Source organism: Leuciscus leuciscus (assembly GCF_965113295.1).
Source record: "Leuciscus leuciscus genome assembly, chromosome: 15".
Lineage (NCBI taxonomy): Eukaryota > Metazoa > Chordata > Actinopteri > Cypriniformes > Leuciscidae > Leuciscus > Leuciscus leuciscus.
The window spans coordinates 23,968,068-24,112,246 of NC_138739.1; the positions used below are offsets into that span (position 1 = coordinate 23,968,068).

General features: G+C 36.8%; 4 protein-coding genes and 2 long non-coding RNA genes across 8 annotated transcripts; 4 read left to right on the forward strand and 2 right to left on the reverse strand.

Moving 5' to 3' along the window:
- The first annotated feature begins 14,627 nt into the window (after positions 1–14,627).
- Positions 14,628–25,918, forward strand: rnd3a (Rho family GTPase 3a). Its single transcript, XM_082139655.1, has 5 exons — positions 14,628–14,963; positions 15,129–15,216; positions 21,641–21,750; positions 22,950–23,084; positions 23,426–25,918. The coding sequence occupies exons 1-5, from the start codon at positions 14,814–14,816 to the stop codon at positions 23,672–23,674; spliced, it is 732 nt and encodes a 243-aa protein (XP_081995781.1). The 5' UTR covers positions 14,628–14,813; the 3' UTR covers positions 23,675–25,918.
- Positions 25,919–42,835: 16,917 nt separating this feature from the next.
- LOC309476807 lies at positions 42,836–45,697 on the forward strand. The gene is made up of 4 exons (XR_014198373.1): positions 42,836–43,056; positions 44,462–44,539; positions 44,780–44,871; positions 44,991–45,697. It is a non-coding gene; the product is annotated as an uncharacterized lncRNA (long non-coding RNA).
- An 8,581-nt stretch (positions 45,698–54,278) lies between these two features.
- LOC309476792 lies at positions 54,279–87,240 on the forward strand. 3 transcript variants are annotated; one of them, XR_014198365.1, is made up of 9 exons: positions 54,279–56,908; positions 57,290–57,322; positions 71,560–71,704; positions 73,086–73,235; positions 74,365–74,584; positions 74,980–75,047; positions 75,667–75,894; positions 81,883–82,075; positions 85,846–87,240. It is a non-coding gene; the product is annotated as an uncharacterized lncRNA (long non-coding RNA). The 3 variants fall into 3 exon arrangements; XR_014198363.1 differs by having other exon boundaries at positions 74,365–75,082; XR_014198364.1 differs by having other exon boundaries at positions 74,365–75,047.
- A 5,460-nt stretch (positions 87,241–92,700) lies between these two features.
- mmadhca (metabolism of cobalamin associated Da) lies at positions 92,701–97,482 on the forward strand. The gene is made up of 8 exons (XM_082137609.1): positions 92,701–92,785; positions 93,445–93,484; positions 93,581–93,725; positions 94,484–94,701; positions 94,782–94,890; positions 94,972–95,093; positions 96,010–96,096; positions 96,542–97,482. Exons 2-8 carry the CDS (start codon positions 93,476–93,478, stop codon positions 96,758–96,760), a joined length of 909 nt encoding a protein of 302 aa, XP_081993735.1. The 5' UTR covers positions 92,701–92,785; positions 93,445–93,475; the 3' UTR covers positions 96,761–97,482.
- On the reverse strand, positions 96,868–110,919 carry cep70 (centrosomal protein 70). Its single transcript, XM_082137606.1, is given in 18 exon segments — positions 96,868–97,058; positions 97,254–97,333; positions 98,864–98,978; positions 99,065–99,287; positions 99,290–99,460; positions 101,483–101,641; positions 102,094–102,192; positions 102,839–102,941; positions 103,009–103,086; positions 103,242–103,330; positions 103,404–103,518; positions 103,594–103,653; positions 107,178–107,353; positions 107,732–107,912; positions 109,123–109,246; positions 109,832–109,931; positions 110,349–110,371; positions 110,832–110,919. Coding segments are annotated over 17 exon segments (1,941 nt in total). The 5' UTR covers positions 110,358–110,371; positions 110,832–110,919; the 3' UTR covers positions 96,868–96,999.
- A 3,908-nt stretch (positions 110,920–114,827) lies between these two features.
- adarb1a (adenosine deaminase RNA specific B1a) lies at positions 114,828–134,016 on the reverse strand. The gene is made up of 11 exons (XM_082137698.1): positions 133,530–134,016; positions 130,204–130,230; positions 127,767–127,835; positions 122,222–123,159; positions 121,256–121,370; positions 121,004–121,172; positions 120,197–120,348; positions 119,917–120,085; positions 118,473–118,654; positions 118,207–118,385; positions 114,828–118,088 (listed from the first exon to the last, which is right to left on the reverse strand). Exons 1-11 carry the CDS (start codon positions 133,627–133,629, stop codon positions 117,912–117,914), a joined length of 2,277 nt encoding a protein of 758 aa, XP_081993824.1. The 5' UTR covers positions 133,630–134,016; the 3' UTR covers positions 114,828–117,911.
- Positions 134,017–144,179: the final 10,163 nt, after the last annotated feature.

Here is a 144,179-nt window from a genome sequence, read left to right on the forward strand (position 1 = left end):
ATGATCATTGAACCCAGATCCACAAAGACGGATGTTTGCTTCAAAACTCCACGAAGACCTGCTCAGACAGGCTGCGGAGACGAAAAGGATCTGTCAAGCCCGGATTACACACCGGAGGATCCCCGGAGGTGTTTGTCTTTGTTCACATGCCTGTCTGATATCAAACAAAGAAACGTGTGCTTTCATTCAAACACCCATCGGCAGAGCCTGAGACAGGATGTGGGCGGTTTAACGGAGCAGCGCGTGAACTGATGCTGCAGCTGCGGGTGCACGCGCAAACCTCAACTCACCTGGAATGTTTAAACAGGAAATGCTGATGAATGTGTTTGAAAGGTCTGGTAGGATTATAAACCTCGACAAAACATTAGCACAGGGAGGGTTGCATAGGGGTCACGATGACAAATAAAGATGTCAGAGATGATAAAAATCGTTAAAACACATGTAGGCTACTTCTTAGAAATGTGATATTTGTGTTCACGTAGCTTACAAACGATCACTACTCATGATATTTTTAGAGCCATTAAATCTACCAAGTAAAAAGTACTAAAGTTCAAGAATTTTGTTGAAATTACTCTGATAAAAGCGCGCGCGCGCGTGTGTGTGTGTGTGTGTGTGTGTGTGTGTGTGAATATTTTAATATTATTTTAATATTTAATCAAATATAACAAAATCTGATCATATCTAATATGTTGTATGATTCGATACATGTACCTGGGATATATTTAATTATTTATTAATAATAATATTTTAATAATTTCAATGTTTAAACCATTTTTTAAGGAAACAATTAATAATAATAAAAGACTATGCCAAACTAATAATGGCGATATATTTTTTCAAGTATTTCACCATTAACCTTTATTATAGACCCACAGAAATCTCAAATTTACTTTTAAGATCATATGTAAGCCTATTTAAGTCATTTAATTTCTGAATAACTTTACTAGATTCGAACAAACAAACAGCAAAACGAGAATTACGTCATTGACCCTTAAAAAAAATAGATGCATAATACTTATCCACCTACTCTATGAATACGAAAGCTACAGTAGAGAGACGAGAACGAGACTGAGGAGAAAAGAGCTGAATTCACAGGCACGGTAACTCTTCAACGAAACACCAGAAGGCGCCATTGTACTAACATTAATAAGGCGTCAAACCGCTGTTTTCTATACTAGCCTAGGCTACTGCAGTGCACACTAAATTGTAGGCTACATGAATATTATGAGAAACTGTTGCAGTAAGTGTTTCACGCGATATATTATTGTTACACGACGAATTTCGTTGCATGTTTAATTCAGCGCGCGAATTAAATACAGATACTTTGTGTTTTTAGTCTAATTTTGTGTAAAAATTGTGTAACTTTTGGCGGCAGAATCGCTTAATGAGTCACGAGGACGAAGTAGGCCTACATTGATGGATATGGTAGCTGGCCATTGAGGTATGTTCTGCTTTGACAAATGTAGACATTTTATGGCCACTTTATTTTCTAATAGCAAAGATATAGTATCATTCTCAAACACATTTAAGATTCATAACCTTTGTTAAGGCTGTTTTATTGGACTACGTCTGTGTTTGGCTCATTTCCATGTGATTAAGACAGTAGGTGTTGGATACAAACGACCTCATCAATCAAAACTAATACCATTTTAATAACACCCCATTATTAACTGTCATAACAGTTTTGTGACTTAAAATTGTCTTTGCATAGCCTATTCAAAATATGCTCTTTTTCAGGAACAAATCTAAAACTAAATCATTTATTAGGACAGTAATATCACTGTTTATATGAAATCAAAGTGTTTAAACCTCTATTCCCTGGTTTTCTGTCATATAATTGATGCCAGATGGAGAATTTGTCAGGACAAAATATGGGGCAGCGGCTCCCTGCCAGTCGAGAGCGAGTGTGTGTCCCGCATAAATTAACCAACAAGCGTGTCTTGCCATTACAGCAGGTGTCAGGAAAGATGTTTGCATGGGACGAGATCAGAAAGTGCTGTTTAGAGCTCTGAATAACCAGTTTGGGCCCGGACGGTGTTCACAGTCTTTATTTTTCAGGATTGAAATGCTGTCGATTTGGATTTGATGGATAATTGTGGCACTCCGGTGGCCGTGGGCCCAGAGGAGGAGGACGAGGGTGTGATGACAGACCAGCTGTCCTACACACTACTGTCTGTCAGAGCCAATGGCAGGACGTGTTTCTACATGCCTAGACATGTTCACCTGATACTCATTGTGGCTGATGTAATTCAATTCTCACTGATAATGATGGTAGAGACGCTTAACTAAAAAATAAAAAGTTCCATTTGAAATTCACCTCATTCATAGATAGATGGAGTGCATCTGTCATTGTAATCAGTGTAGTGCTTTAGCTTGGCCAGATAATGACTTGTAGCTTGACCCTCTGTGACCCTGTTGACCTTTGACCCTGGTTCCACAGGGGTCACATGTCAACTGTCCACCTTGCTGTGGGACAGCAGAGGCATCTCGCTCACACGGTTGTCCAGAAACGTGCATTTCAGCACACAGCTGAATATCAAACTTTTCATAGAGAAATTAATCCTATTTTTTTACCATACTGTCTCTCTCTCTCTCTCTCTCTCTCTCTCTCTCTATCTCTCTATATATATATATATATCGTTTCATGATTTAATAGAAAAATTAAATGCAATTTTAGATAAATTGAATTTTCCAGTTTCACACCATTGTTATACATAAATGTATTTTTTTTACAGTAACATGAGCAAACATTGTTATATTTCATTTGTAAAGTTTTTTGTCTATCTATCTATCTATCTATCTATCTATCTATCTATCTATCTATCTATCTATCTGTCTGTCTGTCTATCCATCCGTCTGTCTACCTACCTATCTATCTCTCTATCTACCTGTCTATGTCTGTCCATCTATCTTTCTATATCTATCTATCTATCTATCTATCTATCTATCTATCTATCTATCTATATCTATCTATATCTATCTATCTATCTATCTGTCTTTCTGTCTGTCTATCTCTATGTCTCTATCTATCTATCTCTATCTATCTATCTATCTATCTATCTATCTGTCTGTCTGTCTGTCTGTCTATATCCGTCCGTCTGTCTACCTACCTATCTATCTCTCTATCTACCTGTCTATGTCTGTCCATCTATCTTTCTATATATCTCTGTCTGTCTATCTATCTATCTATCTATCTATCTATCTATCTGTCTGTCTTTCTGTCTGTCTATCTCTATGTCTCTATCTATCTGTCTATCTATCTATCTATCTCTCTGTCTGTCTGTCTGTCTATCTATCTGTCCGTCTGTCTACCTACCTATCTATCTCTCTATCTACCTGTCTATGTCTGTCCATCTATCTTTCTATATATCTCTGTCTGTCTATCTATCTATCTATCTATCTATCTATCTATCTATCTATCTATCTATCTATCTATCTGTCTGTCTGTCTTTCTGTCTGTCTATCTCTGTCTATCTATCTATCTATCTATCTATCTGTTTATAATAGGTCCATCTGTCTGAGCTCTGTGACTCTGAAATACTGTTACAAACCCTTCATCAGGCCACTCCATGTTGCCATAGCGACGTGATGGAAGCCATCCCAGCTATACAATTTTAAGGGGGAGGGGGGTAATCATAAGAGGTTTAGGGCCAATTTTGGACACAGAAATACCCCCCCGCGCACACACTCCAGTGCCGAGGGTCCTGTTGTTTGGGGGCCTCTCCTTCACTCTGGGGGTCTTTCATCTCACTCAAGGCCTCCACCCCATTGATATGTTTCTCCCTCTCTCAAATGTTGAACGACTATGGCCACCCCCACCATCATCCTAATTGCTTTTGTCTGTCCAAGGCTCTCGTCATTTCTCCATTTCTTTGACTTCCTCTCCAACATTTTTGTCCCTTTTCAAAACCTGCAGATTCTTTGTGCTGTAGTTCCCTTTTTTTTTTCCTTTTAAAGAAAGATTCGGAAATGGACATGTGGCCTCTCGGATGATTCTGCAGGTCAGAGGTCTTGATTCACTATTCCTGAAGGTAACCAGCGGGGGGGAAAAACTAATTGTTAATATATTATTTATTTACTCACATTGATTTTTGTGGGGAAGGTCGCACTTAACGGTTTTAAAGATTTTACAAATCAATATTAGCATTAGTTTGGGGAAAACGCCTGCATAGTACTGCTTGCCATTTTTATCTAATTTCAACAGAATTATATATATATAATATCCTCTTTTAATATGCTAAATTAATTGATAATCAGAATTCTGGGGTTGCGATGCATTGTGGGATTTCCTAGGCTTTGTGCAGTGTTGCCTTAGAATTTGGCCAAAATTAGGAGTACCTGCTGTTTTGAGGTGACTTTATTGATCCCTGCTAATTTATGGGCAAAGTTATTCGCTAGGTCCTGCTCTCACTCAGGTCCTCTTAAATGCACTAGCTGTCTCAATGTGCAAAGGCAGGTCACAGATCAGCTGCAGGGGTACAATTTATCTGCTGTGGTTACTCTACCTCCCATATCTCTCTATCTTTCATTCTCATGACCCATGACGGTTTCTCAATAGGTTTTATAAATTAAATGATTGATAGATCAGAGGTAGTTTGAACATCTTCTCTCAGGTTTTGATAGATGCAATCCCCCAAGTGCTGTTGTTTGTCGGTGTGAGGGATGGCGCAAACTCCAGAAAACGCACTTCATTGCCTCAGTTTTTTTCCATCCAGTCTGCACGGAGATCCCACAGAGGAAAAAAAGAGAAATGAGACTGTTTCCTGAGGTAACAAATGGGTAAAGATGGTAGGAACCATTTCTTTTACCAGTCGTAATTCATCTAAAAGTCCATATGTCAAAAGCATATACAAATGTCCTGAAGCCCTTCACAACAATACAGTTCCTAAAGTTTATACTGCTTTCCTAACAGCTTTTGGATCAATCAAGCACCTATCCGAGACGATTTATCTCCAGAGGAGATTTCATTGGAGACATCTCTAGTTGCCTGGAAAACAGCTCGCACTGATGCGTCTGCAGGCGACTGGCAGCTGGCCTGAACGGACAGGATTTTCTTGCTATGCTAATGTCCATAGCTGCAGGCTAAGCGTTCTAGTATAATGATGCTAATACGCCAAAGCCATATGGAAAAAGAAAGGCAGGACTTTTACAGAGAATACCAAGCACAGTATGCATCAGTACAGAGGGTTTGATTCAGATGACAGATTTTAATGAGAATTCCTGACAGAGCACTAACACATTTTGGCATGTTGTTTTGCCGTATACGTGGTACGACTGGAGCATGTTTGGAAAGGGTTGCTGGCTTACGACTTACCAGATGTGTTTCAGTATACGCTTTATACAAATTTTGAAACTTTATGCATATGCAACATTTTAAATATTAAAATATGGTTATTTAGAATTTTTTATTCAATTTTGTGTAAATCCGCTTATTTTATTGTTTTATGAATACTATGTATTCGGACTTACTACTCATTTCACATTCTGTTTTTCACCTACTATATAGTAGGAAATTAGGTATATTTGGACGCAGAGATAATTTTTTTCTTAATAATTGCAACAAAAACAAACTCTTGAGTGTCAATTATTGACACAATATGGCACAATACTTTGCTGAAATGTTATGCTAAAATCACATTCACAAAACAATCTCGATTAAGGTCAATTTAAGACGCGTTGAAAACACGAAACAGCCTACATTGAGTTCTTTAGGGTACTTTTCTGAGTAAAAAGTTTCAGTGCATATTTAAATCGGTGGTGTTTTGGTGACTTGCAGTTCGCTGTTGTAATATTTTCTCCCAAATGGTCTGTAAATGAGACAGCGTTATTAAAAGTCCTTCTTACACGAGTTTAAAAGCACAGAGCAACACCGTATATTTGCATAAAAGCATCATTTTTGTGTGGTTCATCTCTCTTGGGGCTGGTTTTGTGTGCGTGCTGTTCATAAGGTGTCTCTCAGAACTATTAGCCGCAGAAAAAAGAAACATTAAGAGTTCTGTTATTTATCACAAGCAAAACTCGCCCACGCAGCGGCACCTGCATGTACACAGGATTCATAACTGCAAATTCAATAAACGATTATGCGCTTGCTAATTGGCTTGTAATTAAATATTCAGTGTGAGAGAGTGAGTGATACTTGGGGAGAAATGAATGGCTGACATGTTGTCCATATCTATTTTTGTTAAATTAAAAAGTAAGAATAGATCCGTAAACATACTTTTGCATTTATTAATTTAGCAGATGCTTTTATAATTCAAGCCGTTCTGTTGCTTAAATGTGACAGTTTTTTCTCTCAACAACATCTTTTTGTGGGTGGGACCCACATATAGGAGGCCCTTAGGGGGTCCCAGCACCAGTAACTGGCCCTGGCCCAGGCCCCTGGACAGCTTTCCCGGTTGTCCCCCGCTGTCGATGGCCCAGATTGGATGTTGCAAGAGCCAACTGACCAAATGTTTGGAGATAATCCAAGAATTGTTGTATTGGCTTATATATTTGGATTGAAACATGGATTGTCCAGCCATATCTTTGGAACACTCAACCGTAGAAATTATTACTGAATTTTTGTGGAAACTTTGCTGCTATTTCTGATATTTTATGTGATTTAGGAACAATATTTGGCAAAGATCAAAATCAGGCATCCATTAAGCCTGGCAATCATCTGAATTGGGTCAGTGTGAACGGCTAAAGTCTCTGTTTGAGTCAGGCTCAGACGTTTTAAATCATAATCACGTTCATTTGGCCACTGGGCATGCAGGAGGACCTCCGTTAAGACCACGTGAGGTGAAATACTGAGGAATAGCATGCGGAAGTGCTAATCGGATGAATGGATTGGGACTTCTTGGATTTCCAGCTTTGTGGAGTTAGCTGCTATGCTAACAGGCAAAAGGTAAGCGATAACGCTAATCTTAAGTCATTATGTATAGGCCTGCTATTTTTTTAATCTTTTTGCCATTTCTTTTTAATCTATAGGAAAGTAGAAAGCTGATAGGAAAGAACTGGGAGAAGAAAATGGAATGTTATTGGAAGGTACATGTATAAAAAAAGCTATATTGATGATACCATTGTTGCCAGGTTTTGAAGATTTCTCATTCAAGTTGATGAAAGCTGTACTTGTAAGCTACCTTGGATACAAGATGGCCACCAAGTAACTAGATGCCTCCTGAGAAGTTAGTATTGACATTGACAATTTTTTCACTGTTTTTAGTCAATCTACAGTAGGTACTGTACACTGAATCGTTATATATTCTATCATACTTGAACAATATCATATTTTGTAATATGTAACTTTGCTAGTTTTATAGTAAATTAACAAAGTTACTGACAACTACAGACACTGCATCCCTTGCATCCACAGTTTTTTCGCCAACAAAATCCCAGCTTCCCACTTGTAATTCCGACTTTGTGGTTCCATTCATGTGCGTTCAACTCATAAATACAGTCTTTTTGAATGCACCATTTGTCTCTGTGCTATTTAGATTTTTTGAAGGTTTGATTACGTTTACCATTGTTTCGCAAGTTTTCAACTGAATCCACGTGATGGGGATTTTGCGTGAGAGCGAAACCAGATTTCACAATGGGTTCATGGTCATGTGAATCACCTTGTTGAGCAAAATACATTGACTTATGTGTGAGCGATGCTTAATATATCGCTACAAAAAGTCAATTTTATTTTAATATAAATATGATTTCTTTTTTTATAAATTTTATATAAACCCTTAAGTTTTTCTAAGACATTCTTAGCAGCTTTTGGCAACTCTGTGAGTTTTAAAATAATTAAAATAAATAATTAAACTATTGTAAACTATAAAAAAAACGACAAAATAACTTATCACACTATACTAGTCAAATTTTTGTATTTCTCTTTTCCAGAAAAGCTGCCACACCTTTCATAAAGGGCTTAGGGCCAGCGTGTAAAGACGAGCTGTTTGAGTAAACTGTTTGTCCTGTGAAGGCGGCTAGGAAATGTAAGTGAAATCATTAAATGAGGAACTTCCATCATAAAAGAGGAGTTCAAAGAGATTCCTGCTGTAGTGCCTTTATTAAAACAGCCCTGACAGCATGCGGCGTTAGCATCTGTATCGCAGTGTGGAGTTTATGGAGAGAATTACAGAGAGTGTGCCTCCGTTCCAAAACCTAGCGAGTTGCCTTGTTGTCCACCGCCTTCTAAGACAGCAACAACTTAACCAGAAATGTAGAAACATACATCGGCAGCAACTTTACACAGTTATGTCTGCAATTAGCATTTATAACAGGATGCTTGATTTAAATAGTATTGAAATGGTGTTAGCATGTTGCTAAGCTAACTTTATAATACTCTTATAAGCATAAAAAAACAAAGATTGGGTAAAATAGTTGCATTTTTTGCATTTTAATTGGATTGAAATATTGTTTTATCACTAGTTTTGACTTTGAATGAAATATATTACTATCAAATTCTCTTCAATGCTGCCTATGTAGTTCACTCTCTTTGTAGTTTCTAAAACTTTCTTGTCTCATTGAGGTTTGTATGCTGACAAAATTCTGTGTGAGAAACTGTTCTCGTAGAAGAACCCAAAACCGTGCCCCGTTGACCTTTTCAATTGTGAACCATAACTTAATTATACAAACGCGCACACACACACGCTTGCCTAAAACCAGAGGACGCTCTGAGAACCCTCAAAGGATCAAAGGCTGCATGCCAATGCGATCTCCCGGCGTGTGAACCGCAACTGAGCCCTTTAAACACACGCAGACCGCCACCGTCGTCAACGGGGACTGGCACGCTGTTGCTCCGGAGGGAACGCCTCCCTCTGCAACTCACAGAAAGAGGGAGAAACAAAAGACTGATTCAAACAAAGACAGATGGATAGAGAGAAAAGTAGTGAACAAGAATAGAGCTTTAAGAAGAATAGTTACACCCACTATTAGAATGGCTTAAGGATGGATGGAGAAATAGTTACTGAGAATAGTTACTTTTTTTCGTTTTAGAGTCTCCATCATTCATTGTATGAAAGAGAGCAACCTATAAGTTCTACTAATCACCTTCTTTTATGTATAACAGACGAGATAAAATCATGCAGGTTTGGAATGACATAAGGGTGATTAAGAAATGAGTACAATTTTAAATGTCAAAACTATTAATTTAAGCGTTGAAAGCACTACATTTTTTCCTGCTGCATTTATTGAATCCCATATCCGTTGTGCCAGGGTGGAAGTGGTCTGCGCTCTCTTCCGTCTCTGTTATCTGAGTGTGTGGTATCGCAAATCTGCATTGCAGCTGTCAACTCGCTCTCTCACGACCTGCAGTTTTATGGCATTTACCACAGACGCTTCCCTCCACATAGTTTTCTTCTTCGTTCTGGAGTACCTCAGGGTTCAATCTTGGGCTCCCATATTTGTGGAGGAAACGCTGGGCCAACAAACGGCAGTTTGATGCAGTCGCCTTTCTACAGTGAGATCTGAATGGGCCGGTAATTAGATTTGGCTCTTATTGTTGTGACACTGACAAACGACACATCCTCGACTCCACATCAAAGACCTCAGGGATAGATTTACAACAAAAGACTTTCCCCTATGTCACTACTGTCCACACCCAGGGAATTATGGGAGTCTTGTCACACAAGCATAACTCACAAGCACTGTATGAAGTCTCCAATCAGTTTGTCACGTTCTGTGGATCAAAAGCGTAAAATGCCACATATGTAGACAATCAAGGGGAACTTGCACAAACCAGCCGCCAACAGAGTCACAGATTAAGTGCTTCTTTGACAAATCCTGATGGTTTTATTTAGCTTTGTCTTCATTTTTATGAGACTTGGAAGTGAAGTTGATCATTTTTAGGAAATTAAAATACTTTCTTTTTTTCAGGGAGTTGATCAGATTGGTAATTTGACAATGATTTGTTCAGTCTGGTTTGTGAATTAATGGTTCAGTCCGATTTGTGAAGGATTCATTCAGTCTGATTTGTGACCAAATTGTTCAGTCTGATTTGGGACCGGATCATTCGATCTGATTTGTGAATGATTTGTTCAGTCTAATTTGTGAATGAATGGTTCAGTCAGATAAATGATCGGATTGTTCAGTCTGATTTGTAAATGATTCATTCAGTCTAATTTGTGAACAAAAGGTTCAGTCTGATTTGTGAACATGTCATTCTGTCCATCTTATGAATGATTCAGTTTGATTTATGAATTTGTTGAGTCTGATTTGTAAACAAATGCTTTAGTTTGATTTGTGAATGAATCGTTCTGTCCGGTTTGTGAACGAATCGTTCTGTCGAGTTTGTGAATGAATCATCTGTCCACTTTATGAACTAATCGTTCTGTCCAGTTTGTGAACAAATTCTTCTGTCCAGTTTGTGAATGAATTGTTCTGTCCAGTTTGTGAACAAATTCTTCAGTCCAGTTAGTGAACAATTTGTGAACGCAAATCATTTTTTAATAAACTGCACCTAAACATAGTCTTTCCTGGAACTGTAGTTATTGTTAGCTATTTACTTCACTCGCCCTGGGGGATTTTTGTAGTTACTCGTATGTCAAGCTGACACATTGTATTTAATTTCATTAGACAAGTTTTTACAGCAGTGTTCGCTTATTTATAATGTCTTGACAAAACTTGGCTTCATGTTAATGACCTTTAAATGAACAGTTCAGCCTCTGAAGACAGACTTAAAACTGAACATAGGGACATGTTTTGGTCTTTTGTACTTACCCTGTGATTGACAGGTGGAATAATTGTGAAATGCTTCTGGTTCATTCCACAGTCGCAGGATAATTCTGTACTACGCACTCCCTAAAAGCACAAACAACGCAATAAGATGTAACAGCATAAGATCATATAGTTATACCCATAAATGTTAATTTAAAGTGAGTAGAATGTATGGTAGTTGAAATTTGTCTTCATTATATTCTGTGTCTTGACAACGTGAAGCGGAACAGCATTAACTCCAATTTGGAACAAATAATTTCCGTAATGTGACACATTTCTGAGGTAAAGTTCAGTGGAAATGAGGAATGTATTACTGTAATACTTGTGTAGAAAGTAAATGGTGTCAATTGTGATCTCAAGTTACTACTAATTCTGTGTGTTTAAAACTGGACGGCCCACTGACAAACCTCTGAAGTGATAGATCTGTTTCCCATTCCCAGTGCAAGCCGACACCTTTTAAAGTTGACCGGCCCTAACAAGTGTGTGTGTGTGTGTGTGTGTGTGTGTGTGTGTGTGAGAAGAGGGTCTTGCTCAGGGGAAATGTCAAATTGCAACATCTTTCCCACAGTTCTCTCTTATGTTATGTGTATCAACTTGTCACTCAGTGATGTACGTTTGAAATTCTCCCTTCAATGTGCCTCATCGCAGTCCTGATCTCATTTGCACTCACTCTCGCAGTCACCTCCACTTGAGGAAAATGAATCTTCAGTTTAAAGCGAGGCAGGATTCGAGCAGTGTTAGTCTGAGGAAAATGTCAGCGTGTCTGCCTGAACGACTATTGACAGAAAGATCTGTGAAGCAGAAAGCAATTTAAGAAGAAAAGGGCCATTTTACTGTCACCGTGCATCGCAGAATAACCATGACAATCTGCCATTATCACTAAACACAAGTCAATGGACATGACGGATAAACAAACAAATAACAGTATGAGGTATGTTAAGTCGCTTACTGTGATAAAACCAACAGAAAGGTGTTTAAATTGGACAGATACTCAATCAAATCACTTCTGGTGTGTTAAGGCCAGCTTCACTGTTGCTATTGCTAATAGTTAGCGTTAGCAATCTCTTCTGAGTTTGTCTAGTAAACAACCCCATATAAAACACCTTAGCAATCACATAGAAACACCCTAGAAAGTACTTAGATGTTAACATAGTAGTACTTAGCATCACTAACATCTTCTTCAGGAAAATTAGGGTCTTTATTACACTGAATAAAATAAAATAAAAACCCTATATATACACTATATAAATACAAATATTATATCTTGACCTCAACCTTATTTGATGTTGATACATTAATTTGATAGCAAATGGATAAGCTTGATAAAGATGTCTACCACACAGAAGTTGTTTAGGATTGCTGATAGTTGTGCTAATTGTTCAGTATTATAGTGTAGTTTGAATACTCTATTTTGTGAATATGTACATTGTTTTATGTGTTTCGGCTAGGATGGCAAAGCGGGTTTATTTCAGTGCTCTCAGACTTTGACATTTGACCAGGAAGAACATGGCATTACCAAGTGCGTAGGTGATTTCATTAGACTCCCAAAATCATGATTTAATTAGCATCATTGCTGACGCATATAATGATCTTTGAGATGGGATGTGCACAGACAGGTCTGACCGCGGTGCTTCACCTCACAGAGCGATGTGAGATGTTACAGCTGTGTGACGGATGCTACAGGCCAGGGTTTTCATGCAGTTACCATTGGATACAGGAGCCAGGTAGATTTCAAATTATTAGCTGTACATTGGGTCAATATTTGCTTTCATTTCACGGAACAAACTTGAAGGAATGTGTGTCAATATACAATGACCTTCCCTCAACACACACACACAGCTCATTGTATTATATTGGCAGTATATCTTCACAGAGAATAAATGAGATCTATAAACTGAAGACAATAGAAAAACTATCTATCTATCTATCTATCTATCTGTCTGTCTGTAGTATCTATCTATCTATCTGTCTGTCTGTAGTATCTATCTATCTATCTATCTATCTATCTATCTATCTATCTGTCTGTCTGTCTGTCTGTCTTTCTGTAGTATCTATCTATCTATCTATCTGTCTGTCTGTCTGTAGTATCTATCTATCTATCTATCTATCTATCTATCTATCTACTGTATCTATCTGTCTGTCTGTCTGTCTGTCTGTAGTATCTATCTATCTATCTATCTGTCTGTCTGTCTGTAGTATCTATCTATCTATCTGTCTGTCTGTCTGTAGTATCTATCTATCTGTCTGTCTGTCTGTCTGTAGTATCTATCTATCTATCTATCTGTCTGTCTGTCTGTCTGTCTGTAGTATCTATCTATCTATCTATCTATCTATCTATCTGTCTGTCTGTCTGTCTGTAGTATCTATCTATCTATCTATCTATCTATCTATCTGTCTGTCTGTAGTATCTATCTATCTATCTATCTATCTATCTATCTATCTATCTGTCTGTCTGTAGTATCTATCTACCTATCTATCTATCTATCTATCTGTCTGTCTGTCTGTAGTATCTATCTATCTATCTATCTATCTGTCTGTCTGTCTGTCTGTCTGTCTGTCTGTCTGTCTGTATGTATGTATGTATGTATGTATGTCTATCTGTAGTATCCATCTATCTATTTATCTATCTGTCTGTCTGTCTGTCTGTCTGTCTATCTGTACTATCTATCTATCTATCTATCTATCTGTCTGTCTGTCTATCTGTACTATCTGTAGTATCTCTCTCTCTCTCTCTCTCTCTCTCTCTCTCTCTCTCTCTCTCTCTCTCTCTCTTTTCACTTTCTCTCTCAGTCAGACAGACATGTTCACAGCATCTACTTTAAGAGCCGATGACTTGCAGATGTAACGTGTAGCAGATAAATATACGCTGGCTCCGTGTCTTCCAGAAGGGCTGTTTCTGCTCCAATGCCTCCGCACCTGGGCAACTGCTCTACAGCCAACATGATATGATTATTAGATCAGTTTTGTGTGTGTGTGTGTGTGTGTGTGTGTGTGTGTGTGTGTGTGTGTGTGTGTGTGTGTGTGTGTGTGTGTGTGTGTGTGTGTGTGTGTGTGTGTGTGTGTGTGTGTGTGTGTGTGTGTGTGTGTGTGTGTGTGTCATTTAAACACACCTGCTCCTGTGGTCAAATTTATATTCATGATTTTTTTTGATTACTTCACATTTGTCCTGTGTAAATGAAATCTGAACAAATCAACTCGGAAAATAGCATGAAATACTACATCTAAAATATAACAGAATTTTTGTCATTATTTTATTGAGAAGAATGTACATGGAGTATTACTCTTAAAAATTAAATAGTCAAACCACAGAACCTCTGGACAATATATGCTGTCAAGTTTACAACATCTACTGTAAGAGCCAATGACTTGCTGATGGAATGAATGTATATAGCAGATAAATATACGCTGGGTCTGTGTCTTCCAGAAGGTATTATAGTGTCTATTATGTATTATAGAGTCAACCGGGGTAAGTTGTCACACATTTCAGTGTAGGTTTATTTTTTTAAATAACAAGAAAAAAGTTGAGTCAGCACATAAAACAGCAGAAATGGCACAGGTGTCTTTTTTTTGTTGTTGTTTTTTTTTTATTTTTTTTTTATTAATTTCTTATTACATCATTAACATATCTCTGTATGATGGTGGTGATGATGATGATGATGGAATTGTTGTTATGTAGTTTGAAGGGCAAAAATGTATGTATATTCAAGACAGTTGGAACGAGATGTTTGAAATCATACTAAACTACTGCTAAAAAACGAGCATTTTGTCATTGGAGATGCATCACATTTTCTCTTCATAGAGCTAAAAGCAAATTCATATTTATTACGGCCTGTAGGATGCGCTCTTTCCCTCTCCCTGCTGAAGGAAAGGGGAGGATCTCAGGATGTCTTCAAGGACAGCCATTGGTTTACCAGGCGCATATAAAACACAGCACATACCCAAAAAGTGAGAGGGGTGTAATTCAAGCAGTTGATGTATATCCCTGCAAGAGAGGGAGAGAGTGTGTAGCGTGTAGAGAGAGACAGAGAGATCAGAACACGGACAGAGGGAATCCGCACCTTTCCAAGAGTGATTATAGAAAGCTGTGCGTGTGTGCTCCTCCGCGGACTTGCGCGTAAAAACAATCAATGAAGGAGAGAAGATCTATCCAGAAACTGTCCCTTCAGCCCGGAATGGATCCGAGTCAGAGCCTCAAATGTAAGATCGTGGTCGTGGGGGACAGTCAGTGTGGGAAAACCGCTCTGCTCCACGTTTTTGCTAAGGACTGCTTCCCAGAGGTGAGATGCGTAAAATCCAGTGGGTGCGCAACTGAGCCTTACGATTTAGGCATTAGATTTGGGCATGTGCTTTCATTTCTGTACTCTATCTATCTACATTTTAATCTCTTAAAATAGACATGTTTGATAATATTTGCAATTTTCTTTCATGTTTCTTTATCCTAGAATTACGTGCCCACTGTGTTTGAGAATTACACCGCAAGTTTTGAGATTGACAAGCAGAGAATAGAGCTCAGCCTGTGGGACACCTCAGGTGAGTCTCAAATCATGTTTTTGTCATGTAACATTTAGTTCAAATGTGCTGCATTATAAAGTGCAATATACACTAAATATATACTGTAGTACAGGGGTCTTCATCCCATCTCAGGACCCTTTGGTGAATAGAGAACCAGAGCGGGGACCTCTTGTTACATATTTTATCAAATTGAGTGTTGTGTGTTAAGTGTGGTCTATAATAATATGCATATATTACCATATTAATGTATTCATGCTGAACTTTAGCTTCTTAAGTTTTATTTGGAGTTGAATAAGTTCATATATAATAATAAAAATGTGTTTTATATCAAACATTAATTTGCGAATTACCTTCAGTGGCATCACAGACCCCCTTTGAAGACACCCAGAATATTGATATGCAGCGTAAATATATATATGCACTATATAATGCCATAATGTTGTGAACATTGTGGCTGTTAATATACAATGAATTCAGTAAATGCAGGCCTTGTAACAATTTAAAAAGTCAGTGTTTTACCTATGAAGCTTCAGAAGTTGTATTTTATTTACGAGGTGTTTTTTCAAGACATGTCCAGACTTGTTGTGTTTATTCATAAAGCCAGTGAACATTTCATCATTTTGATGCATCAGTGTGTTGTGCAGGGTAATGATGTGATTGTTAGCACTTACGTTTATGCCTGGAGGAAAATCTGGATTTGTTTAATAGCTTTTCTTTCTTATTCTGAACGGATGAGCGATTCTTGGTCGTTGAGTCAGTGCGACAGCCTGCCAAGCGTTTAATAACACACACACACACACACACACACCCTGCTTATACACTCTCACACACTCCACCCATCTGTGGAATATGATCCGCAGAAACCTCACTTTTAAGGAATGTTAGGATGGTATCACCGGGAACGTCGCTGTAAGTGATGTTTTGGATAAACAAATGAAACCAAAACTGTTTCCACAGCTGGGGTCGTGCTGCAATTCACACGTTTAACAAAACCAAACAGCCGTTACCACACAGGCATATTAGAGGAGGGTCTTGACTCGCTCCGTCTGAATGTAGGGTATTGGTACGTTTCCAGAGCTTGTGCCCAAATCACCCAGGAGAGATCAGACCTGCTGTCTGGAGGTAATCACAGGCCCTGTAAAGCATCCAGCCAGACAGACTGCTTTAGACGGTGGCCTCTTTGGAGCTTAGCTATGATCTGGGGTAAATGCATTCAGACCTGAATCTAGGGCTTTAAGTTGTTTGGTGCTGTGTGTGGTCTGAAATGAACAGTTATGTGCTAAATATTTCCTTCCCCATGTATATGTTAAGCCACCAAGCTTCCTAAATGGGTAAACCAGGAAGGAAATGTTGTTTGATCAACTTTACCAGCTAGGTTTTGCAGCCTGGCCAGGTAGACCAACACCAAATCAGCTAAGCTGGTCTTTTCAGCCATGTGCAAATAGTAAATTCCTGTTGCTAAAGCTGTATTCTCAATCTGAATCAATTTCTTGCATCCAAAACCAAGTGCCAGTCTGGAGTCATTTCCTAAATCAAGAACCATGTGCTAATTTGACCTGCTGAAAGGCTAGCACAGAGCAAAAAGGCTTTTTGAATGCTGGTGGTAAAAAATGGCATTCATCCTAGTTTGTTAATCGCATGGTAGAATCAGTCCTAGATCTAGAGAACTGAGCTAACCTAAAATCAAATCTGCTGCCATTTTTTTGAATCTATATTATAAATCTAAACATAACATTTTGAGCTATTCCCTAAAACTAGAGGAATTTGCTACAATCTTGAGAACAAATTCCAAATTTTGGATTAATCTGGATCAATTTCCTGAATAATAGTCTGTCCTAAATTAGAATTACTTGAGCTAAGTGTTAATCTAGAGTTATTGCTTAAATCCAGAATTATTTTCTCAATCAAGAGCCATTTTAAAGGTCAAATTAGAGCTGTATCTGATGATAATTCAGAGCATGGTGGTTCAGTTTGGTTTGTGATGTAGGTAGGTACAGGAAAGTGTTCAGCTGACAGATGTCTGCGGTAGGCGTCTGCGGGCAGGGCCGCCCGTCTGGTACTGACGTTTGGATATGTAGTTAGTTGCTTGTTTCAGGCTGTGGGCTTCCAGTCTGCTGTTCATTACTGTGTAAGTTATTGTGTCAGAGACAGGCTCCAAGGTCTCCCCAGCGTGTGTGCGGTCTCCTCTCAAATGCCTAAGTCCGGGATTTAACAAGTTCCAAACACACCTGAGCACATTCCAGATAATGAAAGAAAGAGACAATGTGGACTAGGCAACCTTGTGCATTTGCCCTCAAATAAGCGTACATTTATTTCCTTGGGAACAGCCGATGAATTCGGGGGTTGCTCCTAGAATTGCCCGAATGGATCGTTTCTTGGCATCTCTTCTTTTTGCTGCTTTGTTTCCAACAGCTGCCACCCCCGTCAACCTAGAGGCTGACTGCTCTTGTCATTGTCCACCAATCAGCTGTTGAGTCACGACCCCATTCACCATTCAGCTGGCGATATCCGTCACTGATCCGCCATGGAACCCATTGATACAGTAGAATACATGCGTACCCATTCCGAATTCAAACAGTTCGCTTTTGAGAAAGTACAACCTCGAGTTTTTTTGTCGAGTACAAAAGAGGTGAATACAAATGTGTTCCTTTTTGTTTGTTTTAGTTTTGATTGAGCTCAATTCTTGCGTAACATCTTTTTTATTACCGTCGCCCATTGTTGCGTTTGTTAAAATGATTTCTGTTTACAGCAATGTAAAACCGAGCAATCTTTGTTCATTATTTCAATGTCAAAGTGCCGTCGTCAGTCCGCCGCATGAATGTTTCATTAGGGGTTTCTTGAGTATATTGATTCTAGGGTTTAGTAAGGGCCTTCTAAATCTGAAACCCAATTGTGTATGTGCATGTATTGTGTGTTATACGAAACACAAGAAGTCAGGATTACACTACAGGTGACGAGGGACCGCGTGCTCTCTGATCTTCTCGATGGCCATGAGCATGCATGTGTATATCCCCTAACAGCCGATCCTCTGTGGAATCAGACCCCTTCCCCCATTTCTGCTCTTCCAGACACTTATTGACCAGAAACCCCCTGTAGATTTGAAGCCAGGATCTTGACATGCCTGTCTGAAAGGATCCTTATCCACCAGTCAGACCATGATCAATCAATACATGCACACTGCTCTGGGATCGTTTTGTTCCTTTGTGAGTTGTACATTTTTACAATAAGCATATTGTTTCGGAAAACTATAGTGCCAAATTCAGTCCATTGTTCCTCAAGCGTCCGATCTCTTTGGCCCTTGGGCCGGTGAAAGATACGCTGTCATGACACAATTCGATTGGATGGAGTCTTTGAATTGGCAACTTTGATTGGGTGACCTTGTGAGATGTCACTTTTTTGCAGCTGAAATGTTTTATCAAACTCCTTGATCAGATTGCTGAGGTTGTGGGCTGTAATAGATACGTCCTTCCATTACAAAAATATAATGTGAATCTCTAGCACAGAGCCTAAAAACTTACCTAACACATTTACACTCTGCAATGTGATGTATTTTACACTGAAATAGGCTTTATAATTGGGAAGTAATGAAAGGTGTGGCTTGATATTCATTGAAATTTGATTGGATCTTGAAAAGTGGTTCTTTATGGTCAAAAATCACTACTAGTAGGATATCCTAGAGGCTTAGGGTGTTGGATATCCTAGAGCCTTAGGGTGTTGGGTGCTCTTTGACTTTGGCTAGCACTGTTTTTGCATGCACTGTAAAAAATGATATGATCAGTAAGTTACAACATGTTTTTATATTGCTTTAACTCATCAAAATAAGTTAAGCAATTTTCAACTTTTTTAGTTATACTTTTTAGAAGTTATACAAGATTCAACTCATTTTAAAAGTCAGTTTAATGTAATTTAAGTTGAAATGACTTGCATTTTTAAGTACAATCAACTTGGATGTTTAAGGCAGCAACTTTTTTTTTACAGTGCAAGCACACTTGTCCACTCTTTCTTGCAAAATGTACAAATCTAATTACATTTTGATGAAAGACAATGAAAACAAAGCTGCAGAATTACACCAGGGACAATTATTAAGTAGGTAAATACAGTAAATTTTTGTTGTATTTAGAGCTGAAATAAAGAGAAATCTTAGCGTTTGAGGTTGCATTTGGTATTTGTAGATTTAGAAGTTAAATTATAAATGAATCTAAGTGTTTGCTTAATCTTGTTTATACATTCAAAAACTTCTTACACTTCCTACATTTTATTTTGTAAATAAGTATCATTCAGCTATTGCATGTTTTTTCAGTGTCTTGACCTAAGACGTTGTTATCTAACCTTCTTAATCCAACCCTTGACTGTTATCAGCAAGGGAAGACCTCATTATCAACTAACCCCCGAAAACAAAACGTTCCCGGGATCATTTGAATGGGCTCCTGCCGGGACAGGCTCTCTCAGACCTACTCCTCAAGGCTGGTCAGCTATTGTCGGTTGGATCATATTTCTAACCTCGGCGATTTGGGCCCGCATGCCTAAAATTCCTGTGAGGAAAGGTTTGCTCTCGTACTCCACAAAGCAGCTATTGTGTGGTGAGCCGTCAGGGGAAAAAAAACTGCCATGTGAACCGTTATGTTCTCTGGAATTATTCTTACCTTGTTAGTCAAGGAGGACATTACATTCAGGAGGAACTTGTGTACTGATGTGGAGTTCGAAAATACCTTTTTGTTAAAGTTTGTAATAGTGGTTTAGCAATTCATCAAGGGATTTTCAGGCGGATTTTGTATAGCTTAGTTTACGCTTTATATTTACTTTGCAGAATTGGAGAATTGTTTCTGTTTACTGCTTTGTTTTGATGTAGATCAAGAAGACAGTCAGGGATCTAAGCCCAAAAAATGCCAGTGGCCAAGAATTCTTTACTGTGTGTGTGCTTTTACGTGGTTGTAGTCACCACATGTTTAGAGAAGGATTTGAACACTCAGGGAATCCATCAGCTGTCAGTATCTCACACACACACACACACACACACACACACACACACACACACACACACACACACACACACACACACACACACACACACACACACACACACACACACACACACACAGAGAGAGAGACACCCAGAGAGACACAGACAGATGTGTGTGTATTAAGGAATGTAGTTTGTGTTGTGATAGCTATGGTGTCCCACAAGTGTGTGTGTCACTGCAGTTAGCTATTACTTACACAAATACTGTACAGACACACGCTCAGCGGGGTTTTGATTTGTTATGTGTGCACTGGACAGAGAAATAAAATAATGTGTATAGTGAGCTGTTTAGAGAGAAAACTGTGTGGGGGGTAGCAGTAGAGAGTGTGTATATGCGTGTGTGTGTGTGTGTGTGTGGGCATCTGTTGTGTGTCTCAGAAAAGGTAGAAGGCCACACTAACAAAAAAGTATTGTTTTTTTCTTCAAAATAACTGATAATTAGATCTAGATACAGATGTAGTTACTACTTGACATTGCAAATTAGTGATAAAATAATTAACCATAATAAAAAGCAAATATATCATGTGAAACCGTAAAACGTTGTCCTCGTTGTTTTCTTGTTTTTTGGCCTGTGGCTGTGGCTGGAATATGAGCTGTAAAGTCCTGCGGCTGCATGTGTTTTTAACTTCACATTTTTCTACTTAACTTCTGGCACTGTGAATTATCATTCTGTCAAACTAAACGGCCCTCCCTTCCCTCTGTCTCTCTCTCTCTCTCTCTCTCTCTCTCTCTCTCTCTCTCGTAAACACAACTTCTGTCCTGGAATCTGGCACGTTATAAATGTGTTTGTCCTGTGTGGATTTTACATACCGTGTCTGGCAGAGTAGCAATGGGTGGGAATGCTTCGTTCTGTCAGAGTAAATCCTGGATTGTACTGTCCTCAAAAAGAAAAACATCTCCGGTTTTAGCCAGGAAGGGAAATGCTACATCTGGCAAGGGTCTAGTTATTAACTGTCATTGCTAAGGAAAGCATCAGTATTTTTATTGCTCATACTTTGATTTAGGAATTTGAAGAAGTGTCTTGTGCTTGTGTAAACCGTTATCAATCATAATTTTGCACTATAAACTATCCGCATTGCACCAGTGACAAAGAACTGGAAGTGTTCTGTGTACTGAGTTTTTATTTTTTTATGAATAAAAACCAATTTAAAGGCTTTTTCATTCCTTCTGGAAAGCAAAAGCGTGCAATTATCTGTAAAAGTTTCATGTTTAGTGTGTCTGAAGAGGAGCTTCAATGGTTTAAAAATTCATGAATGCTTTCAAATTACTGTCTGTACTGCGTCGCTGAGTGAAAGTTAAATGAGGTTAAGTAATATTTTGACTGCCCTCCAGACAGAACCACTATCCTCCTTCAGTTCTCTGAGCGTGCAAATGTTCAAGCAAACTTGTTCTTCCTGACCAATCCACCTTTTTGTGTTACAGGCTCCCCATACTATGACAACGTCAGACCACTCTCATATCCAGATTCGGACGCCGTCATCATATGTTTTGACATCAGCCGGCCGGAGACCCTGGACAGTGTCCTAAAGAAGGTGAACATTTTAAAACCAGTAGTACTGAGCTGACACACTTAATGTGAGCTAAACAACTAGGATATTCATTTATTAACATCCATTGTTGTTCCTGGAATGATATTGATACCAACCAATCAGATTTTTTGACTGGGGTTGGGGTTCCCATCAACCTGTCAGAATTTAGGATTAGAGCTGGGTTTCAGGGATTGAATGACATTGTTATCAACCAATCAGATTTTAGGGCTCCACCTGAGGGTCTTGATTAAAGACATGCAACCTTCCTTTCATATTGATGACAAAGAAAATTGATTTATTGTCTAAGTAGTTGACGTCTTGGTGCAAAATACGGGTGTGGTGCACTGAATTTTGTGAGTTTCTTGGATATCGAACCGTAGGCTTGACCTTACTGGTTCCAAACAGTCTAATTGGCTTTTAAATGCCTTGACTGTGATTCAGAGAAATACTTCTACAAGTCCTTTGTGTTCTTCCCACTCTTTGTTGCATCCCAATAAAGTCGTCCTTTGTTTGGTAGGGGTTGGATGTCTTCTCGTAGACTCTCAGTCTGGGGTCAGGTGTCTGAAATGGCCTATGGCTCTGTTTCACTCGGTTAGGCCCCCCTTCATAGTATTATGCTGGCATTAACTAGACCATGTGAGTGGAAGTTCAGCCCGATTGTCTTAAAACGGTTGAAAACTGGGTCGCAGAATCGGAAATACGATCAGGCTACACGTGAGTCCCTGCTTGGAATAAGCTAGTACTTTGAGGCCTCTGGGAGCCAGAGGTGAGCACAAAAGGATCATGGGAATGAGGGAATGTAGGGTGTCCGTGTTCCTGTGTGAACAATCGTATGGCTGTGTTGTACCCGCCTGTCTCCCGCCAGATTAAATCCGGTGATTTAATGCCACACCGACACAAAAAATTCTTTGTTTGGGAAGGACAGGAATGCAGATCACCTGTAGCATTGTTGGGAAGAAGCACACACAGATACACACCCTGAAAAGCAGTCATTACAGTGCAAGCTTTATCCCCACAGGAAGCATGTGCCTCACCTCTAGCAAGGAAGATTAATACTCTTGTGCTCATGAAAAAAGGGATGGGATGGAATGTGATCCGCTAAGAGAATGGAAACAGGAAACACTTGTTCTTGTCTTTTGTCCTCTGGATCAAGGCCAGATGGTTTCATCTTTCCGTGTTGGTTTTGTGTCTTTCTCTCACAGTGGAAAGGAGAGATCCAGGAATTCTGTCCCAACACAAAGATGCTCCTCGTCGGATGCAAGTCAGACCTTAGAACGGACCTCACGACTTTAGTGGAGCTGTCCAATCACAGACAGACGCCGGTGTCCTACGATCAGGTGGGTGGTTCTCTTATAAAGTGCATTTGCAATTTGGATGGACGGCATTGAGACGCTAAACTTTAGATCTTTAATTTGCCAAGTTATCTAACGCCTATCTTATTACTTTACCAGTAATTACGTTTAGCAGCAAAGGCAGTTCAGCAACATTGCAATGGTTTGGGTTACTAATCTAATCTGTGCATTAAATGTCTGGGTGATAAAGAGCTAAATCTTCCAGTGCTCAAAGCTAAACTTAATTTTGATGAAATTGCAAGCAGTAATCGTAGAACTTCACGAACTAATCGCGACTGAACTGTTAATTGCTGATCAAAGCTCATTATGTCCTCTTTCTCATTTAGGGTTCAGCTATGGCTAAGCAGATCTCCGCACCTTATATCGAATGCTCCGCAGTGCAGTCGGAGAACAGCGTGCGGGACATTTTCCACGTTGCAACGTTGGCTTGTGTAAATAAGAACAACAAAAACATCAAGCGCAACAAATCGGCACGCGCCACCAAACGCATCTCACACATGCCTAGTCGACCAGATCTTACTGCCGTTGCAACAGACCTACGCAAAGACAAAGCAAAGAGTTGCACGGTCATGTAGTGCAAGGTGTTCGGGGGAAAGATTTATTCTGGGAAACGGTGAGGGTGAACTGTGGAAGCAAGAAAGGTCTGGAATTCCTTCCATAGACAAAGCAAAATTGGAGAGCGGGAGTGTTTACTCGATGTCCTTGAATCTCTCCGGTCTCTCTGGTTTGAGGGTTCCAGCTTGTGGACGTAAACCCATAGTACGGCCCCAACCACCTCTCCTAAACTTATCCACTCAGCAGGAGGATGTCACCACCCTCTCGGCAGATCGGAGGCCTTCCTTCCTGCTCCTGGATGTGAAACTGCTTCCTCTCTGGAGGGTTCCTTCTGGAAGCTTCTGCTGCAGGAAAGGAAGGAGGAAGTAGAATCACATAACCATTGAGTCCAGTGTTTCCGCTGAGCTTTGGTTCACAGCTATTTTTAAAAGATGCACATTTCAGTTGGTATTAATGGCCGTGCAACGAAACAGCGAAGGGGAAGATGACTTTCATAATGGCGAAATTCTGAACTCTCGCTTCTTTCTTTTTGAGTCTGTACACCTTAACGAGGATATGAAACGAGAGTGTATCACTGTGGTTACGGATCACTTCCTCCTCCGATCCTTCTCGGTCTGTTTTTGTTTCTTCTGTAGACCAAGAGCACGAGTTTGTGTGTGTGCGTGGTTTTCGTTTTCTAATGCTAAGCTCAGCTAAAACCGTCACCATGGATACGCCGCTGGTATATTTGAACTCGCACTGTTTTCTGTATAACTCCTCATAATCACATTACGGTTCATTAGGATTCAGAAAAAGAAAAACCAAAGAACTGGAAGGTTTTCAAGTCGGATGAATCAATGTTTGACGTTCTGGAGTGCATGATGGATGTGTATTTGAGGGCTTTTGGTGGATCAATGAGAATTTCTTTCACGGTTCCGTAAGAACATGGTTCCGCTTTATATGGAAGCGCAAATATGACATTTGAGAATTGACCCGATCATTTAGTATTCATTTGCATTCGGTTTATCCCTGAAGGGGCATTCACACTGACAGAGTTTTGCAGGGACAAAACATCTGGAAGTCTTTAATTTGCAATGAGAGTTGGTGATTTGATGTCTCATGAGCAACAGAGACCGTTTACAATGCAATGCAGTTCAACTTCATGCAAATCTGAAACAAAAATAATGGCGGAACTGCACCAAAGGCGGTTAGCATGCTAATTTATTTAAGCATTTCCTCTGAAAATGTCCAAAAAATTCTATTTTTAAACATATTTCAGACAAAATCTTGCTAAACTAGACAACCTTGCTAAACGACAAGTCAGTTTTTGAACTACTAATTGATCATTGTGTAGAAACATACTAGAAACCAGTTGTATAGCAAGTTGGCGAAATCCAGTTATTTAATCTCTGTCAGTGTGAACGCCTCATAAGAATAACAATACTATTGCATTAACAAATGATTGTTAAACAAGCACATGACTAGCTTTTCATTGTTAAAGTCGTTATCTGTAAAATGTTACATGAACAATTGTGCCTTTTGAGACATTCTTTTGTTTAAGCACAATTGTTAAAATGTTAAATAAACAATCAAATATCAATTTCAAGGTCATATTAAACCTGCGCGTCTATCTGCCCAGCCCAAGAATGAAAATAATGCTTTTCGAAGGGCATGTTAAGAAAAAAATGTCTCTCCTCTCTCTACTAAACTATGCAGTCTGCTTCTGAACACACGCGAGAGGATTGAGAAAAAAACGATTAATGCACATTCTTTCTCTTTCAAAACAAACATTTCTTGTGACTCGGTATATTGCCTTGCAGAGCCGTGGAAGAATATGCGTTCCGCTGTTGTAGTGCTTAAAGTTTCTCAAAACAAAAATCTTCAGACGTTTGAAGCTAGCTGCAAAATCTCATTTGCTGCATGTTTGTAGTTGCACTTTTTGTTTAAACTGGCGCAAAACAAACCTTTTTGTTTCATTTGTCTTTGTTTTTAATGGGTCAGAGAGAAATTTCTCGACCGTGTCACAAATTTGTTTTCACATAGACAGTATTACAAATTTCGGTGTGTGTAAATGTTGAGAAATGTGTAGGTGCTTATAAAAAAACAAAAACAAAATGTTTTCCTAATGTAGGATGTCTGTAATTTTTTTTTTTATGCCTTCTGTGTGTTGAGGTCCATGTATGTCTGTTTTGTTGATGTTGCCATAATATTTATTGAATTATATATTTTTTTTCCCTTCGAAATAAATCCAAAAATAAAATGAAAAGGATCTTTTTGATATGAAATGTTTTCCTTTTGCTTGTCTTGTGGGTCATCAACTACAGGGGATGTCAGAGAGTGTGTGTGTGTGTGTGTGTGTGTGTGTGTGTGTGTGTGTGTGTGTGTGTGTGTGTGTGTGTGTGTGTGTGTGTGTGTGTGTGTGTGTGTGTGTGTGTGTGTGTGTGTGTGTGTGTGTGTGTGTGTGTGTATATATATATATATATGCTATACATTATAAGAATGTATATAAGCTGGCATGTGTTTGAGATTCATCATCTCATTCCTAATGACTCATTCCTTATTACATTCCAAGTGTGACTTTGCCCTGGGCATCGGATCTCTTCCTGTGTGTTCCTCAATTTCATTCATGCGGTTTCGGGTCACTTCCCCCTGCGGAAGGAAATGACCTTCAGATGACCTTCACCCAGCCCTTTCCGGAGTCTTCATTCACAAACCCCACGGGCCATCTTATGCAGTTAGAGCTGAAAATATAGGCATAATTTCCTTCATTTCAGTTGTGTATTGTGTAGATGAAGCATAGAGATGAAGTCACACTGAGTTGGCCAAAGCTCTTTGACCTATACCATTCAAAACATTAAATGTGGCTTTCCTCAGACAAATATGGCATCAAATATTCTCCATACACAAATATTCTCCAACACTATTCATCATTAACTCTGAATGTGAAAGCTGTCGATCAGGTATAGAAATGTCACATTGACAAACTTCAGTCAAGGCCGGAATATTCGTTCTTTCATCCTCGCCGTCTTCTCTTTGTGTGAATGCAGACTAAACACACACTTTTTTTCTGTCAAGAGCATCAGGCGGTATTTTCGTTTCTGACAGACAGCTATTGCAGAGATAAATCCAGACCATTACAAACCCGAACTGTGGCCCTGATTAATTGTGTGAGTTGTGAAAGTGCTTTGTTGTTACGTCGAGACAAGGCCGAGTGAAAGTGATTCATTACAGCAGCGTCTGACTGGAACACGCATTAATAGTGTTTCCTTTACGCATGATAGCTCATATATCACAAGCAGAAACATGGAATAGATTCATACAAAACATGATGAATGATAACACAGGCCTGTCAGATTTAAAGTGCTTTTGTGCATATAAACAAAACCAAAAGCAGTTGTGGTGAAAATTCGTTACAGAAAAGTATTGTGGCAGTATCGTGGTATAATGATGGTTATACTTTGGTACATAAATATACCACATCACATGGTATTTTACTTCTTTTTTTTTATTAAATAAAAAAAAAAGTATCATGTTTTATATATATATATATATATATATATAATGTAAATAGAATATATAAAATTATATTATAAATAAACTATATACATTTAGCATAAAGTTTTATTAAATAAGTTTATATAAATAAAATCATGTATATTTTTTTAAATGTCATAAATTATTTTTATATTTAGTTATTACCATAATACACCTTGGTATATTTAAAAAAGAAATGATAATAATAATAATTTTTTATATTTTTACATAATTTTGTATATATAAAATGTTTCATATACTGTAAATTAAAATATAATATTCTATATAATATACACAATTATATTATAAATAAGTTTAAAATAATAAATAATAAAAATGTATTTGATACATTTTATATAAATAATATGATTTTTTTTAAATATTGTATAAATATATTTATTATTTGTAATATTTATTAATTACCACAATATACTTTAAAAAACATACCATATTTTTTGGTATACCATGGTACTATACATTCAAAAAGGTACCAAGGTACTTCCAAGAATACCACGGTACATGTCCAAATTACCGTAGTAATACCATGGAACTTTTTTGTAAGTGATCAGATGATTACCATATTTATGTGGTATTAATATAGTATTCCAATGTATTTGAAGGAATACCACAATATTACCAAGTTACAAGTCCAAAAAACATGGTATTTCCATGCCCAACTGTAAAACTATCATGGCACAACATTACCACATTACCACAGTCTTTTAAGCAACCACACCTCCGGCGGCGACTTTTGCATGCATCAGATTTTTTCAGAAAATCCAATCTAGTTCGAGATACAGTGTAATTTCAGATCCTTTTAACATCAAAAAGTCGTTGTTCTGCATCTGTTCCTCAAATTTGAGAGTTGTAGCTTCAGCCAACCTTCCCAAATAAGCTAGACAAGCTACAATCATATCTGATGTAGATGTTAAGAGTAAGTGTGTATCTCTGCTGGATGTTTTCTGGTTGAACGGATGCTCGAATGTGAGCAACACAGCCAAATGTCAGAGCCGGAGAACAGGAGAGATCTGATAACCAGAACCATCGATGTGTTGTGTCTGGTCTGGCCTTTTGTTTTCTAACACCTCTGAATATTTGACGATATATTGAAACCAACGCCTGGCGGGTTTTAACGCCGTGTGTGCTCAGATACCCGTAAATGTCACCGTCGTTGTTCTCACATTTTGCATTAATCGACCAAGGTTACTGTACGTGACGGATGAAATGTCAAGCAATGTGTAGCGCTCAAAACATCTCCGGAAGAACTGCGTTTTTCTCTTGGGTGAATCAGGAAACCATTTAGCACTTTGGGATTCCAAAAAAAAATCAATACGTTCAGACCTGAACCTCTTTGTACGTGTTTTATTGCTTTTGTGAGATGAACAGGGGTTAAAGGTCATATATGTTCATGTGTGTGTGTGTGTCTCAGACAGGATACAGTGTCATAATGGGCTCATACGGCTATTTTGTGGCACATATGTGGTAACTTATATAGACACGACTGAGTGCATTCACACGCATCGCTTTAACACCTGTCAGACAGGGAGGAAATTAAATCATGTCCTACCGCTGGAAACACAAACAACCAAACGCACATACAGCGCTGATAAGACAGGCACTAATTGAAATTCCATTCTTAATGGCCCCTAAGAGCAGATCAGCAGTGGGCCGCACGGGTGATTGACTTTTATTGTGCTTTTGGTGTCTGTCTTGACCCGCCTAACCATGATGCCTTTGGGGAAAGAAGCTTGAAGAAGCTGCTGTGGCGAATTTTGACGCAAGACGTTTTGTTTAGAGCATACTACATACTACTAGCATACTACTCCTATTTCTGTCATATAAAAATATTGTAAAAGGACCAAGAGTATACTAGTATGCAGTTCTGCATACATCATTATGCAAACAGGAAGCGACATGCAAGCTTTCTATAATACTGTGTTTTTGTACTACTATTTAAAAACACTGAGTAATATGTTAGTATGCTATTTGAAATTCAATTATTGTGATTTTGTGTGTTATGAGTCAATGAATCCATTTGTTCAAAAAGACATAGGCTGTATCCAAATATGCATACTTCCCTTATAAATAATAGCCCAAAAAAACACCAGATCCGGGCCACATCTGATACATCTGGTGGTTTCCACGCATACCAGATGTAGGCCGGATCTGGGCCGACACTATGTTCCTGTCTGGGATGTGAAAAGAGTAGTACATCCAAATTCATAGTTTTCATAAAATAGTATTCGAAATTTACCTGGATGACTTGCTTCTGAGGAAGTATGAATGGCATTGAAGTGAGGCAGCTGATGCTGGTACAGTAGGTCACATGACAATGACAACATGATGAATATAGTAGGTCTGGATTGCATTATACCACACTTTTGTAACGACCAAAATAATTCAAAAGTACCACACCATTTTTTTTTGACGCAGCCTCAGTGAAACCAAGACAGGTTATTATTCCTGTGAAGGGGGCGTGGCCGTTCTGTAGTTCCAACCAATGGAAATGTTCCTTCACAGTAGGGGTGGGCGGATCGATCCTGAAGTATCGATACTTTCAATACTGACGTGGCATCGAAAAGGATTGATCCTCACGTAAAAATATCGATCCAAATGTGTGTTTTTTTTTACCAGTAATTTGTATTAATTTAGCACGCAATTCAGTGGGTAAAATAAGCTTCAAAAGTGGAAAAATAAGCGCATGTTAGCGAATAATTGTGTAGGATAGAACTATTTCTCCTAGTCATCCTGATACAAGAAGCAATGTTGGTGCTTCGCTGAGTTCGCTCTCATGCCCATAGTACGTTTGGGAAACGAAGCCTTGCTTAGATGACAGAGAAACAATCGGGAGTTATTTCGCAATAAACAAACTAAAAGTGTACATAACGGTTCAAAATTTTGACGTCAGTAAAAAAATTTTTTATGAAATTACTTTTTTTATTCAACAAGGATCGATGCATTAAACTGATCAAAAGTGACAGTCAAGTGTTTTACAATGTTAAAAAAAATCTATTTCATATAAATGCTGTTCTTTCAACTTTGTTCATCAAATAATTCTGCATAAAATGTATCATGGTTTCCACAAAAATATGAAACTGTTTTCAATATTGATAATAATTTCTTGAGCAGCAAATCAGCATAGGTTAAAATGATTTCTCATCATGAAGGATCATGAAGACTGGAGTAATGATGCTGAAAATTCAGCTTTGATCACAGGAATGAATTACAGTTTACTATGACATAGAAAACAGATAGCCTATGTTAAATTGTAATAATATTACTGTTTTCACTGTATTTTTGATCAAATAAATGCAGAAGAGAATTAAAAATCTTACAGACCCCAAACTTTTGAACTGTAGACTAGTGTACAATAGTGCATTTACTATAATTAGGGTAGTTTGGTAAAAGTCACTGACTAATTACAGGCGAGTTGAGAGCACAAATCACAAAATATTTAGTGCCAGTGGTCATGAAAACGTATTCAGATTTAGCATATTAATGATGCATTCACCTCATAAATCATGACATGCTCAAGTGCATGCTTTTAAAATTAAAAAGTATTGGTATCGGTATCGATATCGGCGATACTGGCCCTGTATTTACTTGGTATCGGATCGATACAGAATTTTGCAGTATCGCCCACCCCTACTTCACAGCCCGCGCTCGAATGCAATTGGTCGTGACGTGTAGTCAAACAAACACTTCATAGTCAATCAAAATATACGACCACATCTATGATTCTTTCACTCAAAAGATTCTCACATAAACGAAGCACCACTAATTAAGACATCATAAATGCTTTTCCGAACAGAAAGCCAATGGATTTTTATCAGATTCTATGAAAGTATCTCGTTCAAAATTGATTGAAACCAGGTAAGAGTCGCGTGCATGTGATTCACGCGCTATTTGTACGACACCTAACGTTAAATGTAGACTAACAAAACAATATTACAAAGTTATGTTTTAGTCTGCTTATGTATAAGGAAAAGACAGCAAGGCAGCTCACTGGGCTTTGAAACAGTGATTCTTCCCAAGGAGGTGTTTCTCAAATGTTAGAAATGTCACTTGCCATTCCGTGTCCCTGTAACCAACACACACACACACACACACACACACACACACACACACACACGATGCAAGCTCAATAGGTGCTGTCTGCAAAGCTTTGTTCTGTAAATCCTGGGGCTGCATGAGAGAATCAGTCATGCACAGCTGCAGTATACAGACAGAGAGAAATCAGACAATAGCCACAGTATGTGTGTGTGTAGATTTGTGTGATCAAAACATCTGAACACAAAGCAAACCGCTATAGAACAGCTACCTGTACAATTAAACGCTCACAAGACTTTCAAAAGCAACATTAAATTAGATGAATTATTTAAATTATTGAACAAAAAACTTCAAAAAATCTTAGGTTAAATTGAAATGAGTTTTCTATATAATAAAACGTACAACGTGGCTTTCTGAAATACTAGATTCTGATGCAACATTCTGCGTTCAGATATTTTCATAGTTTGACACTAAACTACATATTTCACTGTTGTCATAAGCAAATAAAGGTCTAAGTTTCATGTTTCTCATTTTGCTGTAAATTTAGTAAGTAGTGATTATAGATTATAGAGAATGTGAAGCTACGTCACGGCGTGTTGAATGCTGGGGCGGCGGCACCATTTTAAAGGGACAGTTCACCCTAAAATAAAAATTAAAGGTTCTAAGCGATGTCACACGTTTTTTAGGCTGAAACATTTTTTGTCGCATACAGCAAACATCTCCTCACTATCCGCTAGCTGCCTGTCCCATGAACACACTGTAAAAAAAACGCGGTCTCTGTAGACAACCCAAGATCCGCAAACGGCAACAAAAACAAATTGGGCCAACCTGCACCACGAAACATAACAAACAGTGTTCCAGCCAATAACCGACAAGAATGATTTTGGGGTGGGGGTTGGGGGGTTAGTGCACGTGCACATGAAGGGGGGTGTGGGCAGTGGAGGAGAGAGAAGCATGAAGAGGGAAGTTAACTAGAGGAGAGATGTCCTAGACAACGACTAACGTTAGAATTATATTCTCTTGAATTTTGATATGGCCGACACACGACCAAAGAGACGTATGATTGAGTCTGAAAATAAAGCAAAATAACTGAGAAAAATGAGAAATAGTCCTCAGATGCCATGTCTCTAATTTATATCAAAACATCTAGCGTTAATTCAATCTCAAACAGTTGAATTAAAATAGGTTATTACTCCACCACGTGCGAGACGTCATAAACCAAGGTGGTTGAACGACCACTTTGCGACAATATGGTTTCGGGAAACAGTCGTGACTAGCAAGTTGATTTCACCTACGATGCATCGTACTATGGTAGCGAAGCAGCGAGTTACGTTGTTTTACGGGAAACGCACCCCTGAGCGGGATTCGAACTAGCCTTTCCGGCATGGGAGGCGGGTGCGCTAACAAGGACGTTATAGACTGCAGCCACTAGCATCAGTCGCTAGTGCGTCTCTTGAGATCAGGGGAGTGAAGTTTACTAACTGGCTTCTGTTACACTCACCCTCCGAACCCTCACTCCCATCCGGGTCACGGCACCAACATTACCCCACCGGTCCTACTTGTACCGCTCTGGGATTCGAAACGTTGTTTCAGGCATGGGAGGCGAGCATGCTGACAAGGATGATAAAGACTGCAGTCTGTAGCGCCAGTCGCTAGTGCGCCTCTTGAGGCCAGAGGAGTGAGATTCTGAAGAAGAACCGGTTCTCGTTCTCAGCTTCTTCTTCAGTCTTACAATGCCTCTCCACCTCACATTGGGATTTATTTTGCAAGAATGACTAATAGCCGGTTGACTAAATGATGCCTCCCGTGAGTCATGGTTGTGTTTATGAACCCTGACTAAAAACAAACACTACACTGTAGATCACAGAGGATAAAGGACACCAGTACAATAGCTGCATCATTAGCTCACACACAATCGTAAATTCTCTCACAGTGGGCAGCCAGTTGAACATATGCTAAAGTGCCTTTTGCTCTGGCCACACACACACACACACACACACACACACACATACACACACACTATTTGTCTCTGCCATCTGCTATGCTCTTTGGCCTCTGTGTGTGTGTGAGAGAAAGACTATGTTCGGTTGATACACACCTGGCCCTGGCCACCAGTGTGAGCATGAGTTGTGACTCTCGAACTAATACTCTTTCACGCATCATTTCATTTCCGTTTGATCATTTTGTCATTTTAATTATGAGTCTATTAATCATACTTTGAATGTGCATTTGGAAAGGACAATTTACTTTTGTATATTTGTATGTGTGACACTTGACGTGTGTGGTCCTCACCTTAAAGGTCATGCTAATTTGGCAAAGTGTGTGTGTGAAACGTGCTATGTGTGAAACTGTGTATGATTATTCAAGACGTTTGCAATACATGTTCAAGATTTTATACCAAACAAATTAAATTTTTTGATTAATTAAAAGTTTCGGTGTTTTACGGAGCTACTCTAGTTGCAGAACATTCTTTAATGGACATGTTTAGGTTCTTTTTTTCTTTTTTTTTTTAAACCAAAACCTTCCCAGAACTATACAGGTGCTAGATGGTTACTGATGAACAGCAGGGTACTGTGGATGATATCGGAGTAAAGAGGTTAGGGGAACATTCTCAGAACGTTCTGGCAACGTACTGGGAATGTTAGCAACGTTCTCTAAATGTTCAATTTACGTAAATAAAAATTTCCTGGATAATCAACAGAGAATGTTAGGATATCTGTTCTGGGAACCAGAAGCTATATGTGATAAACAAGACAAACATGTGTGTGGTTCTTAAAGGTCATGCTAATTTTGCGATGCATGAACATTCAACTTTTGGGAGCTGGAAATGTGTATGTTTGGGTCTTGCTATTTGCTGATGTGAGGGTGTGTAATTATCTCAGAGATTGCATGAAATCGTCTTTACCCTTCTGTACAAAATGAATTAATTTCTGAGGTCGTATGTTGGAATAAATAGCACGTGCGTGTGATAATACCAGTCGGTTTTCACTAATGACTCAATTAGCGGGGAGTCTCTTATCATAATGGGATCAGCGTAGAGAGAAATTGTCCGAGAAACAAAGAATTCCCAGGGAAAATCTCTCACAAAGCCTGTCAAGAACGTGTCCGGGGTCATATTTCATGCCAAAAACATACTAAAATAAGTCATTATGTTTTGCTTAAAGACCGTTTTTAGGACCATTAAGATATTTTGGAATTGTGATGATTTTTTTATGATGATTACTGTAAGCAGATACTTTATCCAATTTTTATATCCAGTGTTGTTTTAGTATTATTATATTTCTGTATTTATTAATATTTTGAATTAGCTGTTATTTTTACATTTTCAGTTTTTGTAAATTTGTTATGTGCTTTTGTCAATTTAAATAAATCTATTTAGCTTGAATTTATTTTCATTTTAAGAATTTTAGTACTTTGACGTATTTCAATTTGTTTATGGTAAGTTTTCAATTAAGATGTTTAGTTACATTTTTAAAGTTTTTCATCAAATATTTTATTTTTTATAGTTTTAATATGTATAATTTGAATAGTTCTAGTTAGCAATAACAACACTGAATTCTCATTACCTTAATGTAAAAAATATCACTCTCTTTACATAATGCATATATATATATATATACTGTATATCTTAATAGTATATGTTGTACTGCTTTTAATTTATGTAGTACATGTTATTTAATATATATTGAATACAACTTTTTTTTTTTTTTTTTTGCATAAACATGATGTGAATTCATGAAAAAATGTATAAATAAATAAAAATAAAACATCCACTAAGTTTTGCTTAATTTCCAAGAAAATAATGTCTTATTACCAAAAATCCTAAAGGCCTTTAAATAGTCTTTTTGCAAATATAATTTCTTTCTAATAATTTTGATTTTGTGGTAAAATGACCCGCACCCCAGTCCCCTGTGAGGAGTGATTGACCAAATTTTAGCGACAGAGAAAAAGCGAGACAGAGACACACTCGGGTCATTATCAGTCCATCAGCCAGCTGTCTCCAACAATATTCACCATATTCACCATCATTTCGCCTGTCTGTCGGCCCTCCTGTCTTCCTGCTCTAGACGAGCCCGTCTCTCCCCCGCTAATGAATAGGTCCAGTCCAATAATGGACTCTTTAGAAAATGCTGTCAGTGTGAAGAGCTGTTTGGGTGTGCTCATGTGACCCTGTAGGGCACGGAAAAGGAGCCCTCGTGTATCCAAAGAGTGCTTTCACATTTAATCCATTCATTAAGCACGGAATGGTGTAATTATGTTGTGTGTTAACCACGAATGAAGATCAGACACACACTGTGTGTGTGTGTGTGTGTGTGTGTGTGTGTGTGTGTGTGTGTGTGTGTGTGTGTGTGTGTTGAGAGAGAGAGATGTTTGTTTCTGGTGCTGCGCAGGAAACAACACAGACGGCCATGAATATATAATAATGTTTATTGTTATTAAAAGATCAGACTTACAAGGGAAATGTCTGTGGATAGGAATAATCCAACACAAACATTCCAACTTTCAAGATTCAGGGAGGAATTAGCTTAGAATGAAGGGATAACAGTGGTTATTTGCTCATGCATTGTTTAGTACTAAAGGAATTATGTCACTCTAGAATGGCACAAAATAGCGTTTTTTTTTGTAGGGTGCAATTCCTGACACTAAGGTCATTTTGGAGTGCTGTAATGGTAAAATTAAATTGCTTAAACGAAATTGTCAGTAGTTAGTGAATAAGTAGCAGGAATTTGCGCTGAAATGCAGCAGATGTCTAAAATATGTGCCTTTCTGTGATTAGGGACATCTGTGGTGTTGGGCTTATTATCTTATTTATTCTCTGTCGAATTGTATATTCTTTGGTAGCCTAGAAGTAGAGATGAACTGGATGTTAACAACTTAAAGGCACAGTTCACTCAAAAACGGAAAACGTATTTTTTTTTTCGCACATAAAAATTTACGTTTTTTTATTAATGTTGGACTTTTATTCTGAAATGTCATGTCTTAAAGTCTTCTATTCTGAACGTGTTTTGTCTTTCCTTTTGTTGAGAATCAATTAACTTTATGCATTTTGCCTTCAGGTTTGTTCTTTGTTGTGCATTAAATGGATGATTTCATAAAAGTTTTGGTAAGTTTTCATGCCTGTCATGTTGAATATTCAGATATGTTTTTACTTTTTAAGTATTGTGAACAAATTTTATTTTGCTCTGTTGTTGTTTTCATCTCTGAATATAAGTTTTACACTATATCACACCACTTTAGCTATCATTGTATGCATTTTTTATATATATATTTTTTATATTCAGTTGTAGCTCTTTGCCGGATTTTGCTTCTGTTTGATTTGAGTGATGTCGATTAATCGCGATTAATCGCATCAAAGTTTGTAAATATATCATATATATGTGTGTGTATGTAGACGTGATTAATCGGGATTAAGCGCATCTAACTGTGTGTGTGTGTGTGGTTATTATATATATATATATATATATATATATACACACACACACACACATACATATATAGCCTACATACATATACATATACATTTTATATATTTACAAACTTTTATGTTAGATGCGATTAATACATTTGACAGCACTAATTATTTCGTGTCTCCTTATTGACTGCAAATCGTGGTTGTGTGGTCTTCATGCGCCATATTTGAATTGAATGAGATTTTATATTTTATCCCTTTAATTTCAAAATAATCAGCTAAATATCATTAGGATCAGCTATTCCTTTGACTGCAAACCATTTTCAGTAGGCTACTGCTATCATGGGTGGTGCACTGGAACGCTTCAACACAGGAAATGACCAATCAGGGAGCAAAGAATTCTCAGAGTGGGTGGAGTCTGGGAGACTAATTGAACATGAGCAGTGATTTCATTAACCCAAGACAGATTTCATTAACCCAGGATAGATTTTATTAGCTTAACTGCATTTAAGACATAGGAAGGGGGTCTTTTTCAATATCTGCCTCTGTTCTCTGAACTGAAGAAAAACCCTTTCACTTAAGTTTATTCAGTTTATGAATGGCTGCCATCATGGTTTGTTATGGTACTGTTTGACAGTGAAAGAAAGAGTGATTATGGTACTTTCCACAAAGAGGGCACAAGATGGGCTTATATCTGAATGAGAAAAAAGAATTCACCGGAAAATGTAGATTTTTTTTACCTCAGGAATTTACACTAAATATCTTAATATATTTCATTAAATAGGGCACAAAATAGAGCTATAACTCTTAAATTTTTTTTTACCTCAGCAGGTTACAATAAAAATACACAAAAATATTGCTATTAACACCTTAATATGTTGATCATTTGTTTAAAATAATTTAGAATATTTAAATTATATATTTAATTATTTAATTTAAATAATTAAAAGAAGTTGTAATTATTTACAAAAAATATTTTAAAAATAAAAAACACTATATTAAATGAATTAACATTCAATTATTATCACTGGACAGTTCTTTGTACCCAATTCGTGGAAAGTTCCCCATTAACAAACATAATCATCTTGTTTAACCTCTTGTTTTTGCAAATAAGGATCTGAATCATCTACAGCTTTCTCAGTTGTGAGTGCTTCCCTCCAGACAGCTGCGTGTTAAAGGGTTAAATATGGTTTTAATTGTGATGCTAATGTGCTCTGAGATGGGAGACATTATTACGCCCTCAGGGACGGGGAGATTGAGGGACGATGGAGGAACGAAGAAGAGGAGCAGAGCGATCCGAGGCGGGAGGGATCCGGTTGGGGTATTTTAATGAGGGCACCTGAAATAAACAAAGAGATATGAGATGCCAACAATGTCAGGGACTCTCTGAGCATTCGGGGCATGGACTCCATATTATCGGGCAGGAGTGAACCGGGATGCCATCTGGGCTCAAATCCGAGCTGTCGCAGGGTCTTATCAGCTCCTGGCAGCCGCTAATCAATAATCTGATAGCGTTTCTGACATGATTGCGTTTAAATCTGTGCGAATCTGAGACATCTCCCTCTCTTTTTGTTAGACAGGGCAAAAACTGTGTTTTTGAATGTTGATGTCTGCAGTGGGGGATTTTGGGTTTAACCTACTGTTTGTTTTATGGTTTTTGGCAGCACTGTGGCAAATCCTATGAGCCAAGGAAAACTGGATGGATTAGGAGCGAATTCTGGCTCGCTGTGGTCCAGATGTGTTTGGGAACGGTTGGTCGGGGAGCCTCTGCAAGATGTTGGGCAATTTTTGAGAAAATTAGAAATAAGCAAGAGGGTTTGTTGACCTCATTTCTGCAGATGTAGCGTTCCACCCTGATACGGACACATTCTTTGAGGTCGGCTCAGCAGAGAACTCCCCATGTCTCATTTTCACTCCGTTTGTTCACTGCTTAAGCTATTAGCTTGCCGCTAAAGAAGGGAATTTGGAGATAAAAATAGAGGGATTTAAGCTATAGGGTATTTTAAATCCTACAATCTTAAGTGTTCTGTACCTCTTAAAACATTTGGGAACAGGCCTGAATTTGTCTTCACGTCTCAAATGGTGCCTTTGTTGGTGCCCGAGACAAATCTAGAACAATTTTGCGTGGTTCTAGGCTGGAAAAATCGCTCCTGTCCTTCTAAAACCTGATGGGCTTAAACCAGGAATTGGCACGTTAAGAGGTTAGGAGTGGGATGAATCGATATCAATACTAAGTTTTCAGAACAACCCATTCTGGCATGAGTAACCACTCAGAACACCTTAGCAAACACATAGAAGTGCACTAAACCACTCAGATCACTATAGCAACCACAAAGCAACATGATAAAACTAAGGTTACACGATATATTGTTTTAACATCAATATCGCGATGTGCGCATCTGCGATAGTCACATCACAGGATATGCGATGTCAAGTATAGGGATCGTAGTTGATCCGTACAGACCAGACATCACGGTTCAAAATGCACGTGATTCTTGGAATAATTAACCGCCATAGAGCGAAGGTTGATAATTTTCACGTGTTTTAGGTCCTGTCAGTTTACACATTCAAATGATTTTAGACGCGAAAGAGACGTAAATTCAGAACAGCACCGACAGCACGCGAACACCGAATTACGTTCTCTTTCGCATCTATTTGTGCTTGAACGGACATATCCAAGTCAAAATGCCCGTCTCGGTGAGTATCCTTGCAAACACAGTCGTTTATATCTTACGTCAACGTGAACATTTAAGAAAGAAAACGGATGCGTATCATTATATTGGATCTGTACGTTCGGACTTAAAGTGACCGCAGCATAATATTCCTGCTGATGTCAGAGAAAATCACTTTTTGTAGCTTTAACGAAGATTAATTATGTTAAATGGATACAGTGAAGACAAAATCTGGCAATGATTTCATTCACAAACAACCAGAGTCTCGACTGTGAAGATGGGGGGGGGGGAAACGCAAAATCTCTCGCGGTCAAGCCATAGATTGTAAAAAATAGGGTCAAGCGTGACTTTAGAGTAAATAAACATGGTGGACGACGGGCAAGAAGAAATGGCAATAATAGTGTTTGGATTGCTTTTTACAGAAAATTCGTTCTGTACAAATTGCGTTTGTCTCTGATTGGGTGTAATTTCGTTCCACGTGACATTCTTCAGATTTTGTGTGCGTTTGTCCTCGGGTTCCCCCCACGCAACAGGATTCCTGATCATAAATATTTAACATGTTGGATTTACGATTTGAGATCGGTGTGGCCCTGACGTTTTTTCTGAGCAGATTCAGTCACTCTTAACACACCTCATGGGAAAATCTGATAAGATCATCTGTAGAACCATCAAGATAATCCGGACTTTACCTAGGATTGTCGGAAGGGGAGAACTGGGCCCGAAATCGGCCTGATTATCTTGTAGTGTGTGGGTGCCTTTAGCTGGGAAAGTTCCTTACAATGAGCACGGAGGAGGAACTAATAGTTTTAAATAATTGAAACAGTTTTGTTTGACACCCACAACTGTGGTTTGATGTATTGTATGTACACATAATGGCCTGAGTGGGTGGTTCTTGGCCAGAATAAGCAGCAATGTGTTAAGATGGTCTAACTCCACCAATCCCAGTTCAGGACAGATTGATAAGGCAGTGCAGTGCTGGAGTATTGCAGGACTCCAATGGTCCTCGATCATAATGCAATTTCTGCCGCCACGCTGAGCAATTGACTACGCCACATCTCGCCTGAGGAGAACGATCAGGAAATGGCTTTAATGTTCCTGTTTTCAGGGTTTCCGCAGACACATTTTCCCAGATCTATTTCTTGTTTCCCGAGAGATACAGATGTGTTGAAACCGCCGTTAAGCTGCCAACGGACAGTATTTTAATCCCAATATTTTAAGGCCAAAAAGAACAGATTGGAAAACATCAGCTGCCGATGAACAACGTCTGTCTTTGTTTGTAAGTTTTCGACAGCTTTAGTGTTTCACAATCCGCAAGAATGCCATTTGCGTCTGCAAGTTCCTGTTTTATGGGTGTACAGACTTGTATTAAACACGTTTGTCTGCTGTGTTACGTCAGTAAGGATTATCTTAAAATCAAAGTGTGAAAACTCATGCAAATTCCCTGTGATAATATTTAGAAGATCAAATTCTACCAAATAATAGTGAAAGATTATTCTTCTGAACTGATTCCTTTGAGTGATTCATTCAGACTTATTCCCAAATTGAAGTACATGCTTTGATTAAAAACTGATGTTTATTGCTGTTTTTGTTTATTATATTGATTATGGAATATATTTCTATCTATGTGGAAAATATATTTTATATAGGATATAACTGTCATGTGCGGTTGCAATCAAAGCTCACGAATTTTGGTCGATACCGATAATTCTTTAGATTTGAAAGCCGATAACCGATATATAGGCCGATAAATCTAAATCCAAATTTCTATATAATTTTTGAGAGCCTGATTAAAGTCTCACCATTAAAAGTCATGTCCCAAGCACACAATTATAATGTTCTCATTATAATTTTATGTAGCCTATATATGACAGACTTGCGTTGCACATGCTGCACTTAACTGTATTTTCCTTTTTTTGAAGTGATTCCTATCATATTTCAAGCAATTCAAAACCATTATGGCATCTGAAGTGTCTCAGCTGAAGGAAATAATACATTATTTATCGGCTTTAATATATCGGCCAACTATTCTTATTGGGCTGATAACGACAACATTAAAAATGAACATATATAGGCAAGTACCGATATTTGTACATTTTCTTGCATAAAATTAAATGAAAAATAAAAATAAAATTCATGTGATCATATTCAATTATATTGTTTCGTATTAATTCTATTATTATTGTTATTTGTTTTATTCTTATTATCTTGATTTCTCAAATTTTAAGCAATTTGGTGTCGTTAGTGTCGCAAAAGATTTAATTCCTTGCCTTTAACATATATATTGCACTACCGGTTCATTGAAACAAATCACCCAAATGAGCCATTTCATTAAAATGAATTGGACTCTGCATATAAAATTGCATTTGCTAGTTATACAAGAGAAACATATTGGACTGGCTGCATGGCAATTCATCAGCGTTTTGTGAAGGTTATGCTAACGCTGTGCTGCAATAGTTCTTCTATTGATGCCTTTGGGGATTTATGACGTCAAAGGAGGTGATTTTTTGACCCTTATGACCCCTGAGACACACACACTCACGCTTCAAGCGATCTAGGGCATATTCTCTTCTGCCTAATATAGAAACAGTGTCAAATTTTAAGCCTGAAACACTGACTATTCTTCCTTGTCGCTTTCTATTTACTTCTTTTTATGATTCGTTTCTGCTCTTCTCTAGCCAAATTTCGAATCGTGCTCTCATGCATCTCAAACGACCTGCTAAGGTGTGTAAGTGAAGTGTGCGCTTTATTCTTTTTTATTCCAGTCCTTTTCAGGCTGGTCTAGTAAGTGTCTGCCCTAGATACCCAGCTAGATCCCTCTAATATGCAATGAAACCGGAATTTTAGATACAGTAGCCCTAAAATGAGTTTGGACATTTTTATAAATGCTTGAATGTCATTGCAAAATATCAAACCAAGTGGCATTTATTTAAAAGAAATTCAATTCAGTTTCTGCCGCTGATTGACTTTTAATTTCATCTCATCATTAAACATGAAATTTGACTCGCTGAGTGTGGAGATTTTTGCCGGCCCTTTGAACTGTAATATTGGTGATTTATTGTCTGATCGTACACAAATTCATCTTCATCTTCTGTGGCTGACGGCCACTTCGGATGAATCTGAGAATACGCCTCAGGTGCATTAATAATTAATCAAAGAAATGCTTGTGTAAGTGTGCTGTGTGTCTGTGAATTGTGGTAAAAACATCACTGGAATGATATTATGAAGACTTGTGGCTTGAAAATAAATATGTATTTTAGCTAGACATAACAAAAAGTACTATAAATACCATGTTTTATGGCATGTACCATGTTTTTGGTCATGTATTGTGGTAAATTGAACATATTTATCAAATTACCATTATATTATAATCTGATACCATCATTTTACCATGGTAAAAACAGTGTATTTTCTGTAAGAGGTCTAAAAAAGCATCCAGCGTTTCTTGTTCATGTCCATCATCATGCTGGAGCGAGGGAAATGAGCCAATCCAAACACGGATACAGCACTTCCCTTCAGCTGAATCTCACAGGATGCAGGAAGTCATCTGACGAGGTCATATCCTGTCACTGATGTAACCTCAGGTGTAGTTTATTTCCGCTAGGAAAACTATGAGGAAGTATCAGAAAAGGATTAGTCAGTGTAAAGTTGTATTTCACAAGGATGATGTTGACAAGAATTGAACTTAGATTCAAGCTACGTTAACTACACTACAAGCTAACAAAAGTAGCTCAAGATTTAGAAATTTGTCTTGGGAAAGGTGCTTTACATTATGATTAGCTTAGCAAGTTACATTTTCAAACTGCTGTTAAGCTACCAATTAAAAACTAGTTAACTACACAAGCTATCTAATGAGATTTATAAACAACTTTTGGGAAGCTACTTAAAATTATTCGTTTAGCTTAGCAAGCTACAGTTTAGCTTAGCAAGCTACAGTTTAGCAAGCTACAGTTTAGCAAGCTACAGTTTAACAAGTTTAAGACAATTAGCTAACAAAACTTATCTATACATTGAAGCTAATCTTACACAAAATAATAAGGATCTTAATTAGGGTGGAAGCATTACAATTAAACACATACAATAACATATTGGAACGACATTAAGTTTTGCTTCATTTTGCTTTCCGCACAGGAAATGCATCAGTGAATCATTCATTTTATGAGCTGCCACTACATGTCCACAATGTTGCTTCACATAACTGGTTATCTAAAATAAATATCTTAGAATTGGTTGTGATTACATCATTTTGTGCAGCTTTTTCGAGCTCTGTGGAAGGAAGTCTGGTTTTAATCGCAAACCACAAAATCCCAAAGTTACATTTTAATGTGGTTTATTAGATATTGATATATCAGCCAGGCTAGTAAATGGGTTTTGCGCTAACCTCAAGATAACCTGCCAATAGTCTCAAAATGGCCAAATGTCATCCGATTAATCGCCTTTCTGATATATCCGTCACTAATAACCCATCACAAAAATGTTGTGGTTTGTTCACTTCTTTGTGATTAAAAACAGGCTTTTCTAGCCAAATGAAATAAGACAATGTAGAATCATACTTTTTTTTCTCAGCTAGGGATATGAATGTGTGTGCGTGTGTGTGTGTGTGTGTGTGTGTGTGTGTGTTCCCTACACGACCCCACCAGACGGAAAAACATGAGCAGAACTCATACCAGGTTGTCAAGGAAACAAACTTGTCACAATTTCATTACTTTTAATTGTTTTTCTTCTTGATGGGCTGTACGTGTTATGATTTAATGTTTTACTAATCAAAACCAGCAGGCACAATTACAACAGAAAGATGTTTTATTCTGGGTTTTGCCGTCCAGTTGGACTCTTTCATGTATTTCTCTGTGTGTGTGTGTGTGTGTGTGTGTGTGTGTGTGTGTGTGTGTGTGTGTGTGTGTGTGTGTGTGTGTGTGTGTGTGTGTGAGTGAGTGAGTGAAAGAGAATCTTTTATTTGGATACATTTGTTGGGCTCCACCTCGTCTTGCCAATATTTTGACCTGAAACTTTGGCCTCATTCGTTCTGATGAAGTCATGGAGTTACACCCCGTCTTTACACACATGCGTTGGCTCTTTTTTTACGACATTTCAGATTGTTTGCTCTGCATCTTTTCTTCAGGTTTCTGAGAAACATCTATTTTTTTTTATTTTTTTTTCAACCCCAGAAACGTACTCTTCACTTGTCAGAAACATCATGAAGAAACATGGAGAAATGTAGGCCACATCTCCTAAAATATCAATATGTGAGTACAAAATTCAGCATTCAAACTCTCACAACAAGACACATGGCAGTTCAACTCATTAGGTTTTACCTATTTTTGAATTTTAAGTATCCGATATTGCAATATTCAGAACATATTTTTTAAATATTTTTTGTTTATGCTTTTTTGACACGATAACATGTGATAATTTTACTACAACAATAAAAATGTGCACTGTGAATATTGCTTATAATAATATTACAAACTTATGTAATATTACAGGATAATGCACTCAGAAGAGGAGCGAGATCTAGATTTAGCCGAGTGTGAAGAGAGAGTTCCTACATCTGCAAGAGGTTCTGTTATCTCACAAGGTAATAACTTTAGCATTAGTGAGTCAGTTTCAAACCTAACATGAATTTTCCTGAAAAGAGCAGGAATGTTGATTACTTCTGGAAACATCTAAAGGAAATTAATGTTTTCCTTTGTTTAGGGGAGTTGGAGTAGCCGAATCCTTGACTAAATTTTTCCAACACCTCATAAAGCATGAGCTATATGTATGTATGTGCGCGAGTGCTGAGATGATTCACGGCACCATGGAAACACAACTCGCGGCTTCCTGCCGCACATATGGAGATGGTAAGGTTGCCTGTGATCTCATATCAAAAACACTGGTATAGGACTCTGAAGTTCAACCTGCTCTCTAGAGGACACATTCATCTCAGGAACTTCTTAAAGGTATAGATCACCCCTCGCCCTCATGTCCCTCCAAACCTCTGCGACTTTCTTTCTTCTGTTGAACGCACAGAAAGAATTTTTGATGAACGCTGTTGCTCATGCTGCTCTTTTCTATACAACAAAGGCATATTGTGACAGTCAAACTTGAAAAAAATCCCCCAAAATGACCATAAAAGTAGCAATGGCGTTTAGTGTTATTGACGTCAACCCTGACTGCAAATGATCTGATTTGAGACTTATTTTACGTATTATATGATAAACTGATGTATAATTTAAGTCTTTCATATTGTGGTGATTTCAGGAAAACTTCAGGGAAATTAAATTCTTGTATTATATTTGATGCATTCCCCTTGATTGTTCCAATTTTTTTATATTTAAGACAAATAATGAACACAAAATAAATTGCAATTACTTTTTAAATAAAAGTCTCTGGTCGTATTGGTTACAATTAATCAATTCATGCTATTTAATTTTTTTTTATTTAATTATTTAATCAAATGTTTACATATAAAACATCAAATTAAATGTAATAATTATTCACATTTAAATGTATTTTTTTATAATAAAATGTAATGGTTAATTATATCAGATATGTAATTATTGAATAATTTATTGAACATAAAACAAAATAAATGTATTCAAATATTTATTTAATTAATCATTTGTATATATGTAATAATCCTTAGTGGGCTGTCTTTTTTAAATATTAAAACATAATATATTGAATATTTTATCATATTTGTACTTAAATTTTTTGTAACAAAATTAATTTTATAGTCTTATATGTGCTGCCTTTTAAATATTTATTTATATCAAATATTTATATAATAATTTATTGATATTTGTACATATAAAACCTATTAATTAATAGTAATATTTAATGGGCTTTTCCCAACTGTTTTCCTTGTTTCAGCTTTTATTCTGAAGTAATTTCATGACTTTTATTTCGAAAGGTCTGCATCTTTGTCACTGTATCTTTGTCTTTGAATTTTTGATTGTTTGTTTGTTTGTTTGATTGACATCACTGATGATGCCATTGACTGCCACCAGCCAATCAGTGTTGCCTTATTTTTCCCCAGGGAAACTAGTCACATGGCATTTACGGCTCAGGTGATTGGCTCAAAATAAGTTTTGGTCACATTTTGCTGGTTTCTGTTTCTCATTTTCTTACTAAAATTCACTAAATACTTGCTTTTGTAACAACTTTCCTGCTGATGTTAACAAGTCACAGGGCGGGGAAAAACAACATCAACCAATAATGTAACAGCTTACTTTTTATAAATAAAATAAGGTCTAATTTATTATTTATATTATACCGCTCAGAAATATGCCACATTATGCTAGCTGAAATATTGAGAAATATTTACCATATCTTTGTTTACAGGCTTTTTTGGGGGGGTTGATGGCTATAGTGGTTTGACACTTTGAGGGTTTTATCCTAATTCTGAGCACTTCTTGGACATGATGGACAGAACGAGGAGAGAACGACAGAGCGCGAGGAGAGGTTTTTGGCTTATGATTTTCCATAAGCCTTTCACTGTCACTGCTGCATTATACAATCCAACCCACAAGCCTCGGCTCAGCACTGCTGACAAGCACCTCAGCTTTAAAAGATGAAAGAAAGAAATATTGCAATCCCCCCCCCCCCCCCCCCCCCCCCAATCTGTATCATAAAAGCATTCAGGCGATATTAACATGCTGATGTGACTCTGCATAATCCGCGTGTCAGCAGTTGCCTTATTCACAGCGCAAAGAAAACAAGGATGTGCCGAATTGGTTAAATGGCAAACGAATGCATCAGTGTGGGAATAAAACTGACAGCGCTGGCAGGGAAGATAGTTTGAGTTATTGTGGTGTCATCGTTCATAAACCTGGATGACTTTGTTTAGCACATTTACGTTTGTTTTTCTGATCTCATTTTAAATGTATTGGAGACAACATGAAACGCGTGTAACTTTTATAGTATTTTCAAGCGGGAAAATAATTGTCGATGAAACAATGTGGGCGGGACTTGATTTTTATAAACTGGATTTGATTGGATCGTGAAAGCAGGCTACAATTATTATTCGATAATATTTTTTATTATTGGGTGTTTTAGATGTGGATGTGATCACATTTTCATGAAAGTTGATGAAAATAAACTTTTTTTCTTTACAAAAATGTGCACTGAGGAATTTAGCAGAAGTCGAGGGATGTGTATTAAAAAAGTAAATAGACGGGACTTGAAGGGATTTGATTGGTTTATGAAAATAATAATATTATCCAATGTTACTCCAATGTTCTTTGCTGTCCTAGTCCTGCTGTTGTTTATTGCCACCTTTTTCTGTTTTCTCTCTTCTATCTTGCCCAAGGTCTCGGCTGTGATCCACTCTTTGTGATGATGTGTTTGTGTTCCGACCACTTCTTGACAGGCTGTTCTCAGTGCCTCTTTTATAATTTGCCAGTTGGCCTGTACACTGCTCCTTTCCACTCCCTCGTGCAGCAAAGACCAAGGCCCAAGTTGAGTACGCAGAAGCCCACAGAGCAGTTAAGAAAAGCATTAGGAAGGACAAGAAAGATTACATAAATGGACTGGCAGCTGAAGCGGAGCAGGCAGCATACAGTGGCAACATGAAACAGCTGTACGATACGACAAAGAAACTGTCTGGGAAATATAGCAAGCCAGAACGACCCGTCAAGGGTAAGAATGGAAAGGCCATCAAAGGACTAACGCAACAGATGGATAGATGGTCTGAATATTTTGAAGAGCTTCTGAACAGACCAGCGCCACCAAACCCACCAAACATCAACCCAGCGGACGAAGATCTCCCCATCAACTATGACAAGCCAACCAGAGAAGAGATCAGGAAGGCCATCACCTTGCTGAAGAACGGGAAGGCAGCTGGACCTGATGATTTACCTGCAGAGGCCCTGAAAGCAGACCTGAACTCGTCAGTGGAGATGCTGTACCCACTCTTTGAGAAGATCTGGGAGAACGAAGAGATACCGACTGACTGGAAGGAGGGTTATCTAATCAAGCTTCCAAAGAAAGGCGACCTCAGCAATTGTAACAACTACAGAGGAATCACACTCCTGTCAGTGCCAGGCAAGGTCTTCAATCGGATCCTTTTAGAGCGAATGAAAGACTCTGTCGATCCACAACTACGAGATGAGCAAGCTGGTTTCCGGCAGAACCGATCATGTACAGACCAGATCGTAACGCTGCGCATCATAGTAGAGCAGTCCTTGGAGTGGAAATCACCACTGTATATCAACTTCGTCGACTACGAGAAGGCTTTTGATAGTGTGGATCGAGAGGTCCTATGGAAGCTCCTCCGATACTACGGCATCCCATCCAAGTTGGTAAACTTGATAAAGAGCTCATATGAAGGCATGACCTGTCAAGTGATCCACGCAGGACAGCTCACCAACAGCTTCCGGGTGAACACTGGAGTCCGACAAGGATGCTTGTTATCCCCGTTCCTTTTCCTCATCGCCATCGACTGGATCATGAAGACTTCTACCAGCGAACGCAGAAATGGGATTCAGTGGACCTTATGGAATCAACTCGATGACTTAGACTTCGCCGACGACCTCGCACTTCTTTCCCACAGCCAGCAACAGATGCAAGAGAAGACCAATGTGTTGGCAGCTGCATCAGCACAAGTTGGACTCATTATCCACAAAGAGAAGACCAAGATCTTTAAAACCAACTCCAGCAACATCAACCCAATCACACTGAGCGGAAGTCCTCTGGAGGAAGTGCAGTCATTCACCTACCTGGGCAGCATCATCGACCAGCATGGAGGAACAGAAGCAGATGTCAAGGCAAGGATTGGTAAAACAAGAGGCGCTTTCATCCAGCTCAAGAACATCTGGGCTTCCAGAGAGCTGACCTTGACCACCAAGATCCGACTGTTCAACTCCAACGTGAAATCAGTACTGCTGTATGGCGCTGAAACCTGGAGGACAACCAAAGCCACCAACAGTAAAATCCAAACCTTCATCAACACCTGTCTCAGAAGGATTCTCCACATTCGTTGGCCTGAAACTATCAGTAACACCAATCTATGGGAAAGGACATGCCAACTCCCAGTGGAGGTAGAAATCTGGAGGAGAAGATGGGGTTGGATAGGGCACACCCTTCGCAAACCGCCAACAAACATCACCAGGCAGGCTCTCAGGTGGAATCCTCAAGGCAAGCGGAAGCGAGGCCGCCCAAGAAACACATGGCGACGCGAACTCGACGCAGACATCACAAGGATGGGCTTCAACTGGAGTCAACTAGAAAAAATGGCCCAGGACAGAAATCTCTGGAGGTCTACTTTTGGCGGCCCATACCCCGGGAGGGGTGGAGGGCATAAGTAAGTAAGTAAGTACTCCAATGTTAATATTGGATATAATTTTTTTCCCCAATGTATTACTTAGGGAAGTAAAAAAAAAAAAAAAGATAATGGTAAAAGATATTAAATCTTTATAAACATGCTAGCAACATGCTAAGACAAGCTAAAAACATGATAAAATACGCTAGAAATTGCTTAACACTCCAGCAACCATCCAAAACCCCATAGCAAACACCTAGCAACACAACTTCATATAAACTAAAACTACACTTTAGCAACTGCATAGCAACACCCTAGCTACCACCCAGAACACCTTAGAAACTGTCTAGCAACCACCCCAAATACCCTAGCAACCACATAGCAACATCCTGGTAATATCTGTCTATCTATCTGTCTGTCTATCTATCTATCTGTCTATCTATCTGTCTATCTATCTATCTATCTATCTATCTATCTATCTATCTATCTATCTATCTATCTATCTATCTATCTATCTGTCTGTCTCTCTGTCTGTCTCTCTGTCTGTCTCTCTGTCTGTATTATAGTGTACACTCAAGCACAACAAAACCATTGACATTTATTCAAGTATATAGGGTACATTTGGATATTCTATGATCTTTAAGTTCGAGAATATACAATAATGTATGTAGACAGCATGTTGCCTGTGGCTGTCTCTGCAACAATTACTGAGCGCTCGACTTGTTAGCCAATAGGATGTCAGGATTCCTCTTAATTCCTCAGCTCCTGGCCAATGAGACTCCAGTGTCTCATTATAAACCCGCCCACAGTCACTGCAGCATTGGCTCAGGGGTGTCACATATTCTTTGTCATGTTTACTCAGAGTGACAGAATCATCTATAGAAAACCAATCTGGAAGCAACCCGCAGCCACTGGAGTGGAACTGGATTGAGTTAAGAGATGACATTTTCTTCAAAATATCACATTTATGACATATCTGGGTCTTTACAGTCCGGAATGTCACAACTTTATGCCCTGGAAAAAAAGTGAACTGCCTATTGTGTGACATCTCTGAACATCAGTAGCGTTGAGGGCTGACCTTCTTTCTTTGAGGACTGCATTCGATATGTGATTTGTGCTAAATGTGGGGAAATCTCACCCAAACTGTCAGGAGCATGTTTGGATCATATTTCACCCCAAAATCTAAAGAGATTATATTTTGAAATTATTATGAAATAGATTTAGGACCATTTTCATCTCCCATGTAGAAAGAAATCCACTTTTACTGAAGCTAGAAGGGCATTTTATGGACATTTATGGACATAGCGTGAATAATATAACATAAACATCTAATGAAAAGGCATATATCCTTATAGAATTCCATTGGGAGAAAGATAGAGGATGTATTTTCATCCTACAGGGTCTTGCTAGGGTCTATTTATAGCATGGCAGTTATGATTATGAAAATTAGATGATGATTTCTCAAGGTTGTATAGTGATGTATCCTTTGGTGCAAAAATGTTCCTCAAAATTGCCTTTTATGTACATTCAAATATATAAGTAAATATATACTTATATATTTTACATATATATACACACACACACACACACACACACACACATATATATATATATATATATATACATATACATATATATATATATATATATATATATATACACATACATACATATACATACTGTATAAGTACCATATTGATGTATTGATTATCAGATGATATATCAGTTTCAGTATTGTCAATATTGTTTATTGTATGCTTATTTCCCATATGTTTACATTATATTACCTTTGCTTTCATCTAATGATACACAAATAATTTAATAATGATGTTAAATGCAATCTTTAGTTAAAATAAAGGTAAATAAAAATACAAAATAAGGTTTTAGACTAATAACAATATATATTATTTATAATTTATAACAATATATATACTAATAATAATATATATTTTGTATATATTTAGATAAAATAGTGCAGAATTTTTATATCTTTTAAAAGAATTTAACGTTTTGCAGTCACATCGTGGAAATAATTGTTGGCTTATCAGTATCAGCCAGAATTTTAACATTATTGTTACTCCCTAAAAAGTAACTAATTACGTTACTTAGTAACTTTTTATTTTTATAACATGTTGATGTTTTGCTGGTCTGACATTTACTCATAATGAAAGCGCACAAGGCTTTAGTTACGATGAAACCAAATATAATTGCCTGCTTAAAAATGTACATACCACAATCATAAACATTTCTGACTGGATTATATTTCTCAGAGGATGCCGTTAGCTGAAAAACAGGTAATTCACTTCAGTTTTTACTAAAGTTTGCTGGGGGATAAAAAAACTTTTGATCCAGACAGGCTTTAGATCCCATTTAAAAACATTTTACCTGATTTCCTCTGGGAAAAAAAAAAGTCCTGAATAGGTCAGGTCATAAGACTTGATTGCAAACATGTGCTTTACGTCATGTTTTTGCTGTAGAGAGGTTGTGTTTGGACCGTTGCCCTCGATGGAGGTGTAATCATTCACTGTACAGTGCAGGAGTCAGCTTCACTGGAACCAGATGGAGAAACCCTGTCTGTGTTTACCTGGATCAGCCAGACACAGTTATGACCGTCCCTGAACAACATGTCAAATCTGACCTCAGGTCTGTTCTCCATCCAGACCTTCATTGAGGCTGAAGTATGCGCGCACACACATACATGTGTGTATATACACACGTTGTAAAGCGGATCCGGTTACATACACATTTCTCTGAGGTCTGGCTTTCGGCCAGATGTCTGCGGAACTGCACGTGATTAACTATGAGCAAAGAGAAAGAGAGAGAGATATTTATGTCTCCAAACCAGCTGTAAAGCCTCTCGTGAGCTGTTTTCCTTTCAATGTAAAACGACCCCCTCAGCGCAAAACCTCAACAATATCCACCCTGCTGTGCTTTAAGATTGCCATACACACAGGGTTGTTATAGATTTATACACAATATACACACTATCAGTCAATAGCTTTGGATCGGTAAGATTTTTAAAGTCTCTTCTGCTCATCAAGCCTGTACTTATTTGATAAAAAAAAGAAAAAAAAAGAAGTAATATTGTGAAATATTATTTATTTATTTATTTAATCAGGGACAGTACACATTAAAATAATACATAACCATATGTAAAATGCGACAGATTTAGCCAACACTGGCTAATTTTCATCCGTTATCCCTTCTGCAGGTTGATGTTAAGGACATATACAGCACAATACAAAAAAATGACAAATAAAAAAACTACCATACCAGACCTATAAATGTTCACAATTTTGATTTAACATTAACCATCTTTTCAGCTTTTTTGAGAAACCACAATGACCTGTTATTTGTTTTAATTCTTTCAACTCCGTTGGAAGTCTATTCCATTCATGTGTTCCTCTAAAAGCCAAAGATAGCTGACCAAAGGTAGTTTTTCTTAATGGCACCTTACAATCACCCCTAATACCAGCTCGTGTATACCGTCCTGTTAGCTGATCAATATAGACTTTTCGCATGTACATACAGGACAACATCATCAGCATACATTTGACAAATAACATCTGGAGGACAAACATCTGGCAAATCATTTACATACATACTAAACAACAATGGACCCAAGATAGAACCTTGTGGAACTCCAATATTATAATCTCGATATTCTGATGTTGCATTTATAACTCTTACACACTGTTTTCTATTTTTTAGATAGGATTTGAACCACATAATGGCGTCAGTCGAAAAATTAAAATTAAGTAACCTAAAAAGTAGAATGTCATGATTTACAGTTTCAAAGGCTTTCTTAAAATCCAAGAACACAGCACCAACTACCCCTCCTTTGTCCATCTTAGATTTGATATTTTCCAACATAAAACAGTTATCACAATTTAAATCAGCTGTTTTCTATGTGAATATATAGTAAAGTGTAATTTATTCCTGTGATCAAAGCTGAATTTTCAGCATCATTACTCCAGTCTTCAGTGTCACATGATCCTTCAGAAATCATTCTAATATGATGAATTGATGCTCAAGAAACATTTCTCATTATTATCAATGTTGAAAACAGTTATTTACATGTTTATTTCAGGATTCTTTGGTGAATAGAAAGTTTAAAAGAACAGCATTTATCTGAAATAGAAAGCTTTTGTAACATTAAACACTACCTTTCAAAAGTTTGGGATCAGTAAGAATTTTTATTAAATTTTTTGGGGGAAAGAAATAAAAGAAATCAATACTTTTATTCATCAAGGATGAATTCAATTGATCAAAAATTAAAGACATTTATAATGTTACAAAACTACAGAACTTTCTATTCATCAAAGAATCCTGAAAGAAATTGTGCACAACTGTTTTCAACATTTTGAGCATCAAATCCTCATATTAGAATGATTTCTGAAGGATCATGTGACACTGAAGACTGGAGTAATGATGCTGAAAATTCAGCTTTGTTGACTGGAATAAATTACTTTTTTAAATATATTCAAATAGCAAACAGTCATTTTAAATTGTCATAATATTTAACAATATTACAGTTTTTTATTATTTTTATTTTATTTTATTTTTTTATCAAATAAATGCAGCCTTGGTGAGCAGAAGAGACTTATTTCAAAAACATAAAAAATCTTACCGATCCAAATCTTTTGACTGGTAGTGTGTGTGTATATATATATATACTGTGTATATATATATATATATATATATATATATATATATACACACACTACCAATGGGCCTTGTATATACACTATATATGGGCCTTGTAGACCAGCCTAACCCAGTTTGGAGACCAACTAAGACCAGCAAACCACCTTAGACTGGTTTAGGGGTTTTTTTTCCAGCAGGGTTGGCACTGTTTACTGTGAGTATTTGAGTTTTTTTCATAAACGGTTCATCAAGTAAACTGCTCTCACGTGGCACTTTACCAGCTTTAGTGGGTCTCTTTATCTACCTGTGTGGCCAGAATAACTGCGTGTAAGTCTCTGTGTTTTACAGACGCTGCATGTGACCATTAACAGTCAGTCTGGATCAAAGTGCACTTTTGATAGGTAGAGGATTTTCACTTTAATGTGGTTCATTGCGGCATTTTGGCCCTCTGTGCCAGCTTGTTTAATGTAATGTTTAATACTGTCTGGGTCAATGTAAGTGTGTGGGTCACCTCACCAATATCAAACATAATCCTGAAGATTTTTATTTTATTTTATTTTGGGAAACAAGACACTATGCACTGCAATTACATGGCACTCTATAATTAAAAAAAGTTTAAAAAAAATAGTTATTTGAAAATATTTGAATCATTACATCATGTTATATGTTTTTTCCCATATTCCCTTTTAGATTTGCAGGAATGTTTCGCAAGTGCAGAGAGACTCTCTCACAAACACACATTATAGGTCTTGAGGTGCAGCTTATTTCTTAAGCTCTTCCGGAAGAAAGTTTGTAGCTTATTTGTGCGAGGCTCCTGTCATACACTGGTGTGTGTGTGTGTGTGTGTGTGTGTGTGTGTGTGTGTGTGTACATGCAAAAGTGTGCATGTATGCAGTGTTCTTAATCACCTTGTCAAAAGCCCGCAGGCCTGCATGCTGTAACTCCATCATGGGGTCTTTATTACTTTAGTTTGTGTATACGTGTGTGTGTGTGTGTGTGTGTGTGTGTGTGTGCACATGGAATACCTAATCAAGTGATTAGTTTTATTATTATTTTTGTGCCGTGTTCCAGATTTACTGTAGTAAATGGACATTTCCTTTGGATTGCTTTTATTCAGCAGTTAAAAAATAACTTAACCCCGAAACCTTAACCTCTGTTCTTTATCGACCCAGGACGTCATTCACTACCTCCCCTTTATTCGCTTTTTTAAATTAGACATCAACCTTCTTAGAATTCCTCAATCTATTCATTATCAACAATATAACAAGAAAAATATATAAAAGAATGTCTGTTTACTAATTAAGGTTTTGTAAAATATGTATAGGGTCACTTGTGACCCGAGGTATGTAATAGTGTACTTTTTCTAATCGAATCTCTGATGACTCATAATAAGTGCGATTCACCTTTATTCCACAATTGGTGCCAATGTCTGATACACAATGATGACGTGAGGAGGTTTATCGCCAATATAATCCAGATGCTGAATGTACTGGTGAAATGAGCTCTGACGATGATGATGGTAAATTGAACCCTTCCAATGTCCAAAAGGTAACGAAATGTGCTTTGTTTTATTCTTTTGTAATTGTTATGAAAATATGAGGAGGGTTTTATACTATTGAGGCAGTTAGAGATCCATTCATCGATCCGGGTCGCTAAAGACCCGAATATGATTGTCGAAAACATTCATGCATTTTGGGTTTAAGAAATGTTTTAAATGTTACTTGTTACAATGTTTCTATTTTATCTATTTTTGCTACACTCGCAAGTTTCAAATGAGTCAAATAAAACTAACGTTAACCGTCGTATAACTCCTAGCAACACACAGGGTGTTTCAGAACAAATCATTAAAATGAACTTCATTGACTCATTTATAAAGATGATCTTTTTTGCTTCCTTTCTGAATGCATCTGTGTTTTTGAATCAATCGGTTTATTAATTCATAAAAACAGATGCTTATTTAGTTCCAGAATAAATATGTTTTTGAACGAATTGCTTCGGTTGAATCAATTATTCAGTGACCTTCTAGCAAAAAAACACCAGTGTTCGAACGAATCGAGTTAACGAGTCAATGAATCATTCAAGACAGTCACTTCACTTGTCACTATTTTTGTGCTGTGTTGCCATAACGAATTTGCAGTATGAATAAATGAGGCATTTATATATCGCTTTCATGTACTGTACACCTAAAGCGCTTTACAATTCAGGGGATCTCTCCTCAAGCACCACCAGTGTGCAGCATCCACTTGAATGGGAATTATTAGGAGGCCATGATTGGCAAGGGAAATGGATGGAATTTGGAATTAGAATTAGGGGTTACACCCTGTACTCTTTAGGAGAAGTGCCATGGGATTTTTAATGACCACAGAGAGTCAGAACCTCAGTTTAACGTCTCATCCGATCCGAAAGACTGTGCTTGTTACAGTATAGTGTCCCCATCACTCTACTGGGGCGTTAGGACCCACACACACCACAGGGTGAGCGCCCCCTGCTGGCCTTACTAACACCTCTTCCAACAGCTACCTAGTTTTCCCAGGAAGTCTCCCCTCCAGGTACTAACCAGACTCAACCCTGCTTAGCTTCAGTGGGCGACCAGTCTTGGGCTACAGGGTGATATGGCTGCTGGCAGAATGAAATAATTGGTTCCTTATAAAAATGCCGGTTGATGAATCATGCACTGTAAGACATTAAATAAGAACTCTCTCCATCAAATGACAGTGAAACTCAGGTAATTACACATCATTTATTATCCTGAAATCTGCCTAAATGTTTTTGACCCACAACACCCATAAAATCATGTTGATTAAACCAGTCAATACCGTCAATATGTGTCAATACCGCCTATTAATACCGTCAATATGTGGTATTAAGTGTGTTTTGTCCAATGACTGTCTTTATGGTGCCATATTGGATTTGAGAGCTACATGGAGAAATATAGCTTATGTTTCTGTATTTTAGTCACACAGTGAAGATTATAGTTGTATTGTATGAGTGCATATATGGTACATTTCTAGAGTTTTTGTGTCATCTTGGAGCTTCATAGCCTCAGTCCGGATTCACTTTCGTACAGTATGGATACCTTCACAAGTTTTCCTTTTGTGTTCCACAGGAGAAAGAAAGTCGAGTTTGGAGCGACATGAGGGTGAGTAAATGATGACAGAGTGTACATTTTTGGATGATTATCCTAATGTCGATCCAAGAAACCCAGAGCCGGATTAACGCAAAGGCAAACTAGGCACGTGCCTAGGGCCCGATTGGCGGGATGGGGCCCAGACAGAGAAAAAAAAAAAAAAAAAAAAAAAGACAAATGTCCTATCTACAATTTATTTCAATAATTATTAATTAACTAAAAATAGTGACGATGTTTATCTTAACCATAGACTGTTACATTACTGCAGTTAAACCAATTAATGTGTCCGTTACAAAGCGGGTGCCGGCTTCTGAAAGTATGTGTAACGAACGCATGCATAAGGTGCTGCGAGGCAAAAGCATAAGCATACAAAGAAGCACAGCTCGTGATGCAGGTGTGTGAGTTGTCGTCATCTATTTTGGAGTGATTGCAATGTATTCTAAATATAAACTTGTACTGTAGATCAGCGTCATTTCTGGAAAAATCATTCACCGCTTTATTACGAGTTTAAAAGAGCGCGAGCGTCATTAACGTGCCCAGACGCGACGCTTTGAATTTGCGCGTACAATGAATAACATCGCGTCGGGAGCTGACTAGTAAAAAAGCTACAAAATTAAAAGACAAGACGTCTGTATTCTAAGTTAAAAAGCCAACACACTACAACATTTTTAAATGTTTCAAATAAAGGATCTCATATCTATGGGTATATCTTCTAAATTCTGCTGATGATTAGATTATACCCTGACATTACGCCAATAATATCAGTTTATATATTTTTTTCTGCTCAGTAGCGATCGTGTCTTTCTCTTCCACTTGATTTGTGTATAGCATATTTAAGGTAGCAATGCAATATAAAAGCACTTATGCTCATCTACTGAAGTGGGATTCTGGAACTGTGAATAAATTGAATAAAACAGCAAAATAACAACAACAACAATAACATCTTCATTAAACAAAAAAGAGATTACCTTAGATAAAGTTTGATTAATATGTACATACAGTACCGGTAAAAGTCTGGACCCATTACTATTTTTAATGTTTTTGAAAGAAGTTTATTATTATGCTCTACAAGCCTGCATTTATTTGATCAAAAATACAGAAAAAAACAGGAATATTCAGCAAGGATGTGTTAAATATATAAAAAGTGATAGTGAAGACTTTTTTAAAACAACTTTTTAATAATCAAAAATCCTGAAAAAAAGTATCACAGGTTATAAAATAAATATTAAAGGAGAAGTTCACTTTTAAAATGAAAATTCTGTCATCATATACTCACCCTCATGTTGTTTCAAACCTGTATACATTTCTTTCTTCTGCTGAACACAAAGGAAGATATTTAGAAGAATGTCAGTAACCAGACAGTTTTTGGGTCCCATTGACTTCCATTGTAGGAAAAAATATACTACCTACTATGGAAGTCAATGGGACCCAAAAACTGTCTGGTTACTGACATTCTTCTAAATATCTTCCTTTGTGTTCAGCAGAAGAAAGAAATTCATACAGGTTTGAAACAACATGAGGGTGAGTATATGATGACAGAATTTTCATTTTAAAAGTGAACTTCTCCTTTAAGCACCATTTCTAACATTTGATAATAAATCAGAATATTATAAAGTTTTCTGAAGGATCACGTGACACTAAATTCAGCTTTGCATCACAGAAATATAAAGTATAGTAAAATAGAAAACCATTATTTTAAATTTTAATAATATTTCACTATATTATTTTTCTGTATTTTTGATCAAATAAATCCAGGCTTGATGAGCATAAGAGACTTCTTTCAAAAACATTAAAAATAGTAATGTGTCCAAACTTATGTACTGTGTAAGTAAAAATATACTGCTTTTAAAATTAAATGTTGTATAAATAAAAAGGTTAGGAATCATATTTGTTTCAAGTGTTTTTTTATTGGGGGTGGGGGGCCTCCAACATGAATTTTGCCTAGGGCCTCCTAATGTCTAGAACCGGCCCTGAAGAAACCCCATTTGAACTAGTTTGGACTTGTAATCGAGGCCAAATCCAGCGTTTCCTCAAAGGTTCGTGTGTCAGATTGAGCGTCTGACACCAGCTGCAGAGGACACACTGTGAAACTCAGGAGATGACACACACAGATCACCTCTAAAAATACCCCTCACTCAGGAAACGGCACAAACTTGCACGCCAGGGAGCGTTCGGCTATTTTCGCTGCCGTATTTGTTTATCGTTCATAGCCATATCCTTCAGCTGCGATCCTTTAAAATGCAGATTATAAATATTTAAATAGAAATGTCACTGTTTGTTGTAACGTAAAATTTGATTAGACCTGCTCTGCAACATCTGAGTGAGTTGTTTTGAGATTTTCAGATAAGTTGTTTACCTAGGCCTACTTTCGTTTAGCTCGCATGTTTGTTTTGAACAAACAAATTAGCGGGCGTGGTTGAAACGGTTGAGCGAAAACGTACAAAATTGGAACGTGTAGCAAATGAGTCATATGATTTACCCTCATAATAAACAACAAGGTTTTCCTCAAAGTGTGGCATTCCTGTTGTTTTGCAGCTAGCCTAGCGTTTCCTCAGAAAATAATATAAGCGTTTTAAATTGTAAACTTTTTTTCCTGCTCTCTCTTTGGTGTATTTTATTTTTAAATAATATGAAGAATTTTGGTAATTCTATATATATAAATATAGGCCTATACACATACATACACACACACACTAGAAAATTGCTAATTAAGATCAAAATTTGTTGCAAAGAAAAGCCAGAATCTGAGACATTAGTAAATAAACTAAACTTGCATGGTTAAACTAAACCGTTTTTGTGCACGTAAATAGTTCACTGCACATCTACTATCAATAACACAGAGGAAAGGAGAAATTATGGAGGGAAAATACAGATGGCGGCATGAAAGAATGATTGTGAAAGGCGGTAAATTTGTGAAAGAATGTAAGAGAGATAGAAATAGGGCTGTTATGATGTTCCCCTTTCAAAATGACAGTGGGGAAAATGAGTAGAAGACAGATTTGTTGCTGTTTAGCATTATACTAGCGTCAATCTTTCCACACTGATCTTTGTCTAAACCCGGACTGACTCTACAGTATATTCTTTTAGCCATTCACAGGATTCAATAATGCTGATAAACACACATCTATTTGTCTATAGGCCTATTTCTTTCTTTTTTTCTGTCTAAAGACTCTTATTTGGTCTAAAATAGGAACTAGGCACCATTCAAACCCATTTATTCATGTATACGGGGTGGAAGTCGTCTGAGCTGTACTGTAGAAGCCAATCACTAATGTTGAGACTACAGATGTCTTCAGTCATGTGACTCCTGGCACACATTCAGGTTCATCTAAATTTAAATGTCATGTGTTATGACATTGGCTTCAAAGATATTATAGATCATTGTGTATGTGTGTGTGTGTAAAAATTATATGATCAATAAGTTATGACAACATATGTTTTTAAATTGCTTTAACTAATCAAAATAAGTTCCACTTAGTTATACAAGATTAACTTACATTTTTAAGTCAGTTTAATGTATTTTAAGTTGAATGTACTTAATTTAAGGCAGCAACTTTTTTATACATTGAAAAAACTGTATAATTTTTAAAGAACTATGTGGGATTAGTTGTTGTGTCCCTCTCCCCCCCTCCCCTCCTCCCCTCCTCCCCTCCTCCCCCTCCCCTCCTCCCCCTCCCCTCCTCCCCTCCTCCCCCATACATATTTTTTTTGTGTATCTTTTATTCTATTTTATTTGGCTTTACATTGCTTATTTTACTACATCAATCTTCTCTCGTTGTAATATTTCATGTCTCCAATGCACCGGTCTGCATTGATTCAGGTGTGCACTGGTATTGTTCTGTATTTTACTCATAAATAAGTAAACTTCCACTCTATAAATAAGTAAAGGAAGTATTATATAAGAGTTTTAAGTGAAGGTAGTAATTCTTGAGGTGTGATCTTGCTGTCATGGTCTTCATCCGCTAATGTTCTGTGAGGCCTTGGGCCTTTGAAAGGACCCGGTGAAAATGATGTACTGTCTGCAATTAGCATGACTACCCAATTAAATGTGCAGCCATTCAGATGGTGTGTGTGTGTGTGTGTGTGTGTGTGTGTTCACGGGTGTAGTTGGCTCTGGAGGATATGAACACACAGGGAAGATTCTTTATGCCCACGGCCAATTTGTCACTTTAATTGCACTGCTGCCTTTGCAGTTGATTATCTGCCATTAGAAACACACGTACTCACTCACACACACACGCACACACACACAAATGTGTATATAAGCAAGTATTCACGTGAATGCACAAATGTAATGGTTAAAAGAAGCCACATGACTTCTGACAGACAGAGAATCTGCAGTGAAGTATCCTGCTAATAACTTCAGCAAATTAATACAAATTTCTGCACATTTTAGGAGCATATGTGCGTAATTAGCGACTCGCAAGCAAATTCAGATCATTAGTCGTTTTCTAAATTGATATATCATCATCGCCATCCGTGTCCATGTTGGATAAAACTTCCCCTGGACTCGAATAAATTGAGTTTTTCCAGCCAAGGCTATTATAGCCGCGGGGTTAAACAGGCCTGCGGTGATCTGCATTTACATGTAATTAGCGGCGCTGTTCAGAGTTCGGTAATGTCAGACATCATCAGCGTCTGTGCTTCTCTCTGCGGCCTTTTGGGGTTTGTGGCACTAGAACGAGTGGGATGGTGCCAGTTTGCCAGAGGTGTATTCTGAGTGTCAGCTGTCAGAATACGTAAATATGCTGAAAGTTTTGTCTAGAAATAAAGAAAGCAGTCTTTCGCAATTCGCAGTCAGTTTGCGAAACGTTTTGAACCGATTTACCGTTTTTTGTTGTTGTTGTTGTTGTTGTTGTTAAAAACCTAAACGGCAAGATAGTTGACGTTTTAAAACAATAAATAATGCAACATTTGTCACAATCTAAGCAGTAAGCCATGAACGTTTTTTGCGCTATGGTAATTTTACCTCAGGTAAGACCGCAAAGTGGAGCTTTTATAAAATAATGACAACAGTAATATGATAAAAAAAAGGTTAATATGTTCAATAAATAAAACATTTTGAATAATAATTATCAGAATAGACAATTCTACTTTTTTAAAATAAGCATTTTAATATAGTTGATTAGCATAACAGTTAGCTAGTTACGGTTTAGCATAGCAAGTTATCTGAAATAGCTAGCTTTTTTTCTGAAATTCACCAGAATATGAACGCAAAGTGGAGCTTTTATAAAATGATGACAACAGTAATATGATAAAAAGGTTAATATGTTCGATAAATAATACATTTTGAATAATAGTTATCAGAATAGACAATTCTACTTTTTTAATTATGCATTTTAGTTGATTAGCATAACAGTTAGCTAGTTACGGTTTAGCATAGCAAGTTATCTGAAATAGCTTGCTTTTTTTCTGAAATTCACCAGAATCTGAAAATCATTTTATAAAATTACATTTCTTATACATGGACAATTTGTGACTAATTTAGCTAGCAGGCTAGCATTGTACCGACAATAACAAACATTAAACTATACCTAGACGTTTACATTTTCTGAAGGAAAAACTTTTGTTTGTTTTTTTGCTCAAAACATGCCAGCATAATGTTTTTGGTTGTTGCCAAGGTGTTGAAACGGCTCTAGATACGGTTCAGTACCTCTTTCTATGAGATTTTTATGCCAGATGAAAATATTGATATATTTCACACAACTGTTAAACTTTGATGTATATTTGACATATTTAGCGCTAAACGAGATAAACAAATTTGTTTAAACCCATACATGAGCAATGGTACTAGTGATGTCAGTCTAATTTTCTCATTATACTTCATTGCTTACTCCGCCCATGTTAACAAACCTAACAAGAACAAATGTTATGTGACGAATACAGCTTGTGTTTAGTAGCTCTGATAGTATGAAATGCAAACGCACTACCTCGCCGCAGTCGCAGTGATGAGCAGAGATTGTGTGAATTGAAACGCTCTGAAAGCGCCACAGGAGATGTGAAAACACTTTACGTGTCATGATATGTCATTACCGACCACAGCTGATATAATGACGCCGTTTTCTAAACGTGCAATTTTCACGATTATTCCTTGTCAAACTAGCAAAGGAATACAGTGAGGAATGCGAAGAAAAGGCCTCTGTGTGTTTGCGAGTAAATGTAGAAGTGGCAATAGCCTCTGTGGGCATGCTGTGTGTAATCAAGCAAAAATAGACGCAGGCGGTAAGCGCACTGACACAACACACACACTCCTCACACCCGCACGCTGCTGTACAAGCGAGTTTGTCGCTAATCTGACTCCTGTTGTCAGACAAATCGTCCTTCGTTTTCCCTGGTGTCAGACATCTCAGACTGTCGTCTCATGGTTCTGTCCATCTGACCTGTTTTTTTCCTGTTTGGTAACACATTCCTGGCTTACAAAAATATGGTCTAAGAACGTTTTGCTAATGTTCATAAATACATTATTTCTGAATGTTAAAAACGTACAGTTTTTTAAATGTTTTAAAACGGGTTTTTTTTATCGGTTATGCGAACATAAAAGGGTTGGTTCACCCAAAAATGAAAATTCCCATAATTTACTCACCCTCAAGCCATCCTAGGTGAATATGACTTTCTTTTTTCAGCCAAACACAATGGGATTTATATATATATAAAAAAAATGTCCTGGCTCTTCCCAGCTTTATAATGGGAGTGAATGGGGTAGCCTACCATAGATTTTGAAACCCAAAAAAGTACATCCATCCATCATAAAAGTAATCCATACCATGGGGTTAATAAAGGCCTTCTGAAGCGAAGCGATGGGTTTTTGTAAAAAAAAAATCCACATTTATAACTTAATAATCTATAATCACTGGCTTCCGGTAACGGGTGTATGCGAGTCTTGTTCCGGCGGAAAAGTGACCTCTGACCCGATGTATGACGTATTGACGAACGTGTAAGCGCAAAGGATTGAGCAACACCAGTCACGAGTTAGAAGTCTAAAATGACCATTTTTAAAGAGAAATGTCGAAGGAGCTTGAGTTTGTTGACCAGCTCTTCTTGTTTGGCGTCTACTCTCAACTAAGCTTACTCTACTCCTACGTCATGCGTCGGGTCAGAGGTCACTCTCCAGACAAAATATTTTATTGGCTTAAAAACTCCCCATAATCAAAGCTAGCATTATTTCAAATAGCATGGTGTGCTATGCTAGCTGAGGAAATCCCATTGAGATGAATTGGAATGCTAACAGACAGCTTTCTTCAATGCTTAATAATAGCTTCCTCCTTAAGTTAGTAGTGTGTAGTGTTGCTAAATAAGGTGGATTAACTAGTTTAGTTTCCCAAGCAGTTTATGAGGTGCAGTTTCAGTTGTCTATGTACTGTATGCTGTAAACAGTAAAGCAGCTTGCTAGGTTTTGGAACAGAGCTAATGTGTTAGCACAACACAGAATCTCACACTTACCTGCACCCCACCGTGACAAACTCACTGCCATCGTGATATCGCACCTCAGCGGTGGCGGAAATGTGAATGTGTGTGTGTTGTGTTTGGAGATCATTTCTAGCGTATCTCACTTTTGGGTCCTGCTCTGAACCCACAGTACAGATGAAAAACATTCTCTGATTTGAATCAAACAACATGTTTTTAATGACCGGTGTCCCAAAGCACCATTTCACCATTTTGAATCTGCTGCCAAAACAGTCATTATGGCATTAATGGTGAATCAATAGAGCGCAGGCTGGATTCCAGAAATCTTGAATCGATTCCAAAGCGGACAGCCGTTCCTTGTGGACCTCAGAGAACTTTAGACCTGTAATATAAGAAACTTCATTATCTGAGAGTGAAATGCAGGTTACATTTCTCTCGGTACCGCTGACAACTTAATAAAAATAGGAATATAAAAAGTGGCATTGGTAATTGTATTCCCTAGCTGCATATTTAGTATACAGCTAGGGAATATAAAGATACAATGAATTCTGCAGTGAAAGAACTCTTATAAAAAGGTGTTGTGGCGGTATATAGTGCAGTGATATATCAGCTGGTAATACCATGGTCATTTTTAATACTTTTATGGCCTTATTCCTGAATAGTACTTTGTAATCCATGTACTATGGTATTTACATATACTCCAAGGTACTCTCAAGAATACCATGGTAAATGTCATATAACACTATGGTATTTTTTTGGGGGGGGGTTGGTAGTTTTAACAGATAATTATTAACAAAATGTGTTTATTTATTTTAATTATGTCTAAAAACTGTAAAATATTTTTCAAGAATTTATTTTTATTTCCAAATCAAAAGTACCACAGTCAATTAAGTCTATTATTATTATTATTATTAATATGAATTATTATTATTATTATTATTATTAATAGTAATAATTATTATTATTAACAAACTCTTGACAGATATAACAAGTTTTTGGACATCATTTTCAAATACATTTCTTCCATTCTCCTTTGTTTCTTTCCTTCCCATTATTATTATTTTTTTTTACTTAATAATATTTATTAAATATTACTTTTATTATTATTATTATTATTATTATTTATTTTAAAAATCTACAGAAAAATATGCCACAGTTTTTCTTTCTTTTTCCACAAAACATTATAGTGTTTTCACTTTTAATTTTTTTTCAGAAATAATTGAGAGTCTCAAGGTCGTGAATGTTGGATCTAATCATAACAGAGGTCGTTTACATAATAACATTTTTAAAGATACAGAAGCAAAAAAACAGACCGTTCAGATCTAAGAGTCAGAGAGTGGGTGGAAAATGGTCTTTTGAAACTAAATTATGACATTCTTTAGTGCCAGAAACCTTGACTAACGTTATAAGTAGACTTAAATGGTGTGGAATATGGCCCTTTAAATGCATCCGCATGACCCCTTAAGGTCTCAAGACATAAAAGGGGGGTTGTTAAAACTAAAGACGGCCATTGTGACCTCAAATGGAGATGGAACGAGAGAGAGGGACAGAAGCTTGCACCATGTTTGCACGGCACACAGAAAAGTGTGGTGCAATAATTAGTCCTGACAGTGATGGATGCGACAGCTCAAAGCTCATGGGGTTTTGTGCAAAGGCAAACACACATATAAGCGCATGTTGGACATGTTTGGTTTTTCTAGTCCTAAAAGAACACAGGCTGGCAGATTTGTAATCAAAATATATATGGTTGGGGGGTAATTTTCGCTTAAAAATGCGGTAGTGATGTTGAATATCGATTGTTTCATTCCCAAAGCTCTGTTACTGACGACATATATCAGACTTTAATGAAATCAGAGCATTTTTTCCTTGCAGTTTGCTTTGTTTTCTGAATAAATGCCATACGCTGCAGCAGATTAAATTAACACAGGGAAATTTACATTTCTCCAGGGTGTCTAGCATCCGTAAGTGTGAGTGCAAGAGAGGACCGCTCTGTGTTTCGGTGATAAGTTGTGCTTTCTATATGAAATAGCTGCCGGCTATCGAGTACTGCTTTATAAACGCTCTTTGAAATGCTATTCAGTTCTGAGGGTGACTAAATTCTGACCGTAATTCACCTCGTGCTATGGAAATTCGGTCACTGAGTCACATGAGCATGTAGGATTTTGTTGTGCAGTACTTGAAGATGCCTTATAAAAATCGAAATTGTAGGTTTACAGCCAAAAGAGAGATAATTTACCGTGTTTTACGCAGCTATCTTCGTAAACTTTAGCTAAACTGGTTTTATTATCATGCAACAAAGAAACTTTTACACTGTGAAAAATGATTTTTCAAAGTTGCAAATTAAACAGATTACTTGGATTACTTTTTACAATAAAAAAGTTACATAAGATTGGATTACTTTTTACAAGAACATACATTTACTTTCCAGTTCACTGTAAAAAAAAGTTAAGGTTATTTTTTTCCCCACTAAACCATTTTTTGTCTGTTTTACAGAAAACTAAGACTGTAAATTTGAATGCGCCATCTAGGAACATCAACGCTTTTTAAATAAGCATTGGTAAATTTTTGTAAATAATTTTGTTCAGATAGAATCAGTTAAAAAAAGATTCTAGCTATTAATTTGAGTCATTGCATCTTTTTTTGGTAGCAAAATATGAAGCTAAATGCTACCGTTGTTTTTCGACTATAGTTTTATTAGTTGTGTTTATCTGTTCAAGTTCTGCCAATTTACTGTTTTGATTATAAAAAAATATATTAATATCCGATATTTAATGTTAAAGATATTACTTCTTAAATAGCTTCAATATAATAAACTACTTTTTGATTTTAGCTTGTAGTGTAACTTACTTGGTAACACTTTACGGTTCCATTAGTTAATATTGGTTAATGCTTTAACTAACATAAACAATGAGCAATACATTTTATTTTGTTCATAGAAATACAACTGTTCATTGTAAGTTCATTTTAGCTCTTCCATTAAATAATATTAATAGAAAGAACTTTTGATTTTACAGTTTTTCTCGATTGCTTAAACACATTTCTTCAAACTATGCCTCGTATTCTCAAAACAGTAAACGCAAATCCATAACGTCTCATCCAATTCCCCAAACATATTTTCAGGTCAAAATGAAGCTCTACACTCAAAACCATTCACTCTTGCTGAAAAGACAAACTTTGCCCTCAGACATCACACACAAGCCCTCACAAACACACACACTACAACATAGTCTTACACACTGGTGCAATAAATTCAAAACAATACTACAAAAAACGGTAATACGTTAGTTATGTTGCTTGTGGTTCTCCACCTCAAAAACCTTTTCACATGATGAACATAACAAAAGATACAACAAATGTATACATTTATAAAAAAAATATTCCTTAATGTACTGTACTGTACAGTACAATACACCAAAACAACAACACAAAAATACTTAGCCCCAGCATCCCGTCTTTGGTCTCCTCAGTCCTCCTCCTCCACCTCTTCCTCTTCCTTCACCTCTTTCTCCACTCTCTACTACACTTCCTCCTCTTCCTCGCTGGTGTCCTCGACCTCTTCTATCATGTCTCTCTGGATCCATTGTTCCAAAACTATCTATTGAAGGTTCTAAATGGTGTGTGATAAATTTTGACTCTTAGTGTTTCCACTTGGGTAATTGTGTGCTAACTGAGCTGAAGCTGTGCTGACTTGAGTGAACAATATTGAATGCTAATGGTTTATACATGACAACATGGTGCGTGCAATGAGAAATTAATGGATTTGTGTGTAGAGTTTTGCAGTGACAGTTCAACGAATCTGACTCATGTGTCAAAACAGGGGAAGGGTGTTTAAAGTTTAGGGAAATGGATGTGTTTTAAAAAAAATGGTGTTATGGTTTTGAAATTTTAGTTCAAAAGCCTGGTTATAGTGTTTAAAGCAACACTATGTAGCTTTTCAACCTTCATAATATATTTCCAAGACCCTTGTGATGGTACATCGACTTACAGTAGGTTGAATGACACGTCTGCCATAGCCTGACGGGGTCTGTATCGCTTTTACTGGCACTACGTAACTTCGGGGTTCGGGTAGTAACCCGAGCACAAAAATAACTACAAAATTCGACAGCGTTTGTTTTCCGGCTTTTGTGCGTATGTTTTTGTCATGGCCAAAGCAGCAACGGACAAAAATAAGTCAGAAGTAAGCCTATGTCTAAACGCTGTGTACAAGTTTGGTAGGGGCTACATTCTTTCAAGTAAATAATACATGATTAGATGGACAAAATTCTCTTTTAGGCTAAGTAGCCTAATGACTGCAGGCTGATAGTCATGTTTGTTTATTTATTTTTCTGGTGAAAGTGTCTTGCCACAGGCTATAATGCAAATCGATTTTTCAACTTTGCAGATTCATCTATGGTAGCTTGATATTATAATATTGACGATATATGGCTACCACACAAACATTGAATTGAATTAGCATTCTGTAAAATAGTAGCCAATAGGCTACTATAATGACGCTGGCTTGTAAACGTGAGCTACGCGATCTTTTGGCGTTTGAAAAAAAATAAACCCCATGAAATTATATTCATATGACATGCTGAAATATATGCCACTGTACCTGGGATGAAGACATTTCACACGCAACGCAGGCAGTCTGCCCAAGACGTGAGAACTCCTTCTGCAGAGTTCGGGGGTATTGGCTTGTCAACAAATGCACGTGTATCCCCTGGTGTTACCATGACAGATTTTACGACCGCAGTAGAAGACAATACTGTTTCCCAACTGTAGGGGGACCCCGAGAGCAAAATTGACTTGGTGTTGCTTTAAGCAATCGAGAAAAACTGTAATAATGTATTAGTAAATGTTGAATTAAGTTTAATAAGTTTAGTTTAGAAATATTTTCATTGTTAATTTATGTTCTATGAAACCTTATTGTAAAGTGTAGCATCAAAAGCTACATTTTAAATATCATATTTTGTTTTATAGTAGCTGTAGTTACATTGATCTAACCATTATTTTACTATTGTTAACTATAAAAAGTTGTCATTTTATTGTGGCCAGCCTAAGGCACACCTGTGCAATAATCACGTTGTCTAATCAGCATCTTGATATGCCACACCTGTGAGGTGGATGGATTATCTCGGCAAAGGAGAAGTGCTCACTAACACAGATTTAGACAGATTTGTGAACAATATTTGAGAGAAATAGGCCTTTGTGTAGATAGAAAAAGTCTTAGATCTTGAGTTCAGCTTATGAAAAATGGGGGCAAAAACAAAAGTGTTGCGTTTATAATTTTGTTCAGTGTATGTTCAACTTAATTTTTTACAGTATATGGTAGATTTGAATAATTCTCATCTACAGTGATTCATCTACATTTCTGGTGTTAATACAGACATTTCCACTTTATATCCTGCATATTTTACCAACTCATGTTAAGAAACATGTTTCCTGTATACGCTAAATAAATTAGATTAGCATTCATCTACTTTGTAGGCTACCAAACAAAATTAAACTGCTTAAAGGCTTTTAAATCTAGGCTATATTGATTTTAAGTTGGTAAGGAATAGATATGCTCTAAGAAAGGAAGTTAAAATCTGTTTGAAAGCATTTATTGTCCGTTAAATAGCACTTATGACTGTAAGATTAAAGCATTGTGTCACGGTTTGCCTCAGGCAGGGCTTTGCTTTGGCGTGTTTGTTTGCGGAGATCTGAAACGGGATTAACTTCATTTAATCCTTCATTGAAACCTCCACCTCCCAAACCCTCAAATTAAGCAGCACAGAAACCGGAAAAGCTGGTTGCAGATCAGGCCACATCGTCAAACACTTAGTCATGCATGAGTGATTTCAACCTAGCATGTGTTTCGGTAGCGGGAAGAGATATCAACATTCAACACCAAAGAATGAATTTATTATTCCACATCCTTTTTTACGAGGTCATTTGGTTTCTATTGGATAGCCTATATAATGAATAATTTGATAGCCAGACGACATATGACAAGCCTGACTTCAATATTTGTGGAACATTTAAATTCAGAGATGTGTTAGCCATAAGATAATTTCCATTTGACTCCATTAATTCACGGACTGCCACACAAAACCCTGCTGTCCTAACGGCTGTTGTACATCAAAACATATCGCAGCGCTGAACAAGACTCCTACGTATTGTTAATGAAACTCATTTAAATGAGTCATTTATCAGGGCAGAAACACAGCTGTTCGCCTCTCCAAGCCCTGAAATCTTCATCAGAGATCTAAATTAAAAAAGCTCGTATTATTTCTCGACTGGACAGTTGGGGGTTGCTGAGATCTAAGACTAGCTTTTTTATTTTATTTTATTATTGGTGCAGAAAGGTATTTAATTGTGTAGCAGCAGAAATGCTAACATGTTTTCTGCCTTATTTTAAAATGACATTTCAAGATATTGGACATTCAAACAAATTTTTAGTTATTTATTTATTTTAAAACTGATCATTCTGGTCTTGGATGCTGATTGGTCAGTACAGCATCCCAGGCTTTTAAAAAAAGATATGAGGTGAAATACCTGCTCACTTTAACCTGTTAACCTCAGCTTGAGTGACACATAATTAATCTTCTGTGTAAAATATTGTTTTAATGAAAATTTTTGTTATCTAGCAATTGTATTATATAAACAATATAAATATAGTATGCTTTAAAAAAAAAAAGCTATATAAATAAAAAGAATATACTATATATATATATATATATATATATATATATATATATATGATGTTATGATGTTTAAGGCATACAGCAGAATATATGGTTAAGCACAAATTTCTATCTTATTATCGTTCTATTTAATAGTTCAATTCCAGTCACACACTTTGTCTTTGTTCTGTGTTTTAGCTCCTGTATTTCATGGATGACATCACCTGCGGGTGTGTTTCTCATCTGTGAGGATGGACCTGCGGGTTTGATCTCCCTGGATCAGCCACATACTGTTTGACATCATGTGACACCTGCTGAACCACTGACACACTGAAACAGACAGGTGTGTGTGTGTGTGTTTCTGTAACGTTCAGGGACGTGACCCATAAACCTGCCTATACCTGCTTATGTGTGTGTGTGCTGTTTCGTTTGTGTGTATGTTTTTAACCTTGAAGGTCAGGCTCAGGTGCTAGCGCGTTAATGATGTGTACATGCCCTGCAGATCAACTCTCACTTGTATTTGATCTTTTGATATTTGCAATGGTTTTTGGGTCAAAAAAATAACGGAATGTGTGCAAATAGATGTAAAGCCCGGCACGTTTGCAGACACAATAAAAGAAATAACATCAGACAGCAGACAAAACAAAACTAAAAACACTGGCTTTCAGGTCAGATTCCTCTTTAAAGTGTGTTTCAAACGATTCAACATAAACACTCTTTGTTCTTGGTTTCATTTGAGTACAGGCCGTATAATGGCTAACCAAATGCGACTGTTTTCTCTTACAAAAAAAGACATTGATGTTGCTTTGATTCCGTACTTTGGAACAGAATGATTACCATATTATACCCAAACAATACAGAACATGTTCTAAAAAATATAGTAGGCTACTATGATATAATCTACCATTACATTTTTGATATATTGAATTGTATTTTACATGATGAATGATGTGGTACATTGGTATCAGATAGTAATATTAGATCTAGACCACGGTTCTCTTAAGGTACATTTTCAAAAAAAATAACATTGAATAGTATAAACACAAGTATGTTACAAGTGATAAAATAGTGAATTGATGGTAAATTATGCTACTATAGTCCTAATCTAAAAAAAAAAACATGGTACGCTTCCAAAAATGATGGTAGCATGGTACTTTTTTGCAGCTTTTTGTTAGTAATATATATATATAGCTTTTTAAAGCAATAAAAAAACATACTATATATATACTATATACATTAATAATACATTCTACCATTTACACCATATTTATGTAACACTATTGTAAATATATAACTTTTATATATACTTTCATAAAAAGTATTGGGGGAAAAAACAAAAAATTATGGGATATTTGTCATATGGTACTATGATACTGCTTTTTACGTCTTTTCGGGCGTATACCATGGTATTTTTGTAAGTATTTTGGAGTACACCATGTACTGTAAATTCAGTACCTTGTATTGATCAAAGTACCATGGTATTACCATCGGATACCATCATTGCAACATGGTCCTGCTAAAGATTGAGGATTGTGGAGATGTTGTTTCAGATACGTTGCCGCTCTTGTTGGTTTTGAAGGGCATCTTTTCAGTATTTTTGTGTTGACAGCGCAGTTTTTCATGATGTTAGCTGTTGGGACGGCTTTGATGCAGGAAGGGTGGGCTGTCGCTGGGAGTTTGGAGTGTGTTCGGTGACGAGGAACATAACAGAGTTATTTCTATAGACAGGACAGTGAGGAGAAGCCTGAGGAATGAACACACGCAAACACAGACACATCGAGTGCTGCAGGGACATCCGTCCCCAGACGCTCCAAATGGACACAGTAAGGAAGAGGTCACCTCTATATTTGGCAAGGTCATCAAAGAGCCTGGAGGTAAAACGAATGATGTTTCATACTTGTGTGATTTTGAAAATGAGGCCTTGTTGAACTCATAGGGAGGAATAATGACACATTAATGATGTGATGAGCTGATGTGATGAGAGGGTGAGGAAGTGAATGCTCTTTTAGAGGAGGAGAGGGACATCTCTCCATCCAATTTCACCTGTTCAGCTCTGATAGCTTCACTGGTGGGGGATAATGATGCAGAATAAATGTATGACCACTACAAAAAACATCTTGTCAGTAATGTTATATGAAAAAAATATGGTTGCTAATTTAAATTATATTGGTTAAAATTATAAAGTCATATTTCTTGTACTAATTTAAAGGTTATGAATTTATATTTATTTCAATAAAAATATTTAATTGTGTCTGAAAGGGTTCTAAAATAGGCACAAAAAAAAAAAAATATATATATATATATATAAAAGTAACTAACTTTTTGTCACAGTGTATATATATATATATATATATAGTTTAAAAAAACATTCTGCATTTTGGTATAAAACAATTGCTGAATTAAACAAGTTCTCATTAAAATAATATATTAATTAATATTATATATTAATATTTAATAACATTATATATTAATTTGTTGCACTAATTTTAAACCTAATGAATTTATGCCTAAAAGACAAAAATGTTTGAATGTTTTTGAAAGACTTCTCTTTTAGAAGGCTGCATTTATTTGATGAAAAACAGTAATATTGTGAAATGTTATTACAATTTAAAAGAACTTTTTAATAAAAAAAGTTAAAAAAAAACACTATCATTTTATTATTTTTAATATTATATTATTTTATTATATTTTTGTTTTATTTTTTTCGTGTATTAGTTGTATGTTCATGTCAATTCATGTTGGCTCCTCATTGTTTTATTCCAATTCCCTTTGTTTTTAAGTGATAATATACACCTAATGAAGATAGTACATATATAATATGATCTCATATTGCCATCTTAACTAGCATCAATGTAGTCTAGTTTATTTATCTTATTTATTATCATACTCTAAATTAAGAGTAGCAGTTTGAAAGTATCTTCCCCACCATTAAAACCACTTTCTCTCTCTCTCTCTCTCTGCCGCCCATCATCATCATCATCATCATCATGCTGTTCTGTTCAGGTCACCTGTCCTTGACCCCTCTGCTTTGTGTGCTCGGCTTTCTGGAAGTTTCTCTGATTTGCCGTGCCGTGCGGTTCATCGAACCCCTCAGAGGGTCTTTCACCTGTCTCCTAACTGCTCCCAGAATGCAACACTGCGCAGAACAACACAAGCCTGGCAATTAGAGAAATGGAAACTGGAGTGCTCTTCCGAGAGGGGAAATAATTGGATGTTAGAGCGTGTATGTGTGGACTGACTTGATTTACTTTTCTCATAGCAATTACTGTCGTCGAATAAAATGCAGCAATTTCGGCATTATTGGAATCGTTACCTTTACGCCCCTGTAGTTTATTACAGACTTTCTTATTTGGACACTGCAGATGAATGAAAGTAAGCAGTCAGTGGCTCTGAATGGGATTTCTTTGCTAAGATAAACGTTCTTGCTGCTTTAACGCCATTTTCCGCGCTCTCCTTTTGTCAAACTTCCTATAGACGGCCACATTCCCATTGTGAGCACACCTGTTTCGTTTGCACAAACACGCGAGTCACCAAACAAAACTCAACGACACCTGTGCAAACAAACTCAACCTAATGTACACGTTTCTTTTTCCCCTCGTTCTTTTAGAAATCACACAGGCTCAAGGAAACACACACACACAAAGAGACAAGGACAAAAGTCAGAGGATTTGGCAAACAAACACACAGTATGTTATGATATAGAGACGATCGAGCACACACTGTACGTTTACTCACACATTGTTTCGTTCAAGTTTATTTTCTAGGTTATATAATTTGTTTTGAAATGTAAACATACTGTATTTTAAAAGGTATATTATACATTAAAAATATGCTAAAATTTTTAATAATAAATATCAAAATTACATTAATTGAACATTTTGACTAACCAGTCAATATATATATTATATATATATTTATATAATTTAATATTTAGTCATATTTTTTGTATATAAGCATCCAAATACAAACCATATTGCATTTGTGTATGTGGTTCAGTAATTTTTTTTAGGTGATATTACTTTTGAAATGTAAATCGATTTTTATAAGTGTTTTATACATAAAAAAATCAAATCAAATATTAAATAATAATAAAAAAAATTTATATATATGTTTATGTGTATAAAACTATGACTGGTTTGTGTTTGGAAACTTTCTACATCGCGTCTGGTTGCGACATGGTGCCAAGGTGACAAATGCAAACCAATATGTGTGTGTGTGTGAAATCGTCACACCATAATGTGTTTTCAAAAGTTCCACCCCAATTTGACCTTGCAAATCCCTCTTCTAATTCCATCTGTTTATCAGCACTTGTTGATGGAGGGCAGCAGATTCTGGATTTAGAAGAAAACCTTTATCGAGTCCCATCGCCTTTGAAACGGATGACATCGATCGCGCAGCCAGAAGATTGTGACCCCCTCCTGCCCTGGAGGACGATCAATGGACCTGCGCTTCACTCCTCCAACATCAGCAGAGGATTAAACAATCTCCCAGAACAACACAATTAACTCCGATTTATCTGACATCAATATTTAGGTACACACTACAGAAAGCACATAACACTTGAGAAAACATTTACATTTTTGCATACTACATGCCAATATTAAAGGGGTCATGACAAGATTTTTATTATTATTCTTCTGCTTCTTCTTCCGCTCTGGAAATCTATGGCAGCCCATAGAACCGTATGGTAAAAAGTTGTTAATTTAGTACACAGATAGAGGTTAGTCCAAACTTTCACCACAGTAAATTTGAGTTAGTCTCTAACTGAATCCCTCTAGCGCCACCAACTGTCCAAAATTTTACCTGCATTTATGCGAATAACTTTTGAACCGTAAGGGCTAGAAACAAAATTCCCTGTTTCCTCTGATACCTTTGACGTTTCGATTGCAATTGAAAATGTGAAAAAAATGTTTAACTCCACAGATCATATTTAGACCATGTTGGCAAAAAAGATATCAAAAGCTTTTTGTTCTCGAATAATGCGCAAACGAATTCGACGAAGAGCACGCCAAATGATATCTAGGCTATATTAACGCTTTAGTGTATTCAGACCGAACTTGGTACATGTCATCCCCGGCTACATGTGATGTGGCGTTTCGGCACAATTTACCAAATTGAAAGAGTTGCCATTTTGAATGCTAATTTTACAGTATGAAACATTTACAAAATAGCATAAAAGTACATTTGCAACGCAATAGAAGTGATTCAACTTAAAGAAGTGATTCAGTGTAGAATCTTAGAGTATGCGGTATAATAAATAAAAAAATGCAAATAGCTTTATGACAATTTATAACATTAAACTATTTACAATCTCAAACACCAATTTTACAGCATTCATTGTACACAGTAGGCTATCATTTAGAAATAGTATTGATTTAATTAGCATATGGTGTAAACGATTTGAATAATTTAAGATTGAAGACGTACAAATAACAGCAAAGAGTGTGTTTGTATGAGTTGGTCTTGATCTGTGAAGTGTGTAAATGGTGGTGGGTTTAAACAAAAGGTAGAATTGAGGAAAACTGCTTTTGATAGATCAGAAAGAGAAACCCCTTTATTTTCCATCAGGATCAAATGAGTGGTCTTTGAAAGACCAGCGGACTGTGTTTTATTAAGTAGGAGTCCAGTCTGGAGCCGTCCACATCAAAAACGAGTTCTTTGAGTGGCCTTGCTTTTTACCAAAGCGTTATTCTCTCCTAATGGAGAACTGAAAGCCGCCGCGACCTCTAAGTTAACCTCCACCGAGTCATAGATGCTCTCGGAATGGATATTTCACCTTGTAGTTTACTAGTTTACCTCTCTGCAGATACACAGCACATAACCGCTACACTACAGCATCACAAACAACATGCATTTGATTGGCAACATTAATGTCAGCAGGTTTTGCTATTCTCATGGGCTTTGCTAAAGGATATCAAAACAGTATTGTGTGTTTGTGAGTACTTGTAGAAAAGGTTCCCACAGCTCAAATGGGGTGATTATTATTTTTTTGGTTATTAAACTGGTTTAGCATCCATACAAGGAAGCTTCACCAATGCATTTCTACCGTATAACACCCATGAGGTTTGAATCAGGCTTTTTAAATGAGTCTAGCTCCACTATCTACTCATTTATGCTGTTTAATCTGTATCCTTTGGGTGTACTATGAGCCTGATAAGGAAGTTCTTAAAGGGATAGTTCACCCAGCAATAAAAATTCACCCTCATGCCATCCCTGATGTACTGTATATGACTTTCTTTCTTCAGATAAACAAAGATTTTTAAGAAAATAATCCATCTCTTTGAGTCCATATAATGCAAGCATTAGCTGCTTTTAAAACCACACACAGCGAACGTGATGGTAATCCATACGACCCCAGTGGATGAATCAATGTCTTCTGAAGCAAAGTGATAGGTGTGTGAAAGAAAAATACTAGTATTTTAAACTTTTTTAACTATAAACCACCGCTTCTGGCCAATAGTTGGACTAAGCGCAGTTCAGCTTGACATTAACGGAAGTGCGTTGTGAAGTTTGCATGAGAAGTAACACGGAAGCACAGAAGACGCGAGCTTCACAACACACGCATGTTTATGCCAAGCTGAACTTAAGGGTCGTGACACACCAAGACTTGAACGCAGGAGCAGAACACACATGCTAGTAGACAGTCGCCTTTAGTCCTTTTGGTGTGTTCAAGCGCAGCTTTTTGGTCTACACAAAGCCGACGCGAAGCGACAACACAGTTGCTTAAAGTTGCCCAGAAGTGATGGTTTATTATCGTTAACTAAAACTAAAACCATAAAAAAATTCCATTACTTGAAATAAAATATACGGAGCCCTGCACATGACATGCAGACAAAAATGTATATATCGTGGCCACGAATTAAGAATTTGTTCCCACAGGGAGCGAATTAGTAAAACATGCTGATGTATTATTAAGTCGTGCGAATGAGTTGTTAATTCATGGCTTCGATATATATATTTTTTTCCTGCATGTCAAGTACGGGGCTCAGTAGAAATAAATGTTAACTGAATTAAAATAAAGTTTGATTTTTTTTTTTTTTTTTTTGCTAGTTGCCAAGGCAACTTTTTCAACATTGCAGTTTAGCTTGAATAACTAAAATAACTAAAGCTAAATGACCTAAAACAAATAAATAAACATGAATAAAAACCATATAGACGTATAAAAATAATAAAAATGACTAAAACTACAACCTGAAATTAAATTGAAAATAGAAAAATAAAAACAAAATATTAACAAAAACTATAATAGTATATCAATGATACTAAAATAACACTGGCTTAAAAACAGGTTATTTCTTTAAAAGACTCAAGGTACGATCGGTCACTAATGTTTTTTTTTAAGGCGGGGTCAGGAAGAAAGGGTAAATTAAGGAACCGCTACTAATCTAAAGTGGCTGAGTGTGTTTGCGTCATTAGTATCAATGGAGCTGTACAGAGTGTGTCTTTCACCCTTAAGGCACATGTACAGCATGATAACACCAACCAGATCCATTTGTCAGATCAACTTCCCTGCAATTAGACGAGCTCGTGGCCCAGCCATATCAAATCAAATCACTCTGACGAATCTACTCTCTTTTTGTCCCCCTGGCTCGACTGACTCTCTTTCTCTGCATTCGAGTTCAGACATGATGCCAGCTCAGACAGATTCATTAACTGCTTGGCTTCGTCGTGTTGAAGGCTTCAGTCAACATCGGATGTGATGTTAAACTCAACATCTAGATGTGGCGTGACAGCAAACAGATTCCTATTATGCTGCATTAAAATTCTCAATTCCTATCTCAATTTAATGTGTAATTATAAGTCATCCAGATAAATGATGTTTTGTGCTTTTATTGTAATTCCATTTGGTGCCACTAGGGTTATTATCGTTAACTAAAACTAATACCATAAAAAATGTACTGTAGTATAGTAGTAGTATGCCATTGGCCACTGGGTGTTTTTGATTTGTGTTGTTCTGAAAGGCTTGTATTTGTGAAAAGGTTAGTGTGTCGTGTTTGTTGCTATGCGTGTTTGCTTTCCGCATGATGTTAATTCCAGGTGATACGAGTGAGTAGCAGAATCAGGTCAGTGATAATCGAATATTTCCCCTCATCTGGACAATAAAGGTCAATGCTCGTACCTAGACATATCAGCCCCAGGACACCTACTGTACCACACTGTGTGTGTCTGTCTGCCTCTGTGTGTATGAGTGCGTGTTGCAATGATACACCATGACGAAATGCGTTTCAGTTCTATTTTTATATATCCACGTTATGAATTTTAATGCTTTCTGCAGTCAAATTCACCCAGTTATGTCAACATGTTGAAGTACTGTTGAACCATCACCGCATGTCATCCAACGAGAGTGTATGTCATTATTAATACTTCTAGTGTAGTCATAGGTTTTGATTGACACAAGGTTTTTTTGGTTTTTTTGACAAAGTTTTGTCATAAAAGGAGCAATTTTCCAACCAGTTGTAGGGCTGTTCGGTTCCAGGTTTTTCAGTCGACTTCAACTCCCGACTCCCACAATAGGAATCGATTCCACTCTAATCCATTTACTTTACATCAAAACAGGGCCAGAGGAATACAAGATTGCAGTCATTATTACACACTATTTTTTTTCCCCTGACACAAAGCCTTAAATTCCCCTTATTAAAACAGCACTCTTTAAGGATGACTGTCCAAATTAGTCCAATTTGGCGATGACATGACCTTGAAATGATGTATAGTTATTAGTGGTTGCATGAGCAGCGGCTGAGCATTCTCCGTCTTCATTAGTTATGGCCATGGCCACATTCAAGGATTACAATGTCAAGATTCATCATATATATATATATATTAGTGCTGTGAAACGATTAAAATATTTAATTGCGATTAATCGCACATTTTTATCTATTCTAAATGTCCCTTGATTTCTTTTTGTCCCATTATTTTTTTCTCATTTTAATGCTCTTATCAACATGGAAAAGTGGATCGGCTTGCTTCTTACAAATATTTTTTTATTGAAAACAACATTGGCATATACTGTAGTTTTCAATTTCACACTAACATTCTCAATTGGAGCAAAAAATTCATATCAGAGAATTCGCATCAGCTGTGTGCTTGGCCATCAAGTGGTATTTCAGACTGGACGTGCTGCGATGATCGCTCAGTTCACAACGACAAAACACACAGATCACTTTGGTCTTGTCAATGGAACCATTTCGCAACTTTTTAAAAGTAAACTTTCCATTCAGAATCTTATTGGCATCCATTTCGGCATCTCACTCTCGCCATCCACTCAAAACGTAACGTTAGCCTTCTACTCTTCGGCCGGCTCGCAAGCCCAAACAAGTGTGTGCGGCGTGCCTGTTGTTTTGTTCCCGGCCTAGCTAGATCCGGTGTGCTGTTGTAGTTTTTCTAACGTTACTAGTTGATGCAACAGCATGTGAAAAAAACTACAAAGTTTGCTAGGCCAAAAAGAACGTTAATCTCGCGATAAAAAAATTGACGCCGTTAAAATGGGTTTGCGTTAACGCCGTTTAACTGACAGCACTAATATATATATATATATATATATATATATAATATTTATATATTGGCTTTATATCAGCATCGGCCATCAAAAAAACTATTTTGGTCGACCACTAGTTGTTATAACCATTGTTACTTAGTTAGTTGTTGCCAATACTTAATTTTACAGAGGTAAAAGTCACGATAAACAGCTGTGGTCGAATATTATGTCAGAATTAAATAAGAAGGAAAGATACTGGCTGCATCCGAAATCCCATGCTTCCCTACTATATAGTAGGCGAAAATCAGTATGTGACAAAAGAAGTATGTCCGAATTCACAGAACTTATAAAAGAGTAGACATCTTCCGGTGAGATTCTGAAGTGTGCATACGATGGACTCTTTCCTATCCCATGAGGCCACGGGAGAGGATTTATGAATGGCAGTGAAGCGACGCAACTGACGCTGGTTGGTCACATGATCATGAAAGCATTGAGAATGTAGTACATCCAGATTACATTCACAAAACACATTCATACTATATAGAACATACTTTTTTAGCGGTCGTGAAGTAATTACTTGTTCAAAATAAGTGCATACTCTAGAAAGTGAGCGATTTCGGACACAGCAACAGAGTCAACAACAAGAGTCAACTCCCCATCACTAACTAGTTGTGCACTTTGAACATTTGTGAAATACACTAAAATACTGTATATATAAAATATGTTGTTATAACAGACCATTAAATGAAATAAATAAATAAACAATGGAAAAAATATTTATATAGCGCTTTTCTTGGCAAGGGGGAATATCCTCAACAACCACCAATATATCTAATGGGGCACTTTAAAGGTTTCGGTCAAATGATATGGACATATCATATGACACTGTTTTTATGACTGTTTCATTTTCTAGGTATTTTTCCAAACAGCTCAGCTGATACTCCCACCACTTGTGTTTCGCAATACTTGGGTCAAGAAAAACAGAAAGAAAGCTAAACTTACTATATGAAAACCTTTCATGTTTTCTCTGTTTCAAACAATTACAGATGCTGGTCGATGGAGCGTGAGAGAAAGACAACATCAAAACCGTGTGTGTGTGTGTGTGTGTGCGTAGTATGTTCACCTGGTGTTGCTCTGGCTCGACTGACTCTGGAATCGATGGACTTCAGGAGTTACAGTGTTACTGACTGCCGTACTACCAGTACACTCCAGTTCACTTGACAGGACGTATTATTCCTGGTACTGTCACAAGCACTGAACATCCACTGCAACAATGTTTACTTGTACTTTGTTCAAATCGTCAACATAATTTACCAACGAAACGCTTAATATATACTCTGGTTTTATTTGTTTGTACCCTTTCACATCATTTGCGACAAAAAACGTTAAAAATCTTCTTTAACGATGTCTGTTTGTACTTTTTTCAAATCGTCACCACTATACAACAAATGCTTAATATCTACTATGACAATGTTTATTTGCACTTTGTTTGAATTGTCACCTCAGTTTACCAACAAAGCACTTAAAGGGATACTTCACCGATTAGCATTAAGCTTTGTATCAGTAGAAACCCGGTAGTATTTTCGAATGACTGTGCTTCCCTCCCTCATGTCCCCCTGAGACAAGAGATTTCTGTATTGTGTGTCTGGAGAAAAACCTCTGATGACGCAAAAATCGTCATTTTGCATCATCTGAGGCTTTTTTGTCCAGAGGCGAGAGACTACAGCCAGTAGTAGGAGCTCGTCCCGCATGTTTTCAACCCGCCCATAGGGGGATCTCACAATAAAACGGCGTCTTTTCAGTTTCGAGTCGACTAGTAGCCTAGTTGTATCATTTCTTCCGATACTGCCCTCTGTAACCGGTAGGCGTGGCTTGGGAGTGGCCTTGTAGGGCAGCGAAGCAAGTGCATTCTGGGAGTTGTTGTCTTTCATCCACATGAAAATACATTTTCTGGCTTTTCTCAGTCTAGAAGGCACCAACTTCTAAAATAATTTCACATTTCTACTACATAAATGACCCAATTTAAATACACATTCATCTTTCCAGCGGTGAAATATCCCTTTAAACTACACTTTGTACTTTTTTCCATAATTTACAATAGAACAAAAAACTGCTTTAACATTGTAACAGTAATTTGCAAACAACACCCTAAATATAACAATACTATAACAATGTTTGTTTGTCACCAGTGGTTGCAGACAAAGCGCTAAATATCTGCTTTGACCATTTTTTGTACTTCATCTGACTTGGTGTAACAAAGATTGTTTGTACTTTGTTCAGTTATTGCAATTTGCAAACGAAACCCTAAATATCCACGATAACAATGTTTGTTTGTGCTTTTTCTGACTTGGTCACCACAGGTTGCAAACAAAATGCTAAATATTTGCCTTGACCATTTTTTGTGCTTCGTCATGACTTGCTTTTTGTTTGTACGTTGTTCAGTTGCTGCGGTTTGCGAACAAACCCTAAATAACCACTAAAACAAAGTTTGTACTTCATCCGACTTCTCACCACAGGTAACAAACAAAACGCTAAATATCTGCTTTAACAATGTTCGTTTTGACTTCCAGCCACAAGTTGCAAACAAAATCCTTAATATCCACGATAACAATGTTTGTTTGTGCTTCATCCGAGTTGTCACCACGGGTTGCAGACAAATCGCTAAATATCTGCTTTGACCATTTTTTTGTACTTCGTCTAACTTACTTTAGCAATGTTTATTTGCATTTTGTTCAGTTACCGCAATTTAACTTTTAACTTTGCTTTAAGTGTTTGTTCGTTCTGTACTTTATTTTGACTTCTCACAAAACCCTTAATATCCAGAGTGACGATGTTTGTTTGTACCTAGTTTGACTTGTCCTCACAACTTGTCCTTTTTGTTCTTTGTTCATTTTGTCACAACAATCTGCAAACATCTGCAAAAACAATCTGCCATTTTGTTTCACTTGTCAACCCAGTTCCCAAACAAAATGTTAAATACCCACTCAAACAACATTTGTTTGTACAATGTTCAACTTGTCCCCACAACTGCATGTTTAGCTGAAAAATAATAATTATCTGTTGGCTTTTGCCACAATTTTGTTTCACAAAGGGATGCTTGAAGGTCCAAAATGTGTTATATTGTTTGTGAATGTATTTGGAGGAAAAGTCAATCCGATCTGCATTTATTATTGTATATGTGTACAGAGGTGTCGTGTGGCGGCCCCGTTCCCCTTTATCTGTCAGGGTTCGAAACACACATGCCGTGCATAATGTGTGCTGATGGAGGCAGGTTAAGACCCCACAAACGTGTGTGTGTGCGTGATGCATGTTGAGAGGGGAGGTTAAAGGGCTAGAGTCTGGGAGTGTGTGAGAGTGTTTTGACAGTAGCACTGCCATCGGCTGCATACTGTATAGTGCGTTTCATCGTATTTCCCTCAGGTAAACAAGGCATGCCTCCTCTGCCAAACACAAAGACTACATTAGACCCCTCACACAAACACAATATTATTTATCCATGATTTTCTGCTTTATGCTTTCGGTACTATTCAAATTATTCAGTGGTTCTTACTGTGTGAACTATGTGTAATTTATTTCAAAAACACAAATCTTTTCAAAGCGGATAGTGCTTTTTTCAAATTCTGTTGAGAATTCAAGCAAAGTACAAAGAAACACTAAAGCAGATACTTGGCATTTATTTAGCAAATAGTGGTAAAAAGTCGAAAAAGTATAAACAATTGTTTTATAGCTGATATATAGCGTTTTGTTTGCAAATTGTATTGGAAAGTTAAATAAAGTGCAAACAAAGCTTGTTTAACTAAAGGAATTGATATGTTAACAGTCTGTTAACTTATTACAAAAACACATATGTACCAATATTGCACAAATATTGTCAAAACAGATATTTAATGTTTTTTGCAAATATTGTTGAGAAGTCAAGAAGAAGTACATTTTGATATAAGCAATATTTTTAGTGGATATATGGCATTTTGATTGATTTCGAACGAAGAGCAAACAAAAATGGTTAAAGCTGATTTAGTATTTTGTTTGGCAAATTCTGGGACGATTCGAACAAGGTACAAACAAATGTTCGATACGATATTTCACTTTTTGTTAGTGAACTGAGCTGGCAAAATGAACCAAGAAATTGTGGTGAGATGCTGAACAAAGTACAACAATTGTTAAAACGGATTTTGAAAATGTTGTTTGTTCGACTTCTCACCACAATTTACAAAATACAAACGTTCTTATAACATGTATTGTTTTGTTTGCAAATCACATTGATTATTCAAACAAAGAGGAAACAGAAACTGTTAAAGTGAATGTGGCACGTCGAACAAAGTACCATGACAGTTTATTTCTGATTCTCTTGTTCTGGCTAACCTTGTAAATGTCCACCTGTGGGAAAACAATGTATTCCCTGCAGTCTAGCTCTCTTTCTGTGTTGGTGTGACATAAAGTGACAGAATGTTTTAGTGTGACAATGATTTCAGCCTTACAAAATGTCACCGTTCTGCTCTCTTTCCTTTAACACATCTCTCTGTGTGTGTGTGGAAAGCGAGAGATAGAGCTGCAATCACACACACACACACACACACACACACACACACACACACACACACACACACACACACACACACACACACACACACACACACACACACACACACACACACACACACACACACACACACACATATATCATATGTACACACACAAACCTGCCAGCGCATAGGAAAAGTTGTGATCAGAGCAGAAAGCAGATGACAGCGGAATTTTGCAATTATGCAAAAAAAAAAAACGGGTTTCTATTACTTGAATTTCCTCTCTCCGAAGGAGTTTTGGCTGCGTAGAACAGGGTAACAACAATATTTTAACACTTTGTAACTGCTTTCAGAATGAGGGTAGCATATTCAAATGCAAAATATTTCCTTTCAAAGTTCTCTCTCTCCTCCCTCCCTCCTCTCACACTGTATTGTATATGTTCCTGTTAAGAGTATTCAAATTAAATACTCGTTTCTTTTCTTCAGAATCAAAGCAGGGAAAGAACAAAACCCACCACACACAGATCAGAGCGCTGTGTTCCCCAGGACAGAGAGGGGTCTTCTGGGTACCGGCTGAACTGACAACCCCTGGAGCAGCTACACGGCTCTTTGCACAAATTGAACTGACAGCAGCTTTTTCCACAGAACGTATGAAGTCCTGACTAGCAAAGAACTGTGTTATGTCCAGTTTTTGGCAAAGCTGTTTATACTGAGCAAACTCTCTCAATAATGGTGTTTACTCATACTAAAATACTCTGACAGAGTTTTCTGCACTACTATTCAGTGGCGACGCGACACTGCTTCTGAATCTACTGCGTGAAAAAGACAGCGTAACCGTGTCGTTCGACTCCCAAACGAATCTGTCTTTTGAGCCGGTTTTGAGAATTGTGAAATCTTTTTAATGAATCAAAATAAGCAGTTTACAACTTGCTGTTATGTTGGGATTTATGGCTTGTAAGACTTAGGGTTCATTTACATGACAACGATGTACTAAAAATGGGGTTAAAAAAAAACAACTTTTCGTGTAAAGACGACTTGTCAAAACGATCACGTTCACACGGATCCACGAAAATGACTAAAATCGCTGTATTATTCATGCCAGGCCAGTAGTTGGCGACGTGATTTTGTAAAGAAACACTCCGAGTCCACGCCTATAGACTGAACACATGCGCACGACGTCACTGTTCTCACAAATTTAGTTTTTTGTAGTTTGAGATGATAATGGTATCGTTTTCAAAAACGTGCACTTTTTCAAAAGTTTGTGTTTTCAGGTCCCAAAAACGCCTTTGTCGTGTAAATGAACGGAAAAACACCTTAAAAGTTTTCAGTATTTAGTCGAAAGCGGTGACGTGTAAAAACAGCCCCTCTAATTATTCTTTGGTTTTTCATGACATATGTCATTATGAGTTTTTATCATATATATTTTTCATAAAAATTACATTTTATTTGATCCAAAAGACTGCAACAAGATGTTAAAAGTCAATGTGAACACTTTTTTGTAAGAATTGTTTAAAAAATGTTTATTAAAGAAATGATACCTTGTATTTGTTAATGGAACCGGAATAGTTAAATTCCTTACAATTGCATTAAAACTTTTGGCAGAATAACAAAAAATGTCACAGTGCAACCAATGAAATCTGACTCTGAATGAATCACTTTCAGGAAACCAGTTTTTTTTAGTCAAGCAAAAACTTACAACATGTTGTTACATTGTATTTACGCTCATAATACTTAAAGGTAACACTTTATTTTACAGTGTCCTTGTTACATAACATGTATTTACCATAGTAACATGTAGTTAATTATTATGACTCAGTACTTAAATATATAATTACACTGTAACAATGACACCTTAAAATAAAGTGTAACCGACTAAAATTACTCTTTGTTTTTTGTTTTTTTTTAAATGTGAGTATGAGTTCTGTTCTGTCATTATGAGTTTTGTCATATATTGTTTTTATAAAAATGAATAAAATGTTACCACATTTGTATTTTAGTATTTCTATTTGATCTAAAACAAACTACAAAATTCATTGAAAAGTCTATGTAAACACTTTTTGCAAGAAAAATATTTATTTATTTATTTATTTTATCGGAATTGTTGCAATTTCATGAAATGCTTTTGGCAGAATAACAAAAAATTTCTTATAATAAAAAATGTGTTGTCAGACAATCCGATGATCTTTAATAGAATTTTTTTTTTATTGAAATCTAAGGGGTGGTTTACACAACACCGTTTTCAACTAAACACTTTATGCGTTCTGAATACGCAAATCGGGTTTCAAAGTGCACGTTTTTGAAAACGATACCGTTATCATCTTCGAGTAAACAACAAAAACGCAAATTTGTGAAAACGGTGTCATGCGTGCACGTATCACATATTCAGTCTTTAAGCGCGTAGTGTTTCTTTCCAAAATGACATCGCCATCTACTGGCCTGCCAGCAGAATACATCGATTTTAGTCGTTTTCTTGGATCCGTGTGAACAGGGATCATATATCTAAGGAAAAACGCTTCCGTATTCAGTGCATCGCTGTTGTGTAAACATATCCTAAGAAGCATTCTAGTGGCCTAGCGGAGACAGCTGCATATTTCAACCCAGAGGTGACCAGATGGTAGAACGTATACCCTCATCAGCTGTGAACCTTCAACCCTCTACACACTCCACACAAACACCTTCCAAATCTCCCCAAGAGCGCAAGAGTTTCTCATCAAGGGTTAAACAAGTCAGGGTGCGGAAAGAGAATGAGGAATGTGGTTCTTTCTCTTTCATCGGTGAAGCACATGTTGCTGAGGGGAAAGATTATAGTAAAGACTCGTTTCCTGTCAGTCAGCTTTGGTTCAAAGACCCGCTGCGGTTAAACTTTTATTTGCATGGGGCGAATAGGAATTAAGATTGCGCCGTTTACCTGTAATGACATGGAAAGTTGTTTTTCAGCTTTGTGAAACCAACATTAGTCTTATCCCGAAAGTTCTCAAGCAGCTCCGCGGTACTTGTGAGTTTTGCCGCGACACATGCAGTCGGTTCTCACAGCAAGCGACTATCGCGCCCCTCTGAGGGCTGCAAAAAATCTAATCAGGCGAGTTAATGAGGCTCCAGCAGCCCCCTACCATCTCTCCCGGGAGAAAAAAAGAGGGAGGACGAGGCAGAGAAATGAAACGGCCCTGGAAAAGTGCTGATTCTTGGCACTGGGGCTCTCTGAGCTTGACAGCGCAGCAATAAAAAAAGCCCAGTTCTGACTTACTGCGTTTCTGCTACACTCCCCAGACCAGAAATACGAAGAGTTTGAAGTCAAAACTGTCAGAGTGACCTAAATACACACTTTTGCCTGCGAAATCAGTCCATTTGGAAATGAACATACTACAGACATGGCACACCCATTTTACTTATATAATGTGACATTTTTGCATGAAACTGGATATTTATGGTGGAGAATGTAGGCATTTTAAAGTTATCCATCAGGATTGTGATTATGTGGCCATTACAAATGAGAATGGACCAAAAACGTATTTTTTATTACACACACAGAAGCAGCTAAATCCGTTATTCGTTTTATTTACAATGTCCCACAGCTTAAAAATGTCCTTCAGACTCCATAATGGAGTTTCTAGTGTGATGAGAAGGAAGATATAATCATATACAGTTTAATATCTGCTGCAGACAAATGCCAAGTAATTAAGATTCTGATCACGATTCAGATTTGAACTAGCGCTGCTCCTGTGTCGCGTGTTATGAGACTCGAGCACAGCAGGCAAAGGCTCTGAATGATATTATTTCACTGATATTTTTGCTTTGGCCTTAATCTAGCCTTGTTGTATCTTTTTTTAAATCATTTCTAAATGTTTTTTTCTTTTTGTCAATTTTTTTTTGCCCATGCTTGATAGAAGTTGGCATTTCTGATTCATTTTAATTAATCAGTTCATTTGTTTTAATGAATGATTCATTGATCATTGGACTCAAATGCATTCCCAGAAGTCTCTGCATTGTATTTTAAAGGGTTAATTCACCCCAAAATTTAAATTGTCAGTAATTACTTACACTCATGTTGTTCCAACCCCGTAAGACTTTCGTTCATCTTCGGAACACAAATTAAGATATTTTTGATTAAATCTGAGAGCTGTCTCACTTCTCCATAGGCTTCTCTTGCGCACAAAAAGTATTCTCGTCGCTTGATAAACTGACTATGACTCGATAAAAATGACTATTTTGAACATTGTCTTTACTAACTTTCTGGGCCGGCAAGTTTAAATTACAGAGAAGCCTATATGGAGAAGTGAGACAGCTCTCAGATTTAATCAAAAATATCTTAATTTGTGTTCCGAAGATGAACGAAAGTCTTACGGGGTTGGAACAACATGAGTGTAAGTAATTACTGACAATTTAAATTTTTGGGTGAATTAACCCTTTAAAATACAATGCAGAGACTTCTGGGAATGCATTTGAGTCCAATGATAATTGAAACTTTGTTCAATTATCCATTTTCTTCTGTGAGGGCCTCTGAGTGAGTTCACGTAGTGTAACAGCGCAGCGCCTTTGGGTTGTACGTCAGAACGTAGGCTCACTATTGGCCGACGCTGGTCATGTGTGTGATGCGTGTGACGTACAACCCAGAAGCGCTGCGCTGTTACACTACATGAACTCATTCAGAGGCCGGCCCACACAGAAGAAAATTAATAGTTGAACAAAGTCGTTATATTTGGGGGTTTTTGCGCACAAAAAGTATTCTTGTCGCTTGATAAACTGAAGTTGCTTCCTTAAATTTTTAAGTACAATCAACTTATGTTTAAGTCATTTCAACTTAAATTACATTAAACTGACTTGAGTTGAAAATTTGTCGAATCTTGTATAACATTTAATTCTTCAATTCAATTAAATTCTTATTAAATTAAAATCTTATAAAAAATTTGGCAAGTTAAAGCAATGTAATCAACCTATATTGTCAACCTATTGATCATCTCATTTTACACTGTATGTTGAAAGACAGTACATTTAATGAATGCTAATATGTGAATAAAAGCCTATGTTCAATCTGTTCATCATAAAGCGATCGAGTCTCTTCAGAAAATTTGGACTAAACCGCTCGATTCATATGGATTAGACTAGTTTTATGATCTCTTTATTAACTTTTTGAAGCGTCAAAGCGTCAGTTGCGTAGCTGTCAATGGAGGGACAGAAAGATCTCAGATTTCATCAAAAATAACTTAATTTGTGTTCCGAAGATGAACGAAATGACATGAGGGGGAGTAGCCTAATAGATGACAGAATTTTCCTTTTTGGGTGAACTATCCCTTTAAACGAATCGTACATCTGTTCTATATGTTTTAAATCCATACAGCAGTTTCTAGCGAATATAAATTCACAATGCTGTCGTGTGCTTTTGCATGTTGACCTTGCAGTGCAGCAGAGAGATGGTCCGGTCACCTAGACCTGCTGACCTGTTCGTCCCCGCGTCCAGATGCCAGATGGTGGCTGCTCGTGATGCAGATGCAAGTGTGTGAATGTGTGCAGAGAGAGGCAGCAAAAGCCTCTGGCCCAAACCTCACATCATTTCAACTCTGTTCTGAGGACACGTCAGTCTTCAGGGAGACACGCTGCCCCCTTCAAACAGGCTTTTCTGCCCAGCTGACATATTCGCCTTGTCTAACCTTCCAATGCAGCGACATTGACCTTATATGACAGCCTTCCGTTCTTTTCTTTCTTTCTTTTTTTTTTTTTTTTTTCTCTTTTGATACCTGATGATTTTTTAATGCTGTTTTTGTCTGCAATTACTTGGTGCCATATCAGAATTATATTTTTTTTTTTTTGCCACAGTTGCAGAATAACAAGCGTTTGCTTGTACTGACACCTAGAGGACGTTATCGGTCAACGCATGCGTAATTGTGACTCAATCTTTTTTTTTTTTTTTTTTTTTTTTTGAGGTCTCCAGTCCATTGTTTCCATCCAATTGGCCTTTTTTTAAATTACAGAAAATATAAAAAACGTGTACAAACATAAACAACTCGCATGAAAACAAATATACATATATGAGGTGTATAAGGGAAAACAAAGACACAATTTATGCCAGGGGCAACAAAATTACAAGTTAATGCTAAGTCGTTTTTCTGTTTAATATTATCTAAAGTAGTGAAAAAAGTTCATTAATTTTCACAATTGCATTTTCTATAATGTATATTATTATAATATATATTATAATAACAATATTGTAATTTTGTTTTGTGGTACTGTTTATTTATTATACAACATATTATATGTATTAATATTATTCATATCATATTCATATATTTGTATTAGTACATTTATAATTAAATGTGCTTAACATTATAGTGTTATAATATATATATATATATATATATATATATATATATATATATATATGTTTGTGTGTGTGTGTGTGTGTATTTATATGTATATATATATATATATGTATGTATACATAATATCCGCCGCATAGTACAAAAGCAGCAACAACACAAAATAACAAAAGATATCAATAAAATCGCATATATATATATATATATATATATATATATGTGTGTGTGTGTGTGTGTATAACAAAAAAAAAAAAGATATAAATAAAATCGCATATATATATATATATATATATATGTGTGTGTGTGTGTGTGTGTGTGTGTGTACAAAAGCAGCAACAACACAAAATAACAAAAGATATAAATAAAATCGCATATATATATATATATATATATGTGTGTGTGTGTGTGTGTGTGTGTGTGTGTGTGTATAACAAAAAAAAATAACAAAAGATATAAATAAAATCGCATATATATATATGTGTGTGTGTGTGTGTACAAAAGCAGCAACAACACAAAATAACAAAAGATATAAATAAAATCGCATATATATATATATATGTGTGTGTGTATAACAAAAAAAAAAAAAAGATATAAATAAAATCGCATATATATATATATATATATATATATATATATATGTGTGTGTGTGTGTGTGTGTGTGTGTGTGTGTGTGTACAAAAGCAGCAACAACACAAAATAACAAAAGATATAAATAAAATCGCATATATATATATATATATGTGTGTGTGTGTGTGTGTGTGTGTGTGTGTGTATAACCAAAAAAAATAACAAAAGATATAAATAAAATCGCATATATATATATGTGTGTGTGTGTGTGTGTGTGTGTGTGTGTACAAAAGCAGCAACAACACAAAATAACAAAAGATATAAATAAAATCGCATATATATATATATATATATATATATATATATATGTGTGTGTGTGTGTGTGTGTGTGTGTGTGTGTGTGTGTGTGTATATATGGTTTTATTTATATCTTTTGTTATTTTGTGTTGTTGCTGCTTTTGTACTATGCGGCGCTCCGTCATGATGTCATGACGCTCATCGTGCGGACGTGATGATCAGCAGATCAGAACCTGGAAAAGACAAACAGGGTGAGTGAGTGGAACACGTTGTCCTTTACCTTGAAAACGCCTTAAAAATAACGACAAATCACTATTTAACCTGTGTCGTATAGCTCTATAATAGCAGAACAGCGTGTCGATCACAGTTTGACGCGAATGTCACGTGTTCGCTGTGCTTTAATCGTGTTTGAAGTGAAAGTGAGCGGATCATAACAGTGTTGTTTTGAAGTGTTTACAAGATGATCTATGGGGAAAACAAAACGCTTAACCTCTGCCATGACAGTCTGTTCTCATATACATGTGACAGAGTTTTACATTTAACCGCAATTTATGAAGAGTGTGATATTATAAGCAAGGAAAACAAGCACTTTTATGGGTATTTTTATTGAGTAACATCTTTAATACAATATGACATAGAAACACGCAAGTCTAAAATATTATATATATAATACAAGTTATTTGATTATATTTATTTAACCTTTTTTAAACTGTTATGTAATTTATGTAAATTACGTAATTTTATGTAATAATACTTGTCTATAAGGAGCCACACGTTTCTTTTTACGTGTATAGATTTATTTATTGTTGTGTTTTACATTATATGTTATTGTATTTTCTCATTATTACGTATTTTAATATGAAATTCAGTCTTTAAAATGAATGTTTGCTATATTTGTTTGTGTTTGCAGGTTGAAGTGAAGTGGAGCTGTGCACAGCATTATGGCGAGTGTGAGTATCACTCATCATCATATGATCATTCGATGAGTGGGTCTTGATGTGTGTGTAACGCTGTGTGTGTGTGTGTGTGTGTGTTGAATAATGCAGGTGCTGTGCAGGAGGGTTAGACAGGTCAGCCAGTCGTCTGTGGTTCACACACTGGTTCAGAGGATCGTGGCTGTCAGAGGGTTTTCAGCCGCTGGTTCGTCTGGATCAGATGAGCCTTATATAGCTGTACCATCTCAAAACTCAGGTCATTATGAAGCTTTCTGTTACATGAACGTGACATATATTTATTTATATGCTTGTGGAGGGGCCATTATACAATATATATATATACATACGGTTTCATGTTTCTTGCTCTTGAAGAAAAAATATGGTAATTTTAAATAATTCATAATTCTAAATAAATAAATATTTATTTATTGTTTATTTATATTTTTATGGTGTATAACAATACAAATGTGATTTATTTTATTTATATATGTCTATATATTATTTACATATATATATATATATATATATAAATATTTTATTAATACATTTAACATTAATTGTTTAGTATTGTAGTGTATAACAATGTAAAATTGGATGTTTTTATATATATATATATATATATATATATATGTGTGTGTGTGTGTGTGTGTGTGAATTATATATATATATATATATATAATTAATATTAATGAAACTGTTGAAATTGTTTATATGTGGTACTTTATTTTTATATGCATTTTATATATATGCATGGATATATCTTTACATTTATATTACTATATTTATGTATTTGAAATCTATTAAAATGTTTTTAATTTTTTTTTATTAATATATATTTGCTTAACATAAAATGTTTAATATAGGGTACCGGTAGATAGTTGTATATCTTGTTGTTATTATATCTATATGTATTTAATATTAGCATATGTATGTATGTGTGTAAATTGATACATTTTATTATATTAATATATTTGTATTCTTATATTAAATGTTTGTTAACGGTGTTTCTGACAGGTCCTACAACAGTATGGCCAGATGAGACGATGGGTCCGTTCGGGCCTCAAGATCAAAGGTTCCAGTTGCCAGGCAACGTGGGTTTCGATTGTCACCTCAAAGGTACCGAGTTACAGATGAAAGTCCCGGTCCACCGGACGGTCCCGGATGTTTTAACCACCCCGTCTAGCGCAGAGAGGCACGAGTTCATACTCGCACAGTTCGTCAATGAATATCAGGTAAAAATCAGTTTTATGGTCAAAATTCTTCAGTTTTGTTCTTTATTCTTACAATGACTGAGTTGATTTGTGATGTTTAGGGTAAAGAAGTTTCTCTGATGGCGCAGAGAGTCAGTAAAGCTGAACACTATTTCAATCAGTCAAATGTGGAGTGTTCCATGCATTCCTGTCCAGAGCTGCTGAAGAAAGGTACGCACATATAAAACACTTGTAAAACATCTTTAAAGTTACCAGAATTTTTTTTTAATAACCAGATCCTTGTCTTGACAGAGTTAGAGCTGTTTTTCCCAGTGCTGCCAATGAGTCCCATCACTGTCGTCACGGTAACACAAAAGAACCAAAAGTTGGGAACAGAGGAACTGAACAGAGATCAGGAGGAACTACTGGATCATGTGAGTTTGACTGGAAAATTACATATAGACTTAAAAAATTATATTAATTGCATTGTGATGCATATTTTTTAATTGTACATTTATTTATATATTATTATATTATACATTTGACTGTTTATTAATATATTATTATTGTATTAATATATTTAACATTTTAATATTAGTGTATACATATAGCATATTTTGTATGCTGATGTTAATTGAAAATAATTTCTGAATTACAATGATAATCATCGATAAGAGTAAGAAATACAAAACAAATTACAAGAGTAAGATATTGAAGATTAAAAGTGCTTGATTGTCCTAAATATAATAGATATTTTATATCCATTGATATAAATATATAATACAAGATTTTAAAAAAGTCTCTTCTGCTCACCAAGGCTGAAATTATTGCATCAAAAATACAGTAAAAACTAATATTGTAAGAAATTTTTACAATAAATTTTTTTAAATTTCTTTTCTATTTTAATGTTATAATATAATTTATTCCTGTGATGCAAAGCTGCATTTTCAGCATCATTACTCCATTCAGTGTCACATGATCCTTCAGAAATCATTCTAAAATGCTGATTTAATGCTCAAGAAACATTTATTATTATTATTATCAATGTTGAAAACAATTGTGCTGCTTCATATGTTTGTGGAAATGGTGATGCATTTTATCTGGCTTCTATGATGAATATAAAGTTCAAAAGAACAGCATTAATTTGAAACAAATCTTTTGTAACAAATATCTTTGCTGTCACATTTGATTAATGCCCCCCAAATATATAGCATTTTGTTTTGGTGTAAAATATGACCTTGATGTGGTTATGAGAAATGTTCCTATTTCGTCAGTAAACTGTGAATTATTCCTTGTGGCGAGTCTAAAATGTATGTTAAGACGGCTGACATATGTGGCGTCTTGTTGCAGTTTGTCAGCGGTGCTAAAGAAATCTGCTTCACGCTGTGGAGAGGAGGATACTGGGCCGATTTCATCAATCCGTTGTCAGGGAAAGCTGTAAGTACCTTTATCTCTGTCGAAACAGATGCTTGGAACTCAGGATAGATTTACACCACAACGATGTACTAAAAAACAACGTTTTTTCTTTCCGTCTTTCGTGTACAGGCGACAACCGCGAAAATGAGAAAAAAAAAATTCGCTGTACTATTCATGCCAGGCCAGTAGATGGCGATGTCACTTTGTAAAGAAACACTACGCGCTTATAGACTGAACACGTAATGTGCATGATGTCACCGTTTTCATGAATTTGCGTTTTTCTTGTTTACATGGAGAAAACGGTATCGTTTTCAAAAGCTTGCGTTTCCAGGCCGCCGTTGCCGTGTAAATGAACGGCCAAAACACAAAGTTTTACAGTGTTGTGTAAACAGCCCTTAAAAGGTTTGTGTACATTCATCTGTAAGTATTTACAAGTTCAGAAAAGCATGTATTTTTCTTATTGCAGTTTTTTGGCGACCAGACGGCGGACTCCGTTCTCCAGCAGGATGTTACGCGTCACGCTGGCTTTCACATCGAGGACCTGGCGTCTTGTACGGTCATACGACACGTATCAAAGGAGACGCCCACTTTTGTGTTGACGCTAATCACTAACGCGCCTTCCAACAGTCTGATCATGGAGAAACTTCTTCAAGGACACTCCAGCTCTTCAGAGGAAGGGGACTGATGGACGTTTTATGCACAGTATTTCTACCAAAAAAAAAATTGTAGTTTCTTAAAATGAAAGAGATTTTGAATACGAGATGTTACACAAACCGTGCTGTTGTGAGCCAATTCAGAAAACACAGCATATATGCTAATTTATTTATAAAATATGAACAAATGGTATTTTCTAATTAATACACAGCAAAACATTTAAATTCAGTTCTGAAATCACATGGTGCTTTACAACACATCAGCCTTTAGTCACGCCGCTGACTTGAGAGTGCGTACGGTCGGTAAAACATCATCTAGGGTCAAGACGTCTGAAAAAGAGGAAACTGGAACTCAGCTAGTGCCACAACATAATGTTAATGTCTGTGTGATGATGTTTTTAGGAGAACATGAGATCTGCGCTTTCATGGTTGAAGTTCAGATACACTTGAATACAGATGTACTGTATGTACTTTTCATTTGAGTTTGACTGACATTTGTTGAATATGAATAAAGTTTGGTCTCACCCAGAGTTTGCAGAAGTTCCAGTATAAATGAGTGGAAAACCGGAAAGAATTCCTCATGTTCCTTCAGCTTGACAATGATACTGTAAAATACAAATGTCACTATGAAAACACTTGCTGTCTGTGATTCACTTGCAGTTTCCAAATGAAGAAATGAGCCTTTGTGTATTTTGTGTAAATTGTTCCTGAAACCATTCTCATGCAAATTGGTATTAAATAGACGTAAATTTTATTTTGTTTTTTTGCATTTTTAAGCAATCATGCTTTCTCAAATGAATATTTAATTTAATAATTTTTATAAAACATTTTTACATAAATGAAAGCAATAAATTGTCAATTTACATGAAAGGTTGGCAACACTATAAGGTTCAATTCATTAATGTACTGTTTATCATAAAATAATGAGCTACACTTACTTCATATACTTATTTAACACTACAAATTATAAATTATTGTATTATGAAAACATGAAACAAGTATATATAAACTTAAATACTGTAAAAACATTTTCATTGTTAGTTTACGATACCTAATGCATAAACTAATGTGAGCAAATTGAAATATTATTCTTTAGATGGTTGATGCATGAAAATAAATGAGAAAATTTATGCTTAAGTATATTTTTTAATAAACCATTCTAAAAAAATAAATAGAAACATTGAATGTCAGTTTGTACAAGAAGTTGCATAATGTATAAAAGCATCTGATTAATGTAATGTAAGAAGTTTGTAACACTTAAAGTTCAATTCGCCAACATTAGTGAATGTATTATAAAATTTGTTAATTACTTTCTATAAATTACATTTTTAACACTAAAAAATGTTTGGTTCATTATTAGTTCATGATATCTAATGCATTAACTAATGTAAACAAATAGAGTATTTGTTGATGCATGGAATTAAATGCGAAAATTTATATTTAATCATTTTATATATATATATATATATAAAATGATTAAATATAAATTTTCGCATTTAATTCCATGCATCAACAAATACTCTATTTGTTTACATATATATATATATATATATATATATATAAACCATTGTAACATAAATTGAAAGATTGCATTGAATCAATTTACATGAGCTGGAAATCATTCATTTAATTTATTTATTTCGTTAAATACTACAAATATAAATGTTAATTGATACAGATTTTTAACATTGCACATTTTATGAAATAAGATGATTTAACATTATAGACAACAGTATATGTATGCATTTACTAACTTAAATGAGATTAAATGCTGTTAAACGGTCACAATACCTAATGCATTAACTATATTAGTTTTCACATTTAATTCCATGCATAAACTATATTTATTTTTTTAATAAACAATTTTACATAAATTTAAGCATTGAATAGAATGTCAATTTAGTTAATACTTTAGGTTTGATGAGCAACATTTATTAATCGGGTAAATGTTAATGTTTTGAACATTTCAAGTTGTATAAATTAAAAAGTAGAGTTGATAAATGACTGGAAAACACTGTTTAGTTAGTTCATGCATTAGCTAATGCTAACAATCATAAAGTGTTGCCTGCCACATAGTTTTACACATTTATTCTGCATTGAGCACAATCAAAAATTCAAACAAAACATGGACATACCTGTCAATGTCGCTGCTTTCCAGAAGGCTGTGGAGCTCCTGACTTGCTACGTTTCCTGACTGGGACACAATCGCGGCTACTTTGTTGACAACCTCGCTAGGGGGCGCTCTGTCATCTATCACAAGATATGACAACATTAATTCAGAGAGGATGAGGAAGCTCACTCTCAAGTCAAGTAGATATGCTCAGACATCTCAATACCCAATTCCAGAACATCTCTGAGGTTCCTCATGGCGTTGTTCATCTCGCCCAGCTTGGTGTAGACCTCATTCATGCGAGGATAGATTCCTGTCAGCGACGGGGCGTCGAAGAGTTTCTGGAAGTGGGCGACCATGGACTCCAGGGTGTGTCTGGTGGGACTCCGCAGAACCTGAGGAACGGCGTGAATATCATCAGCTGGTGGATTATTAAGAACGCTAAGGGGAGAGTTGAGCTTAGGAGAAGAACCTTGTCTTCTGATGCCGTCTCATCGAGGAGCGTGTCGACGATAAGCATCAAGTCTTCCACCCGGACGGAATCTGAAGATGTGGTAATGCCGCTCTCGGGCTGCCATGGCAACAATCTCTTCTCCAGTCTGATGAGGGCACGATGAAGATCCTAGTGAACCAAAGCAATCACATTCAAACCCAATGATTTCCTTCTAGGCTAATTATGGGTGTGAACTTCTCAGGTGTGAACCACTCAATATTCATGATGGTGTTGGATCGTTTACGCCCACCCGCATATTGCCTTTCGAAACAAAAAGTGTCTTACAAAATTTAAATCAATGTATTGTTTTATGTGAATGATCAGGCAGGATGATTTTCACATCATTTTGAAGAAAAAAACTCTAGGCGAAAAATGCATTATTCAGAAGTCTTATGGACACATATTTAGTATGTGTTTTGTGGCCTTATTTTAGTTTTAGTTTTTTCAATAACCTATTCTCTCAAAAATACAAACATGTACATACATGTTGCTCACATATTATGGTAGCCCTGTTTGTGCTAAATAGAGTTTAATTACACCTTTGCCATTAATATGTTTATAAGCAACTGAAAAAAGCACAAATGTCAGGGCATGTCAGAACATCTCAAGGACCCCATAAACACCTTAGACCCCAGAGGGTTAAGGTGAGGTCACATTAGCAATATTTCAGTGTGAGCTGTGCTTCATACATCACTACACTGTTGACAGTCAACAATTAACCTTTTTTTAGGGATGCAGCAATATGAAAATTTTGGCCGATACAGATGACCGATAATTATGTATATTTAAAAGCCGATATATTGGCCGATAAATCTAAATACAAATTTTTATATAATTTTGAGAGCTTGATTACAAAAACAAAAGTCTCACCATTAAATGTCATGTCCCAAGCACAAAGTTATAATGTTCTCATTATAATTTTATGTAGCCTATATGAATTTGTTGCACTTTACTGTATTTTCCTTTTTGAAGTAATTCCAATCATATTTCAAGCAATTCAAAACCATCATGGTGAACAAGTACCCTGGAAATCCAGAGTTCTCGCGAGAGCACAAGTTGAATTTGCTCAGCGAGTTTACTCTGGCGTCGAGTAATGATGCTCATTAAATATGCCCTTGTATCCGAGCTGCACCAATCACATCGGGTTATCTGATATAGGCGGGCCAGAGGCGAGCTAAACAGATGATGACGACAGCGCTGTGACGTCGAAGTCATTAGTAAACATTGCAAGATGGCTATGGATGAACACCAGTTGTTTGAAACGGCTTTGGCCGCTACAATGAACGAGTTAGACTTGGCTTTTTATCTAAAAGAGGAGACAGCGCTCGAATCGTTCCTTTGCAAGAAGGGCGATACGGATCAGCAAGAGTCTAATCTACCAGTTAGCTCCGCTGGTAGCTAAGCGTATGGGTCTTGTTGTGATTGGTCGTAGTGTTATCCAATTGCGTACAGTCAGATTTTCAAATGCATGCTTGGTGCCGCCCCTTGAGCTGGCCGATTTTCATTAGTCAATGCCAGGTCTGGATTTCCAGGCTAGTGAACAGGTGTCTCAGCTGAAGGAAATAATAATAAACTGAAAAGACTGGATTTTGCATGTGAAGAGTCATCGAATGGTACATTTGACCACACTTTTAGTTAAATAAACATTTCTGCGCAGTTTTGTGGCCACAATATATACGGTCAATAGTGTAGTAATGTATGAAGTCACTTTCAAACCAAGTAGCTTTCTGCTGGTTAACAGGGTGATTCCACATAAATCGTTTACCCTCAAGCGAAGTTCCCAATCGTATTCCTTTTGAAATCAATGAATATTTGCCAGTGAAAATTTGTAGAACAACGGTAATTTCCACCACACCATTAATTATTACATTTCTGGATTTTTCTGGATTTCTGTCAATAGTATAACGATGTACGAAGTCACTGTCAAACCGAACAGCTTTCAGGTAGTCAAGTCAACACGGCAAATCCACGTAACAAACTTGTACCCGTTGCGAAATCTGAGTGGGGGAAATCTTTCACCCTCAAGCAAGGATTGCGTGGATTCCTTTTGAAATGACTGAATTTCACCCACAAAAATTCGCCGAACAAAGCTAAATGTGACCACACCTTTAGCTAAATTCATTGCCCAAACGTTAACCAGATTTTACTCACTGCTAGAGAGGTTAATTGTTGGCTCCAAACATTCAGAGTGGAAACAATCAGCTCAGACTCCGCCTCCTGGTCGAGCTCTAGGTTAAATTGAACACGCTGCCTCAGCAAACCCAACGGAGCCCTCGGATTGGTCAGGACAGTGGTGATGTCATGTAGGATCTGCCAGGTAAATCAGATAATGTCAGAAAGGCATCGGCTACATTCCGAATGGAATAGTAGCGCACTGCATTCTATTTTAAAATAGTTTGTTAAATAGCATGCGTTATGCAAAATATGCTTGTCACATGACCTCATTTACAGTACACCAGCGTTCATTCTGCAAGTTGCATCATTTTTGCATCTTTCGTCAGTCCAATCAAATAATGAGTCAAAAACGTATCTGTATTGTAATGTGTAATGTGTATTGCTAATAAAATGATTGTATTTCGCACGTGAAAATTTGCCAAACAATGGTAGGTAAATGTGACTACTCCTTAACAGAATGGTTTTATACATAAAATCATATTCTATGCATACAGCATTGAGTATACCAAAGAGTAGTATCACAGTATGCCATTTCGAACCGTGATAAATATGAGCAAATTCAGATACGAATCAGTTTTTAAGTTCACCTTCTCCAGTTTGGTGGCAGATTCAGCCTGTTTGCATCGAACTTTCATCGCAGAAATGAGATGATTGACATTTTGCACACCGAGTTCCGTACAAACATCCTGAAAAACAACCAAAAACATATAAACCTATAAAATTTGATTCAAAGGAGTGTTATTGTAGCAGTATTATTAAGAAACTATTATAGTTCTTATACATTTAAAAAAAAAGAAGCATATTTTCTGTTTTCATTTGAACTAAAAAAGTTCGAGCAATTTTGTAGTGTTTTTGTATATATATTTTTTAATGTCTATATGTTTTTTTTCAGTAATAGTTATTTTAGTACATCAAGTAAAACTAAATGAAAATGAGAAAAGCTTAAATAAAATGTTTATATTTTAATTCAGTTAACATTTATTTTATTTTTACTAACACATTTTTGTATGGGTTTAGTTAACTATAAAACCCTGCTTTGCTGATTTAGTTGTGCATCTACTAATTTAAATAAAATGATTTTTTTGTTTTGTTTCATCGTTAATAATAATAATAATTAAAAAAAAATATATAAATTATTTTTGAATTTTTTGAAAAATATAATCAATAAAAATAAGCCTGCCCAAAATAAATAAACAAAAATAGTTTGCAGGGTTACTTGTGTCCAATGACTTTCAGTTGTTCGCAATTACTAAAACAAATTCTAATTTAAATAATAAATTATACAAATAAAACGCATAAATATTAAAACAGTAAATACAAATCTTCACACACCGTAAGGTGTCTCTTGCAGTTGTACGTGTCCAGGTTCTGGATGCTGGTGTTATCCGTGTTAGGTGTCTCAGCCGAGTCCTGTGGTTTGAGTGCTTGAGATGACCTGTTCAACAAGTCATTCATTAGCTTGATTCATTAGAAGAACAGTGTTCGCTCACTGAAGATCTTACCTGATGTTGCTCTGCTGAATCATTCGGTCCAAGCGTCTCAACTGCTTTTTGCAGGTCTTGAGTTCTTTTATGGTGGGTCTAAACCATGAAACATTAAAAATGTCACCAAATAAACCAATTGCAAAAGTCAGGTACTGAAACTAAAAACAAAATTTTCTCCATCGGGAAATTGATTGAAAAAGTAGGACACTAATGCTACTCTATAGTAAAAGCTCCAAAAATGTGGTACCAACCTGGACTCCAGATCTTCTTTTAACCGCTGGATTTGGGTCCTGAGTTCTTCTCGCTGGGCTTTGGTCTCCTTCAACTGCTCCTGGTATGACTGCAGTCAAAACAGAACCATGTTTACATATCAAGACGGCGAACAAAAATCAAACTTTTATCATTAATCATACCTTTAAAAGGGTTTTATAGTTGGAGGAATAGTCAATGGCATCTTTCTCCACTGTGGATCTGTTCTTCTGGGAGTTTGAGGAGTCCTTCTTCTCTCCTGAGCTGCTTTTATACAGTCTGCAGGAAAACATGACACTGATGTTTTGAGGAGCTTTCATCAATAATTGAAATTAAAATATTTCATATGCTTACATTAGTTCATTACGTAGCTGTTGTATTTGGGACTCGTACACGTCAATGACGTCCAAAATCCTTTAAAGAAACAAAAACAGTGTCAACTTCTGCAAGCCCAGAAACAAATTAGTTCTTCTCTTGCAATTACTGTTGATTTTTTTTAAATACTTAAAAAACTATATATATATATATATATATATATATATATATATATATATATATAGATATATATAACAATTTATAAATGATTTTGGAAAATGAAAAATTGTTTTGTAAAAATCAATAAAAATAAGGTCATCAAAAAATTCTAAATTCTTTTATTTAAATAATAAATATAAAAATAATCAATTTAAAAGTGAAATTTATAATTTATTAAAATATTGACAACATTCTACAATCTATTTACGCTAATGACTTCCTATTGTTTGCAATTACTTGGTGAGTATTTTTAATAGTGATAATAAATAAAAGAAAATAGAGATTTATGAATATTGTTTTTGAAAATTTTGAAACATTTTAAACAATAAAAATAAGCCTCTGCAAAATAAATAAATAACAATAATTTGCAGCAGTACTCATGACCAATGACTTCCACAATTACTAAACACATTTTCATTTAAATAATAAATACACACATACAAATATATTAAAATAATAAATATAATAAATCAGGGTTTCCGTTGTCCGGTAATTGCCGGACATTGGCCGGAAAAAAAATGAAATGTCCGACAAAATTAAATCTCTCCGGTCAAATTGTCCGATTAAAATTACCTAATAATCCCGCCCCCCTAACACAATCTGAATTTGAGAATAAGCCTAAAATGTATAAAACAAAAATACACCGACCTTTGGCTATGTTATAAAGGAACAGGCTCTACCGTTTGAAAGTTATTAAACAACATCGCATGCTGCATTTCAAATAAAGCGCACGCCTAAAACGGCTGTAATATAGACCTAAACAACGAACGAATGAGTGAGACGTTTCAAATATGGCCAGGCCCAGGCAGACTAGCCGTAAAAGCTTTTTTCAGAGGCCAGACGCGACGGACGATGGTGAATCAGGAACGCCTGAAGCCTCAGATGTCCAGACAGCTCCACCACCACCGGAGAAAAAGCAGAATCGGATCAAGACGAAGCAGCGAAGTCGCCTTGCGGAGAACAAGGTTACGCGGCTTATGCGCATTGCAAGTTGTGGAGAGACACTAGCCGCGTTTCCATTAGGCTACCCTTCAAATTGCGCAAATTGAAATTGCGAATTAAAAATACGCACAATGGAAACACGTTAATTTCGCAAAAACTCCCGTTTATCGCAAGAACGTTTTTATCCTCGCATGAGGTGGTTTTTCAGGCAATTCGAAAAAGGAATATTTCGCAAAACTGCAATGGAAACAGTTTTTGCGCATTTGCAGTCACCTGACTTAGAAGACGCGGTGTGTTTGAGGTCCATGTATAGCTACGCAAATAATAATCATTTTATATTATTTTATTATATTATAACATTTAATAAGCTATATTTAGAAGACGCTTTTATGCAAAAAAGGAACAAAGCTGAGTGTGGAGCGCGCACTGCATGGCACGGAGGCGCGGGCGTGACCACTTGCATTTTCCTATTAACAGTGGAAACAACTTAAAATACTCTATCATTTCTGGTCATACAGAAAATAATAATACATTATTCTCAACTACTTTTATTTGTGTAAACTCACAATAACAAGAAAACGTTGTGCTTTTGTAAAATAAAATAAAACAATCAGACGCACTTTCATGATCTCCATAAACTGGAGCGTGAGAATTTAAACAAAATATAGCCTATGTAGGCTAAAGCTTGAAATGTCCACTTTTTTCGAACAAATTCGAATCGAAAGCTAATACCTTCTGATTATGTACCTAATCTGTATGAAAGGTGCATTTCTCTCTAAAAGCGCATCTGCTTAACAGCGGAGATGGAGATGTGATTTTAGCCGACACTTAGAAAACAATAGTTTATTCATAATATTAATGGCTCTTCTCATTCAGCACTGCGGGAAAAACATCAATTCCAGGTTCTAATTTGGCCTTTGAAAACCAGTAAAATCGACATGTTTTCCATATTAATTTGTGAATATTTTAAATGTTTAATAAAGGGGCAAAAAGTCATAAACAAAAATCAGAAAATGCGTCGATATTTACTTTTTTGCGCAGCAGTTTGTGTAGCCAGTTCAAATTAAAATTTTGGTGTTCAACTTTGCGTTTTAAAAAGACAACAACCGTTCATTTTTCGTTTTTCAATTACGGGTTAAAAAAGGAAAAACGAATGGACAAAAGTAGCCTACATGGATCGTTTGGACAGAATACGAGACAGAGTTCTTTATTAAATTCATAAAAGAAACAATAATTAGCCTATAGGAATACTGGATTCTAAATCTCAAATAAATTCCACAATCAAAACCTCGGAGCAGAAATGAGGGCGAAACACCCAGAAACTCCTTATGTGTCGTTCGCAGTACAAGGGTCTTTCCCTGCCATTAATGCTTGGATAACACGCCACGTCTCCTTCCATTAATCATAATAATAATGTCTAATGCGGTGGCTGTGATATTATATAAACCAACGTCCGTTGCCGTGATTTTTGAAATGACTTATCGTGAGAGAAAAAAGGACGTTTAGTCGCATATAACATCGGTTAATGGAAACACCGTCATTTCGCAATAGTTTTTTTATCGATATTTAGATAATAGCGCAAAACATTTGCGCAAATCTGTAATGGAAATGCGGCTATTTACACCGCGAGATATTCAGATATTTTATGTGGGGAAGGGGGATTGGTTTGTTAAACTATGAATGTGAAACCATAGTAAAAACAATTGGCGTTGATTGACGCCAATCGGACGTTCATGTTTTTTTTTTCCGTCTATTTGAAAGTTAGGCTAATAAACATGTTGCATTCTATACGGCCTGATTATGTCATTTTTTAAGTTACATAGCCTGCCTCCAGTTTTCCTCAACTTGACTAATTAAGAGGCAATATTTGACCGGCATATCATCAAAATGTCCGGAAAACGAAATCTCTGACCGGCACCATTTTTTTCTAGCGGAAACTCTGTAATAAATACAAAAAATAAGAATTATGAGAGATAACTGAGCGATTTATAAATTGTAAATTAAAATGCAATGTAATAAATTCAATTTTTTTAAATACAGAAAAAAAAACGTTTCCAGTTTTTCGCATTTTTGTACAATTCTAATTCTAACTCTTTGAATACTTTTGACCAATGACTGAGTTGTTCACAATTACTAAAACAATTCAAATTTAAATAATATATTTAATAAAAAAAATTATATGTATATATATATATATATATATATATATATATGTATGTATATGTATGTGTATATATATATATATATATATATATATATATATATATATATATATATATATATGTATGTATATATATATATATATATATATATATATATATATATATATATATATATATATATATATATACAAAAATTGAAATAATGATAGTCAAATAGAAATGTCTATAACATTTTTAAGATTGTATTAATTTCCATGACATAAACACACATCCGATCCCATGATCCTCTTTGGCACTCACTGCTGGTCGCTGGTGGAGTTGTGTCGGGCTGATCTGCGGTGGATCTGTTGGAAAGCCTGGTTCTGGCGGGTCACGCGTCTCTCCTCGTCCCGCACAACGTACTGGAGCTTCTTCTGCAGATGAGACACTTGCTCCTTCTCCTGAGAAAGCTTCTGCTCCAGAGACTGATGGCGCTTCTGCACGGACACACAAAACAACAGCTTTTAATGGCCAATACTGATAACTAGAAAGCAAATCATTTATAGGTACAGTAAGCGAAAAGTGGATCAGACTGAGCACCAAAACACACTTGTAGCCAATCAACAATAAGGGGGCGTGTCCACTTATGATGGGGGAGGAGAGAGTGAGAAAGTGAGATTTAAAGAAAAACTGTTATTAAAAAAAAGCATTATTTTGCTTCGCTTCAGCCTTGATAAAGAGACATCCACTCTTGCATTGTGTGTTTGTGCATTTTGTGGGAGGAGCAATGAAGGAAGGGGTGTGTTTGTTTGGGTTGATTTCAAATATCAACAGTTTCTTATAAATCGCTTACTGCACCTTTAATGCATGAATACCTCAGCATCTCTCTTTTCCTGTTGCAGCTGTTGGAACTGGCCGTGCTGTTGGGCCGCTTTACTGATGTATGAGTCCTCCAGGTCTTGAACTTTGACCTTCACCCCATCCAGGATGCCCTCCAGCTCGACAGCCCTCTGAGACTGCTGGGCGGCTCGCGTCTGATGCTGCTGCACTTCCTCTCTGAAAATGACGAAAGCATCTTAGCATCTGATAGTTTTTGCACTTTCAGTTGGCATAGATCAGATGTGTTGTGAACACGTCTGTCCTGTCAGCTGATCTCATATCCCTACACTCATCTCGGATTATATCACATTACAGCAGGTGGTCAGCACCACTATCGTTTACATTATTGAGCATGTGCTTTCCCAGGAGCCTCCCTGGAGGAACAACATGTGCTAAACAATTCAAATATTAAAGAGTAACTTGAATATCTATGATGAAATGCCAATCAAGAAAGGAGTGAAAAACATGTGTATGTAAAGTAATACTTAGTGTCGAGGTCACATTTGACCCTAAAATTATATTTTGCATAAAGAAAACAAAGTCTACTTCTAAGAGACCTAGGATTTTTTTATTGTGACATTCTTTTCATAAAACATAAGCACATCTTTCTTTGAAAATATCATCACCGCAATGAATAAAAAACAACAACTGTAATATAGTAATGAAATTCTGGTTGGTATATATATATATTTTTTTATTAAAATCAACATGATTTAAAGTCAGTACAACATATTTAACCATGATGGATAAAATCTTTTTTTTTTGCATTACGGTAATGAGAATTGTCATAAAAATAACGTCGCAGTGCAAGCATTTGTAATGGCTCCAAAAATATGCTTGATTTTATAATATATAATTTATTATTTAATTCACTTGATTTAGAGGTGAAATGTGATCAGGGATAAACCAGGGTTAAATTATTTATTTTTTTAATTAAAATGCACAACATTTTTATTTAGTACATGTTTAATCATTACAAAGAAATTATACTTTTTAGATTTTTTTTCATGTAACTTTTTCATTATTAATAATTTTTCGGTTATGGTCAATAAACAAAATGACTGTCAATATTGTATACTCTTTTGTCTGATATTAATAATGAAAATTAGACTTTAATTTTGGCATTACAGTAATGTGAATTGGGGGGAAATGTGTTTACTTGTCATAGAGAAAAAAAATCGTTAAACCAGCTTCACTTTCTTTATGCAAAATATAATTTTGTACTTTTTCATTTTAAGGTGAAAAATGACCCGGATATGGCAACAGGTATTGTGAAATTCACTGTACTAAACATATGTAATGTGTGTCATTACCCAATATGTAAACATAATAAAGACTCTACTATAATAGAGCATATTAATTATGCATCTGTGAATGCTGGACTCACTTTAATTGGCTGTTGGACTGAATGAGCTCTTGAATTAGACCTTGTCTCCTTTCAGAATCCGACAGCATAGTCTTCAACATCATGCGGAAGTTAGACGCAGACTTGCGCTCTAACAAAACCAAATCTAGACAACAAACAAACATCATCACAAAAATGCACTGACACAGAAATGTTGGTCAATACTGATAATTAATATTTATTTATTTGGTCAGTAGCCGGAAAGATAACTGATATTATACATCTATAATACTGTTTTTGTTTGTTGTCGTTTTTAAATTATTTAATACATTAAATTAAAACCCTATGTTTACTGCTAATAAAAAATAAAAAAACACTACTATTAGCCTTTTATCAGCACAAAAATATCTACAATTTTATCATATTCTTCAAAAGAAATCAAGCATCTAAACATTATACTTTACATAGCCCTGATTTTATCTGTCCGAATTTGCTGAGAGTCATTTATAACAATTATATAAAACAATTATATGACAAATTGACCAATATATAGTACATATAGTTAGCAATATTGTGCTTCTCTAAAAACAATTAACAACTGTAAAAACAGCTAAATATTAAATAGACATATTCAATCACTAAAAATAGTCCATATTATTGAGCTATAATTAACATTTAATACATTTATATATAATTTAAATACATAAATATTAACATATCACACGAACACATCAGTGATAGCTGACGTTACCTGCAAGGTTCTTGTTCTCTGTTGGATCTGCAAAGTTGACAGGTTTGAACCCATGATGCTGCAGCAGCCTGTTCACAGCGTCCCACTCTCTCTGCTCCTGCTGCAAGAGCATTGCAACATATTATACTCACATGCATTATTACATGTGACCTCATGTCATAAACTAATGCATGCTGAAACATCCAAAATAACTGCAAACATATCCGAATAGTTTCAATTCTGCCACCTGAAACTGGCTGTAGGTCCACAAAAACACGTATGTTTTGTCCCTGGACTGCAATGCTGCAGTCAGAGCTTTTCTATCCATCTTTATCTCTGCCAATCACACATGAACTATGAGCTACAACACTATTTTAAGCATCTTCTCACGTCTTCCACCTTTCCTCAGACCTGATCAGCACTGCAAACCCCCTCTTATCCATCCACAGCAGGTGGAGGGAACCGACACAGATCGGATTACTATCCCTCCTATCAGAAAGAACAATAAGAAACACCCCGACATGATGGACCTGCTCACCTGCTCCATCCTGAGCTGAAACCCTGTAAGAAAACAACAGATGCATGTTTAGTTTGTAATGCACCTTCATGAAACTGCATTTACACACATGCATTGATTAAAGTGACATTTAGTTTGTCAATTTGTGTAAGAAATGGTATTAAACGCTAATACTTCAGGGAATACAATGGTATTATCATGGTATTAGTGAACTAAAAGTAGTGTTCAAAGACATACTAACAAAAAATAAGCTGCAACCATACAACAGTTTTCTTGGAAGAAAGATAGTACTATAAAAAAAAGTATAATATTTCAATACCATGGCAAAATATGAAACTGCAATGCCCAAAAGCATGGTATTACCATGGTAAACACAAAATAAGCAGTAGAAACACTGCAGGAAAAACAGTGTCTACAAATGCGGCTTGAATTACATTTAAGTAAAATATTTCCAACAAAATTAATTTAAACCATACCTTGAAACACTGATGATTAATTACTAACCTATTACGCCTTCAATTTATCATTTTATAGACGGACCAACTCTCTGTTTATTGTTTCAAACCGGTTTCAAATAACAGCGGAAACTGATGGACGAAACACATCCCGTATTTAGACCAATAGGAGGACAGAATGACTAAACCACGCCCATTACGTAGTTTGCGCCTCAGTACTGACGTTTCCCTCTTAAAAACTGGCTTGTAGCTACTCGTGTCCACTAGATGGCTGCAGAGCCATTACAAGCGATTTAAAATAAGGTAGGTATTATTTTATATTATGGAAATACATCGTACAATATTTAATTATAATATTGGTTAATAATGTAATAATATTTTTTAAAAGCAGTTGGAATTTATAGGGGGAAATGCCTTGTTTGATAATAGTATCAAAATTGACATAAAATGCAAACATGACCTGTTCCATAATCAATTTTAACAGACAGCATTTATTGAGCGTCTAATCTCATTGCACTTCCATATTGACGGATTCTGTGGCATTTCGTGTCGCTCTTCTTGTAGTGTGCAGCCATGGTTTGGAAAGGGCAAACTCACCTCCGGATGAAGGTCAGCATGCAAATCTCATCACTATCTGAAAAAGAAAGGGAATAGAGAGAGAGAGAGAGAGAGAGAGAGAGAGAGAGAGAGAGAGAGAGGAGGAGGAGGAGGAGGAGGAGGAGGGGGGTATGGGGCTTTCAAACAGCAGCATCATAATTATATGTAGGGAAATTACTAGACTAATATTTTCACATCTGTAAAGTAGCATACATTTGTAATAATTACGTATAATTATTTGTATTACCAATTTAAATCAAATAAGAAATTCAGGTAAGATGGGTCACATATGTGTTACAAAGGTTAAAATTAGAAGCCATTAGGCCAACATTACGTAATAACGTAACTTTTACAAACTGAAATGATGTTTCGAGACCATACGTCGAGACGAACACGTGCAATGATATTCCCGCCTTGGAGGATGCGTCATTGATGAAGAAGACAAATTACGTGAGTAAAATACCTGAGTTTAATGATTCTGAAAAAGACTTATTAGATTATACGCGATATAAAAGATTGTCAAATTTGCAATATGATTTTTGTCAACATGAAAAACGTAGCCTACGTACAATATCACAATCCATGAGGCGAAATATGCCTTTGCCCCTGAAAATGTGAAAATTACCAGAGTAACTAACGTTACACTATTGTCAAAAGTTCCAAAGTTATTACAATTATTATCGCTAGTGTAAATTATAATGAATTAATATCAGGTCTCCTTCAAACAGTGGATGGCAGAGATCCTAGCCTATTGTATTATTAATTTACTAATTTATTCAGTCTTTTTCTGTGCTATACGAAAATGAACCATGGTTTTATTGTAGCCTAGTAAGTAGTAAAAGTGTAAGTTAGTAGGCTAACAAACCATGTTTTTTTGGCGGATTGATTACCATTTGTATGATCATCAGAGCTTTACAATACCATGTAACTATGGTTAGTGTAGCAAAACAATGGTTAATTTGTGGTTACCATGGTTTATCTAGGCTATATTAACCATGTTTACCATGGAAAATTTCACATTGGATTCTACATTCTTAGACAGAAGCACATTTCTTCATCCTGACATGTTGAGCAGGTAGATCAAGTTTTCAGCAGCAGGTGAAAGATTAATGATGCTCCATTAACTCAGGTAAGATGGTGTCTGTTGTTCTCCGGTCTGTTGATATTAAAAGGCCTGGAAGGTCCATTAAGTAGTTTAATGGCGGCAAATCGAAGGAATAAACGAGCTGTGACAAATGAATCGAGGTGCAGAGGTTTCTGGATTAAAGACACTGGCAAATCAATGTTATCAAAACAGTGTAGACCAACTCATTCACCATTGATTTACTCTAGAGCTTGACTAAGGCCAGCTGAAACTTAATGATTGTTATCGACTTATACATTGAAGTTGTTATAAATTGAACTGTTTATGGATTTTAACTATGTTTAGTTCTGCAAAATACAAATTGAGCCAATATATTGAACTTTACGTGCTTTGTCTGAGATTTCGGTCATAAGTACTTGAGTCAATTTTCTTTGAGGTAAAATGCTTTCATCAAAAAGCCCCTGACATATTTTTTTTTTTCACACTTCAAATCATCTTATCTCACCTTGGCAATTTGAAGCAACCAAAACAACTGACATGTTGTGCTCGCATACAATGCCTTGAAATTACGCTCAACAAAAACTGTTTAAGTGGAGTGAAACGCACCACTATGACTCCAACGACAAGGGGAGAAAGAGCACAGCTTTTCTCTTTTTACACACTTCACCTCCTGAAAGGCAATTTGGAGATAAAGGTTGAAGCTGGAAGCCATGAAAGGCGTCTAACGCTAATCCTGCCTCACCTCGAGTCTGATCGAACTCTGAAAATCATCCGCAGATCTCTTGTTTCTTCCCTAAACCTTAAATACATCCACACAGTTCACACAAACGGAGGGCAGCTTTCTTCTTCTCGCACTGGAAGTTCTCTGAAGCTAAAGATGGTGCCGACAGATGGTGGAAGTTTTTAAAGTTTTGATGGCCGATAAGCTTACTTTATTTTGTTTGTTCAGGTTTCTGTGAAGCGCAGAGATGAGGCAAATCCTAGCCGGGATTATCTCCCACTTTCTCACCTTGCACAGGTGTGGAGAGCTGATATGGTCCAAACCCACATGCTCCCGATGCACCATGGGTAGAAGAGGGACAGCTGTGAGAGGGAAGCCACAGGTTTGTACGGATTATCAAAAACCATTCTCTACTTTCATACAAAGGGCAGAGGAAAAAATAATGGCTTGAGAATACCTCTCCTGTCTGAAATTTAGTTTGTTTAGGATGCACATAGTATATGGGAAAATATTGTTCATACTTCCTTGTTAAGCAAATGCAAAACTATCTTTGCAGTGAAATTACTTGCACACACTGTAAAAAAAAAAAAAAGTGAAAATTATTTTCCAGATTTAGTCAAAATGAGATAATACACAGTGACACAATCAAATCAAAAAGACACCAATGAATATACCAATACTAATAATAATATACAGCTATAAATTCTATAGGTTAAACAGACATGTAGAGGTCAACAGAAACTGCAAAACATGTTTTGATAAACACAAACTGGACACAAAGCGTATTATTCAAAAATAAATATGCCCTTAAAATCAAACACTGAAATAAATTAATATATTAATATCACCATTAATCATTGATTAATATTACCATTTAAAAAAAAAAAAAAGAGTATTTCCTCTTCCCTTTAATTAAAAGTTGATTACGATTTTATGGTTATTTACGTTTTAATATATTACTATTTCCATTTAAGTCCTACTGCTGTAAATATTTAATAAATTGCTGTTATTGCATCTCCATATATATATACATATAAAAGTGTAAACAATGTTTCACAAACATTATACAATATTGGAAAATCATTGGTAAAATTTGTTGTAAGCCTGTAAAACACACTTGTAACAGGATACAAACATGCTTTTAGGACTCGCGGCTGAAAAATGTTCATGTAAAAAGAGAGAAAACACTCCAGAATTTGAATTAAAGGAGTCACGGATAAAAGCACTTTAGACGAAAGTGCCATTGTTCAAAGCCCAATCCGGCACAACAAGCCTGCGAGCTCAGATAAACACAATTTCACTCTAGTCACTGCGATTACCACACCGCTAATCGCTTCATTTTGCCTGTCGCTATTGCGGGTACACAAAAGGTCATAATTTAGTGGAATTAGAATTCAAGAAACGAATCCACTTGAAACTCTTTTGTTCTTAAGAACGCAGAACACTGATAATGCTTTTTAATCCCTAATTAAATTGTTTGGGTATTTAAAAACTTTCAAGCTTTCAAAAGTCGGTACAATTGCACACAGTGCTATTTATTGGAAATTAAACAACTTTCAGGATTAAGGAAAAACCTTTCTCAATGTCCATTATGTTTGGTGTTATTTGGGAAACATGAGACAAAAGATTGACGAACCAAAATAAACCACAAAGATTGTGACGGTTTTATTTTCGTACAGTACAGCCTTTTATTCTTTTCTTCTCATGTGAAAACTCATGCAGCGTTTGAGTCTTTGCTTGGATGCAGCACTTAAAGCAACTTCTGATTCCGGCCCGGCAGAACCAGTTCAAACCGAATCCATGCGGGACTCTAGTTCAGACAACATAGAGCAACCTGAATTGCAGAACACTGTGGCATCATGGGAATTTTCCAGGACAAGTTCTTGTATCGACATGACTAAGTTAAGTTCTAGAGTTTATGATAATTCTAGATCTCCTGCTGAGCAGAGACTAACAAAATCCAACAAAAAACAATAAAGGGCCGCTCCCAAATGTTGCTCTCAGTCTTCTGAGAAGTCCACACTTTGGTGATGTAATGCAGCATAGACTGTTGGGTAGAAACCCGCAGTGAAGTTCACACCAGCGCTTTGCAAAAGTGTGCACTGCGGCTTCAAAACACTTTTCTGAATCATAAACGGTCTTGTGTACTTCATGAACACATGCAAACAAGAACACAAATCCACACAGAAGGGCCATTTTGGGAAAGACCAAAGTAACCGATATGAAATCCAAAGCAGTTTTCTGGAATCTGTAACACTGTAATTTAGTATTTACATAATTACAATCATTGAAAAACATCTGATAATCAAATCCCTCTACCACTTTTTTTTTTTTTTTAAATCAAATTTCTGATGATACAGTGATTGGTGTCATTTAGTCAATAAAATAGCTTTGCATTCTTAACATTAAATGAGAAATTGGGTGACAAAATAATCCATTTAAACAGAAAACTAAATTGTTAAAATTTACAGTTAAGTGGAAACATAGTTTTAGACAAAAACATACACATAGAAAAATACATTTTCAAATAAAATAAAATAAAAATGTTCAATATCTCTAAAAGACGCTGGGTTATTGGATTTGACCTAAATGCTGAGTTGAGCCTGTTGGGTAATTATGTTAGATTATTTTTAGCTACGCATGGACTGGTTAATCAGATATTGGCCGATATATAATTATCTGAGTTATTAAACATCGCCTGATTATTTAAACAGCCAATTTATGTTCTATGAATCAAAAGGGATGCGTGTAGTTGCAAAACGCATCTCTAGCTTGGTAATTAATAGCACTTTAATCGCAGTTTGACTTATTTGACTTAAAGCACCTTAAGTTAGCTAAATGTGGAAAAGATACTATAGAGAATAAAATTATTAATTTGTATTCTTATTTATGTACTGAATATCAGGGTGTTTAAAAAGGTGGCAGTACCACCAAACTATAGATATCAGAAGATATTGTTCTTATTCATCCAACATCGGTGAATACATATTGTATTGCGCAATGTTCACAATGTTGAGTATTTTTTTGCAACCAAGCTGCTGGGTTATGACAACCATAATATTTATTGGTTTGTGTGATCGATCTTTTCTGTCATTTAAGGTTTGTGAGACATAAGGGGCTTTAGCACAGGAGGAACCTTTTTATAGTTCCTAGAACTATTGGCGGAAGTACCAGCTTTTTGGCGTGTTCGCACCACAGGAACTGGGAAGGATTTTGGTCCTAGGATCGTCTTTATGGGGAACTAAATTAGCTCCTACTTCAGAGTAGGGTCTAACCCAGCACAATAGGAACAACCAGTGACGCAAGTACACACTGATTGGCCGTACGCACGCGAAACACCAGCACCCGACAGGGGAACATTACATTCTCGGGGAACCACCCTGGTGGCTAGTTCCTAGAACTACCCTGTGCGAAAGCCCCTAGAAAAACTTCTGTAGTCTCACATTATACTCTGAAGCAGTCAACTTATTTCAAAGCAGCAGAGTAGGAAACCTAACATATATCATGTCAATTCTAAGAGTTTAGCCTGTTAACTGTCACAGGATTGCACTTTTAACTTGGCATCACATATTTTAGAAATCGTCATAAATTAGGCATCATTCGAAAGCTTTAACATTCCAAATTCATCATGTGAAAATGTGTTGCAATGGAAACGGTTCTTGAAAACCTACATATTTGTGGTATTAACTTCAAATTTGGAACACAACTTGGCTTTGATTTTCTAGCACCTGTAGAGTCTTTTTATAAAGAGGCCAACCTTAGGTCTGTATTCAAAAGCATTCATGAATTACAACCATTTATGTTTAGATCTATGCTCAAAAAGGCAGTCAACAATTTAAAATAATTACAGAGGTAAAATGAAGCGGTCTTGTCCACACTAATACATTTTTGTTTGATAATGCTTTTTATCTCCGTTTTGGCCTTCCGTCCACAATGAGACAGCGTTTTTGTCAACAAAGACTGAGCTTTTTGAAAACGCACTCCCAAGTGGATAAATTTGAAAACGCATTTTTAGTCATGTGACGCATATTGTACCAATACTGTAGATATCTATGGTTATACCGGCATTGTTGTGCCTGCAATATTCTTTCTTTTAGTGTTGCTAAAGAGAAATGTTCCTTTGTACAGTCTTCATATTGCATTCCTACAAAGATGACTGAAAATGTACTCACAATTGCTGTCCTGCGGCAAAACATGATAACAATTGTGTTTTAGACCATGCGATTTTGAGTGCAACCTGGACGCAACACTGAGTGGTGGGATATTTTGCTAATAAAATGATCGTGCCAGAAGGAATAGCGTGAGAACTTTATTATGTCTGCTCTCTCTGTATCATTTTGTTTCACGTTTCAATGTGGATGAGCAACTTTTGGAAAACGCTTGAAACAAAGTGTGGACAGGGAACGTTTTGAAATGAAAATGTCGTTTTCAAATGTATTCGGATAAATGTAGACGTAGCCATAGTCAATAGGGTTAATTGTGTGGGTTTGTTTAGCGCAACGTGTTGTCCACCTCTTACCCAGCGCCAAGTTTCCAGTTGGGTTCTTTTTAAGCCCGCCATTTTTTTGAGTGAACATAAACATGCTATTATAGATAAAAGAAAATGAGCGACTTGCAATAATAACAGAAGCAAAAGAGTGACAACTGTGGAGGTTAGATTAAAACCTTGCATTCCATGTAAATGTACAAAAGATATTTTGCAGACAATCCCTTTCCCTAGGTTTATCTTAAGGGGTGAGGGAAAACTGGTCTTGTTCGATGGGCTTTTCAACCCACGCTCCCAGTCCCGCTTTGTTGAAAGCTTTGAAGAGAGTTTGTTTAGCTGCGTGATACTCCACTGCCGCTTGTTTTGCCTCGTGGTAGGAGCCCGGACGAGATCCTCGGATCCGCAGAGTCTCACTGAGCTGAGAGAGGTAAATGGATATTGCCATTTTAATATACCAAGTTACCATATTATTTAAAAATCAATCCTTGGTTGTTTTGATTTATCCATTATCGTCCTCCTTTAAAGAAATGCTTTACCTTGGCATACAGACAGACCCAGCGACTGTAGAGGACATGTTTGCAGAGGTGAGACTGTCTTCCAAGGTCATCTTTCCCCGTGGTAGCGTTAATGATCTCCAACCCCTGATCTCCGACCGTCCAGTTGACGCTGAAGTTGGGAGCTTTCCCAGGTTGCCTTGCTTCTGCGTTACTAATACCTGCAGATGAGAGAAGAAACAAATGTGGTTGGGCAAAGAGCTGAAAAACTTGTCAAATCAACCATTTATTCATTCGAGATGATTTACCACTAAGAAGGGGTCTGTTAAGGGTGAACGCCTGGGGAAGATCTTCCATGTCTGCGATGCGCTGGTACATGGCTCTGGAAAGATGGTCGGCATGGTACAGACTTCCCAAAATTAAGCTGGAAAAATAGATGGGTTCTGAAAAGTAACTCAGAAGAGATCCCTGCACTCCGAGCACGTTCCATCTACAAAGGCAGAAAGAAAACCCGGAAATGTTATTGAAAATACAGGTGTGCACCTGGTGAACCTTGTTCATTGATGATGGAAGGAAATAAAGTCTTCGTATGTAAGCGGTTCAAAATGAGTCACCCCCTGTGGACATACAGCATGATACTTATGTTGCAGAACAAGCCACAAAGGAAAGAAACAACATCCTGATTTCGAGAAAAAGCACTAGCACAGAGACGCATTTACGGCAACCATTGAAATGATCGGAAAAATAACACCTGGGGTTTATAATCTCAATCACTGTAATTTCTTCAAGGCTTTTAAAACAAGTTTTTTCCAAAGGTGACGCATGAGATCCGAGCTCTCGAAAAGCCTAAGCTCACAGCTGGATGATAACGACCGCGTTTAACTGGAGTGGGATTCTTGGCATCCAACATGAGGCATGCGGATGTGTTTGCGGCAGCAGGCTTCCCTCAGCAGGACGGCTGTTTTTTGGAGGCCATAATCAGAGTCCTAATCAGGGTCCAAATGCCCCTGCTCCAGGGAGCCCCCCGCTCTGGAGAGAGCTGAAGTGATTGGGGTTTCAGAGCCAAGAAGACAGCCAATCAGCTGCTTTCTGAGTGCCACTGGATGCATGCGACAGAATGCTAACGAGATGGACGGGAAAAAAGTGAGACTGTCATAGGAAGAGTTCTACATTGAGTGGATAGAGGATAGGTGTCGACACAAAAGTGGGCCACCTGATGTCAGCAGCTTATTTTTCTCTCAATACGAATCATCAACTGAAGCTTCAGCCGTTGTTTACATAGAAAAAGATGTCTAAACTGTGCATACTTCAAAGATAGAAATCAAAAAGAAACGGTTTTAGCTTAAAACATGAAAAATTCAATCATTTCCTGATGGATAAAAACAAATCCCACTCTATTTTTTTTCTTGAAATACGTCACCATATGGAATTATTCATGTCAACTTTTCCACTTGTCTTTTTTATGGAATATTGCAGTATTTATTATAAATTATTTATCTGTGCACATCATCATCCACAACCATCCAGTCAATTCCCCATGGACAAAATCAAGCCCCGTCCTACATTTTTTCTAGTTCAGGAAGCCGTTTCATTCGGATATAGGTCACAATAAGGAAGAAAAATCACCACTTCCGTTTTATGCTGACTTAGAGTAAATTAATTTGAGAGAGGCAATTGAGAACACATATTTTGTATGAAAACAATGTTAATGGTTCGCAGTTCTACTTAATTTCTCTATTGATGGCACCATACCTTGCAATCTTGTCGCTACAAGACATAGTTAGCAGTCGTTCTCCTTGCAAGACCCCATCCCAGGTCTGAATGGTGTTACTTGTACGAACGGGTATCGTACCTTCTCCAGACTCAATCTTGGTTCGCAGTTGGCCACGGGCCTTGCGGTTTGGATGCCGATCACCCTGGTCTACAAAGAAAGAGAATAGAGTTTAGTTTACTACTTTTTAAAAGCCCGTCCTTATTTTAATGCAACAACAAAATGTGCGAATCCATCCACCCGTCATAAAAAATGGCATACCTTCGGCAGCAGCCTCATGAGGGGAGAAAATCCGGGCGTCTCCACAGGGCGACGTGCTGATATACAGATGGAACTGAATATCGTTTTTTAGCCGGTAGCCATGTTCACTGCACCATCTGAATATGGATTTCTCATGTTCTTCAGTGCTGTCGCTACAGAGAAAACACACACACACACACTTTTGTGATCTATTATGCCAACAGAGGCCATTAAAAGGGCTTTGAAATGCCTATAATTGAAAATAGGTCCTTGGCCTGACACCCATCTCATCAAATCTGTCATTTATTATTTCACAGTGAATAAAAGGTCATGTCTAATTGATTAAACACACATAAAATAATTTAGCATATCCACAGGCTAGTGTGAATGATGTTAATTCTTAATGATTAGAAAATAAATCATTATTAGACAGTTTTACAAGCACCCATAAATTATATTATTTCATTTTTTTAAATATTTATAATTTAAATATTTATGCATTTATTACATACTATAATTTTAACTACATTAAATTAACAATAAACTCACAGCCGTTACATAACAGCATGCAAATTTGTATATATTTGCATGCTTTTTTTAATATATATATATATATACACACACACACACACTGTATATACTCACACTTATATTTTATTTATTTATAAAACATTCATTCAATAAAAATGCATTATTGCATTTTATAAGACGTAAGAGATGGATGTGTGTGTGTGTGTGTGTGTGTGTGTGTGTGTGTGTGTGTGTGTGTGTGTGTGTGTGTGTGTGTGTGTGTGTGTGTGTGTGTGTGTGTGCGTGCGTGCGCATCACCTGAGGAAGTATTCTAGCTGACTGTACAGGTATCTGAGGAGGGAACGGCGTGCGATGATCTCAGCATGGCAGTCGTTAAGAGCTAGTCCTCGATCACTCATGTACTCTCCGTTTATACACTTGGTTCCCGTGGTGACACAAATCACCTGAGCATCTTTCACATCCGTACCTGATAAAATGGTCGACGGGAATTAGCCGAAGAGAACATCTTTCTAGATCAACGTTCCTATCAGAAGTGTGCATTGTGCTTACCGGTTGTCATTACAACACCTGAAAGGACTTTCCGCCGTGCATGTGGAGACGTGAAGTTGTCCGTCAGCTCGCTGAACTTTTCCACAACCAAACGAGAGACGGCGTCTGCGAGGACCTGTGGAACCCACAACCGTAACTGTACAAACATCTCTTATCAAAACGTACAACGTATTTGTGTAAATTCCAAATTCAAAACAATACATGAAGTTGTTACTTTTAAACGGAGCACGTTCCATTCGAAAATGGCTGACAAAACGCGTTTTTAATGCTCGATCTCAAAAGAAATGAATTGCTTGACTGACAAGACTTTTACTGAAAGATCTCTTTAGACAGAAAGGTGAGAGTGATGCGTTTTCTTGTTTGAGAAGTGCTCCTGTATCTGATTTTAATTAAGATTCTGTTTATTCTCTTCGGTTGTTATCAAGGGGGAATGGGAGGGATTATGTACAGGATTAGCTAATGTGTAAATAATGCTGTGTACACTGCCGCACCGATTAAAGGTTTAATGCTTGACTTCATCTGAAATCCAACTGAAACGTTCGTGTGTAGATTCTGATTTAATTAAAATTGTTAAATGAAGACTGGCAGAAGCTTTATAAAGGACAAATGATGGTTAAGCAAAGCTACCGAAGCATAGCATTTAATCGCATTAAAATTGCTTTTTCAATATCAAGCATGATAAAATGCAGAGGGGTCCAATGTATGTGGTCTTATAGAAATTAACTGAATTCATTTATGGCGTAGTCAGTTATGTGCATCGTAGTCTTAGCCCATTATATGAGGTAGTTTTGACAGGTCATTTTGACATTGTAACCATTTAAAAAAAAAATCATAGACATTAAATGAAAAAGTTATTCCAGAAGAGTGACGACTGTTTTTAGCTGCTGTGTGTTGGTCATGTCAATGGGGAAAGTAGTACTGTAAATGACAACCCCTAATAAAAAAAACGGGGTACATAGTTCTCACCTGAGGCAGGTGTAGCTGAAGTCCCTCTCTAGGGATTGGCTGTCGAGATGGTGTCTGGTCCAGTTGCATGTTAAAGAGACCTGACAATGCCGCTTGGGCTGCTCTCGATTTCGCCAGTTTTTTATTCCGGCCGGAACCTTGGAACATCTGCGTATCCACAGTAACTGCCATTATGAAGTTCTTGGCATGGCTTTCACCACTCTCAGCCACAAACTCATACTTCAGTCCCGGCCGAAGCTCATTTAGGATCATCACAGCATTCTTGCCACTGCCTGTTGGGGGCGTTGTGAGTGCAGGGGGTAGTGGGAAAGGAGGATGTAACCTGTTGTTGTTTTTCAGAGTCACATAGAGAGGGTATTTGTTTAGAGAGCAGAGAGACCCATTGCTGCCGAGACTCAGGTAGAAGGGTTCATCAGGCTGTGCGGGCGTCTCAAAACCGTTAAAAAGCATGTCTGGGAAATCAGCTTGATCTGAGGTGAAGTCTGTGTTAACGGTCAGCGTGCGACCCATCGCGAGATGAGCTTCGGATGCATTGGGGAACTGAACAAAAGAGCGCAGCGCTTTTTCGGCTGCATTCAGTTTGGCTTTCTTCTTTGTTGGGCCGGAGCCCTCAAACAATTGTCCGTTAACCTCAACGGTCATAACGAACACGGGTGCATGTACCGGCCCCGTCTGCGACAGAAGTTTATACTGCAGTCCCGGTTTGATTTCATTCAGTTGCATGAGAGCATTTTTCGGCAAGACCGGCCCTTGCGGTTTCCTGCGCTTCTTGGGGCGGAATTTGGAGTGTCCGTGGCCTTTATTGCCCTCCTCCAGTGGGCGTTTCCTGCTCAATCCCCGAGCGCTCCCATTGGCTACGTGAGGCCCCTCCCCCAGCGCTTCCTTGGAGGAGAGGTTGTCCAGGTTGCGGTTTTCTTTAACGTCCATGCTACACGAACCTGTGATGTCCAGAGAGAGTAACTTACAATGCCTTCGGTGCAGGACCTTGTAAATGTAAAATTTAGAGATTCTTTCATCTTTCTTTGTAACTGGATGGAAATGATACAATCGTAAAAGTCAATCTAAAATTTTTTACATCAAGACAATATTAATATGGTTTTAAAAATATTAATATTGCTTTCAGAAGCATTTTAACTACAGATGGAGAGCTAATTGCCTTGTTAATATGACAATAATTTTGTTTTTTAGATCATACTTAAAGCACACTCTAGATATTTACACAATTTCCAAAAGAAAAAGTGATAAATATCTATATAATATGTAACAGGAAAGAAGCAAAACTACCAAAACAAGTAACATCAAACCAACCAGTTGCCAAAGCTGATGGAAATGAGGGTAAATTCTCATTTATAACATCCTGCAGTAAAAGCACAAGTTACTCCATTTGGTGCTCAGGAAAAATACATTTATAGGAGAGAAAACAGAGACAAGAAACTAATGAAATACATAGTGCTAACAGAAGGTCAGTATTAGATATCAGTTTAATCCAAATTGAAGCTCATTTGGGACAATCGTGTCATTTGTTTCTGACGAAGTGTCATTATGGTCTTCCCAAATTTCTGATTAGTGATGCATTCTGTGGTGATGCGAGCCTCAGATGCATTGGGAAACTGTAAAGAGTGCAAGCATTGTCCGCTGCATTTATCTTGGCTTTCTTCTGCGTTGGGCCTGTACCTCATCAAGTTGCGTCACAGAATGTTTAGGCCAGACCAAAACTTTACAGGCTCTTGGAAAGTGGAGTGGACATGACTTTGGTTGTTCCTGGAATCTTTGGTGGAGGATGTACACATGTAGCTACACAAACCTGTGATGTCCAGAGAGTGAGCAACTTCGGTGCAAGAACTTCAAAAGATTTATTCATCTCCCTGTAACTCGATTTAAATGTTGTTATCTTCTAAAAATCAATGGCAAACAACACTAACAATTATGCAGGTAAATGTTTTACATAATATTACACAATATTACATTAAACAGGTCATATCATGAAAAATCAAGTTCAATCTACTATTGAAGCATTTTTGCTCACTCTGCAACTATCAAATGCATGACCGCCCACGATTACATGTCAGCGGAAATTTGGTATTCAAAAACTTGACCTGTATGATGAGGAACCGCAAGGTAAAAAAAAAAAAAAAATTTATATAAATCGCAACCGGTTATCATGCGGACATGAGCATAAACTTAAAACATGCTGCAGTACAATACTACTCAGGTGCTTATGACAAAAATAATGTGAATAAAAGACAAAAGAAAGAGAAAGTGCTGCCTTAAGGTTTAGACTGTTGAGATCAATCTAAGGAGTTTCCCTTTCTCGCTACTATAAAGTCCCATTAGAGGACAAAAAGCTGTTTGCTGTGGCTCTGGCCACTCTCCACCAAAAGTTTGCACTTTAGTTTGATTGTTTAGGATTCTCACATCATTTGTGGCACTGTCTGGAGGACATCAGGCAGCGCCAGTGTATTTAGAAGCAGGTCGGGAAAGTCTACATGGCTTGAAGTGGCGTGTGGCAATGCCATGGAGAAGTGAGCCTCGGTTTCACTAGGAATCTGTAAAGCATGCAAGGCATTTTTGGCTGCATTTCACTTGGGGTTTTTTTCTTCATGCTGTCCCTTCCTACAAACAGCTGTCCTTTAACTTCTACAGTCATGAAAACAGACTTCTACAGTCAGGCCCCATCTGAGACAACAGTTTGAGCTTCGGTCCTCATCTCATCTCGTTCAGTTGCACAACGGAAACACTGGCTCTTGTGTTTACCTGTGCTTCTTGAGCATCATTGTCGAACAATCGTGGCCGTGGTTGTTTCTAGTCTAATCCTCATGGATCCCCAATGGCTTCTTTCATAGTCTGTCCAGGTTGTGGTTTTCATCCATGCTAAACAAACCTATGATGTCCAGAGAAAGTAACTTTGCCTTTTGATTCAGGAGCTTATAATGTTAAATCAGTGTCAGAAAGAGACTGACAAGAGATCTACTGGAAGGATTGAAGGTTGAGACGTATAGGAATCAATGGTCAATCTTAAGGTGCAATCCCATCTCCTTACCTTGAAGACCCTATTCGTAAACCTTTAGTGCAATAAACAAGCTCAAAACAAACAGCACATGGAGACCATGGATGAATCTTCAAACAAAACAGTTTAAACACAACCAGTAACCCAAAATAATGCTTCAAAACTCCACACAGGTATTCTGTTGGAGTGTGAGAGTTTATAATCCTCACCAGACTGAATCATCACACTCCAATTTCAGAGTTGTCAACAACCTTCACTTCACTTTTCCACTCCACTGCCTGTCTACAACTTGTCCTCCTGGGCATGGTGTTAACTTCCTGATCATGCCCCCTACAGACTGTGAACCAGTGCACAGTACCCTCAAAGACAACAATCAAGTGGAAAATACGTAACAGGATCTCACTGATAGAGTGGAAAACCAGCAGAAGAGAGCAGAATTCAAGGGCTGTCACTATTCTGTACATCCGCTATTCTGTACACCGATTACATTACTTGGCCTCTGACACTGTCGTTTTGCTTTTTTATAAAAAATAATAACCGTTTAGTTCAGTTGGACAATGGGCGCTACAATTTACGGACAATGCTTCAATGCTCCATTTAGCACAAGCTGCAGGGTCGCATCACAGTGCAGCAGGAGTCAGAGGTGGACAGTAACAAAGTACATTTACTTGAGTACTGTACTTAAGTACACTTTTTGAGTATCTGTACTTTACTTGAGTATTATTTTTTCTGGAAACTTTTTACTTTAACTTCACTACATTTGAAAGACAAATATCGTACTTTTTACTCCACTACAATTCTGTCAAGGTCCTTGAGTAGAAAGTAACATCAGTCAGTGGATGATTTTGGTTGCAGGGGTTGCATTTTGGTTGGAAATGAAAGTCGGGTTTACGTCAGAACCCTGCATCTGATTGACATCAGAACCCGACGTCAGATTGACGTTGGATATTGATTGAAAATGAAAGTCGGGTTTACGTCAGAACCCTGCATCTGATTGACATCAGAACCTGACGTCAGATTGACGTTGGATATTGATTGAAAATAAAAGTAGGGTTGACGTCTGAACCCGACTGATGTTGGTACCTGACGTCAACCCGATTTTCATTTTCAACCACAATACAACGTCTGTCCAATGTTGGAGATCAACGTCAATCTGACATTGGATTCTGACATAAACCTGATTTTCATTTTCAACGTTGGGTTTGATTTACTAAATGCACATTTTGTCACTTTTTTGCACACTAGCTTATAGATAACAGTAAGGCGAACATATTCATACTAAAAGCCCAAAAACTTTAAATAGGGCACTATTTGAGGGAACAGCCATTTGGGTGTCCGAAACCATTGTGGACGTTATTGAGTGCACTTATTCAATCTCACATTCAATCCCACTACTGGAACTGTGTTCTAGAAATAAATGTGATATTGATATGAGGGTATGCAGGCATAGATTCAGAGGCATACGGTACTTTAAGTATTACATACAACAATGCAACAATAATAAAACAATGCATTGACATTTACTTTTTACTTTTGATACTTAAGTATTTTTAAAAACGAGTACTTCTGTACTTTTACTTAAGTAAAAATAGGTCTTTACAACTTTTACTTGTAACGGAGTAATATTTGACCAGTAGTATCTGTACTTTCACTCAAGTAAGGAAGTTGTATACTTCGTCCACCTCTGGCAGGAGTCAGATTTCATTATCACGTGACAGGAGTGAGGAGAGATGACTGACAAGACGATGGCGGAGGATTTGGTACGCAACAGCAAAGACTTTGACAACAGATCCTGAGCGTCATTGGCTGTGCATAAGCATGCGCATTATAATTACCTCCCAGAACTGTCTTACACGACTGTGTTCCCAAACAGCAGGCATCCGCCTACGAAAGCAAGATAACTTTATGTGCGCTCTGAGGCGGCAGTCATTTAGGGGAAATGCCAGGTTTACAGGAAATGACGATTTTATTCTCTTCGGCTCACTGGATGGAAACGGTGCTTTATTCGCTAATGTATTACGCGATATTCCAATTTTGCGCACAAGTCAAATTCGTAACTTTGGATAGAAACATGGCTATTGACAAATACCTTATTTTGTAAAATGTGCGGTCAGCACCGACGTTCCTACACGCGGAGTATTTGGGATTATCGTAATACTGTGTAGTCACAGTTTTTCCCCAAAATATAAAGTATAGCAATACTATATATGACTGTTCACTTATTTCCCACATAAGCACCAAGTCTCAATGCACATGGAAAATTTGTGGTAACTGCTAAGCCACAGCCATAACAAGAACTGATGAACGAAAAGATACCATGCTGAACTTAGAATTAGGTCTTGAGGATACTCCTTCCCATCTTCCACTTACAAACAAATGCAGTTTGTGCAAAAAATATTGGCGCCCTTTGCAACTCTTTTAATAACGCAAAATCAGAACATTGTTGAAACTGAAACATCTTTCCACATAAGAGAATTTATCCACATATGAATTTCCAGATAGATGGAGGTAGATAAGCAAAAATGACAAAACACTCACTTATGCGTTTCTCCTCATCCACATCCAGACTGCAGAACTTCTGCTGGCCCCTGGGCCGCCCACTGGCTCCTATTACAGAGAATCGAAGGGAAGGACATTTAAAATTCATCTCTGATCATGATTTCTGCTTACTGAAGTCATCTGTTCCCACTTACACCCTCCGCCTGCTCCCTTAATGAGGCTAATTAACCAGCTTTAATGACGGGAGACAACTAATGTGCAGGTGCAATTATTGCCCAATTAAATGCTAACATTCCCCTAATGAATCAGGGAAAGAGACACTTTGAGAAAATAGTCACTTTCAGCACTCGAGCTGAGGCAAGAAACAAGTTCAGAAGAATTAGATGTCTGTTGGGGAGGAACAGTTCTCCGTTTATTGGATCTAATACTTGAACATGCTTTAAAAACCGAGGTCATACCAGTTAGGAGGAACATCAATGAGGAAAAAAAAGAATAGCAGAAGATATTTTACAATCACTTTTCTCTAATTCTCAAACTTCGCCACACCTCTGTAGCAACATTTATGAAATCTTTTGAAACAAATATTGGCAGGAACAAAATAACCGAATCCAAAGGCAGGGAGATATGAAAGTGTCTGTGCGGATTGGCTTGAATGAGGATACGGCCATCAGTATGAGTCTTTGAAGGGGCTGAGTGAAGTGGATACAGTCGATAAGAGACTCTGTGATAAACAAGCCTGAGAAGCTCGATAAATCATGAAAGCTATTAAAGCGAGTGACATGTGCAGGCACTTCAACAGAAGCTTTTTAAAGCCGATATACCGACACTCAAGACATAAACACCATTTTATTTCCTGTCATCTCAAGTTTTCAATCTTTCCGAAATGTCCCATTTGATGCCGGACTGAGCTGAGAAAATGTTTCAGGTGAACAAACACGAAATCAAAAGAGCTTCCTCTTAGGAAACATTATGCATGCAAGAACTGGAAAATAAGGTGTTGGGAGTTGGATAAAATCATATATTCTGAATGTGAAATCGGTCCACATTGCACTCTGAGATAAGTGCACCTGCTCGTTGATGGCGATCACCGATTGATGTTGACGACGGTAAAATGCCATAAAAGAAGGGTTAGCTGTGGCAAACCTCGTGGAAATGAAAGCCCGTGGAATAATAGGAAGCATTTCTCACAGTGTGACGCCTGGCACATTAGTGGTGTCGCTGAATTAGCCGACATCACTCACCATTCAACATCTGTTTTAATCTTATAATTATCGTCTCTAGATCTTTTACCACAATTTTTCTTCTCGCTTTCAGTCAAATTGGAGTCAAACTGTATGCAGTGATATCTAAACTTGCTTGTGACTCTGAAACTGAACTTTCAACTTGAACTTGTAAACTTCATCACTCTTAAAGTTGAAAAAACAACAACACTTGGCTCTCTTAACGGAGCGTTTAAGTTATCAGCTATTAGCGACGGGCATTACTGAGTTGAAATGGCATTGCAGACACTTTTAGCATGTTGGAAACTGCATTTGGTGCTTTAAAACAGCACGGGACGTTGCATTAAATGCCACTTGTTCAGCACCATGGAGAGCTGCGAGCTAAGAAAGATGAATTCAGTACCACGGAGAGCAGCCGGCTTTAAATGCACAGCGGGTCTTTCTGAGTGAAGGGTAGATGTACGATCATAAGACGCAGCCTGAACGCGAGCAATACTTCAGCTCTACGACCCTCCAGCTCATCAGGAAACACTATGGGAGTGAGAGAGACCAAAGGGAGAGCTGAAGAAATGCAGATAGGGATAGAAAGAGAGATCTGGACAGAGAAAGGTGTGCGTGTTGGGAGTGTGAACAGACTTTCACTCTGTTCCTGTGCAGATAGAGAAAGACACTTGGCCTGATTCTCTCCAAGTGTCAGCAAAAGTAAAGAAACAAACTTTCAGAGTCAGCCTATAAGGTATTACGGTCCACAACTAATATGATTTGTCTTGGATTAAAGGTAAAGCCAAGCATCACAAAACAGAAATGCTAACTCCTTCAAACCAGTTGTCCATTATTCTGCACCAAACATTGCTTTGTTTTGGCTTAACCAATGGTGTGATTTTGGGGTGTGGCTATATGTTTGGCTGACCAATGGCAGAGAGGTACAGTGTTAAGTAAACCTGTTTGAAAATATCATAGGTTTTCTGTTTGGTGACACTAGTGAGGCAGAAATTACATCTGAAAAACGTGGAAACTTGAATTCAACCCTACAAGTTATTTTATGATTTCCTAGGTCACTGAAAAAACTGAACATATGCTTTGAAGTCTCAGAAAGCGGTCTTTAGAAATGTGATGTGTTTAAAGTGCTGCTTTATGGCCAGAGCTTCTTTAAACAATAAAGTGCATCAAATTGAACATGCATTATTTGACAGTTTGTTTAAAAATACATGAAAATTGTACATATATTTTTAATAGACACACTATATTTTCCCTACCATCATTCATTGTCTTGCTGATGATCCCTGTGGAAGCAAAAATAATTATATTAGTGACAGATCAACATTCAATTTAAATTTCATAATATGAGTTACTACATAATACATAATATATTCACAAATTAAAACATATATATATATATATATATCACACTATATAAACTATATATATATATCAAATGCAACAACATTACTGATAAAGCAGCAAAAAATTATGCATCCAATATAATGTCATTGCTCAGCTTTGCGAATGTGTCATAGCCTCTTTAAACTTGGAGTTTACAACGGTAACTGCAAGTCATCAAATAAAGCTTGCCATCTTTTAGACAATTAGCATCTGCCAGTATTGCCATGTCTTCACCACATGACCTGTAAAATTTTTATGACAGCATTCGTTTAGTGCCGACTCCATAGGGACTCAGTGGGCAGCAGCAGGGCTGTGTGTCAATCCGTAAAGCTAATCAGGCGATTCCATAATTTAACGCACATGTACTGAGACATACACGCCAACAATGAGATAGAAAGAGAGCTAGGAAAATGGAGTCAGATATACTTAGACAATGGTGTGAGTTTGGGGTGGCACGTGGTTGCATTTTTCCGAGTTTACAATGTATAATATTTAACATTCAATGGAAAAAAAAGGAAAATAAATTATTTCAGTCACCCTCATGTCATTACTTTTTTATGTCGAACACAAAAGAAAACATTCAGATTATTTTTTTATTTTTTTTTATACAAGTCAATGGGGTCCACTGTGATGTTGTTTTGGACCCCATTGACTTCCATTATATGGACAAAAACAGTTGAAGCTTTGTTCAAAATATACAATATATATTTTGAAAATATACAAAAGTCATACCGGTTTGAAATGCCATGTGGGCGATTATACAACATAACTTTTTTATGTTTGGGTAAACTAGGAGCAAACATCAAAAAAGAAAAGAAAAGTGAAAAGCCACCATTATCCTCAATGCATGAAGGAGTGTCTAAAGGAGCAAACACAGGTGCCACTGATGTTACAGATGAGAACAGGTGGGATAGATAACACACTTTATCAGCAAAGCTCCAGAACAGACCACATGCCACGGAGACGGATTTATCGCAAAGTCCATCAGAAGGGAAAAGGGGGAGAGAGGGTGAAAGCGAGAGGAGGAGACAGGTGGACTGGACACGGTCTCGGTTTTGGCTGGTCAAACCTGAACCGCTTGAGCTAATGTTGAATTTATCCCCCCCTCCAGTAGATTAAACTCACAGTCCGTCCCCCAGGACTTCACTCCACTACACTTGGTCTAGAGGAAATAGGTTTTTTTATCTCCATGTTTGAGCATGAGAGACGATGGCACAGGGTGTAGAAACGCATAAGTAACCATGTTTATCTAATTTGCTGTGCCCCATTTCTGTTAAAAAATTTATATTTTCAACCAGGCATCCAAAAGCGAATAACTTCCCGTGTGTGTGTGTGTATTTTCACCCAGCCGATGGCAGAATGTCTGCAATCCTAGCTTTAGGATTAGGATAGAGCGCAGTCAACCGATTGTCAAAAAAGAAGAAGATTGTAAGCACTATTTTCCAAAGAAATCAAGAACAACTTCTTCAAAACCATTTCAGTAAAAAATTATAATTCGCCAAAATAAATAATAAAGTAATACAAATAAATAAGTAATTATATTAAATCGTATAAAAAAAAAATATATATATGTATTAACGTTTTTGAATTTCTTTATACAATAAATGTGAACGGGTCAATTCGTTTAGTAAAAATCATCATTACACTTTATCCATTCAATTTGCCTTTAGAACCGGAAGACTTCAAACCTGCAAAATTACTGAAAAATGTGAAATTCCCATAATCTGAAACCAGGCTTCTGAGGGTTATAAATGCAATAAGAATAAACATTTCCACATTCTTTCTCCCTCAAAACTACAAAAATAATCATTGTTAAGGTATCGTTCAAACGAATCAAAACATGCCATTACTTGTGATTCCCGTCCCTGCTTAATATCATTTCAGCTGCGAAATCATTTGCTTAACCACCAAAGAAGCCATTGCCATTGTAAAGGGGAACAAAGACAAGATCATATCAAAAGGCAAAGTTAGTTTTATACTGTAACAACTGCTTATTAATATCTCAGGAAGGATGTCGGTCCATCAAAGCATCACATATCTGCGGAAGTGAATTAAAAGGTTATCTTTTATCTTAATTCTAACTCAATTGCTCATCTTTGGACTCGCGGCTGCACTGGACTGGATTGGCGGCGTAACCATGGTGAGAGATTAGCAGCGTGAAGTGGCCGTTCTAATGAGACGGATTAAACTTCACACATGAGGAGCTGTCTGAATTGAACCTGCTATCTTCCGCCTTCAGCACCGACACGACAGTCTCAAGAAGAGGGGGAGAGAGAGAGAGAGAAACAGTACATGAGCTTTTACCAACCTCGTCTAAGGGCAAGACGCAGGGGGAAATAACGGTTGACAGCTAAAACACACCAGGTAGAAATAATGCAAGTACTAGTCTGAGACTTGATGTTGTAACTAACAGTTATTTGAACTTCTTCAAACATCTTTTGTCCAATGAATTTCCATTAATACATTACTGGATTTTTAAAAAGTCATTTTATGTTCACCAAAATAAAAAATAAAAATAGCGGATTAAATGTTTAAGAGCCGAGCATAACTTAAAAACATTTTATAAAATGTAAAGGTATTTATTATTTATTAAAAATCTACTACAGACATTTCAGTGGCTTGAATATTTATATTAATTTAATAGAAATTTTATAAAAAAAAAATAAAAAAAATGTCATGGCAGTTGGAATCACATTTAACTTTTATTTGCGTTATTGATGCCGATAAAATGTACTGAAAATAATAAACAACAATTTGTGGTACAAACAGAAATCAAGTATACTCAACTCAAAATAATTATGTTCGCTGCACAACAACTTTTTATTATCAAGAGAAAAACTATTTAGAATTATATTATTTTTCCAGCCTCTCAAATCACAATTTTAAACATTTCAAAAATGATTTAAAAACTTTCCTTGACCCTGAACCTTGTTTAACTACATAACGGCATCGTTGACAAATCGCAAATAAAAGCGACGCAAACATTACTAATGGATAATTTCCGCAAACAAAAATCTACACATCACAAAATAAATACAAATTTAAAGGATTATTTATGTGTAGTTGAAACAAATACATCTAACAAAACAAAATGTGCCAAATGTTTACAGTAAACATTTACGAATGTTTACATTTCAGAACTTAGATCCAGAGCGACTCAAAGTGATTTAGCCTTTATGTGGAAAAACAAACAGATTACCTTTGCGTTCGGATCGTTTTTTGCGTCTTCTCTTGAACCTCCTGCGAACGAGGCAGTAATACGCGCCCATGCTTTGAGAGCAGCTCTGACACTGAGCCATAGGGAATCACAGGATCTCTGTCTCTCTGGAGTGAGGGGTGAGACGGAGGGAACGAGAGGGAGGAGGAGAGCAGGAGTGATGCTCTGTGGAGAGGGAGGGCTGACGGGACTGTTATAGGGCTGATGGTGGGATGTACCTGCTGTGAACTCTACTAGTCACTCCCTCATGTCACTGTCAGTTCAGCATTCAGCTTTTTTCCTTAGTCAGAAGCTTACAGAACACCATTTACCTTCAACAGAAGTACCTGTTATTTGACCATTTTTATTATTAATAGTCACATTTTTCAATAAGAATTTTTTTTTTTTTTTTACGTATGATTCATTTTTAAAAGAAATATATTTAGGTTACATTTTACTAAAATTTAAATAATTATAATAATTTATTAATTATCTACATTTAATGTTAATTAAGATGGTTTATTATAATAACATATAATAATATTTTATTGAATATTGTATTGATTAATTTTATTATACAATTAATGAAAAACAGTATTGAATTTATTTGTCATTAAATAAAATAAAACAATGTGTTCTTTTTTTAGACCATTATTTAATAAATCTTCAGTAAATATCTTTAATTTCACCAAGCTGGGGTGATTATAAAAATTAAATATACTTTTTACATAAATAAATAATAATAATAAATGTATTTAATAATTAATTAATTAATTAATTTTAAATACATGGAAAAGTTATTGTATTTGATCAATTTCATTAAAATTAATGAAAAAATATAAGGTTTCTTTGTAACCGTGAATGGTCTTTTTAAAGTTTCTTTGATATTAATTTGGATTTGTGTGTAAAAAAAAATCCCTAAAGAACTCAGAAAAGCGGTCTTATACTAAATGCTAAAGGTTCTTGCAAATACAGTCAAATAATTCAGTCTCTGATGTGTATACGTACACAAAGAGCAGGAAAAACTCGATACACATTTTAAGGCAGAACGAGAGTAAAAGGTGATGTCGGAATACCTACAAACTCAGTGCGATTAGCAACCCTCTGCCTCCCTCTGGTGGACATTCACTAAAACGCGCCACAGTTGATAACTGACATGCATCCACAAACAGGATTACCTCCACTCAACTCACCAACAAATGCAAAGTATAGAAACCAGGTAATCAGAGCAGCAGATTACTGTATATTTTTGCATATGAAGTTGTATAAACACATGAAACCCACCTGTACGTTTGCCCTCCTTTTCTGTACAAGCCTTACAGTGTTAAACCTGTAACAAAAGCACAGAGGTATCAGCATTTTGACGGTACAGCATTTTGATCATTACAGTTGACGGTAGCCATTGACTTCCATATTAGAAAAAATATATACTATGGAAGACAATGGCTAGCGTCAACTGTCTGGTTACTGACATTCTTCAAAATATCTTCTTTTCTGTTCAACAGAAGAAAGAAACTCATACAGGTTTTGAACAACTTGAGGGTGAGTAAATGATGATAGAACTTTCATTTTTGGACGAACTATCACTTTAAGACGTGGTTTGAATGTGTTGAAATCTTAAACGCACTAGCTAAATGCTGCCAGAAGACGGCGCTGTAACCTCAGTGTGAACACAGGGTGAACTTCTTGTGTCCTCAAACTGATGTCTAATCATTTAGAACATTTAGAGAGCTGTGATGCACACTTTTTAAGGAAACAGACACAAATAAACAGATACACCCAAAGAAAACAAAATATCATCACAAACATTGTGTCGCTCTTTATATTCTGTATGACAAAATCGAAGAGATGTGTCAAATCCAAAAGTGTTGCCGAACTCTCTTTCCGTTTGTCGCGTTTGTCATGCTGTGAAGCTCCGCCCACCCAAATCTCAGCCACTCCATTGACAGCTACGCAACTACCACTTTGATGCTTCAAAAAGTTCATAAAAATAGTGACATGTGAAGTCCAAGTATGTTTTTTTGGGCATCGGCCGTCGGTGAAAGAGGGAACTCTGATTGGCTGTTCAGCTTAGTGAACGAGCTTAATGAACGAGCAAAACAGCGAGCAAAGAAGTCAAAACGGTACAGATAGAAGGCTGTTCTAATGTTACGTCATCTTACCTGAGTGTTCCTTGGCAAATATTTCAATATTAACATGAGCGGAGTGGAATAAAGAAAGTGTTTAGCAGCATTGATATTCAAAACGGTAAGCACGCACTGCTTTGTTTACGGTTTGTGTATCTGCTTTTTTTTTTTCGACGCAGGGCGACAACACAGTTGGCTTTCATCAGCACTAGTTCTTTGGCGTCGGTTTGGTGTAGAGTAGTGAACACACACTGCAAACCATGTGTACGCACACCCGGAGCCCGGGGACTGATTGGGTGTTAGGGCCTTGCTCGAGTCATTTCCTGCCCGTATTGAGAATTGAACCCGCAACTCGCAACCCAGACTGGGTTACCAGTCTGACTCTCTAACCATTAGGCCACAACTGCCCCACTATAGAGATAAAGAGATACTGCCCCACTAAAGAGATCGTAAAACTAACACATATGAATTGAGCGGTTTAGTCCAAATTTTCTGAAGTGACTGAGCCTGGGTTCTCCCCGACTGAGCCTGGGTTCTCCCAAGGTTTTTTTTTCTCCATTAGGTCACCTGATGGAGTTTTAGGACACCATTAGGTCACTTGATGAAGTTTTTCGGTTCCTTGCCACTGTTGCCTTTGGCTTGCTCAGTTGGGGATATTTTGGGGATATTTAATTTAATTTTATCAATCAATAAATTCCTCTTGAAACAAACTTTGTTGTATTATTTTAATTTAATACTGTGAAGCTGCTTTGATACAATCTGTATTGTGAAAAGCGCTATACAAATAAACTTGACTTGACTCAACCGCTTAATATGATGAACTGATTGAACTTAGGCTTTTATTCACATTTAAACATTGATCATTGAACACAAACAGAAGCTGAACCGAACCTGCTTGTCAGTATAATGGACGTAGGCCAGTAAGAGCTGAGCGTGTTAACCTCACTCCACTGGCCTCGAGAGGTGCGCTAGTGGCTGCGGTCTTTAGCGTCCTTGGTTTGAATCCCGAGTAGGACCAGTTACATGGGAACAACCCTAATTCGTTCTTGCTGAAGCTCAAACGTGCTGCGTGACATGAGAATGAACCTCATTGGTTCTTGCTGAAGCTCAAACGTGCTGCGTGACATGATAATGAACCTCATTGGTTCTTGCTGAAGCTCAAACGTGCTGCGTAACATGATAATGAACCTCATTGGTTCTTGCTGAAGCTCAAACATTCTGCGTAACATGATAATGAACCTCATTGGTTCTTGCTGAAGCTCAAACGTGCTGCGTAACACGAGAATGAACCTCATTGGTTCTTGCTGAAGCTCAAACATTCTGCGTAACATGATAATGAACCTCATTGGTTCTTGCTGAAGCTCAAACGTGCTGCGTAACACGAGAATGAACCTCATTGGTTCTTGCTGAAGCTCAAACGTGCTGCGTGACATGAGAATGAACCTCATTGGTTCTTGCTGAAGCTCAAACGTGCTGCGTAACACGAGAATGAACCTCATTGGTTCTTGCTGAAGCTCAAACGTGCTGCGTAACACGAGAATGAACCTCATTGGTTCTTGCTGAAGCTCAAACGTGCTGCGTGACATGAGAATGAACCTCATTGGTTCTTGCTGAAGCTCAAACGTGCTGCGTGACATGAGAATGAACCTCAGTGGTTCTTGCTGAAGCTCAAACATGCTGGCGTAACATGATAATGAACCTCATTGGTTCTTGCTGAAGCTCAAACATGCTGGCGTAACATGATAATGAACCTCATTGGTTCTTGCTGAAGCTCAAACATGCTGGCGTAACATGATAATGAACCTCATTGGTTCTTGCTGAAGCTCAAACATGCTGGCGTAACATGAGAATGAACCTCATTGGTTCTTGCTGAAGCTCAAACGTGCTGCGTGACATGAGAATGAACCTCATTGGTTCTTGCTGAAGCTCAAATGTGGTGTGTAATACACCATTGGTTCTTGAAGCTCAAACATGCTGAGTAACACGAGAATGAACTTCATTGGTTCTCACACGTCAAGTGAACATGCTTGAGCTTCCGTTTAACACAACTGATGTGTGAGTTGATGAAGGTGTATATGTGAATAAAAGCCTAAATTGAATATGTTCATCATATTAAGCGATTGTCTCTTCATAAATTTTGGACTAAACCACTCAATTCAAATGGTTTTTTTTTTTTTATCTCTCAAAGTGTCAGTTGTGTAGCTGTCAATGGAGGGACAGAAAGATCTCAATTTCATCAAAAAGATCTTTATTTGTGTTCTGAAGATGAACGAGAGTCTTACGGGTTTGGAACAACATGAGGGTGAGTAATTAATGACAGAATTTTGAACCATCCTTCTAAGTTATTAAACTTAAATTTAACGCTAATTTACCTTCAAAAACGCATTGATTTAATTGTCAAGTTATTTAAAATATATATCAGCATCAAATATGTAGGTGAAAAAAAAAAGGTTTGTAAAAGAAGAATTGTAGGCCTAATTTGAGAAATTTGGGTTTGAGTTCATCGTGACATGAGTTACATCAGAGGAGAAGAAAACCTCAAAAGACTTTCAGTTATGATTGGCTGTCATGTCCTTGCGTAAGCGTGTTAGGTCTAAAATAAGAGACATCCAGTTTCACATCATGTACTGGATCTTAGTATGTGCATTTTGTGTTGTGCTTCACTGTGCTGAAAGGGAACAGGAAGTCCTAGAACCGTCTCTTTCATTCAGACTAGAGGATCTGTATATGGACCAGACGTTAAACGATAGCTGAAGCAATACTGACGTAGAAAAAAAAGACAAATGAGTTACTAAAAGTAATAAGACAAAAGTTGTGATCGCTTACAGCTGAAAAAAATCTGATTGAACAACACAGGAAGGGCTACCAAACATATTTGATATATTCTTAAAGAAAGAGTTTCTCACTGACCTCTGAGACACGGTAAAAACTCACACACAATAAAACACCACCTGCTGCGATAAGAGCCCACATATGTGCACCAAAAAAAAGGAACATGATCTAGAACAAGTACTGACAGGACATTTTCCTCACAAACTATGCAGGAAAACAAATGTTTGCCTAATTGAATTATGTTGAATTACTGAATTATGTTGTTATTTTGAGACATAGCTCTCATGTGTGGTTACATACAAGGAAAAAAGCAAAATATTTAATATTTAGAACCGTTAATAAATAGATGCCGGTCTCTTCCTTATAACAATAATAAACTTAAAATTAGATTTAAAAAATAAATAAAACCATTTAAATAAAAATATTACAATAATAATAATAATACAAATGAAAATAAATAATACTAATTTAAATAAAAAAAGTAAATTAAATTAAGTAAAAAATAAAATAAATAGCTGCAAGTTTCAATCGTAGAAAAATATATTAGCTCATATACGGTATACAAAATGATTTGACAAATCAAACTATTTTTGATCCTTAACATGTTTAACCCCCATTTCACCTACACAAGGTTGGTCGGATATCTGTGAAATTCCTCGCAGACATTACCATTTAACTGGGGAAAATGGTGATTAAATGTTACATTAAAATGAAACCACCATGACACCGAAACTATCTCACACACACACACACACACACACACACACACACACACACACACACACACACACACACACACACACACACACACACACACGCACGCACACACGCACACAGTCACACACACACACAAACTGCAGGGCCAGGCTGAAATATTAGATCACATTAGACCCTTAGCATTTATACCTTACATAACGGTCCCTTCGTTAACTCATTTAACATTTAAGACTAGACCTTCAGTCTGAATCATTTAGACTCAATTTGGATACATTTAGCATTGAAGTGCTTCTTAACCCCTGCAAATACCTAGAGAATTGGCTCCGCATAGGAAAATGTCAGTAACTCCCTATTCTTTGGAAATATACTGATTCGTTTACAAGAAGAAAACAAGACACTAAAATTAGTTTTCTTTTGCAATCCCTCGGGAGGAAACGTTCCCAGCAAACACCATTTACGACACCGCACAACAAACATGCAAATAAATTTTTTTTAAAGCGACTCCCCGTCTAATCTCCTCCGGTTGTGTACGGCCGCCTTTTGCTTAATATTCACAATTAAAGCTAAAAATAGATGCAACGGTATCCGCAGTTCAACTGTGGTCGCAATTTCACTGCGCAAAACACACACAGTCCCATTTATGAGACAAATACAAGCTGCTAAAAACAAGCTGTTTTTGTATCCAAATAAAAATTTTACATCAGGAGGAACGTCAAATGAAACCACAGGGCAGACTGTGAAAACATATTATTGGAAAATTAAATATTAGCAGTTGAATGTGCAAACGGGTGCATCTGTATAGGATAATATGGATATAATTCATAAAGTAGCTTTCCTCCTGAAGAGAAAAATTACTTGCTTCAGTCTCCAAGGCCAAAACATCTAATGATACTCCAAAGAACACTTAAATACATTAATATTGTGGAATGTGTCTCATGTAAACATCGCTTAAATTCATCCAATCAGGGTCAGGTGACCCCAAAACCAGTCTTAATTAAACAGGGCTTCCTTAAGACTAATTATTCGAATAGTCGTGCAGGCAAAAAAAAAAAAAAAAAAAACCCAGGCAAAACAAGCTTGAAAATGACAGCCAAAAAATGGTTTGACCTGCTCTGAGGATATCAAATTAAAATGTTCCTGTTGAATAAGTTCACAGCGTCCCAACGCCTCTAATGGGCTCGTATCTGCCAGGGTACGAACTAATATTTTGCTGTTTCAGCTGCAAACGAGTGTTATTCGTCAGAGGACAATTTGCAAAGAAATGCACAATATATCAATTCAAGGTGAAAATGATATTAAAGGTAGGGCAGGCAATGTTTTTCATAAACACTTTGTTATACTGGTTAAAACTCTCTTCAAATCCTGATACTAATCAATAATAGAAGTGGTCTATATTTAAAAAAAAATTATATATATCTTCTATGGAAGTCTCGGGACCAAATAAATGTTTGTCCAATCATTGCATTCGGTCCGAATGCAATGATAGGATGTCCTACCTGCCTGTCAACATAATGTATTTCCATACCTCCGCCCACCCAGCGAAAACAAACTTCAGCCACCTTTTACAGTTCTTCCTGAACCAAAACAATGAGCTTATGCTGCGTTTACGCATGTCGTAATTACCATAATTAAGAGAAGAGATGGCAACTTAGCTATACTTGGCTAACTTTAACTTTGCAGAGAAAAATGCTTTACTAATGACAGTAGTTGAAATTAGCTATTTTTTGGCTACTACTGTTAGCTATACTTTGCTAACTTTAACTTCCACAGCAAAATTATCTTTATACTATTGCTTTACCCGTTCTGTTGTCCCCTTTCTGGCGGTTTACGCTAATGCATCCTTTGCAGCAACGCAGAATTCAGACACAATGAAGTGTGAAACAGAAGTTGTGCAGCCCGAGTTCATAGAACTAGACCTAGAAAGAAGCATTTCCAATTTTCTGTCCTTCTTAAAGTCCCACATTGTAAATCAAACTAGACAGTCAAATCTTCAGTAATCCGTCTTTACTCAACCCTGCTCCAAAACCTCATTCAGTTGCAGGCAATAACACTGCACAGATGGGACCGCCTGACAGAAGATCATTAAAAGCGATGGATTAAATCTTTTTTCCTCTTGTAATGCACTCAATAAAGATCAATACTTAAATGGAAACAGTTTTATGCTTGAACAATGAAACCACAACTAATTTTTTATATAATTCATAGAGAAAACGATTTAAAAAAAAATATTTGTACAACTACTGGATTGCACTGCATTAATAACCAAGGATAGCTATCCATTAGCGTTAGCATTAGCATTCTCAATCTAACGAATTTATGAAATGAAACCCTAAAGAACCCTAATGAAAACGAACCATGGTTTAACTATGATTTAGCAATACAACCATAGTAACTACAAAAATGTTTCTGTAGTAATACCATGGTTCATTTTTAGTTACTATGATTTTACTACAGCATTTGTAGTAAAACCATAGTAACTAAAAATGAACCATGGTATTACTACAGTAGCCATGGATTAACTATGATTTTAGCAGTAAAACCATAATAAATACAAAATTAAATATGGTTTTACTATTGTGTGTTTACTACTGACTCATTTACACTGAGGGAGAAATAATTAAGCATGATTTTATAAACATTAACAAGATTTTACAGTCGCTCAAAACTTGAAATCTGCCATGTAAAGTTCGACCTATTTGGTCCAAGATACCTCGAATAACATTATTGGTGTACTTATAGATTACAACAGGGAACATATAAATTACAAGAGTGTAAAATACTGACCCGTTAAAGAAAAAGTGCACTGAGGCCTCTCACGCAAGCCATGAGCCAAAAATGATGAATCATGCTTCGTGACCTGATGATTCAGCTAGAGATGCTTGATGTGTCTTTGCTAACAGCTGGCTCGTGACTGCTCAAAAAGAGATAAAGTACAAATGCATCTCATCATGACGGGAAGAGCCACTTCACCACAAAGACTCCGCTGAACGCCCACCTGCTGCATATTTTTCAGATCACCTGCTTTTGGCTTATTAATTAGCTTCAGTTTATTAACCAAAGGGTCACGGTTTGGCATGATAGCATGGCCGACTGAATTAGCTGCTGGAACTACACCACGTTTCGCACCTTTTAAGGTGGAAAATATTAACTGGAGAGGGCTTCTGGTTTTGACCTACGACTATATTCTCCACACACTGAATGGAAATGTATCCCACAGTGCAATGTGCTTAACCATCTACACTGTAAAAAAATATGATCAATAAGTCATGGCAATATATGTTTTTCAAAATAAAAAATGACAATTCCTATTTTTATATGGAATATTGCCATATTTTTTATTATAAAAACGAGATCGCAGCAATACCACAACAATAATCCAATGGCCCAATCAATTCCCAATGAACAAAATCAAGTCCCGTCCTACATTTTTTCTTGTTCTAGAAACAGTTTCACTTGGATGTACGTCACACTAGGGAAGAAAAGATACTATCGCAACTTCTGTTTTATGCCGACTTTAACCTGGATGAAATGTCTATTCACTCTCGATATAACCGGTTAGCACTTGTTGAACTAAATGTGCAATTAAGTAGGGTAGCATAGCACAGTTTGAAAAGTTTGTATATCGCATACTGTTTTTAAAATGGAAAAGAAAGCAGTATTTACTATAGCTACTGCGTGCGCAATATGCTGTAATCCATTTTTGAAATCTGATTCACAGGGATTCATTCGTCACACAGGAAATAAGGTCAAGTCGGACACATTGCATTCTGGGATATAGGCTAGTATCCAACGCAGCACACTCTGCTTGTCTGGTGCATTTGCCAAAACGCAGTATGCCAACTATGTATTCTATCTAGACAACCGAAAAAATGTCATATTGTGCATACTATTTCACATAAGTAATAGTTCAAGGTCCTAAACTCTGCAAATCAATTTAGCAACTTTACTTTCAGAAAGGAATATTTGTTTGATTTAGTGAAACAAACCTCGTGGCAAACCAAAAAGCAGTGTTTATTAAAAAAAATGATCAAATTAATAAAAAAAATAGCAATCCAAAAAGTCACTAGATTTGTCGCTAGTCACTTTTCTTAAGAAAAAAAAGTCACTACAGGGTTTCTGAAAAGTCGCCAATCTAGTGACAAAATTGCTAAATTTAGCAACACTGTATGAGGTAAAAACAACCACAAAGGTTTCATCAATAAGCTCAGGGTTAAGATTTCAGCATAAAGCACCGGCAAAAACATCATATTCTACGGTAATTGACAAAAAGGTGGAATCAAACAGGAAAGGCAAACCAACAAAAGACAAAAAAGTTATTTTCAAAAATAAAAACATGCATTAACTGGAATACTATTTTTTTAATTACTAAAGTTCTTGCAGATGTTAGAATATATATATATTTTTTGTATATACTTCCCTGAAGAAGCTGCAAACGATATTTAAGTATAATCTACACAACAAATTTTAATTTACAAATATTAATTGAATTAATCTGCTTCCAGAATTTTTGTGATAGTTGTGTGTACATCTCTCGATTTTCCTGGATCTCAACATCACTGAGCAACTGTGCAGAAAGCGCAAATGTGCAGAGCATGCTGGGAAACAAAAGAGGACTTAAAAGCAGTGGGAAGATTCACTTCATAACAAAACAAAGACTAATGCATCACTAAACTATCAAAGACTAAAAGTACAAAATGTAAACTATTTGTTAAATATGTTAAAATTATATTTATTAAAATATTAATAAATCATGTTTTGTCAGTTCCACGTCTTTGCACACCACATTTCTTTACTTGCAGAATTCATACTCGTCCGGGCAAGAGCTTTAGATTGTTTTTCTTAAAACAAACTATGATTGGAATCCAAACAAGAGGAGCAAAGCAGCTTTCAGCATCAGTATAGAACAGCCACAGAGACTCAGTTAAATTACTATTTGTATTAATTGTTCACAATTTGTGTCCTTTAGTTAATGAGAACA

Coding starts and splice junctions, on each gene's coding strand:
- rnd3a (XM_082139655.1), top strand. CDS start 14,814: ATGAAGGAGAGAAGATCTATCCAGAAACTGTCCCTTCAGCCCGGAATG. Junction 15,217..21,640: donor CAGCCTGTGGGACACCTCAG/GTGAGTCTCAAA, acceptor TTTGTGTTACAG/GCTCCCCATACTATGACAAC. Junction 23,085..23,425: donor CGCCGGTGTCCTACGATCAG/GTGGGTGGTTCT, acceptor TTTCTCATTTAG/GGTTCAGCTATGGCTAAGCA.
- mmadhca (XM_082137609.1), top strand. Junction 94,702..94,781: donor AGTTCGTCAATGAATATCAG/GTAAAAATCAGT, acceptor TGTGATGTTTAG/GGTAAAGAAGTTTCTCTGAT. Junction 96,097..96,541: donor ATCCGTTGTCAGGGAAAGCT/GTAAGTACCTTT, acceptor TTCTTATTGCAG/TTTTTTGGCGACCAGACGGC.
- adarb1a (XM_082137698.1), bottom strand. CDS start 133,629: ATGGCTCAGTGTCAGAGCTGCTCTCAAAGCATGGGCGCGTATTACTGC. Junction 123,160..127,766: donor GGATGAGGAGAAACGCATAA/GTGAGTGTTTTG, acceptor TGGACATCACAG/GTTCGTGTAGCATGGACGTT. Junction 121,173..121,255: donor AGGTGTTGTAATGACAACCG/GTAAGCACAATG, acceptor CCATTTTATCAG/GTACGGATGTGAAAGATGCT.